The sequence below is a fragment of the Phymastichus coffea genome, unplaced genomic scaffold (genome assembly GCF_024137745.1).
Source record: "Phymastichus coffea isolate CEN01 unplaced genomic scaffold, Cenicafe_Pcof_1.1 PCOF00243, whole genome shotgun sequence".
Classification (NCBI taxonomy): Eukaryota; Metazoa; Arthropoda; class Insecta; order Hymenoptera; family Eulophidae; genus Phymastichus; species Phymastichus coffea.
In genome coordinates this window covers 1-125,019 of record NW_026707054.1, presented here as the reverse complement: position 1 = coordinate 125,019, position 125,019 = coordinate 1, and the positions used below count along the sequence as shown (strand labels likewise).

Genomic DNA, 125,019 nt, shown 5'->3' with positions numbered 1-125,019 from the left:
CCCAATAACCCAATAACCAATAACCCAATACCCAATAACCCAATAATCCCAATAAACCAATAACCCAATACCCCAATAACCCAAAAACCCAATAACCAATAACCCAATTACCCAATAACCCAATAACCCAATAACCCAATAACCCAATAACCCAATAACCCAATAACCCAATAACCCAATAACCCAATAACCCAATAACCCAATAACCCAATAACCCAATAACCCAATAACCCAATAACCCAATAACCCAATAACCCAATAACCCAATAACCCAATAACCCAATAACCCAATAACCCAATAACCCAATAACCCAATAACCCAATAACCCAATAACCCAATAACCCAATAACCCAATAACCCAATAACCCAATAACCCAATAACCCAATAACCCAATAACCCAATAACCCAATAACCCAATAACCCAATAACCCAATAACCCAATAACCCAATAACCCAATAACCCAATAACCCAATAACCCAATAACCATAACCAATAACCCAATAACCCAATAACCCAATAACCCAATAACCCAATAACCCAATAACCCAATAACCCAATAACCCAATAACCCAATAACCCAATAACCCAATAACCCAATAACCCAATAAACCCAATAACCCAATAACCCAATAACCCAATAACCCAATAACCCAATAAACCCAATAACCCAATAACCCAATAACCCAATAACCCAATAACCCAATAACCCAATAACCCAATAACCCAATAACCCAAATAACCCAATAACCCAATAACCCAATAACCCAATAACCCAATAACCCAATAACCCAATAACCCAATAACCCAATAACCCAATAACCCAATAACCCAATAACCCAATAACCCAATAACCCAATAACCCAATAACCCAATAACCCAATAACCCAATAACCCAATAACCCAATAAACCCAATAACCCAATAACCCAATAACCCAATAAACCTTGTGGGTTATTGGGTTATTTAGTTCATTGGCCTAAGGGGTTATAATTTGCGACTAACACAACAAGTTACATAAGTCAGACGTGTCAAAATCCATGCGCATTGCTTTTATGAAACTCCAAAAATGACAAAGTCCATGCGCATTGCTTTTGTAAGGTTCAAAAAAATATCAAAGTTCATGCGCATTGCTTTTGTGAGGTTCAAAAAAATATCAAAGTCCATGCGCATTGCTTTTGTGAGGTTTAAAAAAAATATATTAGCAATAATGGCATTTCGACAAAACGACCTAAAAAGCGAAAAATCATAAGACATCAAATAATTTACGAAAAAAGTGAAAAAAGTGAAAAATCTTGAAATTTCGTGAAAATGACAAAAAAAGTGAAAAATCTTAAATTTTCATCAGATTTACGAAAAATGTGAAATATCTTGAAATTACGTGAAAATGACAAAAAAATCGAAAAATCATGAAATTTCGTGAAAATGACAAAAAAAGTTAAAAATCATGAAATTTCGACAAAGTGATGAAAAATGTGAAAAAAGTGAAAATGACAAAATGATAAAAAAAGTGAAAAATCTTGAATTTCCGACAAAATAATGAAAAATGTAAAAAATCTTGAATTTTCGACAAATTCACGAAAAATGTGAAAAAAGTGAAAAATCTTGAAATTTCGACAAAAAGATGAAAAAAGGGAAAAATCTTGAAATCTCCACAAAATTTCGAAAAAAGTAAAAAATCTCGAAAATTCGACAAAATGACAAATGATGAAAAAAGTGAAAAATGTGAAAAATCTGGAAATTTCGACGAAATGATGAAAAATGAGAAAAAAGGGAAAAATCTTGAAATTTTGTCAAATTTACGAAAAATGTGAAAAATCTGGAATTTTCGAAAAATGATGAAAAATGTGAAAAATCTTGAAATTTCATCAAATTTACGAAAAATGTGAAAAATCTTGAAATTTCGACAAAATGATGAAAAATGTGAAAAATCTTGAAATTTCAACAAAATTACGAAAAATGTGAAAAAAGGGAAAAATCTTGAAATTTCGACAAAACCACGAACAATGTGAAAAATCTTGAAATTTCGACATAATGATGAAAAATGTGAAAAATCTTGAAATTTCGACAAAATGATAAAAAAAGTGAAAAATCTTGAATTTCCGACAAAATAATGAAAAATGTAAAAAATCTTGAAATTTCGACAAAATTACGAAAAATGTGAAAAAAGTGAAAAACGTGAAAAAATCTTGAATTTTCGACAAATTCACGAAAAATTGTGAAAAAGGGAAAAATCTTGAAATTTTATCAAATTTACGAAAAATATGAAAAATCTTGAAATTTCGACAAAATTACGAAAAATGTGAAAAAAGTGAAAAATCTTGAAATTTCGACAAAAAGATGAAAAAAGGGAAAAATCTTGAAATCTCCACAAAATTTCGAAAAAAGTAAAAAATCTCGAAAATTCGACAAAATGATGAAAAATGATGATAAATGTGAAAAATTTCGAAATTTCATCAAATTTTAGAAAAATTGAAAAATCATGAAATTTCGACAAAATGATAAAAAAAGTGAAAAATCTTGAAATTTCGACAAAATGATAAAAAAAGTGAAAAATCTTGAAATTTCGACAAAATGATAAAAAAAGTGAAAAATCTTGAAATTTCGACAAAAGATGAAAAAAGGGAAAAATCTTGAAATCTCCACAAAATTTCGAAAAAAGTAAAAAATCTCGAAAATTCGACAAAATGATGAAAAATGATGAAAAATGTGAAAAATTTCGAAATTTCATCAAATTTTAGAAAAAATTGAAAAATCATGAAATTTCGACAAAATTACGAAAAATGTGAAAAAAGTGAAAAACGTGAAAAATCTTGAATTTTCGACAAATTCACGAAAAATGTGAAAAAAGTGAAAAATCTTGAAATTTCGACAAAAAGATGAAAAAAGGGAAAAATCTTGAAATCTCCACAAAATTTCGAAAAAAGTAAAAAATCTCGAAAATTCGACAAAATGATGAAAAATGATGAAAATAGTGAAAAATGTGAAAAATCTGGAAATTTCGACGAAATGATGAAAAATGAGAAAAAAGTGAAAGATCTTGAAATTTCGTCAAATCACGAAAAATGTGAAAAATCTTGAAATTTCATCAAATTCACGATAAATGTGAAAAATCATGAAATTTCGACAAAATGACAAAAAAAGTGAAAAATCTTGAATTTCCGACAAAATAATGAATAATTGAAAAATCTTGAAATTTCGACAAAATGATAAAAAAAGTGAAAAATCTTGAATTTCCGACAAAATCACGAACAATGTGAAAAATCTTGAAATTTCGACAAAATGATGAAAAAAGTGAAAAATCTTGAAATTTCGACAAAATCACGAACAATGTGAAAAATCTTGCAATTTCGACAAAATCACGAAAAATGTGAAAAATCTTGAAATTTCAACAAAATTACGAAAAATGTGAAAAAAGTGAAAAATCTTGAAATTTCGACAAAATCACGAACAATGTGAAAATCTTGAAATTTCATCAAATTTACGAAAAATGTGAAAAATCTTGAAATTTCGACAAAATTACGAAAAATGTGAAAAAAGTTAAAAACGTGAAAACTCTTGAAATTTCGACAAAAAGATGAAAAAAGGGAAAAAATCTTGAAATCTCCACAAAATTTCGAAAAAAGTAAAAAAATCTCGAAAATTCGACAAAATGATGAAAGATGATGAAAAATGTGAAAAATCTGGAAATTTCATCAAATTCACGAAAATGTGAAAAAAGTGAAAAATCTTGAAATTTCGACAAAAAGATGAAAAAAGGGAAAAATCTTGAAATCTCCACAAAATTTCGAAAAAAGTAAAAAATCTCGAAAATTCGACAAAATGATGAAAAATGATGAAAATAGTGAAAAATGTGAAAAATCTGGAAATTTCGACGAAATGATGGAAAAATGAGAAAAAAGTGAAAGATCTTGAAATTTCGTCAAAATCACGAAAAATGTGAAAAATCTTGAAATTTCATCAAATTCACGATAAATGTGAAAAATCATGAAATTTCGACAAAATGACAAAAAAAGTGAAAAATCTTGAATTTCCGACAAAATAATGAATAATTTGAAAAATCTTGAAATTTCGACAAAATTACGAAAAATGTGAAAAAAGTGAAAAACGTGAAAAAATCTTGAATTTTCTACAAATTCACGAAAAATGTGAAAAATCTTGAAATTTCGACAAAATCACGAACAATGTGAAAAATCTTGAAATTTCATGAAATTTACGAAAAATGTGAAAAATCTTGAAATTTCGACAAAATTATAAAAAATGATGAAAAATGTAAAAAATCTTGAAAAATCTTGAAATTTCATCAAATTCACGAAAAATGTGAAAAATCATGAAATTTCGACAAAATGATAAAAAAAGTGAAAAATCTTGAATTCCGACAAAATCACGAACAATGTGAAAATCTTGAAATTTCGACAAAATGATGAAAAAAGTGAAAAATCTTGAAATTTCGACAAAATCACGAACAATGTGAAAAATCTTGAAATTTCGACAAAATCACGAAAAATGTGAAAAATCTTGAAATTTCAACAAATTACGAAAAATGTGAAAAAAGTGAAAAATCTTGAAATTTCGACAAAATCACGAACAATGTGAAAAATCTTGAAATTTCATCAAATTTACGAAAAATGTGAAAAATCTTGAAATTTCGACAAAATTACGAAAAATGTGAAAAAAGTTAAAAACGTGAAAAATCTTGAAATTTCGACAAAAAGATGAAAAAAGGGAAAAATCTTGAAATCTCCACAAAATTTCGAAAAAAGTAAAAAAATCTCGAAAATTCGACAAAATGATGAAAGATGATGAAAAATGTGAAAAATCTGGAAATTTCATCAAATTCACGAAAAATGTGAAAAAAGTGAAAAATCTTGAAATTTCGACAAAAAGATGAAAAAAGGGAAAAATCTTGAAATCTCCACAAAATTTCGAAAAAAGTAAAAAATCTCGAAAATTCGACAAAATGATGAAAAATGATGAAAAATGTGAAAAATCTGGAAATTTCATCAAATTCACGAAAAATGTGAAAAATCATGAAATTTCGACAAAATGATAAAAAAAGTGAAAAATCTTGAATTTCCGACAAAATAATGAAAAAAGTAAAAAATCTTGAAATTTCGACAAAATTACGAAAAATGTGAAAAAAGGGAAAAATCTTGAAATTTTATCAAATTTACGAAAATATGAAAAATCTTGAAATTTCGACAAAATTACGAAAAATGTGAAAAAAGTGAAAAATCTTGAAATTTCGACAAAAAGATGAAAAAAGGGAAAAATCTTGAAATCTCCACAAAATTTCGAAAAAAGTAAAAAATCTCGAAAATTCGACAAAATGATGAAAAATGATGAAAAATGTGAAAAATTTCGAAATTTCATCAAATTTTAAAAAAATTGAAAAATCATGAAATTTCGACAAAATGATAAAAAAAAGTGAAAAATCTTGAATTTTCGACAAAATGATGAAAAATGTGAAAAATCTTAAAATTTCGACAAAATTACGAAAAAAGTAAAAAATCTTGAATTTCCGACAAAATAATGAAAAAAGTAAAAAATCTTGAAACTTCGACGAAATGATGAATAATGATGAAAAATGTGAAAAATCTTGGAATTTCGACAAAATGATGAAAAAAGTGAAAAAATCTTGAAATTTCGACAAAAGATGAAAAATGATGATAAAAAGTGAATAATTTTAAAATTCGACATAACGAAATTCACAAAATCTTGAATTATCGTGAAAATGACGAAAAATGTGAAAAATCTTGAAATTTCAACAAAATTACGAAAAAATGTGAAAAAAGTGAAAAATCTTGAAATTTCGACAAAATCACGAACAATGTGAAAAATCTTGAAATTTCATCAAATTTACGAAAATGTGAAAAATCTTGAAATTTCGACAAAATTACGAAAAATGTGAAAAAAGTTAAAAAACGTGAAAAATCTTGAAATTTCGACAAAAAGATGAAAAAAGGGAAAAATCTTGAAATCTCCACAAAATTTCGAAAAAAGTAAAAAAATCTCGAAAATTCGACAAAATGATGAAAGATGATGAAAAATGTGAAAAATCTGGAAATTTCATCAAATTCACGAAAAATGTGAAAAAAGTGAAAAATCTTGAAATTTCGACAAAAAGATGAAAAAAAGGGAAAAATCTTGAAATCTCCACAAAAATTTCGAAAAAAGTAAAAAATCTCGAAAATTCGACAAAATGATGAAAAATGATGAAAATAGTGAAAAATGTGAAAAATCTGGAAATTTCGACGAAATGATGAAAAATGAGAAAAAAGTGAAAGATCTTGAAATTTCGTCAAAATCACGAAAAATGTGAAAAATCTTGAAATTTCATCAAATTCACGATAAATGTGAAAAATCATGAAATTTCGACAAAATGACAAAAAAAGTGAAAAATCTTGAATTTCCGACAAAATAATGAATAATTTGAAAAATCTTGAAATTTCGACAAAATTACGAAAAATGTGAAAAAAGTGAAAAACGTGAAAAATCTTGAATTTTCTACAAATTCACGAAAAATGTGAAAAATCTTGAAATTTCGACAAAATCACGAACAATGTGAAAAATCTTGAAATTTCATGAAATTTACGAAAAATGTGAAAAATCTTGAAATTTCGACAAATTATAAAAATGATGAAAAATGTAAAAAATCTTGAAAAATCTTGAAATTTCATCAAATTCACGAAAAATGTGAAAAATCATGAAATTTCGACAAAATGATAAAAAAAGTGAAAAATCTTGAATTTCCGACAAAAATCACGAACAATGTGAAAAATCTTGAAATTTCGACAAAATGATGAAAAAAGTGAAAAATCTTGAAATTTCGACAAAATCACGAACAATGTGAAAAATCTTGAAATTTCGACAAAATCACGAAAAATGTGAAAAATCTTGAAATTTCAACAAAATTACGAAAAATGTGAAAAAAGTGAAAAATCTTGAAATTTCGACAAAATCACGAACAATGTGAAAAATCTTGAAATTTCATCAAATTTACGAAAAATGTGAAAAATCTTGAAATTTCGACAAAATTACGAAAAATGTGAAAAAAGTTAAAAACGTGAAAAAATCTTGAAATTTCGACAAAAAGATGAAAAAAGGGAAAAATCTTGAAATCTCCACAAAATTTCGAAAAAAGTAAAAAATCTCGAAAATTCGACAAAATGATGAAAGATGATGAAAAATGTGAAAAATCTGGAAATTTCATCAAATTCACGAAAAATGTGAAAAAAGTGAAAAATCTTGAAATTTCGACAAAAAGATGAAAAAAGGGAAAAATCTTGAAATCTCCACAAAATTTCGAAAAAAGTAAAAAATCTCGAAAATTCGACAAAATGATGAAAAATGATGAAAAATGTGAAAAATCTGGAAATTTCATCAAATTCACGAAAAATGTGAAAAATCATGAAATTTCGACAAAATGATAAAAAAAGTGAAAAATCTTGAATTTCCGACAAAATAATGAAAAAAGTAAAAAATCTTGAAATTTCGACAAAATTACGAAAAATGTGAAAAAAGGGAAAAATCTTGAAATTTTATCAAATTTACGAAAATATGAAAAATCTTGAAATTTCGACAAAATTACGAAAAATGTGAAAAAAGTGAAAAATCTTGAAATTTCGACAAAAAGATGAAAAAAGGGAAAAATCTTGAAATCTCCACAAAATTTCGAAAAAAGTAAAAAATCTCGAAAATTCGACAAAATGATGAAAAATGATGAAAAATGTGAAAAATTTCGAAATTTCATCAAATTTTAAAAAAATTGAAAAATCATGAAATTTCGACAAAATGATAAAAAAAGTGAAAAATCTTGAATTTTCGACAAAATGATGAAAAATGTGAAAAATCTTAAAATTTCGACAAAATTACGAAAAAAGTAAAAAATCTTGAATTTCCGACAAAATAATGAAAAAAGTAAAAAATCTTGAAACTTCGACGAAATGATGAATAATGATGAAAAATGTGAAAAATCTTGGAATTTCGACAAAATGATGAAAAAAGTGAAAAATCTTGAAATTTCGACAAAAAGATGAAAAATGATGATAAAAAGTGAATAATTTTAAAATTCGACATAACGAAATTCACAAAATCTTGAATTATCGTGAAAATGACGAAAAAAGTGAAAAATCATGAAATTTCGTGAAAATGACAAAAAAGTGAAAAATCATGAAAACAGTGAAAAATCATGAAATTTCGATAAAATAAGCAAAAAAGTGAAAAATGAAAAATCTTGAATTTTCGACAAATTTACGAAAAATATGAAAAAAGTGAAAAATCTTGAATTATCGTGAAAATGACGAAAAAAGTGAAAATCATGAAATTTCGAAAAATTCTAAGTCGATTGGGTCATCTCGGATCTCAGAGATCGCCCAACTCCAAACTCATCGTAGGAACCTCGGACCAAGTGCAGATGGATAAGGAAACTTTCCTCAGTTCGAAAATGACCTTAACTCCGAATGACCCAATTCGAAAAATTCTAAGTCTATTGGGTCATCTCGGATATTAGAGATCGCCCAATTCCAAACTCATCGTAGGGACCTCGGACCAAGTGGAGATGGATGAGGAAACTTTTCTCTGTTCAAAAATGACCTTAACTTCGAATGACCAATTCGAGGGTACCGAAATTTGGAACTCATTATTATCTCAAACGATCAGATTTTTCAAACTGAACACGGTCCATTGGTTCATAAGATGATTTCCCGAAATAAGTATATACAACCTAATATTCAGGGGGGCTTCACGGATTGACTTTTTTTCGATTAACCACTCCTTCCCCGCGAAAAAGGCCCGTTTTCGTTGCGATCACGGAAACTCGATTTTCAACCCTTCCGATCCATCCCCGGAGGTCTGCCGGGGCTCTATCTCTCTGGTTTTCCAACCTCTTTCCAATAGGTAAAGCTGCAAATCATTTGAATTTATTTAAATACGTTTTTCTTCATTTTTTTTCGAGAAAAGTGGCTTTTCACCCCCGAATTTTCTGTTTTTCGACATTCCAAGAGTACCAGTGTAAAGACGGCCAATATTCAGGGGGGCTTCACGGATTGACTTTTTTTCGATTAACCACTCCTTCCCCGCGAAAAAGGCCCGTTTTCGTTGCCATCGCACAAACTCAATTTTCATCGCTTCCGATCCATCCCCGGAGGTCTGCCGGGCTCTATCTCTCTGGTTTTCCAAGCTCTTTCCAATAGGTGAAGCTGCAAATTATTTGAATTTATTTAAATACATTTTTCTTCATTTTTTTTCGAGAAAAGTGGCTTTTCACCCCCGAATTTTCTGTTTTTCGACATTCCAAGAATACCAGTGTATAGAAGGCCAATATTCAGGGGGGCTTCACGGATTGACTTTTTTTCGATTAACGACTCCTTCCCCGCGAAAACGGCCCGTTTTCGTTGCCATCGCACAAACTCAATTTTCATCCCTTCCGATCCATCCCCGGAGGTCTGCCGGGGCTCTATCTCTCTGGTTTTCCAAGCTCATTCCAATAGGTAAAGCTGCAAATCATTTGAATTTATTTAAATACATTTTTCTTCATTTTTTTTCGAGAAAAGTGGCTTTTCACCCCCGAATTTTCTGTTTTTCGACATTCCAAGAATACCAGTGTATAGAAGGCCAATATTCAGGGGGCTACACGGATTGACTTTTTTTCGATTAACGACTCCTTCCGCGCGAAAAAGGCCCGTTTTCGTTGCCATCGCACAAACTCGATTTTCATCCCTTCCGATCAACCTTCGGAGGTCTGCCGGGGCTCTATCTCTCTGGTTTTCCAAGCTCTTTCCAATAGGTAAAGCTGCAAATTATTTGAATTTTTTTAAATACATTTTTCTTCATTTTTTTTCGAGAAAAGTGGCTTTTCACCCCCGAATTTTCTGATTTTCGATAATTTTATATTAAATCGATAATTTAAATTTAAATTCGACCACCGGAATTTGGACAAGTCCGCAAAAGGTTATTGGATTATTCCGTCATGGAAATTTTTACAAGTCCCAAAAAGGTTATTGTCTTATTAGATTATTTTTGAATAACCTTAAACGAGCGGTAAAAATGAAACACCGATTTACATCCTTATTTTTGGCTAAAAAACAGTTTCCACTTGGTCCCGTCTCGATTCCGCGCTTGCCCTCGATTTTCACCGATTCCATATATATAAACCCCCATGTGGTGGTGTTGGGTTATAACAGGTATATTTGGGTTATTTGGGTAATGGATGGGTTATTCGCGGAAATCCGCTTGGAAATGACGTAAATCGGCCTTTTAGCATTCATTACCCAAACGTTACCCAAATTACCCAAAGTATATTTGGGTAATGGATGGGTAACGAATGGGTTATACACCGGATTCCGCTTGGAAATGATGTAAAACGAATTTTTCTTATCGTTACCTAAAATCGAAATGGTTATTTGGGTTATCGGTATAACCCAACCCATAATTTTTTTTTCATAAATCGGTAGATTTTCGCGCGCGGATGCCAAAAAAACCAAAAAAATCGATTTCTACCGATTTTTGACAGGGAATTCGGATACCAAAAAAACCAAAAAAATCGATTTCTACCGATTTTTAACAAGGAATTCGGCCTGTTGGGTTGGTTAGTTGGGTTATTGGGTCAGTTGGCCTGTTGGGTCAGTTGGCCTATTGGGTTATGAAAAGTGAAATTTGAGTTTTTAACGCTGGTAACGGAACACTAGCTGGCGATGCTGGGAAAGGTTTGGTTCTTCAATGGGCAAAAATGAGCAAATTTATTTTAAACATAATGAATGTGTGTATCTTCTGGTTCTAATTTGCATCTTCTGGGTCTGATTGACAATCTTCGAGGTTAGATTCAGTTGATCCAATTCTTCCGGGTCCATTCAAAGGATACTTTTCGACGATGTGACGAGGCATGGAAAATTGAGGTAATAGGACTTTGGAGTAAAAAAAAGAAAATAGTAGTCGTTCTGAATAATGTAACCATTCGTTTATTATCCTTCGGTACAAATACATTTAGTTTACAAACATATAACAACACTATAACGGTGTCATAGTAAAGATATCCAGTTGGGTCGGCCTGGTCTGGTTCGGTTCCGATTGGACTGGTAGACTTATTTAGAGATGACTTACTCATTTTCAACGATGATCACAAGATACTCAGCAAGGAAGCTGAACAATCCTGAAATTTCAAAAAATTAACGAATGTGATGAGAGTTTTCAAATTACGATGAAATGATCAAAAATGATGAAAAAAGTAAAAAATATGAAAAATCTTGAAATTTCGTCAAATTTACGAAAAATGTGAAAAATCATGAAATATCGACAAAATGATGAAAAATGATGAAAACTGAAAAATCTAGAAATTTTGACGAAATGATGAAAAAGGATGAAAAAAGAGAAAAAAGTGAAAAATTTTGAAATTTCGTCAAATTTACGAAAAATGTACAAAATCATGAAATTTCGACAAAATGATGAAAAAAGTGAAAAATGTTAAAAATCTTGAAATTTTATCAAATTTACGAAAAATGTGAAAAATCATGAAATTTCGACAAAATAATGAAAAATGATGAAAAATGTGAAAAATAATGAAATTTCGACAAAATGATGAATAAAGTGAAAAAATCTTGAAATTTCGACAAAATGATGAAAAATGTGAAAAATCTTGAAATTTCGACGAAATGATGAAAAATGATGAAGAAAGTGAAAAATGTGAAAATTTTGAAATTTCGTCAAATTTACGAAAAATGTACAAAATCATGACATTTCGACAAAATGATGAAAAATGTGAAAAAAGGGAAAAATCTTGAAATTTCCACCAAATTACGAAAAAAGTGAAAAATCTTGGAAATTCGACGAAATGATAAGTAATGATGGAAAAATTAAAAAATCTTGAAATTTCGTCAAATTTACGAAAAATGTACAAAATCATGAAATTTCGACAAAATGATGAAAAAGTGAAAAATCTTGAAATTTCGACAAAATGTTGAAAAATGTGAAAAATGTGAAAAAATCTTGAAATTTCGTTAAATTTATGAAAAATGTGAAAAATCATGAAATTTCGACAAAATAATAAAAAAAGTGAAAAATGTTAAAAATCTTGAAATTTTATCAAATTTACGAAAAATGTGAAAAATCATGAAATTTCGTCAAATTTACGAAAAATGTACAAAATCATGAAATTTCGACAAAATGATGAATAAAGTGAAAAAATCTTGAAATTTCGACAAAATGATGAAAAATGTGAAAAATCTTGAAATTTCGACGAAATGATGAAAAATGATGAAGAAAGTGAAAAATGTGAAAAATTTTGAAATTTCGTCAAATTTACGAAAAATGTACAAAATCATGACATTTCGACAAAATGATGAAAAATGTGAAAAAAGGGAAAAATCTTGAAATTTCCACCAAATTACGAAAAAAGTGAAAAATCTTGGAAATTCGACGAAATGATGAGTAATGATGGAAAAATTAAAAAATCTTGAAAATTCGACAAAAAATGCGGCAATGCCCTGCGACTTTGACATTTTTTGAAACTCACACAAGCAATGCGAATGGACTTTAACATACATTTTTCGTAATTTTGTCGAAATTTCAAAATTTTTCACATTTTTTGTAAATTTGACGAATTTCAAGATTTTTCCCTTTTTTCACATTTTTCATCATTTTGTCGAAATTTCAAGATTTTTCACATTTTTCGTAATTTTGTCGAAATTTCATGATTTTTCACTATTTTCATTATTTTGTCGAAATTTCATGATTTTTCACATTTTTCGTAAATTTGTCAAAATTTCAAGATTTTTCCCTTTTTTCATATTTTTCATCATTTTTTCGAAATTACCAGATTTTTCACATTTTTCATCATTATTCATCATTTCGTCGAAGTTTCAAGATTTTTCACTTTTTTCGTAAATTATTGGATGTCATGATTTTTCGCTTCTTAGGTCGTTTTGTCCAAATGCCATTATTGCTAATATATTTTTTTGAACCTTACTAAAAAAAGTGAAAAATCTTGAAATTTCGTCAATATTACGAAAAATGTGAAAATTCTCAATTGAAATTTCGAGAAAATGATGAAAAAAGTGAAAAATGCGAAAAATCTAGAAATTTTGACGAAATGATGAAAAAAGTAAAAAAAGGGAAAAATCTGGTAATTTCGGAAAAATGATGAGAAATGTGAAAATTTTGAGAAATCTTGAAATTTCGACAAAATGATGAAAAATAATGAAAAGAGAAAAAAGTGAAAAATCTTGAAATTTCATCAAATTTACGAAAAATATGAAAAATCGGGATATTACGACAAAATAATGAAAAAACTAAAAAATGTGAAATGTCCGCGAAAAAGTTCATGAAAAGCTAAGCAAAAGAGCTCTAGAACACAACATGAATTCCGAACACAAACCATACAAAATAAACGACATTGTGTTACTAAAAAGTCACAATGCTACAGATAAATCCGAAGAACGCTTCAAAAAATTTATGAGACTGTACAAGGGACCATACATCGTACAATCAATCATAGGTATGGATACATACGTACTCCGTCACAAGAATAGAAAAATTCGGGGAAAATTTCACACCTCGCTATTAAAGCCGTATCACTACTATTAGTCGCTAGAGGTCGATTAAATATATGCAAATAGATTCTCCGAACTCATGCCTATATTCCAGCCTTCGCTGAGAAGATTTCTGAATAATTTTTGGCCATGGCCTCTTTAATAAAAGATAAGAGCACCCAGACCGATCTCTCGGATTTGAGGGACTTTATTCCTCATCCGCAGGGTCGGCCCTTTATGCCCTCTTCCAACCTGGTACCTTGGCTTGAGTGCAAGAGAACGCAAACTCCAGCCAGGTTCCCCCAGGTGGATTCCCCTATGGTGAAGCCACCAAAACCAAGGGTGAAGGAAGCCCCTATCCCTTTTCTGCCCTCCAGCGTTCCCCGACCTGCCAACACCGAGCCTGTTGCGGAAGAAAAAAAGGCTTCCAAGCAACAGCTCCGCAGGGTGAGGAAACGCATCGCCAAGCTAGGGGCAAGGATAGCAGAAAAAGAAGAGGAGATTAAGCGGCTAAGGGAGGAAGCAACCACCAGCGCCGTAGACCCTGGGGATCCCCCCGTTCTTTCTTACGAATAAAACTGTGAGGATGAACGATCGGATCGCGAAGAATCGATCAAATTTTATTATATTATTAATTCACAATTACTAATTGCTCTCAGCTGATTTCTGTTTCAGGTGTCGACTACTGGCATCCAGCAATTACTGGCGGCACGCTAGGCATCGTGGTAGCACGTAACTTGAGTTTGATTTCTCTTCCTTCTTCTTCTTCTTCTTCTTTTTCTTCTTCTTCTCTTCCTTCCTCCTTCCCTTGACGATAATCTTGCAGTTCAAGATTAGCGGAGAGAGGGGGTAAATTGGTATATTATTAAGCGAGAGAATTCACGGGAATCGAGAGAGAAATCGAATCGAAGGGAGAGCCGCATAGCAGTACACGGACATCACTGCCGGGGCAAAAGCATCGAGAAGGTCCCCCCCCCCCCCCCATAGCAAGGCCCTAGTCTGTTACAATCTTTGTGGCTGGATAGCGGAGCAAGTGTCTTCGTCGTCCCTCGAGCGCCTCTGGTGAGTTGCTAGTCTCTAGAGCATCCACCTTTATCTTTCTCTCTCTCTCTCTCTCTCTCTCATCGAGTACCTTCATTTTTTCATTTACCTTTCATTTTTTCATTCTCCTTTTTTTTCTATTGTGTCTAGATCATGGCGTCGTCATCTTCAGCTTCTGGTGAGGAGATTCGTCTTCGTCGCAGTTCACGGCTTTCTTCACGGGAACTGGATGTAAGGCCTCAGCCCATCGAGAGGTAAGTAGTTAATTTTTATGCGTATAAAAGATGATTGGAAACTAATTTTAATAAATTTGTTTTTTCGTTTTTATAGGCCGTCTGGAGAAATTAGTTTTAACGAAATTGATTTGCGTGCATATTACGACTATTTCCGTCACCGTTATTTCAACGATGACGTTGAAATGAAAGAGTGGCGGATCTATCGTGGATATGCGGGCAAACAAAATTTTGGGTTGACTGATTTCACGGACCGACACATCATAGTGAACGTGAAGAAGTGTGCTTCATTGCAGCAAGTGACTGGCACCATCTTGCACGAGATATGCCATGTTCACCTCTACTGCAAAGACGGTGAAAAGTTCGCACTGCGCCGATCATGGTGAGCTTTTTCAAGAGAAGCTCAAGATGATTAACGACCAAGGCGAGGACTACGTCGAGTGGTAGCGGTATTTGCTGCCTTTTATATTTTCTATCAATAATTTCTTTCCAAATAATTGATCAAACGATTTAAAATAACTATTTTTTTCTTATTCTATGCATGTATTTTATATTAAGAAATACAAACTTCACAAATTATAATTAATATTCTTTACATCCAAACACTTCAAAGGCTAGGACGTAATTGTCAAAGAAACCAAAAAATAACAGTCGAGATGTTCAAAGAAAAACCATAGAAACGCAGAAACAAACATCTTTCTATTATTAAAATCGATATTTAAACCATTTCTAATGCGTACTTGCACAATATTAAATTTATTGATTTATCCATTTAGCCGAAAAGAATTAGTAGCTGATAAAATTCATGAATGCCCAGGATAACCATACTGCCGAGGTTGGCGCACAAACTACGCTATTTGACAGTACATCATATCAGAGAACAAATAATAACTGATTTCTTTTATATAATTACCAGTCGCATTTGCTTGCGAGTTTAATTTCTAATACGCCATCTACCTAAGCATCTGCAAACTACACCAAAAGATTTAACTTAGTTGGGTTACTGCGTTCGTTTGCCTAGTTGGGTTGGGTTGGATTATTGTCCTAATGGATTCAAATTCACGGGAAAGGAATCATTAATCGAAAAAAAAATTAATCCGTGTAATTATTAAGTTATTTTCAGGGGGGATAATATGACTAACGAGTCAGTTTTACATATACCTACAAATTTATTACATAATTTTAATGATTTTACAATAAGTCTACGTTGGTTTTTTATTTGATAGTTTACATTTCGAAATTTACATAAATTTATGATTCTATTATTGAAATTTACTGTGGATAATCAGTTCCATTCATTTATTCTGTCCATGTTGCCTGTATTCCATGCTCCTTGCGGTTTCTCGGAGACGAGAAACGCGCTCACACCTGCTACATAGTGACCGTTATTACCGACGTCAGGCAACGATTTAGTCGCGTATCTGCAGTAGCATATGTTTGTTAAATGTCTTTTCGCGTAACAGTGACGAGCGAAAATTCGTTGACTGAATATTGACCTTCTATACAGAAGAACCCTTGAAAAATCGAAAATCGGAGAATTAGGGGTTGAAGAGGCACTTTTCTCGGAAAAAATATTGAAAAATAGTATTTAACATATTTCTAATAATGTGCAATGTTACCTATTGGATAAAGCTTCGAGAACCAAAGAGATAGAGCCCTCGCAGACCTCTGGGGGGTTGGGTTGGGTTGATCGGAGGGGATGAAAATCGAGGAATAAATATTTCTTGAAAATACACGCAAATTCGCTTACTATATTTATACGTAAAAAATATTCTATCTTTCGTTCGACAAATTACAATTATTGCGGTACAATGAGTAAAAAATGAAATGTATTATATATAATGCTTACTAAAGTAAAAATAATTATTGATTCCATGCAGAAGTCTTGTTAACCATCAAAAATATTTGAAAAGACTTCCTCATTCACAGAAAAAGGCATTTGTAAAGTATCATAAAATATAAATTAAAATGCTTTACGATATCCATGTATGTATGTACATTTTTTAGTTGATAGTATACAACTACTAACATACATAAATTTTACGTCTTTCTGTGAGTGAAAATTATTCACTGACAATGATATATAATCTTAATAAAAATACTTCTCAGATCGTTTTTTAAACAAAAACTCTGGAAACACAATGCTTTCTTTGGTACAATCTATATATTCACGAAATCCACGGAAGCATACCAAATTCTTTTAAAGTCTTTCGCACCTCTTTACAACTTTTCATTTTCTTCTTCTTCGCCGCTACTTGCTACATCCTTTATTGGAAAATTTATTTGTATCTCCTCCTCGGCCAAATTTGCACTTTTAGTCTGCTGGTTTTGATCGTTCCAGGGTTGAATTGTAGCTGAGCCAAATAGCCAGAAAAGTAGCGTGGCTGAACCGAATACTGCAGATGAGATGTAGAACATAATACTCCACTCATCAATTCCATTCTAATGAGAAAAACAATATAATCGTAAAAACATGTTCGTTAATCGAAAGAAAGTGTAAGGTGAATTTTATTAGGAATTTGACACTAGGATATTTAGTTAGATTAATTTAAGCGTTAACTTGGCCGCGATCGTTTCAGGATTAAATCTTAGTGGATCCCAATAACGAGAAAAGAAGTGTTGCAGAGATAAACACAGCGATGATATGAAAAATACGTACCATCATTCAAGAATTTTGTTTTAACCGATAGGAAAATTAAATTACAATATGTTCATTTAATTAAAGGCCAACATTTCTTCAATTTTTTACGAATTGAATAGTGAATTAATGTAAGGAAGAGGTATCAATTCGACAAATTTGAAAGAAAAATTCAATTATGAACTCACGTGTTCATTGGTGAGAGCACCGATGATAGCGGGAATGATGAACCCGGAGAAACTGCCAACAGTATTCATAATGCCATAGAGCGAGCCAGCAAAGTTGGGCGCGAGATCCTGATGATTGACCAAGTTGGTTTGGCAGGCGGCACCATTGAACGTGAGCGCTAAAATCATCCAGGTAATTGCTTCCAAAGATTCGCATTTGGCGTACGTCATTAACAAAAGGCAGACGGCAGGTCCAATGTGAGCTTTAATTGTAGAAATGTTTTTCAAATCAATGTCTTTTCTTTCAATTCCTAAAAAATATACGGGAATAACAACAATACAAGTAATCAAATCGTACAGAAAAGCATGAAGATTCGACGAATCCATCCTAAAGTAAGTAGTTCCTTCCTACGACAAAAGTCACCAGCTGCGGCGAAAGCTACACCAGCGGCCAGCCGCGAGATATAAGGAACACCAGTCAAGGCACCAGCCTTCTTCATGTTGAAACCAAGAATCTCAAGTGTGTACTTGGGTCCGTTGGTGGAGATGAAGTAAATTCCCCACATATTGGCGAAGTGAGCGTACAGTAAAACGAGGAATGGTAACGAAGTCAAGATGCTTATGATCGGCAGGGCAACTTTCTGTTTGCTAACCGAAGAGCCAATTTGCTCCTTAATATAAGTCTTTTCTTCTTCGGTAATAGTTGGATGTACTTCGGGAGTGTCGTAGGCTAGCCACACCCAGAGCAAATAGAACAGCAACATAAGGCCACTCGTCACGTAGTAAGCGGCCTTCCAACCCAATTCAGAGATTATCACACCACACAGGGACAATGTAACAAAAGTGCCGAATGGACCGCCCTGCATCGTCCATACGAACATGCCTTTCTCCGACGGTGGTACCCAACGAGCAATCATCGCGTGCAGTGCTGGATATATTGCACTCTGTAAAAAATCACCAGAATTTTTTAATTACTTTTTTTCAGAGTAGAGTATAGAATACGAATCTCACGATTAATTGGACAATAATATATTTGCTTGTACCGCACTTGCAATCTCCTAATAAAGATATATTTAACAGCTCTCTCTTTCTCTCTTCCTGTCGTGAAGTACAAAAAAATGCGGCCATATAGCTAGTATAATTGCAAAATGACCTTTGTAACGAGCATCATCCTTTCAGCCTCGGCAAACCATATTATTTATAAATACGAGTCTGATTTATTAACTTTATTGTAAAACATATGAATTCTTCGTTTATCATGGAAACCTGATTAAATGTATACATTTAATTCGGAATGTTCTCTCGCAAAAATTATTAAATGTGTAGATATTGAAGCCAGTAATTGCCTCAAGAATGTACGTTACGTAGAGAGAAAATAAATACCAATTTGCTATTGGCACTAGCAGCTAGTTCTGCATCATATTATACGTTACGTAAACTACAAGTGCAATGAATATTCCAATAAAACTAAAGTAAAACGTGTATAGTGATACCAAATAACTAGGAATTAGCAACGGATTATCTGAGAAAAGTACGTATGTAGATAAAAAAAGTGTCGATTAACTAGGTGGAAGGGTCAAATGGTCAGCTATGCTGTCTGCTACTATTTACGCAATCATGTTCCGCGGTAAACAATTTGATAATCACGACTATGCAGTCTCCATTAATACTTCTCTAGATAAATTTTTTTTTTTTACTTCGTGGCATATTCTTCATCCAAGATGTTGTATGTTCACGCTAAAAATGTGCACTGTTTGTTTTGCAAACTCATTGCTGCGGATGTGTGTTAATAATTCCGCACGGTAAACTATTTCTATTTCAGGGTCGCGAGACCGAAAAAAAATTACATTTAATTACAGTCTTTCAACTTGACTGACTGTTCTACTTTTATGTCGATTATTGTTACTTGTTACATAAAGAATATCTTCTCTTTCATGAGTGTGATAAACAAAAATGAAGAGTATTGTTAAAACCTGCGGTATCCGAATTGGACAAACTTTTGGTAGGAAAAGCAAAGAAATTTCATAACCAGTAAAGTTTCTTGAAAAAAATGTTATACTTGGTCAAACTTACGCCAAAGAAGCCAGAAATACATCTCAAAGCGAACACAAACATATAGTGATGCACAGCTACCCATGGAATTGCGAGATTTAGCAAGGCTGGAATCAATGTGGCAAAACTACAAAACAATACAGAATTATTTATCTATTTATTCGACGAGCAAAAAAATAGATAAAAATGAAAGTAAAGTCATTTAAACTCACGCAACGACTCTGGCACCGCCGAATTTCTCTGCGAGCATGCCACCTGGTATGCTCGATGGCAAAGTGCCGTAGAAGTAAGCAGCTAATATTTGACCTTGCATGTTCTGGCTCCATGCGTAGCGTTCACCAAACTGGAAAAAATATAATAAATAACCAGTTTTAGAAGAATTGAAAAAAAAAAAAATTAATAAAGAAATGAAACAATCTGATTTACATCGTCGATAACTTTGGGTGTGCTACTATTGCTTCCGAACTGATTAGCGTCTTGACAATAAGGTCCTTTCGTGGAGTTGCCTTTACCTGTTGGTTGTACCATGGCCACGATGATGATTGACAAATTAGTTCTTATTACGTATGAGAACATGCAGGCAAGGAACATTAGCGAGCCGAGGATCGCTCGCCTTGGTATCTTCATGGCTAAAGCTGTACCGACAAAATTCCTATTTGTTAGTTTAATTCTTTCGATAATTATTTCATGCTTTTTTGTTATTCGTCTTTGAGTTGTACTACACTTTAAACAGCGTAGTTGCGATAATTAGGTGTAATTCCTCCATCTTAGCTGCCTATCGTCTGTTCATAGAATTTAACCGAACGTTAATAACGTTCGTCTTCGATCATTTACTCAAATATCAAGTCAATACGTACTGTGATTCACGACAACAGGATCTTTATCGCCATAAACGTACAACTGATTCGTTCATATGAAGCCCATAAAAATTTCCACTCAATGAACTCATTTAATATCAATACTTTCCATTCAACGTGCGAGTATAGACAGTAAAATATACGATTAACCACATATAACGTAGATCAAAAAAAATAAAATTGAGACTAAGCGGTAAAAAGATACGATAACCGGTGGCTCGTATTTCTCATCGCTCCTCGCGGTTGCGATCGACATCTACATACAAGGTTGCCAGTCTTGTGTATTTAAACTCAACGCGAGGTAACTGACCCCGCGTATTATTAACTTTATAGGATGTCATATGCATGACTCCAGTATACGATACTGATCCACTTTTTTATGACTCAGATGCTGCACAAATTTCCTCCTCTTTCGTCGAGCTATGTTTTCAAAGTTCGTTTGTTGATATTTATATCGGGATTCAAAATTGAACTGCTGAAACTGTTTCAATATCGTTTCGTATCGTACCATAGTCTATTCATTTCTATTATTTTTTCGAATATCTCTCGTGACAAGGTTCGAATTCATCGTAAGGTGTCGATCGGCGTATCACGCGTCGACTTTCCCGGAGAAAAGAAATATAAGGACTTCGCGCGCGTAAGTGACGCACCTTCTGGCATAACAATAATTCTCGCGCGCATTGACAAATGATAATTGCGAGCTGTTTAATGTTAATAGTAATAACGATGGATGATCAGTAACGATGAATTGCGATTAAGTTTAATAAAAAGCTTATGAAAACAGTTGGTTGTGAAGTCTCAAGCAAGAGATTGTAAATTTTTAAGTATCCCTTTCCGTTAATCGATGATTTCCGGAATCCGGTTAACTCTTGTACATACGACTTATAACAAAACAAATTATACAAGACCTTAGCCAGCCGTGCAGTATCGTGGTATTCGAGTTCGTTTGCGCGCAAAAAGAAATTATTGGATTTTGGATCTCATTTTTTTACAAACTGTTATATAGCAATTTACGAGAAAAGCTGCGTTCACACTGCATGTTATTCATACAGTCATACCAAGTTCACGATTATTATAGAAATACTCGTTCAATAATTCCTTTCTTTCTGTTTTGTGCGCAGATACAAAAATAAAAACGTGTCGGTAAAACGCAAAAGAAATTCATGTGTATAATGCTTACCGTTGATTCTCCGAAGTAATGTCATATTGGAAAAAAAATCAGCTGCTCATGTGCTCATGTATATATGTGATACGTATTCACGTGAGTGCAGTGTGTATAATGAATGCTAGACGCAGTCGTCTGTAGCGGGCAATAATTCGCTGTAAGGAAAACGAAAAAATGAACGGTAAAAAAATAAAGCGAAGATGCACGTATACAAGAAACGTTTATCTGTTTAGCGAGATAGCGAACCGGCAACCCAGATGCTCTGGTATACGAGCGTGCAAGACAAAACATACGTAAAATCTTTGCGTAACGATATTGTCATGAGACGAATATCCCTTATCATCTTGTTGTACCTGCTTGACCATTCGCAAGGTCTACTTCGGAATTATCATCGTTCTATAGTACGGGCAATCATAATATACGTTCGTCATTTATCCCATTGTTTGCTTATACTACAGTTTTCTTTGGTAATTGTATAAATACTACTAATAAATATCATTTTTTTCCCTTGATGTAATATATTTGTAAAATAAAAATTTTCATAACAAGCAGTTTACGATGTAGCACGGGTGCGATCGGTTTACGCGTGCGAGCGCAGAACGTTGTTATCTTATTGCAAAGATTTTTTTTTAATAAGCATTTCAAAAACGTAATTGTTGTTGCCCCAGTTCTCTTTCGATTTATCAGCGAGCAAACTAAACGAAACGATAACCGCGTGACGAAAATTTTTTTAGAAACGACTTCGGTAAGTGTGAATAGATCTTTACTTTTTGCGCACGGAATGGGCCGAAAATAATTTCTCATCGTTTGGGTTTGAGTTGAGTTGGGACGGCGACTTTACTCGATATTTTTAAAAAGTCAATTGCAGCGACCAAGCAAGCTGAAGTATTACCGAGGAGACCTCCAAAAAAAAGTGCTCAGTGCGGCCACCGGGCAAGGTTGAAACGCTTGCGAGGATGTGCGCGTATATGGCAATGAATCGCAATTAGCGCGGCGGCTTTTCGTTGAGAATTCAAATATTTTCGACATGCATTAAAGCTAGACCTTGCTAAACTTTGTGTATTTTTTCTCAACAAAACTGTTATCTTTTTCTTTTCTTTTTTTGTCAAATCAATCGACGTAATTTGCTTTCGAACCGCTACATTTTCTCATTAAAGTACCACTGCGAATAATATGGTCAATTTGCTGCAATATTACACAGCAACAACAATTCTTAAACAATAATTTTTCTATAATCTCAAGAAGATTATTATTCGAATTTTCAAAAAGCAGAAAGAAAAGTTTCTTCGTTTCGAGACATATATATATATATTGAACTAAGAAATATTATACTTAAAAAAAGAAAAAATCAGTAAAATTCCACAAATATTCTCACATCAAATCGATTCTTAAAACAAAAAAGTTAGTCTTTAAAGTGAACGTGATAGTCACAATTTATGATATTAAAGTTACATATGTTATGATTCAACGAAATATTTATTAAACTTTAATGCGATGACGAAGCTAATTCCGTCGATAAAGTCAAAATATCAATAGAAATGCGAAAAACTCAGCCAACCGTGCAAAAAATAATGGAAATTTTTAAATTAAACCGCCTGGAAAACGTGATATAATCGCGGAAGGTTAGACAAAAATTCAAAAACGTTGCGAGAAAAATAAAACTTATTTTCTATTTGTAAATTATTTGTAAATATTATTTCGTAATATTATTACTATTTTTTAAATCTCATTGTTTCTTTTATTTTTATAAGGGAATAAGAAAGAGTGCGAAGCCATCATTCAATAATTCAAAGCGAGTCGGATGAAAATTAACTAAACAAAATATATACTTCAATGATGAACAGTAAGTATCAGAGATTTGGCAAAGCCAAATTCAAAGTTTCATTCAAGAAATATTAAGCGGAATTACAATATATTGCACTCCCCCGCGCACTCCCTTCGTCGTACGCTATTCGATCCACTTTTCACGTGTCAGCGCGTTTATATCATGTTTTCCAAAAATATAACGTTAGATTACGTATGAAAACATTTCTTCGTTTATATTTTTAGTTTTTTCGTGATGGTCACGCGGCACCACCTTCGATGTCACGAGTTTCTCTTTCGCACGTTTTAAAAATTCCATTGAATCTTGTTTGGAATGGTTTTACATTCGACATTTAACAGTCCTTTTCGCAGTTAAGAAAGCTTTCGTGTTAAAGGTTATTTATTCTTTTACCTGTTAAAATAGGTTAAAATTATAGAAAATAAAATGTTTATAATTGTAGTAATCGCAAAATTACCGATAGACTTACAATATTATTCATAGTCCATTTTAAAAACGAGGTCACATCGTATACTTATCCGTGCAAAAAAAGCATGTTAACGTCGAATAAGCTGTATTTAATATATAAAATGCCCATCAATCCTAAAAACAACTAATTGCTCTAAATCTCACCTATTTGTTGCTACAAATAGTAACTCTAAGCCGATGAATGCAAATACTATACACTCAACACCATGCCATCACAGCAGCGCGGGGAATTAAATTGGATGGCACTCTATAAACTAGAATTACCCGCAAACGACTAGTGTCGACTTCTCTTTCCTTGTGGCGCGCAAGCATCCACTGCCACCGCCACTTTATTAAGCCTCGTCTCCACTTTCGACCGAGTGAACATCGTTGCAAGATAGAATGGGAATTGAAGGCCGCGGTGAATGCAGAAAAAAAAAATAAAAACGCGCTTCTTTGCGAGTTTCATATATGGAAATTCAACGATGACGTTGTTAGCGGACATTTTACGCGTTTATTTCTGGTTGCTTAGAATCATACAGCACTCAATTGAACGAATTTTGTGTCTGCATATACACTTGTGTGTTGAAAAAAAGAGTGTATATAATTAGCACGTCGAATAAAAAAATCTGCCAACGACTTTATGCTACATACATGATATATTATTTTATTAAGAAACTTTCAATATACGCGATTTAATCATCGACAACAAGCGGAATAAAATAACTCGAAAAAAAATTACTTTAAAACGTAACACAACTAATTTAACGATAGTGGAGCTCTCGTTAATTTCTTAATAGCTTTTTCACTTTGGTCATAACCTAAAAAGGGTGCGACAGCCCTACGTGAACTGTAAAACTCGGAAACAACCACCAAACCGACACTAGTCATTGGCAAATCATGGTAATTTTCACATGCATAAGTCACTTCACGCATTTGATACGAAAAAAAAACCAAGAACGGAACCTCGCACATTTATTTCGGTGACCGCACGTCACAATTGATATCCGTTCCTCGCCGACATAAGATCAAGAGACGAGCCTCCCAAAATCGTTGAATAGAATCATCTCTCGCGCGCCCCTCACCGCTGCGCTTCTTTTATTTCTCGCCCAAGCCTACAATCTTCCGTTGGTTAAAACCTCTATATCGCTCAACATGATTTTTATTCACCTTTTCTATAACCGAGCAGACGATTACTAAATGTAGCGTGGCACAAATGCAGATTGCGCGGATGATACTATTTGATGTATATGCGCTATGATATATAGCGTACTATGCGTGGTATTTCCGAGTTTGCTTCAACCAGAGTTAATGCGCTTGCGCACCTAGGATACCTAGTAAAATGTTACAATATTTTTTATTTCTCTTAGACGTAAAAAATCGAGGTAAGCATCAGCTACTAGTAATGTTCATTTTTTTACGTAATGAATTCGTATATAATTATTTATTTATATCGAAGAAGAACACATCAGTATCGATTGAGTTTCAAATGATAACCGCGGTAACAGGAAGCAGAAAATGACTAAATAGTATGTACCTAGCTCAGAGATGGCAGCAGCAGTTTGGTGCCGAAGCTTACAACGTTCCAGCAATGTTGCGTGCGCAGAAACACGTGTGTAGTCGGCCAGGTCGCAATGAAAAAAAATAAAAGGATCTGCGCGCCGAGTGGTTTGCCGACTGTACGGATAGAATTACCCTCGTTAACTCCTGTAGCTGAGTCACGAAAGCCGCAGGATCTGCCGGAAGACTGGCGACGACGACGAACTTAAAAGGGGTCCGCGAGAACGTGCAGTAGACTATTTCCGCCGAGGGAGGCCTGCAGAGGCTCCTTGAAACGATTCCGGAGCCCGAGGAGAACCAAGAGCAGACTACCAGGCAACGGCTTCTGTGGGTGGCACAGCAGTCTCGCCTTAAGATGATACGGCGCGTAGTTCGCACCAAATTTGATTCTAACTCTTATAAACTCATATTTTTCGATATATTTTATTATTTTTCTCTTTAAAAAATAATACTTAATAACATCGAAATATTGTTACACGATGAACATACCTGTAATTATAGAAATTAAAACAAAACACTATGAAATTTGAGTTTTTCTTATTTAGTATATGTGTGTGTATATATTGTAATATTGTACGTATTCGTCAACTAGCGTTATTTAACGTGTTTTGCTCACTCAAATGTTATTTTTCTGTTATTTATTATTTGTATCATATAATCATAACTTTACTCAATAGCAGTGGTTTTCTACGGCCTTAGTATTATATTACTAATAGTAATACATCTTTAAATCGAATGTTTTTTTGCTCCCTCGTTGAAAGCATTCGTAAACATTCTTCAATATTAATAAATTCATAATTAGTTTCCGTTTCCCGAATACCTCTCACTTTACAATGTAAAAAACTATAAATTTAATTTTCTCCATTTTGTTTTATTAATTTTTTCTCTCGTCTCACTATATATTTGAAAACGACACTTTTCATTTCACAGGTGGTAATCAAATTATCAATTCTTACAAATTATATTCTAGCCAAATTTGAAATAATAGTTTCTTATTTTTTTTAACATGATTCATTCATACCATATTTCTATTTTTGCAAATTATTATCAATATTAATTATTCATAATTGAATTTACTGCTGCAATATAAATTTCGCACTTTTATAGATATATAATACAAATATTTCAAATTATACGAAAATTCAGATTTTCGCGTTTTTTTTTAGTACCAATAAATCACAATTGGATGTCGGCGATTTATCATTTTCTTAGATAGGAATAGGAATAATAAATTGATTATTGATTAGTTTTACTTATTTTTTGAAGAAGTTTATTTCACTGCTCTGTGATGTAATTTTTTCTTTCTGGCATCTACATTGTATCAAATATTCAAGTTCTATGCACATTCAGCTTTTACTCAAACGAAAACAAAGCTGTCCAGTTGAAGAAGCTAAAGGATTTCTGTAAATATAAAAATCGTGAGTCTATTTTTTAAATATTTGAAAAAAAGAACATGTTTACCGTGAAGTAAGAATTTCGACAGAAGTCACCACGTGCACGTACCTAAATTTTTCCATGAAAAATTTACTTGCCAAGACGTTGATGTCTCCCCAGTCACTCTTGATATGAAATATCTGCGGCACTATTAAATAGACTAGAGAAGATATAGATACGAATATAGGCAAAGAACTTGAGCGCATCTCCAGAATTTCGAGGCATTTGGCTACACACCCCAGGCGTTTAATTAGATATCCGTCGAGCTACAGCACGTCGTCGAGTAACAAGTGTATTCTTTCTAGGAAGCTCCTCTTAATCGACGTACATCTCAAACTTTACGTGCTTTCTCATGCGTTTTGTAACACATGTCAATCGTATCAATATTTACGAACAAACTGAATATCCGCTAGTCCGCTCAACTTTATCCAAAGCAATATTTAGCCTGTCGGAAATTCTTCTGCTTTTGCAAAGAAATGACGTCTCGCCAAGAGTCGCGTAGAAACTATCCGCGAGGAGAAAGAATGCGAGGCAATAATGACAGCCAATGTGCATGTTTTATGAACTGCTCTCACTTGTCTCAGAAGATTATTACTTAACAGATAACAATTTCCTACTTCGCCGATACCAGCTCCGTGAAATATTAATAGCGTCGTTTCCCATACGACAGGTATGCATCTATATTGGCAGTCGCTAGCGAGACACTGGTAGACTCACATATCGCACGCAGCGGGGAACACATCAGTCTACATCATCTCTACATGTTACTATAATAGAACTCTTCGGCTTATTCCAAAATACGAGTTTTGGCCATCTACGTGACGTAATCCTATGTGATAGTAGTTCAGATTTTACAATATCGACAATGAAGGTGTACAAATTACTGCCGCAAAAACGTAGGCAACTGACGTAAATACAACTTTTTTGTATTGTTTCATTTTCCAATGTCTATAATTATACTAACTAAATGCACCTGGAATATTTTTACAGCGTAACATAATAGATCGTGGATAGCGTATAGCTTTTTGGAAGTTCAATATTATATGAATTTTTTAAATATGATTACGACTTAATTTTTGTCGTCAAGGACACATAAATAATCTGTAGGTAATAATACTCCCTTTGTCGGATACAAATGGTACGTTCGCTTTTCATTTTCATTTAATCAGTTTTTTTTTTTTTTTGTAACTGTAATTTTCAATTTTTGATATTCACGAATTAAAAATAAGCAATTGATCACGTTATCATCTCCTGTTAAACGAAAATTAGATTTTCGATAAATTGTTTCTTGAGAATATAGAGCATTTTCAATAAATATTGGACGTTACGTTGCCTGAGGAAATCGATACTTCGGATGAGAATATGCTAGTGCAATATACGTATAGGAAAATTGATGCAAAAACGCGAATTTTGTTTTCATAAATAAATCGTAGAGTTGGATATAGCAACTATCGAAAAAATCTACAGTTTGTCAAGAATGTATTACGCGGATTGTGTAAATCCATTCAAATAATCATATTTTTCAAATGAAGAGATGTTATAATGTAGTTTTTAAAGAAATTCGTACGAATAATACATGATTTAAACAAATAATATTCATAGTGTTCTAAATAAACTAAAGAGTGCTCTGATAACTAGTCTTAACTACGCATACTATGTCCAATATAAACTAGGTTCACGGTGAACATTTAAATCTTTGAACGGAGTGTATCAAAAGAATATGTGACTTATATATGCGAATTTGTAACTATGTGAATGACATTCCCTTACATAACATGTTAACCACGGTAGTTCAAATCACACTGCTAATCGGAATTGCCATGTAGATTCTAAAATTAGTGATGTTTCGATTCTGAAGTGATTTTTGATATCACAGGCTGACAAAATTTGAAAAAAATTAACACCTAGAGACCAGTTAAGATATTTCCGAAGGCATTTGATGCGCTGAATCCGAATCTAAGCTTAGAATTGCTTCCTCGCCTTCAGTTTTCAAGATATCCTAACCTAAAAACGTCAAAAATACGTTTTTTTACCGTTTTCCACCCTCTGTAACTTTGTAAAAAAATGTATTCTTTTTGCAAATTTAATGACGGCATTTTAAAGAATTAGTCTTGTCCTTCAAAAGACACTGCTCATTTTCAATATCATTTTTCTCGACAGAGATATCACACATTGAAGTATGATAAATTTGCATTTTCGCAAATGTCGTTTAAGCAGAGGAAAGTTTCGCTGAAAGATAACAGTGGTAAACCTAGCGGGATACAGGATTAGTGGGTTAAGGAACTCAAGATGTAATGGTTGGGGGTTATTGCAGGGTACAGGGATCTTGGGTTGAGATACTTGGGATGTAGTGGACCGAAGTTATTACCTTGAATAGTACAAGGTTTTTTGATTAAGGCAGTTGGCATTATATTTTATTTTTTAGCGAAGATTATCTTTAAGCGAATCTTTTCTCTGATTAAACGACATTAGCGAAAATGCCAGTTTATAATACTTCATTTTGTCATACCTTTGTCGAAAAAAATGATATTGAAAAAATGTGAAGTGTATTTTAAAGGGCAAGAGTTGTTTTTTAAAGTAACGTGGTCAAATTTGCAGAAAAATATTTGTTCACAAAGCTACAGGGGTTGAAAAATAGCAAAAACGTGTTTTTGACGTTTTTAGATTAGAATATCTCCAAAACTAAAGATGATAGAGCAATTCTGAGCTCGGTTTCGGATTCAGCGCACCAAATTCCTTCGAGTACACCAGGTCCAGTCTGTGGGTGTGAAAACGTGTTAGCCTATATAATTTAACGATAGTAGGCAGTTGATTGACCGTTTTGAAAATTAGATGAATGAAAGATAGGTGTTCTCTTTCGTCGTAAACCGTGTAACAATGGGTCGTATTTCCTTTTCTTTTTCTTAATATACGTGCATGAGAAAATTAAACATGCAGAGACGAAATCTCCTTTTGTTACGAAATGAGTATAAAAAACCCTGCGCGAGGTCTAAGCGACTGTTCCAGTTCGTGTCCAAGTTCAAGCGTGAACTTAAAAACAAGTGTTAGTAGTGTAAAGGAAAGGAGAAAGTTGAAAAATAAAAGTAAGATATCCAAATCAAACCGGTCGTTCACTCTCTCTCTCTCTCTCTCTCTCTCTCTCTCTCTCTCTCTCTTCGGAAACCAGGTACTACAATCAGTTGGACTCGGGGTATTTTCACTTGTGAATTACGACTATCGGCCTCCGAACTGCCTGCGGCAAATGTATGAACTGGTTTGTACGTTTCTATCATCAGTGTATATTCAAACAATGTTGTTATAAGTTTTGGACACTAATGGTTCGGAGGCTAAAGTCTATCGCCACCTAATAGCGATCTACACGCAAATAAATTAGTGAACCAACATAACGTGTATCTACTCTTGTATACTTCGTAACAGCGCCAAATACGATGCAGCAGTGTTGAAGACCTGCAATGAGAATAAAAAATTGACGTTCAATTGTTAATAAAAAGAACTGCCTAAGCTCACTTTTACCTCGGTAATTTTGCGTCTACACATGATCTGCAAAAAGCTGACAATCTGGCATTGCTTTTGCGACCTAAGTACGATGAGAATGAGATCACGTTGAACTGTGGTAGGAAACGTGAACCAAGAAATCTCCAAGAAGACTGTTTGGGCAATGGCCCTACTCTCCTGGATAAGTAATTCACCCGACCAGCACCATAGCGATAGTTGTATGATCATGCAAATAAAGTAGCCCGCGAATTTGATGATTTCGATCTCAGAGCAGTTATCACTCTTGATCAAGGAATACCCGTTCGTACAAATAATTAAACCTGCTGTCAGCACATGGACGGTGGCCATTGGCCCTATTATAGCGTTCAACTCGTCTGTTACTCTAGACATGAGATTTGTTTTTTCGATATCATATATGCATATGTCTTTATTTCAATGAGCTTCTATAATTATTAATGAATGTTATGAACTAAATGTATACTAAAATATAAAAAAGTGATTGAATTTCTGAAATATCACAAAAAACGTTCAGTGCAGTTAGGACACACGTATGGATGTCTAAGCGTGTAACACGTACTATTTTGATGGCTCATTTACTGAACTTTATGTCTTTACGGAAAAATCAAATATCCGATACCTGATAACATGTTGATGATGCGCGATGCATCGTCTAATTTCTATCACCATGACATCGCCATTGACGTGTGGTATTTTCTCGCGACAAGTTTCCTTACCGATGGCTCTGAGTCGCGCACTTATCAATGCGAATTGCCCAGTGAGATGTAGTATGATAGACATAGCAGTACAATCGGTTGCGACAACCGACGTAAGGGCGCCCATCAATGTCATCATTTGCCAAATAATCAGAATCTCGAAGACCGGCGACTGCTGATAGTCAAATCCGTACCTAAATATCAGACGATAAAGTCAACAGACGTCTTAATTTCTTGGCTTTCTGGGATAAATACATAACTAATAATCAACAACTAACAAAGTGTCTATTATAAGTATACGCCGCATGTCCGTTTGATTATCGGCCCTTTGATATTTAAACTCATTGAAGATGGCAGTCAGGAAAAACGTTATGACGTTTGCGAAGCCCGTGATCGCACAGGAAATGGTGACTGTTTTTCCCCAAATTGCGAAATATTCAAAACATTGCCGTTCTTTCTCCTCCTGGCTTATTTCCCAAAATTCCTTCAACTTATTTAAGACTTGAATACAGGAATGGCGATGTAATATAATATATGTAAACTTGAACACTATCAAGAAATGCGAAAATATAATGCTGCTGCAGTCTTTCGTATTCAAAATAATAAAGATGACAATATCATTATTTAATAGGAATGAAGAGGAGATCTTATGAAATATATAATTTTACCTGATAAGATAAAAATATTACCCCAGTTCACCCAGATAGTGTAGATTAAGCCCATAATTATGGTGCACTCCAAAGTAACATGAAGGAAAATGCGAAAATACGTAAAAAGTCTAGACACAGTAGTAGCGTTTGAAGGCAATGGCCAGATGCCTATAGTGGTCAGTAAATATATGTTTGGCCACAACACTCCTTCCAGACTCATATGCATTTTCTACGATATACTTTTGAAAAATCAAATAATAATGTAAATACTTTATTCGGTTTGGTATTCAAAGCTGACTTTAGTTCTTTGCTTGAGTTTTGATCAATTCTAATCTGTTACAGCTATCCTCCTTCTTTTCAGTTGATTTTTGTAGAAAACACTTCAGTTTCTTCGTTCTGCAGATATAATCGAACTATGTAGTAGAATTAAGCTCGACTTCATTCATATTAGCTATATGACTTATTAATTCGAGTGTAATTGTAAAGTTCTTCTAAAGTATTCTTACATATTATTCGTATCAAATAGTAAGCTAGAACAAATGACGTGCAGTTGTAAATATACTTTAGACAAAAAGTATATCAATTGTCTTAAATTTATTCAAATATATATGTGTGTACAATGTTAAAAAGTGATATGGATAAGAGTATTTTAATTTGATACCTTGTTCGATCAAGAATAACCCAAAATGATATTACATACTTACAATGTACCCTGTACCCTCAAGTGTTTGATTATTACGATGCACTTTGATAGATGTTATATCAATCGGAAATCGTTAGTTTTGATCGTGCAAGGTATCAAACTAAAACTATTAATTTCTATTCTCCCAATCACTTTCCAAAATTGTTGTAAACGGAACAAAAAGTCATCCTTTACTTATGTGATTTTTATAAAAATCTACGACTATTTACATTAAATAAAAAGAGGAAATAAGTGTAGAATTTCTAACGGAGAAAAAATATTTCCCATTCTAAAACTAGGAAAAATGAATTTTTTTAATATGATTCATCCGGGAACATCAATGCAGTCACGTATTTGCACGAATAGTATGTGTGTTATGATAATTGTATCAATATAGAATACAAAATTGGTCAGATGTAGAAAAAAATGTACAGTTAACATAACATATGGAACAAACTACTGATCAGTAATATAAAACTGCTGTGTCTTTAATAACAAAAAAATGTTCGTTAATGTAAATTTGTTATTACTTGCTCAAAAAATTCTAACAATAACGATTAGAATTATACCATGTAATTCAAAAATAAACAATCTTTCTTCTAATAAACTTCTTTATTAAATATGCGATTAATCCTAAGATAATTGGTATTTCTTTCTGTAACTTCAGCAATGAAATATAACTTTTATTTGATGGCTTGTGAAATATAAGAAGCTTACAAGTTTAGTATGAGATTTCAACAAAAATTCATTGAAAATTCGGTATCTGAAGCTAACTTTGATGTATAAAAAACATATTTACACTGTAACGTTGTCTGCTTAGCAGGTGAGAAGGAACTGACGCCTCCAGCGTATAGTTAGTGCAACAGTGTAAATAAATGAAGAGCTTCACCGATGGCCTTTTATTTGCTGCTGTGGCGACACTATACTTTCTCGAAAACAACCAGGCATTATAGTAACTTCGTCAAGTATTCATGGTCTCGTGTGACGTATTTGCTTTTTTTTTTTCGTAGTCGTGATCGAGACATCTTAACGTGACGATCCTGCTGAGTGCAACGAATTGTTGAATCAGAGAAAGCATGATTTGTCAGAATTTAAATTTTGCACGGTAAATTATCATCGCAAAATAATACATATTTAGTCGGATAAACGTGATAAGTATTCAATAATAATGGACGATGAAAGTGGAAATTCGTTGAGAAGTTTATGAATAAAAATTGTAAGTGACGTGTTTTTAGTGTGACTTACAACAAATTCAAATTCACAAAACGTAATTACGTATGTATTACGTAACTCTCATAGTGAAGTTCGATCATGTGCCGATTCGATATATATTTGAGCGCTGTATCAGTCACTAGGATTATAACATTTATAAATATTGTGCATATGTAACAAATAAACTAATAACAAATAAATCCTATTACATCAACTTGATAGGCGATTGGGCTATTTATATTATTTTATGCTACGAAAATCAATAAAGTCGAGCATATCTGCATATATACTACGCACCTCTATCGCGCGCGGCTTATCTTGCAGCAATGAATGTACAATTTGATTCGCATAATAGTGTTCTTGTATGTTTCGAAGCATTAATACGAGTATATTTAGCTTTTTATGTAATGTACCATTAATTAATACCTAAATTTAATCTTATTTTATAAGTGTTAGTAGATATGTACCGCAGCTAATGACTTGTTATTAGGTTCATTATTACATAGATGAATTATATACAGATTTGGCTATATATAACTAAATGCTAAAATGCTAAAATTTTGACGGAGTAGATATTTAGAAATGTATTACGTTGATAGTTTGTTTTTGATGACTTTTTGTTTTTATATATATTTTTGAAAATTTAATATATATGTTAGGCACCTGACAGTATATGAACTTTCGTAATCATAAATCCATTGTTGATATTATGAATATTGCGATAATAAATTCAATTATCGACAGCTTGGAGTCGGGGAGTCAGTTATCTCATCTGTTACGTAGCCTAACAGCCATGATAGTCCATTCGTTTCCAACACATGTCGAACAAAAAGAAATCCAACAGCTTGGTCAAGTAAACAACAATTCGAATATCGATAGATGTTGATGATCAATTCCGCATCTGAAATATCAAAAGACAATTAATGAAGGAGATAACACACATTACGATGTTTCCCACACCTATTTAAAAGATGTTGACTGCTTCGGTCAACGCTGCGAAACACTGGAAATTCGTCTGTAGTTCGTGCATCTCTAATTGATGATAAATACACACTAAGCATCCAGTTACAGATGAATGCCAAAAATAAATAGGAACTAATTTCGCGTCAATCATTCGAAGCGAGCAATGCTAAGAGTCGATTATTCGAACAGATACTAACTACTAAGTCGTTGCTAAACGATGCTGCGTATACGTTAGGTGTTTTATCTGTGGACTGACAACAATTCAAGCATGATAAATGAAGTACTTGAACAGACGGTTATTTATTTATTTTCAATAACATATGAAACACACATATAGTAAGAAAGCATTCGTTATAGGTATTAGAGTAGCATAACGAAATTTTAAAAACACTCAATTATTGATTCCAATGAAAAATGATCGGTGTATTCTGATTAAGTAAATGACCTTATGGGCATTACAGTGATTTATAGTAAATGCATATGAATGATAATCAGTCATAAGTAGTGTAATACATCTAATCTTGTATACTTTGTAACAGTGCCATGTACGATCCAGCAGCGTTGAAAACCTATAACCAGCAAAAGCACATTGACAATTTATTCCATAAATATTGCTGGGACTTGATGGAAAATTGTAAAAACTGGCTCAACCCTCACCTCGGTTAATTTACCTATACACATAACTTGAAAAAAGCTGATAACTTTACTTTCCTTTTGTGACCTAAGAATGACGAATCTGAGATTGCGTTGCACTCTAGTCGGGAGCATGTACCAAGGTATCTCCGAGAAGACTGTTTGGGCAATGGCACCGCTCTCTTGGATAAGCAATTCGCCTGGCCAGCACCATAGCAGTAGCTGCATATTGATGGCGACGAAGAACACGGCAAATTTGACTATCTCAATGCCGCCGGTGTTACCCTTGATCAAGGATAAGCTGCTCAAGCAAACAACTAGGCCTGACGTTAGGATCTGAGCGAATGCCATTGGGCCGATGAGAGCGCTCGTTTCCTCGGTCACTCTAGACATATCACGATCACTCAAGAATACAATTTCGTAGACAACATTTTTATTTCTTTTCATTTATTATTTTCATTATCTTTGGGAAGGGCAACTCTGGCAACAAGTTGTCGCGTGAATTATCACAGAACTTATTTCATGATTTTTTTTCGACTGAATAATAATGTGATGAATGGTGTGAAACATTATATATAAAACCATGCGATACATCATACCACGTCGAAAAAAATATCCTTATAAACTGTATTTTTTCATAAGATATTTCATATGATAAGCATCATACGATTCTTCACAGCATTTGTCACATAATTCGGATAATAAAATCATGTAATGCATATTGTCAGATAAATCATGTGTTGAATATTGTAATAGTCTCTTAATATAACCTTTTATTAGCTTTACTGTCCAGTGAAGTCAATTCATTATTCAACGACGTCACTTGTATCTTTGTTATAAAATTTTCAGAAAGTATCATAAGCAACATTATCATCGCAAGATTTAATACACGATATGTCACATAATATATCACACGATTATTTACGAACAGATAATTAAAATTTTGGCGAATAAGTAAATATTCAAATATTTAAAATATTTAAAATTCAAATATTTAAATATTTAAATATTTAAAAAGTAAATATTTAAATATTCAATATCGTTGCTCGGAATGCGTACATATTTTCTTTTTGAAAATTTTGTAATAAGGTAGTAGTTCGTCGTTAAATGATAGGTTACTGACAACCGATGAAAAGAAATGCACGATGTAATACAAAAATATTGTTAAATATGTGTTTAAAATATTTGTTGTTTATTAAACCGACCGTAAACATGAAAGGAAAATCCATTGGGATTGATGTCTATTTTATACCTGACAAGGCGTCGATGATGTTCGATACAGCGCTCAATGTCCACAATTATCTCGTTCAAGTGGCGAATTTTGTGAGAGTAAATGTAATTACCGATGTTTCTTAATCGTGCACTTATAAATCTGAATTGGCCAGTCAAATGTAATATAGCAGTCATGACAGTACAATCGTTGCCAATCATCGTTATGGATGCGCAAAAAAATTGGAATATTTGAAAAGTAAACAGCAACTCGAAGAACGGTGACTGTTGATAGTCGAATCCATAGCTGAAATATCGCGGTTAGACAATGATTTTGAAATGAATTGTAAATCAAAGTATAAACCATATGAGTAACCAACGAAATATCCAGAGGAAGTATACGACGCTCGTCAGTGCGATCATCGGCCAAGTGATACCTAAAGTCATTGATGATCGGAGGAATCATAAACAGTACGATATTTCCGGAAGCCGCCGTCACGCAAATGATGGTCACTATTTTTGCTATCCTTGCAAAATATTCGAAATTTTGCCGTTCCTTTGCCACGTCGCTTATCTCCCAGAATACCTGAAGCCAATGGTGTACTCGACCACAGGCACGGCGATGCATTATCACGTAAGCCAATTTGAATAGCATCATCAAGTGCATTATCAATATAGCACCGTAATCTGTCGTTCAAAGCATGCACTCGTTACGATTTTTAGCACCGAAGACAGCTGGACTTGTAAATATATACCTGCTAAGACTGAAATGTCACCCCAAGTCAGGCCGATAGTGTAAGTTATGGGTATGATCACCAAAGACGAGCAAATGACTTGGATGCAAATGCGAAAACATGCAAAAAGCCTAGTGAAAATGTTCGAGTTCGATGGTAATGGCCAGATGCCGACAACACGCAGTAAATATATGTTTGGCCATAACATTTCTTCCAGACTTGAATGCATCTTTGATCATTCAAGTCAATTTAGAAAATGCCGGCGTAACAGACTTTAGTAGTTCGAGATCTGATACTAACTCTACAATTATGTATATCAAAATTATGTAGTCAACCGGGCAATCGTCAAGCCATGATCACCCGTCTGTCGAAACTATAGATCGGGGATTCGAATTTAGAAAAAGTTATCGATAAAAAATGTGAATGCCCTTCTTATTTGTTTATTAAATAGGTGAAAGACCATAATCTAACATTTTTCCGTTGCTTCGAGAGAATGGGTTCAATTGAAAATGGTCAAAATAACGAGACTCTATTAAATGTCGGAAAACCAGTGTGTCGAAATCCAATTGCGAGCGGAGTCACGCACGCTCCTCCCGAATGCCGTCTGCTTGGCGCGCGACGATGAACTGAGACCGTTCGATCGTCCACGCACAGCGGCTGCACGGCTACATGCAAAAACAACGAAGCCGAGCCGGCACTCCCTCATTTTTGCCTGGTTTTTTCTTTTTCTGGGATGATTGGTAGCTAGTGCGATGAGCGCTTCGTTAAATATTCAATATCGTTGCTCGGAATGCGTTCGTCTCTTCCTCCGCGCGTAGTTGCGATCGAGGCATCTCGGAGCGAGAAACCGGCCATTGAGACACGAGAAAGTCTCGAGACCCCTAGTTCCTTCGGGCCAGCGCCAAGTTTCGCATCGTGCGATCACGCAGAGGCGAGAAAAACAGAGAGCTGCGGGGCAGCGGTCATTTGCATAGTAAAACTGCTTTCGCTGTGTGACTGTTCTCTTACTTTTCCTCGCACCATGCAACTCCCTTCTTCTTCGCACCATCTAATTAACTTCGCCTCACTTCTATAAACACGCCTGTAAGCTATATCCGTTAGCTATCGAAAAACTTCAAACGCCGATCTTGTGGTAGCTTCTCGATTCGAATGTATTTTACTGCACGTTGAAATACTCATTGGCCAACTGCGAATCATTTCAACTCGGAAACTTCCGGCCTGCTCACAATGACTTTCAATTTTCATCCTTATCTTCAATAATTTAAAGCTAAAAAATTTTCAATTTCAATTTATTTAAAAATTTAAGGTATGTAAAACAATGCACAACTGAATGAATTTTAAATGCTACCTATTTTTGACAATTTGAAATATTTCAATGGGATTGAAATCACTAGATTTTTACGCACTTTCCTTCGTGTAACAGTTGTAAAAAATTTCAAGATAAATGCAATGATTACAAAAGTAAAAATTACTGTCGGCAAGAAAGACGCGGCTGACAGAACTTGAATTTATATCACTTACTTGGTAACCTGTGCAATTCATTTTGAAACGACGATCGAGCTATATTTTTATTTTGGCAAAGCGATTTTGATCTATCACAAAAATCTTAAATGTTATCCGTTCTCGGCTAGGAATCCCACCTTTGCTAAGAAAGTATTGATTGAATATGAGAACCCCGTGGGTGCAGAAATAGAAAAACGCAGGCGAGAGAAAGTGTTGAAAGATATCATTAGGGGAACACGAAGAGAAAGAAAGAAAGGCGTAATTGCAGGTAGTTTATTTTCAGAACGATCGTGTACTGCAACATATTCTAGCAATCTGCATAATACAACCGTTTCTGCCAGGCTTCTTACTCGCGAAAACTTCTTTCTTCGCACTATCTAATCAACTTTGCGTGACTTCTTAGAGGACGCGTGTACGGGTATAGTCATGGTGTGTACATTCTTTTGCAATTGAAATCTATCGGGTCGAAAAACCACCAATCTTGGCTTTTTTGAATTAAGATACATCTTACCGTTGAATTTGTATGATATGACTGATGATATGCAAGCTTAAAATTTTCCAGTTTAGTAATTTTAGTACTTGAAAGAATTGGCAGCTTTGTGGTTAAAACAATTGATCTTTGGATTGACCTGGAACTGAAAAAGTTATAAATGATGCCATCCCTATTATTAGATAAAAGGGGAATTATTCTTTACTTCCACAGGTTATACGAATTGAAAAACCAACAAACGACGATACCGATTTTTTGGATTTCACTGTCAAGAAGGATTAATTTTTTTACGTGGATTTCTTCTTCATATCGTATGATATATAAGTTTTTATCCAATCATTTTTTCACTTATATGTGCGTGTTTGCCGTAAAATAATCAATACAAAACCATACACCAATACACTATCATGTCTAATATATCGTTTATTGAAAAGTAACTAAAATAAAATGGTCTTTACTTTAGATTCCGTTTAATACTAATGTTTAATGTTTGTTTTAGAAATAAAAAAATTTTGTAGCAATAAAATAGAAGAAACAGTAATTGGCTTTCTTTTTCGCCGTCACTTCGACATTGCCGTCATCAAATATTTACGCTGAAGATAAAGATCTCGCTAAGGAATGTTCATTGGAGTTAATGAGTTAACCATCATGTTCGGTGATCCGAAAAAAGGCCAGAACAAATTAAAAGTCACGAGGCTTCGTAAATCAACAGAAGGCGATATTCATAATCGACGGCAATATTTGGTGAGCAAATAACAGACAAAGATTTTATTATACGAGGACTGATAATCATACATAAGCGTTCAGTCATTGCTTCTGGAATATAACCTTTGACTCGGGGTACGCATGATCATTCACTAAAATATATTTAAAATATTTTTGTTTTATTTATATATCACATGGTATCGTCAATACAAGTAATAATCATGACTGCAGATAAAGTCAATAATCACAGCAAAATATTCACGTCTTGGTCATTCATTGTCACAAAAAAAAATTAGTTTTCAGCTTTCTTCTTCTGTTTCATCTGAATGCTCTGTAAGCTTTGACCTTTAGTTTCGGGCAAGAAAAACCAATAATACAGAGTGGACGTATAAATCCCAGTCGAGTAAAATAAATATAGATAACTTGGTCCAACGAGATTCTGCAATGGAAGAAAAGTGACGGTAGACAGCGACGAGAACAAAGCAGCAGTGGCACTAAACATCAGACTTGCCAAGGACTTGAGATTCGGCGGGAATAGTTCGCTAACTAATATATTGGGTACACAACCCATACCAGCTGAATAGGATACCGTATAGATGAGAAAACAAATACACGGCAACCAATTGAGGGTCGCAGTAGAATCATTTTTGAGGAAGATGAAGTGAATACCGAGACTTGTAAGTGACAATGCCATTCCGAGACTCGACGTTATCATTAGGAAACGACGACCAAAACGGTCGACTAAAAATGTTGCCAACAGACCTGATATAATGGCAAAAAAACCGTTTATAGTTACTAAAGTACTCGGAGCTATTATTGTCACTTTGCTGGCCGTTATGATTATTTCCATGTAGTTGTTGATCACGTTGTAAGCGCCGAAATATATGAACACGTTCGTTAGAAACATCAGACCGAAATTCCTTAGGCTTTCTAGAAATAACATAAAAACGATAATAATTGTTAACTTGAATTTGTTCGTCCCATACTTGAAATTATAAATAAGAAATAACTCACGGCGTTGTCTGAACTCAGCGAATCTCTCTTTAAGCGACACGTCAGATTTACTGATGTAATCTTTAATCTCATTAAGTTCTTGCTTCACATCCTGTTTTCTACGAAACCACTTGAGTGATTCTTCAGCCTTTTCAAGATTCCCCATTGTCACATGTCGATGTGGCGAGTCGGGTATCAATGGAAACAATACGAGGAACATAATCGTAGCGAAGATACTAATGTAGGCAAACAGTTTCATGGAAATGTAAGGCCCCATGAGATTGCCCACGAATACACCAACTAGTTGCGAGGTTGCATTCCACAATACCTGCAATAGTAGTATGATTGTCGTATGTTAATCGGAGAGTATACTACACACGAAGCTCACGAAGGTCGAAGAAGACGGTTATCATTGATAGAAAACAACTAATGACGCGTGTTCTTCTTTGACCAAACGAGGGCTCGTTCGTAAAAGAGACATTGTTATGCTCGCCAATGATCCACGGATTTGGGGATCAGCAATTTCGGCTAGATAATGCGACATGGTTGTCCACACGATACCCATTGAAAAACCACAGAGTATCCGGGCTGCGTACAACCATTTGACGTTTGTTGCTACTGCTACACAAATCCAACCACTTAGCATTGGCAGGCCGGAGAAAAACAAACCCATTTTTCGACCGATGGTGTCTGGAAAGTTATTTGATTGTGACGTAAGGTTTACTTGAAGATGAATTGGATTTCAGCTTTACCCTGAGCAACACCACCGACGACAGATCCGAATATTCGACCCATGTTCATGAGAGAAGCAACCCACGACAGTTCATCGTCAGTTGCTTTGGGTATACCGTCGACAGTGTCGAACATTGACAGTTTTGCCAAGTAGGGTGACGACCAGCCATTGCACAGCCCGATGATCAGCAGCACGATACTCACTGTGTGAGCACATACCGAAACATTAAAATATATTTAAAACATTAAAATATTGAAATAGAGAAACAGAGAGATATAGATTAAGTGAAAATTTGAGACTTGTAGAAACGTGTAAAATTATAATTATCAAAGAGTTATTAATAATCTCCATTTCTTCGCTATTGAAGAAATAAAAAAACGGGTGCCATTGAACTTACCCGTGCTACTGGCAAGACGTTGTGACCAGAACACCTTGTTATCCGCTCGCATTTTCACGACACATTGACAACCAATCGTTCGCGCTTAGAGACTTTATCATTGTCACTACCGCGTCTTTGGAAATACGTATCATTCATTTTCTTATCGCGCTCAGATAATTTGACGTTCTTCAGTTTTTTTATTTTTTTTTAGTTGCATCATAAGGGATACCTTGGTGGTATTCTATTTACAGAAAAGTTTTTACGTGTTCACTATAAATTTGCCAAAAAAAAAAGAAAAATCAATTATCACAATGAAAAAATCAATTGAAAGCTCACTCCTGAGAATTACAAACATAAGAGAATTTCGTCGTCAGCTGATTGTCTGGCATCAACTAAAGTATCATTGGCAGAATTTACGAGTAAGCGTGAGAGAAGCGTGCCAGCCACTTGCGTCACACGGACTGCGGAATTTTCCAACTTGAAGCGAAGCTACGTATAAAATGATGAAATCTTACACGCTTGCAATGAACTTCGATCAGCTCGAATAAAGCCAAACATCAATTGTCCAGTTGTCTGGAGGAATATTTTTTTTTCTTCGCGTTCAAATTTTCGTTTTGCTTGTTGGCAATTACTTTGCACGAAACACTTTAAAAGGTAATGATAGTGTATAATTTTTGTATGAAATCTAGTAACTTTTTTTACTGTTCTTTTTTACTATTCTTTTCACATTGTTGTATTGCTGTGTTCCATTTGTACGCGAGACACCGCAATCAATGTTAGTATTTGAAAATAGAAATAACACATTTATTGAATTAGCTAAATACATTTTTTTTCATCATAAAAATTATCAAAAATACAGTATATTTACAGAATTTCAGTCTTGTTAATAAAATACTCTAATTTTTAACAGTTTTTCATACATAATGTTACATTAACTAAATTGGGTAGAAGTTTCTGTTTATATTCTCATAAAAACCGGCAACCGAATTTCATTGTATATCTGGCTAACAAAAAAATGATATTCGTTGTCATTACTCGTAAAAATGTCTCTTATTTTAGCAGTGCTCACAGCTTGTAATGATATTTTTTCAACTTTCGGCTTCCTTCTTCTGTCTAATCTGAATACTCTGCAAGCTCTGGCCTTTAGTCTCAGTCAAACAGAAGTAGTAATACGCAGAGGAAGCATAAATGCCAGCCGAATAAAACCAGTACAGATAACTCGGTCCAATGAGATTCTGCAATGGCAGAAAAGTGATGGTAGAGAGCGTCGAGAATAGAGCCGCAGTGCCACTAAACATCAAGCTGGCGACTGACTTGAGATTCGGTGAGAAGAGCTCGCCAACCAATGTACTCGGTATGCAGCCCATGCCGGCCGAATAAGACAGCGTATATCCGGTTAGACAAATGCACGGTAATAAGTTGAGCGACACGGGATCATAGTGACACTTGAGTAACATAAAGTGAATGCCAAGACTTGTGAGCGACATGGCCATTCCTAGACTCGAGACTATGAGTAAAAATCGACGACCGAAACTATCAACTAGAAAAGTCGCTACCAGACCTGATATTATGGCGAAGAAACCGTTTATGGAAACTAGCGTACTCGGAGCTATTATCGTCACTCGACTAGCACTCACGATTATCTCCATGTAATTGTTGATCACATTGAACGCGCAGAAGTACAGAAACACGTTCATCAGGAACATCAGACCGAAATTCTTCAGGCTTTCTGAAAATAGTTATACAAGCGGTATTTCAGCTTCGAATTTACTTTTGGCAAAACTCACGTTTTTGACGAAACTCATCCAATTTTTCCTTAAACGATGCATCAGACTTGCTGAGGTAATCTTTGATCTCATTAAGTTCCTGCTTGACATCTTGCTTCCTACGGAACCACTTGAGGGACTCCTCGGCTTTGTCGAGATTACCCATCTTCAGGTGTCGATGTGGCGAGTCAGGTATCAGTGGGAACAACACGAGGAACATTAACGTAGCGAATATACTGATGTAGGCGAATAGTTTCATCGACATGTACGGTCCCATAAGATTGCCCACGAATATACCGACAGATTGCACGGTTATGTTCCATAATACCTGTGTAAGTATTGAGATATATTTTTTTTTCATGTAAATTAGAGGCTCGATACGAAGCTCACGCAGGTCGAAGAAGATGTGCAAAGTCGCGCACGCGAGCGTGTAATTAAGACGTTATCAGCGATTCGGGAGCTCGAGCGAGCGCGAGCGCGACGATAAGACAAGCAAATAAAAGGACAGGTTTTTCTTTGACCAAACGGGGGCTCGTTCGTAAAAGAGACATTGTTATGCTCGCCAGTGAGCCACGGATCTGGGGGTCGGCTATTTCGGCCAGGTAATGCGACATGGTTGTCCACACGATACCCATTGAAAAGCCACAGAGTATTCGGGCTGCGTATAACCAGTGGACGCTCGTTGCCATTGCTATGCAGATCCAACCGCTTAGCATCGGGAAGCCGCAGAAGAATAAACCCATTTTGCGACCAATTGTATCTGAAATATCATTGAATTTTTCAGTGTTTGAACCACGCGACTAGGAATATTATGGACTGGGATAGTTCAATTGTTGAACGAATATGCGTTACGTAATTTCTATCGTTTCTTCGCGATGTATGGATTTCTCGAAAGATAAAAAATATACAGACCTTGAGCGACAGCACCAGCGACAGCACCGAAAATCCTACCAATGTTCATGAGGGACGCGACCCACAAGAGTTCGTCGTCGCTAGCTCTAGGTATACCATCGATATTGTCCATCATGGACAATTTAGCCAAGTAGGGCGACGACCACCCATTGCCCAAACCAACGGTGAACAACACGATGCTCACTGTGAATTGCAATACGATGATAGAAGAAGAAGAAAGGCGAAAAAAATAAAAACTCACGCGTGCCGCTGGCAAGATGCTGCGACCAGAGTACTTTCTTCTTGGCTTGCATCATTTCTGTGAGACGATTGACTACCAATCGCTAGCATCTATTCGCTATATCGTAGTTTCTTATCAAGCCTACTAGTCTTTTGATTGCTGAGTAATAATTTGTTTTTCTTGAGAGGTGGGGGGTGTGTCTTACGAACAATCGGTAAGATACGAATTCGTTTAATGAGTTTGATCTCTCGAGCCGAGTCTCAAGAATATCAATGACAGCTTGAGTAAACATTGCTCGTACGTCTTACAAGATGCGTATTTTTACCGTTGAGAAATCTGACAAAATGTACTGACGAAGTTTCGTTATCGAAAGGTATCGCGCTACTTATTGCCGGGGCGGAAATTTCTATTTGGACAAATTTATGCTTCTGAAAATTCTTCGTCTTTCAATTATTCTTTGCAAACGATAAATTGTAACATTTTAGTCCAAACACTCTTTGTTATAGTATTAATTAAGAAGCTCACGGGTTTTAAGAACACATTAAACAAAAGATATCTGCGAAAATAATCAAACGAACGTACGAGCGAGAAAGAGAGAGACAGTGAGAAAGGGAAGATACAGGTCATTAGCATATGATATTTATGAGTTAACTTGATGAGAGTAGCATGAGGATATTTTAGGCATTTTACAACTTTAAAAACAAAATTTGCAAGTATCAAATAACGAAATATTCTCTATTTCTTATTTCGCACATAATTATGAATTTTAATTAGCGCTCAGAGAAGGCAAAGAGGACAATCAAGTTTTTCCTGAACAAATATATATATACACGGTTGCAACACATAGACACGACTGTTTAGTTTGATTAAAGCGACGCCTTATCGTGGATTGAATGACATGGAAAATTTTTAAAACCAATTATTACGTTTTTCTTCTTCTCGCGCATCTGTGTTTGCACGTTTCTTACTACTCTGATGTATGCTACGTAAGAAACTTTAATCAATGCCGATGTTTCAAAGTTTAGCTGAGAATGAACTCGTCAACACTTTGAGTATTCATATCAACTGCGAGGATTATGTGAATTTATTTAATATAATAATTTAAAACCCTTTTCAGAAATAAAAACTTCAAACATTGGAAAATGAAATTTCTCAAGAAATGTATGTATTTTGGCTCAAACAATTTTACCGAAGTTTTTTTTGCACGATCCCAAAATCTCGAATCGTTGGAACTGGTATTAAACGGTTCTAGCGATCTCTGCATGGAAAGAATTGAGCGTTAAGTGTCAAGGGAGAGACTTAGGAGAATTTCCAGACCGCACAAATTATCACCAAAGCTATTTCGCAGTAAAGAACCTTCCCTAAAGTTTCAACGCCGAAATTAATAGCAATCTGCTGTAAGAATCTACAGCATGAATTTATGGCTAAGCTAACAGAATTATTGATAATTAAATAACCAACATACTTCCCGGATAGCAAAAAATTTTTGTATAAACAATTTATTTATATTATAAACATTTTATTGTTATTATTATTATTTTTAATTAATACGCTTGTTCGTGTCAATAGGATCATCAATAGGATGCATTTACAAATTTAAATAGCGGTTTTGTGCAACTGCTTGTATCCAACAACATCTCTTTCCGAACTTCAAAAGTATCCTTGACCGAGTGGCGCGCGTTGAGAGAATCAATAGTGACCGCCGAATACAAATTAAACCACGAACGATTAATCAAAAGCTCGCATTTAACGATCAATCATTCGTAACAACAAGCAATCAGTGTAACAATAGCCACCACAAGAAATCTCAATCAGTGGTCGGTAAGTGCAAAGTGCGTGCACAACAACGCGCAGCTTGTCGGGGGGTAAGTGAAAGTAGTCAAGTGTTGGTCAGACGTGCCACAAGAGATGGCACCTCGCGTGCGCGCGTGGAATAGACGTGATCGTCACCCCCGCCCCCTCACGGTCGCTGCGCAAGCGCAAAGCCGCGCCGTGGACGCGAAACACACAGCGATCAACGTTGAGAGTTTCGCCCCTGGCACACGCGCGACTCGACTCTCGTCGATGACGACAAGCGGGAAACTGTGCACGGCCGGGCGGACAGCCACCGGAGAAGGACGAAGAGCCGGTGCATCTCGCGAAAGATAAAGAAAATCTGACGCAAGTCTTGCTTTTTCACGTAGACGCGTCCGTGCGAGAAGAGATCCGGACGGCGAGCCGAAGGGGGAGAGAGAGGTTCGCTAGAGAGTTGCGAATAGGCGGCGCTGCGATCGAAATGGTTACAAGCGCGCAGTCCCCTGACATCGTCCCCCTGTAACAGCCTGTATTCGGAGCGAGAGCACGGAGAGCAAGAGAGAGAGAGGCTTCCGACCCCCCTGCCTGACGGCGACCACGGCGTCGGCGACTCCTCGATAGCTCTTGTGTGTGCGCGCTGCCGTGTCGCATCTTTGTTGTTTTTCTGCGAAACCGAGCGTCACGAGCTGCTCGCGCGCGCCCGTGCGACGTGATCTCGAGAGGAACAGCGATGAGCGGCAGGTCGTCGGTGAGCAAGGCGAGCGGCTGCGAGCGTCGCCGCTGCTACTGCCGCCGCCGCCGCTGCGCTAACCACGAAGCGTCGTAGTGCACACTGCACGGCGAGACAACAGCGACGACGAGGGCGTCCCACGCGAGCGGCGCATTTCGCAGGGGGCCACTGCTGGTACACAAGTGCGTGATCTAGGTGCGCGAGTGCGTCTTGCTTGCCCTGCTGCGAGAGACGAGGAGAGGGAGAGGACTGTTGTTGGAGGCGGTCGACGGCAGCGGACATTCGCATCCCCTTCTTTGTGCGCGTGTTCGGCTCGACGGGGAACAGCCCGGCGCGCGCGTGGACGAGTCGAAAAGCTGCCGAGCGCGCTCCCTCGCTGCCTCTTTGGGTGCACGCGCACCAAGGGAGTGCCGTCCACCATTTTGTGCAGTGCGCGACGACATCATGGCCATCGTCGCAGGGTGCCAGTGCCGTTGCCCCGGCACCGCCGCTACCGGATGATCCGCTAGCGCTTTGCCATGTTTGTTTGTTTCTTTCGTCCTTTCGGGGGTGCTAAGTGAGAGTGAGCATTGATTTCGGAGAAGTGTGTTATTTCAGCGACGAGAGGATCGTTCGCGCATCGTCAGGCTGTGTGCATGTGGAGTACGAGTAGCCAATCATTATCTGCGAGTGAGTTTACGTTTTGCCCTCTTTCCGCTGTTCACCAATGTCGTCCCTTTTTCCGCTTCCTCGGCTTGTCCGTCAGCTTCATGCACGTAGCTTGAGCGTGTAAATAGACAAACCTGACCTCATATACCGAGATAGAAAGAAGTCATCTCTCCGTGCGCATTCGGCCTCTTTAGACGAAAGAGAGAGAGAGAGAGAGAGAGAGAGAGAGAGAGAGAGAGAGAGAGAGAGAGAGAGAACAAGCGGAGGAGGAGCTTACAAACGTCATTTTTCCTACGAACTTAGACATATCGACGAAAGTGCCTTCGACATACTGTATTACGGGAAAGAAGACAGATATTGTTTTCTTTTTTCTTTTCTTTGTTTTCGTTCATAAGAAACTTCGATTGAAGACTAGGTTTAGATACTTTGGTAGTCATGCGTTTTGCATATTCATTGATCTATTAGTTTTTTTAGTAATACGCATTATTTATGGCTAGAACTGGTAATGATTGGGCCATGTTGATGATATTAAAAACGAATCGATATTCGCGAAATCTCTTTGATGATAACGCATTCATGTGAGAGTAACAACATTGATACGGAATATCATTTACGAGAGTTTTTTTTATAGTCGATTTTATGCTCGTTTTTTTGCAAATTTCGAAGATTACAACTTTTTTATTTAAATATTTTTTATCAGATTTCATTCGTAGTTGCTATCGAAGGACGGAAAAAATAATATTCAAAGACATTTTTAGCGATCACCTAAAGGGTTCGTCATAAAACTTCGAATCGAACGGTTATTTTAAATCGGGTTGACGTTGAAATACACGAAAAAAAAGAATCACATAATTAAAAAAAATGTATCCATAGGATACGAATACACAGAGTATTAGACTGTATGCGAAATGCATTCGTTTTTGCCGAGTGAATATCATTTGCCGTGCGGTTGAACAACTGGGTTAACATCTCTCTGCCTCGTCCCTCGATGCAAAAGCTTTCTATATATTCTGCGAAGCCAAAACGAAATGAATATTGATAGTAATATATGTATATGTGGCGTATAGATTAACCAAACGTACAAATTATTCAGCCGATTGACATTTCAAAACGAAGCAAAATAAAATTCGTTTTACCGAGCGTGAGAGATCTGATGTTCTACGTTGTTGTTACAATTGAATTTCATAAAAGTTAGGGGGGGGGGAGAATCGCAAGGATACGATCGAAATGCATACTGTGCAAGCTAGAGGCATTGATTCGCATTATAGGCATGCGAGCGAGTGGAATGCAAAATCGCGTACAAAGGGAGCTGAGACTCTTGGCGAAATTTCGTACGCGCCTTTCAATCCGCGAATCGCGATATCGATTGCAGAAGCATGGCGCAGCAGAGCAAAGGAAATTTTCCGGATCTTTATAAATTTGGATATTCTTTTGCACTTCAGAGTGGGCGGATGACAAGCCGGTTTGTACATACGTATATTCTCAAAGGTTTGATGCGATTTCTAGTGTAACGGTGTATTGTCGTTTTTGTCTTTATTTACAATTCAGAACTGGTTCAGACCAATGCACATTTCCGGAAATTAATAAATTGATTTTTCATCTTTGTCATTCGAAAATATCTTACAACTAAACATTATTTATAGCTGAGAAGTATTACAGATGACAGCGAATTGAATTCGCTGAATAAATACTCAATGGACACTTTGTCGATATAGTTTAGAATAACACCCTACATTCGTGACTCAGAAAACGCATTATAAAAGATCGACTTGCACGTAATCGCACTTATGAAATCATCTTCTTATGTTTTCGTCTCTGTCCGATGATAATTGATTGAAATAATCTTCTTGGACAGATGCTTTATTTTGTTTGTATTCGAACGATTGACTGCGTCCTAGTATCTGCAGATGAGCATGCAATGAGTTTAAATTTAACTACAAGTGACATAGAATTCAACGTAACGGTATTCTAATAATTCCATTTTTATGCTTAACATCTAGTACAGCACGAAATAAATATTTAACTATTTCATAATCGAGTAATGGATTCATTCCCAAGTAATGGATTATCAAAGTTAATTTGCAATTGTGATGGGAGCTGTTATATATATATATATATATATATATATATATATATATATCGCCACTAACTGATATTTGAGTTAAGAAATGTAACTATAGAAAATCTAGAGTATTAATTAAAAAAGAAATTCAACTCGTTATTAGTACTACTAATACTAATGGAATCACTTTACATATAAGTTGACTACTTCCGATATTAAAAAAGTATATCTATTCGTATATAGAAGCATTTGTTGCCAACTGAATAGAACATTATAAGAGAAATAAAACACATTTGTTCCTGCTCTAAGAAATCGATAAACGAAAATTGACTGACGTACAAAGAAAAGTCTCTAGTTTATACTTTCGCGTACTGCATTTAAAAGCTATAGAAATAAATCAAAGCTTCTATTGTTGTAAATAAAATGTAATCAAATGTATATAAAAAACTCATTCCGATTCATTTATAGTCAGTTCAATTAAGTTTCTTTCACTGAGATGTTATTTGTTACATTGTTCAAAATTTAAAAGTGTTTTTCGAGATTATTTGAACCCCTAAACTATAAGCTGCCACTAAGATTATTTGATCAATTATCAAGTTTTTACAAGGATTATTTGAACGAATGAAATAGATTATTCATTAATTTTCTAACGTCACACGAGGAATTAATGTGCTTTCGTTCCACATGATAACGATGTAGTTTTATAGTCTCACCGATGTTATTACATCGAATAAGCTACAGAATCGATTTATAAATATAAGAGTGATAATTTTTTCAAATCGCAATTTGATTCCAATCACATAGCGCAAAAAGTCGACCTATGGCTCAATATATTTTTTATGCTCCATATAGAAGTTAGAGGATTCTTAATATATAGTGTGCATCAAATCGATACAATACAGCAATCAAATAATCGATTCTGGCATTATAGCGTACTCGAATCCCTGCCCTTCCCCTCTCTCACCCCATCGAATTTTGCGGGATTCGTGCGGTGGTATAGTAACGTGAAAATTCACTGTTACTAGATGAAAATGAATATTCCAGCATCGAGAGAGAGAGAGAGAGAGAGAGAGAGAGAGAGAGAGAGAGAGAGGTAGCGAGGGAGAGAGAGAGAGATAGGAGCAGCAATGGGAAGTCCGCAATTTACTGTTGAAATTGAACCGCATGGTCGTGTCCCCTCTGCTCTTCCCGCGCATGTTAGGTCCAAGCCTCAATGCACGAAGGACAGTTGGCCCTGATTGATATCTAAAGACGCGACAAATTGCCGACTGATCAAATTGAGACACTTTCTCGTGGCTTTCAGGCATCTCGACTGTGTCATTATTACGCTGTGTTGAAATTTCCATCGTTACGGTTTAATGTTGAGCGTTATTTTATTGGAATATTATCTTTGAGGTTCCATAAAAATAATCGTAAAATGTTGTTTTATGAGGCAACGTTACAAAGCGATATTTCATTAGTGTATAATAATATTGAAATATAGAGCACGTGAAATTGAATTTTCAATCGAATTTTCAATAATCTTTTTTTCTTTTTCAAATAAATGACATGATTTTATACATTGCTAGATGAGGTCATATGGTCAAAACGAACTTTTTCATTTGATATTCCGTTCAACAAAACGTTATTGAGCGTATCGGTCGGTAAACGGGTCAAATTGATTCACTGGTAAATAACCGAATTTATGTTTCTCACTTGCTAATATCTCGTGCTTTTACCAACTTGTGGCAGTATTAAAAAACAATGTTTTGCTCTGAATGCGTGATTAAAATTGAAAGAAAAAATTTGATGTAATTCACGGATATTTCGAGGTGTTTTCGTAGTATGAGGTATATTGATTACGCGGCGAGTCCACTCTCGAAAATCAGCGGTTTAACACGTATGGTTGTCTCTAGTTGTGTGAGCGCGCGGAACGTGACGTTAATCACGTTTGAAATTCGACAAGCGCGAATCAAGAGACGTGTGCTACGGCCGCGAGGGTTAGAGGTTTTAGTTTTAGTCACGAAACTGGCAGTTATAGAACATTTAATTTCTATTAGAATCTAAGTAAACCGAAAAGAATTTTTCGAAGATCATTTGAATTTTGGTGAATTCTCTTAAACTAGAGTAGAGCACATTTTTGCTTTTCAAATGAGCTTTTTGAATTTTGTCAAGAAATGGAAAAGCTTGTTTTCAAGAATGATATGTTGAATCTATTGAAAAAGTCCTCTATTTAAATTCGAGTGCAAATTTGAACAATGTAAATGAGTTTCGAAAAATTTTCTTTTACTCTCAGATTCCAGAATGGCAAGTAAATTTTAACGTACAAACAACGACTAAGAACATGCCCTACAATCAAGATTCTGGAATTTATAACAAAAAACATCAACAGTTATTGCTAGTACTCGAATACAAAACAAGTTTACTTATTAGCACAACTTTTACAAAACGGTACAATTTGTGAACAGTAAAATAATTCTTACTGGTCTTCTTACTTTTTTAAATTGTCATATTTGCCTTTCATAAAGAATTTCTCACATCTCTTCAATTAATTAATAACTAACTATTTCCAGTACCACTAACGTGATCATCCAAAAATCGTTTGCTCTAGTTTTTTTTTGTTCGGCGATAAAAATGCGAAACTCAGTCGTAAATATAGCTAACTTTCAAAGTTATATTGCCATTGCCCACGACTAACGAGCGAATGAAGAGGGCAAGAAAAAAGTCAATAGGGATACAGATATGACGCTTCTATAGGAGACAGATGGTGACTAAACTTCTTCGGCTTATCCACTTTTGTCATCGTAAAGTAAAAAAATGTTGATCCATTATATACGCTGGTTTAAGAATATTTTCCATTTTATAAAATTTCAAAATAACATACCATTTTTACGTATCTTCAATATCTAGAATCATGCAAATAAAATGTCTGCAGTGTGTATAGATATAATGTGGATTTTGTTATTATCGTGTTTATTTTCTCATCGCTACTCTAATTCATCATCCGATATAAACTAGAGGTATTTATATTCCCAGAACGTATAATAACATTACACGAGCAGTATAATTTCGTACTGAAATATAGGCAAATTTAGTCTAGGAGCCAACGGAGGGTTTCATGGCCCATGGGGGTAACTTTTGGGAGTTCCATCCACGTGCATTTTATGTATTTTGAGCTTCTCTGAACGCGAACTCGGAGGGTGGCTTATCCGTAAATGTTCGGATAATTATTTAAAAATAAATTAAATTTATTAATCGTCCGAGTGAAATTCGAAAACTTGAGATTGAAACGATAACATGGCATAAATCGACTCGGTATTGAATTACACATCTTTTTCGAAGTAGCAAGCTGCCTTAAGAGAAAGAGAAGCTTCGTTTGTTATCCATACTCGTACTAAGCAAGGCTTCTTATCGCGCCCCTATCCAAAGGACTTGTAGGTTTTCCCCATTGCAGATCCTAATTGGTATATATGACCAATCAGTATATTCTTATCCTGTAGTCGAGGCGTTGGCTCGTTTGCAAAAAGATGAGAAGAGAAGAATAAGTAGGGTATTTAATTTCATCAGAGGCCGATTGTGCATTGCTTCGACGTGTTCAGAGACGAATAAGACCGCTTGCATGCGTGTTCGTGTATTAACTCGGTAGCCTCGTTCACCTCTCGTCACTTGCCAATAGAGTTATTCGATTACCCGACTTTTAAAATGTTATTTTCATAGCACTCGTAGGTCAACTAGAGAATCCGGCGGTTTACAATGCACTCCGGCTTAATAACGTTTGCCCAAGCATTAAGTTAAAAGCATGAGCAACGATCGCGAGAAAGAAGCAAGGTGCAATTGTAGCCGTGGAAAAGTAATGTAGAAGACAACGAGGCGCCTGAAAAATTCAAAGCCCCGTATGTATGCCGTGCAATACGCTCGCGTGTGATGCACGTGCGTGACCGAGCGCATGTTTGAGTTTGCACTGCCTCAATCTATTTTACCTTCGCCGTATGAGCAATCGTCTTGACGATAACGAAGCTGCGGTCAATTTCGTGCGTTATTGAAAAAAAAAAAAAAAATAACGCGAGAGAGAAGGAGCTCGCGTCATGCAAAATTCCTTCTTTCCTTTTTCCTTCCCAGCAGGTATTAACGCGGTATCTTGCGTTGCGTGAGTTTTTGGGATGCTGAGCGGATTTTTTTTATATATCTCGATTGCATGTCCGGGTAATAAGACACGCGCTTCAATCTGGTATATAATCTGGCAATTCAAGTATTCCAATTTAAATATCCATTTCCTAGGCGACATTGTTTCTAGAATTGCTTATACCCTCGCGTTTTGACAATGACTTTTTCAATCTTGCATTACACCGAAATATACGCGATCCATAAGTGGATTTTCCTTTTATCTCTATTACTTCGACAAAAGAAACAAGCTGCTTTAATTTAATCATCCTCCAGTCGTAATAACCTTGAGTTTCGGCCAAAAGTTGTACTGTATATACATGCGTTATCCGTTCTTATTTCGGTTAAACAAGTCGTGCATTCGAAATAAAAGAAAATCAAGCGCAGAATTCAAATAAGGTCACGATAATTTGTCTACGGGGGTGACATAACCTTGAAGTTTGACCAAACGAATAATTTTTGTCAGAAATGTACGTTTCAATTGTCCCTTTCTCTCCCCCTCTCTCTTCTCTAATTTTGTTGAGTTTTAGTACAAGCTCGTATAGAAAACTGCCGTGTTTACGCATATCACGCAACACGACAGTTGTTACGACGCGGAAGATATTTATTACAGCGCCGCCGAGGTATTTGATGGAGATAAATTTTATATCTAGCTTGAGAGGTATTATACAGCTCGATTTTTTGCATAAATCTACGTTTAATATTATGACGGGTATAGAGCATCGTTAATAATCGTAATATGACTGAGAAACGAGTTTAATTATTTTACTTGTTAGCAAATGCGTGATTGCAACGAATTATTTTGCGTGTTTTAAAATTTGTATAATCACTGTTAATCTTTTACTTCGCTCGATGTATTTCGCAAATAATAGTTGAAACATAAAAAGCATCTGATGGCATTTTTAAAAAAACATTCGCAAAATATTGAAAATCAAATGAAAGCTACGCGAATAAGCTTCTGGTATAGGCATCAAACGGTATCACAGCATTTAATCACTTAAATCCGTGTACGTGCTTTTGCGCCATTTTTATTTCACAAAATGAAGAGAAAATTAGTTATTCGCGTTCGTTGTACCACGTTGAAAAAGTGTGATTGCAACGCCTCGCTCAGTTTACCCTATCATCCCATTCACTCATTCGAAAAATAAGGAAAATGAAAAATAAAATAAAAAAATAACAGGCACGAATTTGCAGGCTGAGGAATGCAGAGGCAGTCGAGGTGTCGTTCGCAAGATGCGAAGGGAAGTAGTACTAGCTGCTTAGATCCCGGAGGCAGTAGTGGCAGCGAGCTCGAGGCCACGTTGAGGCTGACCGACGAGGAGGTGAAGGGCCAAATAAGGCCCGACGCCCGGTGAGCCACAGCAGCACACCGAAAGGCACAGCGCACGGCGGCTTTCAACTCTGCCGGCGCCGACGAACAGCAGAACAGGTAGATTACGCTCTCTTTCGCGAACATCGCCGATGGCGAGCTTGCGATTTCCGCGCTAACGATCGCTGGATGTGTCAAGCCAAGTTTTCAGCGAGAAAGAACTTTTTTGAGCGTGACTTTCGGAAAGTTTCTAAGTTTCTCGTTAAAATGTTACATTTATTCACAACATCTTTATTTTACTTAGACTTTTAAAACTCTGATTAAATTTCTGTATGAACTTTCCGGGTTGTTTTCAACTCATTTTATAAGTACATAAAGCTGCTTTTGTTTTCAGCTACCAAAATTGTTGTTCGAAAATTCACCTTCCTCGGCAAAGGAAGTCCTTGCGCAATCTTTGTCGAAATTCATTTTTGTGTAAGATAAATTAAAAAAATGTGTTAATCCTGCAGAAAGGGCCCGAAGTGACGAGTAAAAAAATGATAAATACGAACGGAAGCACACCTTCAGCTTCCTTTTTTCCACGGAAGTCGATCCGTACTGGTCAGGTAAAAAGTTCGTCTGCATCAATCCGAGACAGCACAAAAACGACGAATACAGTAACTTCTCGAAAGTTTGCAACGGAATCGCGCCCTGCGCGACTGCGCATCTCTTGTTTTTCGTCAAGTCAGTCAATCGAGCATACACTGATAAGGAAAATTACAAACGCTTGGGAGCGTATCGGCCGCCATCTATAAATTTCAACACGTACACACACATGCGCCAAAGACCGGCTAAAGCTTGAGCTACGGCCTAGTTCGAAGGCGACCCAATTCGATCGAGCGTTCCTTCTGTTTTACAAGTTCCTCTTTCATATTCAAGCGCTCGGAGAGAGAAAGAGAGCGAGCTAGAGCTTTGTCGCGCTTGGATAACGGACTTTTGATCTCGTTTTAAAATCCTTATTTCTTCCTCGAGCAGCCAACTTTCTCGACGCTCTAATACCACCCCCCCCCCCCCCAAATTAAATCAAAGTTAATTTTCCAGCACGACTTTTCTCTCACTCTCTTGCAGTTATTCGCATTGTTATCGCGCGTTACACCTTCTTCCTCTTCCCCTTCTTGTTTAGTATTCCACAGCCGTTCTTTTGTTCTTTGTTTGTATCAACTTCCATCCTCTCTGTTTCTGTGCGTCGCTTCGAGACGTCGAAAATGATCGTCGGAAAATTAGAAAGACGGCCGTCCTCGCGCATTCGCCGATGAATAGATCGGCGCCCCTCGCGCGTAACAGATGCCCGCGTGTAGTGTGAAAAATGAGCTTCCGCCTTCGAAATTACTCGGGCGGCCGAGCGCAAGAGGAACTCGTAGCTGAAAAAGGGAAAGAAGCACCGATGAATAAGCATCTCGAAATCGCCCCGGGGTCTCGTGCGCCTGATATATGTCTATATCCCCTGCGACGAAAGTCATTTTCAGCGAGTTTTCGCGTGCAGTGCGGAATAATTGAAAAGGAGATACGAGCTGACGTTTATGCGTAATACTTAGTATTCATCGTATATCTTGCGTAGCTGCAGCTCTCTATAAACGTTCTATCGCAAGTAGATTGATACCGTAGTCTCGAGCTAAGCTGCACTATTGATTAGCGTGTGCGTATGTCGGTGTGTGCGCTTCTCTTGTCTTGGTAGCAAAGTTTCCAGAGTGTGTAACCTCCACCTTCGCGCGAAATATCATACTCTCTTGACTTGCCGTAAAATATCACTTTGTCAAACATTGACTTTCGTTAATTATTATTTGCCAACGCGGATAATGATCAGCCTGTCGAATTTCAGAATGTCACGGAGGATTGAAAAGCATCCTTTTATCGGCTATTACGGTATTCTGAATTTGATAGCTTTATCTGTCTTGATGTTTAATTAAGTTAGTTGTTTCGTCCGAAGGGAACAACCGTCAGTCGCCAGATCGAGTTACTCTTCTATTGTTTGGTGTCCGTCATTACGTGTTTTGCTGCGACCAGTCGCGTCTAATAAAAAAAAATCGAATCTGTCAAGACATCATTTATTCGTCAAGAATGCGAAGATTGGACGACGAGGGTGGACAAGTTGAAAAAAAAAAATGAGGGAGCGGTAATAATGTGTACAACATGAATTTCGCTGGTAGCCTTATTTGATAAAAAGCGCATACGTGGCAAATCGCGGATGAACGCAGTTAACAATGTATAACGCTAATTGAACGAATAATCAGAGTTTCGCTAATCGGCAATTTATTGGAAGAGCAAACAGTCTGTCGTTTTCGGCAGATCGAACCGCGCGGTGAATTCTTCGTGAGCGATAAATCAGTATAGCGTCATTTCCGAGTTGTCAATACAAATAGTCGTAGTTTTGCTATGTACGCGACTATATTCCCCCAGCGTTCCTCTTCGTTATTTATTGAATGAAAGTCGCCGCGCCGTTGGCAGGTTCGCAGCGACTTTTCGAAAAATATTAGGATATTTGTCGACTTATCGACGCGAGCGACGAAAATTGTTATTTATTGCTCGCGATGAAAAAGTTTCTATTTAAAACATATATTTTCATCGTATTCCTAAGTTTTAATTACGTTGTAGCTATAATATCGCGTCGCTACATACATACGCACGAAATCCTTTCATGTTTAATTTCGTTACGTACGACTTCGCGAAATTGAGAGTAAAATCAATAAACGCATTATTAATGCATTGAGATGGAAAAGAATTGGTTGTAAATCTCGATTGGCAAAGGGGCTTAATCCGATGAATTTTCATTAACTCAATGGATTACTCAATTGATTCGTTACAACAGCGATGCATTGTGCGTTCTATCTATCGGATGAATTTCAGGATGCGCAAGCAAAAATAATCAAACTGATTCCCCGTAAGTTATCTAAAGTCCAGGTAAGCCCATTTAAAATAGTCAGCCCCAAATCATTTGCACAGTTCTTCGTTTGCAGTGTAAAGTAACAACTTCTCTCTCGTTGGGTTGTATATTTCTCCGAAAACTATCGTCGTTATAGGGCCGATGCTTATCCACTCAGCGTCTTTACTCAGTGGCTTGTTTAGACGTCCTACTGCCTGCCCTCCTCCAGCGTGTTTGATAACAATTAATCGCGGCGGAAGCTCTCCGCAATTATCTCGATAAGACCAGCCCGATAACAATAGCCTACGAGCTCTTCTTGTGCCCCTTAAAATGCAGAGCTGTTATCATATATACGTGCTTGTTAGTGATGTGGCTTGTTTATTCGAGCGAACAGTTTTTCACATAAAAAGTCGCATTCCGGTCGCGGTATTCACTTCCAAGTCGATCTTCCAATCGTGAGAAATCCCTTTTTGATCAGTCCTCTACGGGTAGGACACGCGCAGTGCGGAAAATCCTATATACGGCTGCTTGGCAACTGCAGAAATCGCGCTCCCGGATCGATTTTCAAAGCTCGATAATGCAAGTAAAATGCGATGCCCATTTCCGGTCGAAGCTCCCGCGCGGCGGGTCTGCCGTGGAAGAAAGCGCTGCTCGGTCGTGTGTACAGAGGCGTTCGCTTAATTAGAAACGCACTCGTAAAACACACACAAGAGCTCAAATTGACTATCGATCGCAAGCCAGCGAACGCCACCGCGCGCACTCAACCTAATAACTTTGCCCTCTCTCTCTCTCTCTCTCTCTCTCTCTCTCTCTCTCTCTCTCTCTCTCTCTCTCGCACGCCCAAGACTTTGGTACAATAAAGCGCGTGAGAGAAACTGAAACTCGTCTTTCTCTCCTTTCCGCGCCTTCCCAGAGAGCAGCTTCTTCGGATTTCGTTCGCTCGGCAAGTTACGCACGTTGTGGTTTACAGGCGCAAGCTTCCCCAAAGTGCCAACTATCTGTCTGGCGTCCACGCGTCCACGCCTCCACGCGGCTAATAGTATGCCTCGGCGTAACGCAAGCAAAGTAAATAAATAAAGTCTCTTTCGCGTCTCCGAGCGGATTAGAGGCTTTGAATTCATTTGCCTAATGGAGACAAGAGCCCGAGGAATATACACACGTCCATGCAAGTAGAGAAGAGCAAGCAGCTCCAGTCTCTCTCTCTCTCTCTCGGCGCAGTGCGCGCGGCTGGCGCAAGCGATCGATACCAGCGACTCGTGCGCGCGCTTTACTCCCTCTGCCTAGATGGCGCTTCCTTTAGCTCATCAAACACTCCTCTGTGCGTTTGTTGTATTGCCGAATGGTGTAGTTACCGAAGGGATCATTATACGCTTCTCGAGAATGCTCGGAGGAGGAAAGATGGGCTCTGAGTCGACTCGTCCGTTCTCAGAGGTCTACATCGATTGTTCACTTTTTCACGCATCAAGTCTTTAAACCCAGACATCTACTCGAAGGACAGCAGTCCGTTGTTGACTCAGCTTTTCATCAAATTATAACTCGTCCGATTCTCTACCGGGAAGTTGAATTATACACGCGATAAGATAGCCCTGGAGTATTTGAAAGCTTGCCATTCAATCTCCTCGGGGCCAACGTGATTTTCAGGGATGATTGAACATCCAAAAAACGATTGCGTCTCGCGTTGAAAAGATACTTTTGTTTTGTAATCGAGACAGCCGGCCGAAGAAGCGACAACTGGCTCGGATTTTTTTTTTTCATCATTATCCTGGATTATTGTGCAGCTACGTCGACGAGGGTGTGAAACGATATTGGACTGTTGCGCGCTCGACTGGACGCCGCTGCAGGCAGTGCTAAATGACGTGGAACGTTATGACATTTTCTTTTGATGCTTATCACGAAATGTATCTTTTACTCTTCTCTCTCTCTCTCTCTCTCTCTCTCTCTCTCCAAGTGAAATGCAACGCTGCGAACCAAGCTGATATCGATTCATCTATTTTGCGAGCAAGTTAGTTTTATTGAAGCGGATAGAATTATAATAGTTAATGCAGAGGCATTTATGTAAGAGATGGGTTATTTAAAAATCGCAATTGCACAAAAAAACTACGAGAACTGGCGTTTCTACATTTTTAATGGCACCTTTTATTAAAAAATCGGTGGAGTCATCGAATCTCAAAGTCTGCATTTTTTAAATTCAATTAGGAATCAAAGTAGAGAATCGAATAAAATAGGTATTCATACTAAATCTAATAATCACATCAACAATGAAAGTCCATAAATTTTGGACGAGTGCCGAGTTATGAACTCGATTTCAAAGTCACACAATACACGAGCAGCCAAGTCGTATGTCCGAAGTGAAAACAGCAACGCCCTCTCTGAGTATAGCTCATTCAATTAGTTCCGAAATGCACGGCGGCGGCGACGACGACGACGACGACGACGACGGTAGCTGGAAAACATTTGCACAACACTCGGGCGAATTATGCATTCGTTGTACGTACGCGCAAAACTCCTATTGGCCCATTAACGACAAACCCCTCTCGAGTACCGGAGACTAAAATGACCATACTTCCAGAGGGAAATACCCTTTAGTTTACGCCTCTTTACATGAGAGTCTCGTTAACTCGAGGATTCACGAGGCTAATGTCAATTTTTATTTATTTTCCCGAATTATAATCAAATCGAAAGTGAAAAAAAAGGAAGAAACGAGTCTTGATTACACCGAGCGCGAGAGAGGCTGTAATATCGCGCGAGACGCCAAATTGTTTGGAGCGCAAGCTCGTTCATATCGATCGTCTACTGCCGCTGCGTATGCGTTTTAAAAAGCAAAATCCACTCTGAATCCTTCCCCCAAGATTTTCATCTGCGAGATTATTCTTCGGAGTTAATGCTCAATTTTCATACAACACATATTGAGCTTACATTGTCAGAACACACAATACGGTTGATCAAATACGCGTGCATCGTGGTCATCCACAGATAACAAACAGCAATGTGTGAGACACGGTAAACTGCCTTGTTTACTTACCATTGGATCTTCACTGTTACTCTAATTAAACAGACGCATCATGATTTCTACGAAAGGTTCGTTATATTGTCGCTTCACCGGATTGTTTTAGTGCATCCTCTTGTATCGAGTGCTGAATACCTACGAATAATTTATCACTACGCAGCACAATTTTAACAAAAATATGATTTTTCATTTCTTTTTTTTTTCGTTAAATTCAACAAAAATTGGCAAATCGCTGTGAATGCAAATTCGGATTCTGCAGGTGAAAATATGTCGGGAATCATGTCTAGGTCGAACTTGTGCTCGCAATTTCAATCCTTGCATAGCTTTGAAAATACAAACTCCACTGAACGTGCCAGCTTTGCAATTTCATTAGCTCTGATTTTTCATGCGCTGTTATGTAGTTTTGAAAGCTTAGCAAAGCTTGAAATTCCTAGCAGAAAATTGACTAAAACGCGGTTGACAATGTAATTTATTTGGTAGAAGTTGAATTTGAAGTCTTAACGTTATCGGTTTTCACGTTTTATTAAATTCCGAAGAAAAAGATAAACAAAGATCCCTGTTCTTTTTTCATGGTACAATTTTCTAATAATGCTAAAAGGGCGTGACGACCACGTGATGGATCCAAGTATTAAGTTTTTAATATCTCGTAAAAGCGAAAAACCAAGAGAATGCATGCAATATGAAAATTCAATCAAAGTTGCTTGAGCGCAGGCACCTTTTCACGTGCAATCGCTCATACATTAATAACGATTCTCCGCTATAAACGATTAATTTGTGGAGACTCGGCAACGCAGCGCCGCCGCGAAAGAGAGACATATTGATCGTGCAGTGGACTGCTGCTACTCGCGGCGGTTTTGTTTCCAAGTGGAAGCAGCGCGTTTCCAGTCAGACATCTTACGTACCTGCAGACGCACGCTGCTTCCAGCTGTGAATATCAGAGGCGCGCCGCGTCGGTCTCCTTGCCGAGAAGTCGCGCGCTCTCGAGCCTAATTGCTCACGGCAAGTCCCTTGAATCATCGCCAGGGCGTCTCGACAGCGACGGCGTAAAAGATCATCGGAGCGCGATCCCTGGTCATCTGTCGCGGCCGCGTACAGTCGAGCGCCGCAGCGAGAGAAGAAAAAAAAGCACAGATCGACGTTTCCTCGGCGCGCGCGTGCCTAGTCCCCCTTCCGACCGTCGCCCGCGGGCGGGGAACGGACAGACAAGTAGTTATTTTTAAGCTCGTTGGTAATCCTCGTCGGAATGGGTTGTCAGGTGCAGCAAGTGCTCGCGCTGTCGTCTGTGCACTAGATAATCGATATGGAGGGCCGTGCTATGGCGCGTTACGAGGATTATAGTGAGCGCGAGCTATGGTCAGTATCGACCGATATTGACAGGCTAGAATTTGAATTGAATTCGTTGTTTTCTTCGAGAGCGCATTCCCGATGACCTTCTGTTGTGCTTGTCGCCCCGATACAATAAACTACCGTTGACCCCGTCATTCGCAGCAGCTAACGTGCCAGCAATTCGTCCTTTCTCCTTTTAATCTTTATCGAATGCTTTTGTAATTTATCAATTACCGTGACAAACGAATCCATGCAAATTCCGCGGATCTAACTCGTCAGCGATGAATAAATCATTATGCTGATGGTTAAATGATCCTACTGATGGTGTGCGGTTGAGGATTTACAACTGAAATCTTTCCAAGAAAAGTAAATGCATTTAGTTGTGCCACTTTGAAGAAACAATGATTACATCGTACATACAGCGCGAAAAATGATCGCGTGTATGTTGCCGTTACTAATTGTGTGTATGAAAGCGAACTTTAGCTTTGCAAGAAATCTCGTAAATTAAAACTTGGCGTTTTTCTTATGCCATAAATTAACTGTATAACTGGATCATGACGATCGATCGATTAATCCGCTGTATGCGCGAGTTAAGAGGTAGAATGAACGTTTATTGATTGAGAGTACGATGAATTTGGCAAGCATTCCCTTTAGTGTCGAGAACCAATTGGGTATCCATTTGATTTCCAAACGGTTCTCTGCAAACGTAAGTGCGAAATTTTTTATGCGCAAATTATGTTCACTGTCAAACGCCTGATTTGAGATTACAGTCTAAAAATAGCAAAGCTCCTTCAATTTTAACGATAAAGCTACGGACTGATTCACTCGGTAAAGTGAGAATAGCTGGCGCTGTTGCGCACGAAAACGCACAGTGAAGTAACTCGTTGATAAGTCAGCTAAATTACTGTTTTCACAAAACCAATGACGCAGTATTTTTTCATCTCTGCGTAATAATAATTCTCATGCTCGCGAAAAAATAATTCCCACTGCTCGCGGATGCATTGTCACTTGAACGATTTCCCTCGGTGCATCTCGCTTTTTGTAATGAATATATTGATTCGTAGTTGCAAAATTGCATAGCGACTTATTGAATTCCTATTTCATGAAAATAAACTTTTATGCTCTTAATTTAATTATCAACGTACTTCATCTGGCTTTAATTCCATTAACCTACTTAAGAATACATGTAATTATAAAATACATTTTCCTCCCATTATTCTAAAACGTTGTTATTTCCGTCTCAGTTGTAAGTTGCGCTGAGCCTTGAGTTGACCTTTTATTACCCGATCATGCGATAGTTATATACTGCAACGAGACGAATGCTTCCTCTTGAATGCAAACTGTTCTGTTAAATATATCACAAGTTGAGCGGTAGTTGGTTATCAGTATTATCAATTAGCATTTTAGGATTACGCACGTCCCTTTTCCGACAAAAATCTGCGAGAGATCGGCATAGCACGCTGGCGAAACGCGGCAAACAAGTGGGGGCGTTGGCTGGTTTTGGTTCCAGCTGACAAAACGGTGACGAGTCGGCCCTCCCCGCGTCACTTCAAAAGCTTGCAGCTAAAATTGTACTCGATAGATCCAATATATCTCGCGTTCAGCTGCAGTGAAGATGCACGCGAGAACAGGGGAGCCGCAGCGATGAGCTACAGCTCGTTCTCGCAAGACAAACAAACGAAAGAAGAAGGGAAAGAAGTAATCGGGGCTGCGAGCTCACGCGGGCGAGAGCAACGTAAATACGTAAGTGAAGCGCTTGATGCCAGCCTGAATATGACCCACATTCTCTCTCTCTCTCTCTCTTGTTGCACTTCCTGTGTTATCGATCGTTATCCTCTGTATCCGTGTAGCGCGCATCCGGAAACTGCGATCGGCGCGGAAATGTTCGCCTTTTTTTCTGCCAAGCCTTTGAACGTGCAGCTGCTGCTATTACGAAGATTAACGCCGCGTGAAAAAGGGATGAACAAAAAAAAAAAAAAGAAATCGCGTTCGCGAGAGCGCGAAGCTTTCTCTTTTGAAAAATAGATCCATCACGCCAGAGTCGGTTGATCAGCCGAACGCGGGGTGTTCTTTCTTCGATCAGTACGCATTCGTGCGACTCTACCGTACTTCTTTCACTTTTCGCTGAAGCGTATGGACGAGTCAGCGAGCCGAGGAGTAATAAAGACGAGCATCGCCTGCAACTAACCGACAAATGACAGGCTGCCAGGCGAGTTAAACGAAAGCGAGCTTCATTAGCTTTCGGCCTAGGTGCGATTCGCATTTTTCGAAAAAGGAAAGGGGAAAAGCGCCATTCTGACCTAGTTTTGCGTGTGACTTTTCTAATATCTCCATTAGCGCAGAAAGTAATAAAGAGAGAGACGGGGGGGGAGGGGGGAAACTTTCTCATCGTCAGTATTTACGACAACGTGTGAGTTTCTTACGGCGCCCATGAATCATGAAATATCCTTGCGCGATAATGCTTTTTCTTGCTCTTCTTCGTAAAGTTTCTGTTTATGTCGCGATAGTCAAATTTTATTTACGCTCTTCTGAAGATTACGATGTAAAGGTGTAATCTGAACATTTTTCGCGAAACGACAGTTGCATTACTTCACTTCGCAAGAAGAAACGAAAAAGCTTGTTCTATGTTACAATAAATTCTCGTTGTCAATAGGGATATTTCTTAAAACTCATGATGACTATTCTTTTTCGTACGAGTTCGTGATTCAAGATAGTTCTACAAAATCACGTATTCTCGTACTACTGTTGTACGAATTTAAATAACAATTTCTTTAAAATAAGAAAAACTTTTAGGTAAAATAAAATATATTTCTCATGTTAAAAACATCTCTAGCTTATTAATTTTAATAATGCAACGTCCTTTCTCCATACTATCGTTTCGCGCGCTCGTCTTTTTCGTCTTTTCTTCTCATTCACTTTAATGCACGAATATCGAAACTTTTATTGAAATTGAAAATTCAATATTTGTTAAATATTTTCATGATTTGATATGAGATATAGCCGACCTTGTTGTTTATTCGTAAATAAATTTGCTTTTATAGACGGACTCATGATGTAAAAATGCTATCAATAAAGTTTTATGTTTTCATCATCCGAAGTTCTGAGTGGATCAATCATCAAAAAGTTTTAAAAGCAAGATAAAAAATGTAATTTAAGTTTTAAAAACATTTTGTACTACTGTAAATAACATATTTCGGTAGACGTTCACAATTGTATTGTTTATTTTGAAATTAGTATGGTTAAATCAATAAATTCGTATCAAATTTATGTCAACTATATAATACACTTTTTGAAATTTTAATCATCTACAAAAATCTGCAGTAATCTTTCATAAGTTTACACAACACACATGTACTATCGCATAACATCTGATCACGTGACTATCTTGCAGCCAATAAGATCGCGAATAAACTGCCTTAACTTTTCTGGCCATCGTTTTTTTAAGAAAGCTGGATTGCATCCCATTTTAATTCTTCATCTGGATGAAGCTGTGGATCAAAAATACTTTGCTAAATTTATGTGGATTCTAACTAAGCTTAATATGCAACCGTCATTGAGGTTGCCAGATCTTAATCTGACGTATCACATAACTCAAAATAGCGGAGTCAAAGTGTCGCCTTTTTGAATATTAAACAAATCACTTGGTGTGACGAACTGTATATTTATAGTAAAATCGAACAAAATCCTTACACGTTCAGAGATTTGACGGACAAAATTTACCAAACCTTTTTTTCAAGTCCACTTTTAGCTTCTGCATTTAAAAAGAAATCATGAATATTACACCAGCATGTTCAAAGACTTCTGTAAACATTAATTCTGTATGTTTAAGAAAAGTCATAAAAATGTTACGTACTCGATAAATCTTCTCTGAGTTTTTGTTTTTTTCATGTTTATCGAGCAAACGAAAAGAACAAAACACAACAGACGGAATATAATTCGCGAAGCTCGCCGTGGGCGCTTCCTTAGAGTCGTAAACGGGCTGCGCATAATTCTTCTCCCACCCCCGTAAAAGCGACACAATTCTCTCCCTCTAGCGGTAATGCGACGATTTTATCTGCTTTATAAATGGTCGCGTTATTGGCAGTAAGGTCGACTATCCAACGGTATAATATCGATCGCTTTTCTCTTTCGCCAACCGCGTGCCGCCATCGACGAAAATGGATTTAATTTATATTATATTATCGTTCACGGCAAATTTCAAGCTGCTGCGAATGATTTTGGTTTTTAATCGTATTCTTCGTATCAAGCTTCCCGATAATATTCTCATTCTCGCGGATTATTGGGAATTTATGGGCTTTGCAGATATCTGAGTATACTTACATTTTTCGAATGTGATGTCGAGGACCTCGGTGATATTTCAAAGGCATGAATTTTACATTGTGTGCTTTGAGAGGAAACGAAATCACAGCTTGTAACGCATATTGTCGCGAAGGACATATTGACTTTTCGTTAGGGTTCATTTTATTTGTGACGAAAGGGAACAATGCGTTTTCGGTATAGATATTAATCATTGTTATCGCAGCGATAATATCGTAGTTCAATTTTACGTCGACGGTAAATATTCGATGTGAATTTTGTTAAATACTACCATAAAGGGCTGACCAATGCGTGTTATTCGAAAGCAATTCTATTTACAATAGACTGTGTATGCAAGCACGTTATTGCGGAATTTATTTGAAAAACGAATGGATTTCGTGCAACATTGATCTTCTATTTAATTATGTCGAGTCAGCCGTTTCGTAGGGCTCCACTGTTATACAACAAAAACCTAACTGTTAGAGTTCGTAAAGTATTCAAAACACTGAAGATTCAAAAGCTCAAACTACTTTTCGATGCTACCCAGTTAGCAAAAATTGTTCGCGTTGTCGTTATTTTAACGAATTAAATACTGTTACGACTCAACTTAAAATTGCGATCAGCATTTCGTTCTCGACATATCAAACTGTAATTCCTTTTCTTTGAACTACGACATTTGAATGCGCAAAATCGCAGGTTAGTAAATTGCGGTTAATTAATTAAAGCTCCTCGGAGTTTGGATCTCTTTCTAATAATCATTCGGCGCGCGAGTCTTTGTCTACCCCGAAAAGTAAGTAGGGGACAGCGATAAACCGTGGCGCGAAATTTCGACGTTGGAAATTTAACGATCGCACGCTGCTCCTGTAATTTGTCGAACCGTCATTGTTTAAGTGGACGGCTAGAGGAGAGTTGGCTTCGTTAAACGTGCGCCCCAACGAAACTTCGCCGGTTATCGGTCAAAATACGTCTTTCCGACGAGTTTCAAGCGGATTGTTTTTTATCCTTTTTTTCTGCAACTCGTTAATTAGAAAATCGATTGAATAGGTGTACGGGGGTAAATAACGTCAAAGTTCAGTTGCAGGATTTGCCTTTTTTCAACTAAAGCTTTCTGCATTGATGGAAAGTAGGTAGTTTTCAGTGAAAAAAAAGTCTCCGTCTTTCGTATCAGAAGGACATTGTGCACGAAAGAGTAACACTCGTTGTTTAAGCAGACAACGAAAACAAGCTAGGAATTCCAACTTAGATTCTCGCGAAACTGAAATCTTCAGAAAAATGCGCGTATGAGCCGCGGCACAGTGTCGCTATAAATCTGGAAATATTACCGGTGGAAATTCGCCTTGGCGATTTCCATAGATAAAAGCTCGGGCCGTAAAAGAATCTCGTCCACATCTCTCTCAGTCACAGAGGCTGCGTTTTACTGCGTGTATAGAGCTCGTAGTTGAGGGCCATTGCGCGGCACAAGAACTCGGTAACGAGGCCGTTGGGGCTCATCATGAATAATTCTAACGATTAGCCTCGCCAGTACCGACTGTATAGTTTCGCCTAATTTCTTTTATTTTTATTATTATTCTTTTTTTCTTTGGCATTACAATCGATCAAAGGCTCGTGGATGAATTCATGAATTGGTGTATTTCGGCATTCACCGACGATTTGCTATCCAAGTTTCGAAACGTCAACGAATGAATAGTTTGGGATAAGCATTTGCTTTCAGAGCTTCGATGAGAACTTTCATCAATGCGAGCCGAATAATAATAATTTGCGCATTGAAATAAAGCAAATCGTGCACGTCATGTACCTTTTTTTATATAATTTCAAGGTCGATTTGCTTTGACATGCTTCGTCAACGATCGTGTTTTTTTTATTTTTCGAGGGAGTTCATCACGCTACTGCTACTGCTCTAATCTCGCGCATCGATGAGGCGTGCCGTTATAAACGTCTCGTTTCACTGACGAAGCTTTTTGCGAAGAATACACCGTGACCAATGCTTTTTTCTTTTGTTTTCTTTGTGTTCTCAATCTGTTCGAGTGTAAAGGGTGAATTAATGTACTTTAAAGGGAACTACGTGCCCAATGGACGAGTGAAAAACTATAAAAGTTCTGATAAGAATAATACGATTCCGAGATGTCGTTTTCGTGTGCTTTGTTTGGAAAACTGATCGATAAATATATAGTAGGGTTCACTCTCTCCATAAATCGTTCCATCCATTTCCTCGTCATTACGCCTTGCGGAGTTTGCTTTTCTCGAAGTTTATTTTTCTGGCGCTTTTGTTCCCATGGATTTGACCTAGGAAGTCATTGACTTTCCTTTTCAAAAACCCTTATGAATGAATAATGCGAATTTATTGTTCGACTTTCATGGATAAAAGACAATGCTGCGCTTTCATTTGTGCCCATGTCTTTCAAGTTTCGGCAATGTAAAAGCGAGCGAGCCTATTCTGAAATTAATTGGTCGTTTTCATTCAATTTTCATTCAATTGCGACTGCGATAAAAGCAGCTTTCATAGATCTAATGAGCTCGCGGAAAGACACTTGCAAATTTAAAGTTATTTCCAGATTTTTAAGTTTGCGTACTAATGAAAATTTTTCAATTATTGTTACTGCAATATTTACTCTTCCTCTTGAATTAAAAAATGTTAACATTTATTTCAGGAGAGACTAAGTGGGCGACATTTTGGAAAATCTTATTTTCCGAGTAAACTCGTGCCGATAAGCGAGCTCCCCTTTAATGCGATCGTCTCCCTTCAAATTCTGCACGTAATTGCGTTTGCGAAAGCGAGGCAGCGACCCTGCTGTTTCTTTCTCTCTCTCTCTCTCTCTCTCTCGTCTGAGTACCAGTTGAGCGGATAATCTTCGATGCGTGCTCCACGTAATGACCAGGAAAAGTCGCTTTTGTAATGTCCCTTGATTTTAGAATATACGCGAAATTGAAAAACAAAGAGTGATTTTAAGTCCTCAGAGATAATTTGTATTTAAATAGAGAATTTCAGTGAACATTAGCTATTCCACTGAATTGATAAAAAGGCAATTTTCAGAAAATTTACTACATATTTCTTGAAAGAAAATGTGCTGAGCGACCTTTATCTTATTTTTACCAGGCTCCTCAGAAACAAATCTTCTTGTTCTATGACAAGTCATCAAGTCGTCATATAATCATCGCGAAGTCATTCGTCGTAATTTAAAAAAAGGCTAGCTGGGTCAAACGGGGCCAGCTATTCATAAAAGTATGTATGTCTATGTTTCCCTCTGCATTCTGGGAAAAAGTCGAATCAAACATCAAAAAAAGCTAAATGGCCTTTGCAAAGTACAGCCGCGCATTTGCGGAGCAAAAATCTATTAATAGTCTCACGAGAGAAAGAGAAAAAGATACAATTTTCCATTCCCAAACATAATCCCCCGACGAGTATTCGACCTTCTCAACTTTTATACGTAAAGAACAGTCGTGCAGGTAATTAAAAGCAAACAGAGTACATAAATTGTCGCGGTAAAGGAAAGAGAGAGGAAGAAAAAAAGGTGGAACGTGGTAGGCACGAATCGCATATTTCAAAAGAGCCATTAAACCGAGTCTATTTCCTCGCTTTTTAGCGCGTGGCTGGACGACCAAAAAGCGAGAAACAAGCGTTGAGAATAAATTGTACGTTGATGATTTGAAATTTTAACCGACGGAAAGAAAAAATAAATAAACAGTTAAAAAGCGTCACAGATGCGTTTAAAAAAACAAAAATATAGGCGCGCATTGGTAAACCTTATGCGGATAAGTTGCGGTTTTGAGGCTTTAAACGATATTAATTTGCACTCGATTATAAGCAAGCCAATGCATTTCATTGGCGTAGTACAGCAGCAGCAACTGCCTCATTCTCTCTCTCTCTCTCATGTGTGTGTGTGTGTGTGTGTGTGTGTGTGTGTGTGTGTGTGTGTGTGTGTGTGTGTGTGTGTGTGTGTGTGTGTGTGTGTGTGTGTGTGTCCGTCGGTTTGTTCGTTCGTCCGTTTTTTATCCTCGTCTCGAATTTTCGGTTAAACGAGCCGCCCCAGCCGAAACCGACGCGGCTAATGGCTTTTATCGCTGCGCTCGTACGTGTCTGTAATTTTTAATTTTTCGATGCTAGATTTTCGCGCTTGTTATTGGACTGCCGCTATTGCTCGCAAAATACGAAAGCTCCCCCGACATAGTCCGCCAGACTGTTGTGCGACTTGTAATATTGAAAGTGGAAAGAAAAAATTTAGTTGCATAACGGTTAACTAATCTTGCTTCAGATGTCCTGACAGCGGGCCCCGGGCCAGCAGGATGCCGACAGACGATGACTGTGGCCGAAGAGAACGTCTCCTGTTGCATCAAAGCGCTCAATATGGCCAACAGCAGCAGCAGCAATCGTCAGGCGCATCACCGCGTCATGGAGCTTCGGTGTCAATCTCGAGCGGTAACGAGCATCCAGCAGCCTCGAGCGCAACGCTTCGGTTCTCGCGTTTCGCCGACGCGAGCGAACAGTCGAGCCGGCAGTCGGATTACCGGGTGTACGAACGCTCTCAAAAGCAGCAGCAAAGTGAATACGCGAACACGAGTGTCGTTCTCGCTGCCGCTGCGTCGTCGTCGTCATCCGCATCGGCGAGTAACAACAGCGGCAGCAACACCAGTCAGCCATCATTTTCAGCAGAAACGTTCCCGTCACCACCGTCACCGGCACCAGCGAACGACCGCTTCGTACCACCGCCACCGCTGTCGCCGAGCGCCGCCGACAAGTATGCCTCCTCGCAATCTCTGGCTACCGACTACGCTGTTACTGCTGATCGCCTTCTGTCCGCCAATGCCACGAACAACGCAGCGGCCCGAGAGCTCTACTCCAACGTCAGTAGCGCGACGAGCAAGACTGCTGCTGCTGCTGCTGCAGAGCAACAGCAACGTTACGCTTCCACGACCGAGCGACTGCTGGACGCCAGCGGCGAATCCAAAGAACAGCAGCGTTACGCTGCCGAGCGACTGCTCTCCTCGCCGGTACTCGGCTCCGTACGTTACGCTGGATTGTCCTCGGCCGAGCGTTTGCTCTCGTCGTCGCCGATACACGCCCCAGTGCCCGAAAGATTCGCCAGCAGCGGTAGTAATCCAGCAGCTGCCGGTGGCAAATCGAGCGGATATCTCAAAGACTCGCCGTTGCACGAGCGCTACGCATCGTCACAGCCGACGAGTAGCCACCACCACGACTCGCGTTACGGCTACGTCAGCGACAGATATTTGTCGGCCTCGGCGAATCCAGAAGGGGCGCATCAGAGGTATGCGTCCAGCGAAAGAATACTCGGTGCGTCGTCGGCGTCGTCTTCGGCTAATAACGAGGCAATCAGTAGGCGGTACTCGACGGATCGGGCTATCGAAGCGGCATGTCAAAAGTACGCGGACAGTAGGACCTCGCCGGCGGAATTCACCAGCCGATTCCAGGGCTATCAAGACGCAACGTCGACCAACTCCAACCCCCAGAGGTACGTCACAGGGGCGACCAGCAGCGACAGATTCAATGACTTGGCCATGCAGAGATACTCTCAAAGTAGACCAAGCGACAGATTTGTTGCTGCCAACGACAGATACTTGTCGGCTAGCTCTGCCTCGCACCACGATGCTCGACAAAACGCTGCTGAGATAGCCAGGTGAGTTGCGCAAGCAACAATCGTTATATTCCGCGCGTTATTCAAATATTCTCTATGTTCCCTGCGCATCTTCTATAGGTACTCGTCGAGCTCGTCAACGGAGCGGCTATTGTCGTCCTGCTCCTCACCGTCGTTAACGGAAACAACAGTCCGCGGACAGCATCACGTAGGGATCGACAATGGCACCGGGCACTCGGAGAGCAGCGATCAGTCGTCGACGACGTCGTCGTCGTCGTCGTCGCGTTATACAACGCTGTCGCCCACGCCCGATAGCATCGCGGCGAACCCGTCCGGGGCTGTACACTCAGCCAACTGTTATTCGCAGCAGCAGTCTTCCAAACAGTCGTCAACAGTACCCAGCGGTGCCGACAAGTATCATCATCAGCTGTCATCGAAAACGTTGCAGAGTTACCCGGAGCGTGGTAGCTACGACAATCTGTTGTCGTCGAGCGAACAAGCTTTCAGCGAACGTTACGCTATCGATAGGTTTGGCGGTGACGCGCGCTTTCAGACTACGGGTTCCGACAGGTACCATTGTACCACGACTGATCGTTACTCCAATGCCGACAAGTATCTATCGCTGCCAAAACCCAAGGACAGGTACAATACTACTGGACGTATCGGTAGCTCGTGCGCCTCTATTTCGTCCGGTGCCTCGGATAGAAGCTACGTGTCCTCAGCTGGATCTTACGTACCACCAACGGCACATACGCCTGTAGAAAGGTAAATAAAAATGTTCAAAGACATCCTACCTTAATTGCGACAGTGCAACATTGCGATTGTGGTTTGTTCGTTAGATACGTGCCACAGCCGCCGCCGGAAGTGCTCTACCCGGACAGGTACGTGGAGCGTTACGTACCGCCAGGTCCACACACGCCAGCCGATCGTTACGTTCCGCCCACGGATCCCGGCGACTCGTATATACGTCGTGACTTGGGTTTTCATCATCACTATCGGCTACCACCAACGGCAGCCACCGGTTATTCGTATACCGGTCACCAAAGTCACTTTAGATTTCGTACCTTGGCTTACCATTCGCCTGGTAGAGTCGGTGGAAGTCCCGGCTCAAGCAGTACGAGTAGCTCGACTTCTGCGCAGAGAGATGGTTTTGCGACCTCGCCACTGTTCAGGTCCAAGGTGTGCGCGAATCCTAGTGACTTTTCCGTCAATGCGGCTGCGGCGAGTACACCGCGCCATCAGCAGCAACAGCAGCAATCCCAACAACAGCAGCAACAGCAACAGCCGGCGTGCTGTTCCGAAGCTGCGAATTCATCTCAAAGGGCAGCTCAGTTATCGTGTTGTCAACCTGTCAGACGATCCATTCCAGCTGGTGCACTGACTTGCACTATTCCTCAACAGGCTGCGCAAACGTCTTGGTAAGCTGTGGCTCTTTGCAAAATATCTTTCTATTTGCGAAATCTTCCTGGATTTATGCACAACAAAATTTCGAGAAGAGAGGGATATATAACTATCAGCAGCGAAGCATGTATAACTATTGTGCTGTAATATTCATGGCAAGAGGATTTCCTTCCTCGTTTGCACGGCAACGAAAATTTCGAATTAAACTAGAATGTGAGCACCGCGTATATATATATAAGCGTAGGTAAAATTGCAGGTGTATATATAGAGCGCGTCAAGTGAAAGTGGAAGCTTAACGAATTCTTGTAACTTTATATGAGCCGAATATCTTTTGTGCATAGCTTGCAACTATTTAATACCCTTCAATCAGCGTCCATTCGAGCAGATTCTTTATACAAACAACTATTACAAATTTCACTGTCGGCGCGAGCTCGTCAGCGGACAATGTACACGTGCACACGGCGACCAGTTAAAACATAAAAATTTCAAATCCATTCGAGCACGGGTCAAGGGAAAATTAATTTGATATACATATAGGATAAGAACGCAGGAGCGCTTGATAAGTTCACAAAGCAGTCAAGTAAGAGAGAGAGAGAGTCACGCTCGACCGCTTAAACCCCGCAAACCAGACGAAATTAGGAGAGAGGTAGTCATGCTTATCCGTTGTAATGCACGCGTGCTCGCCTGTAATAAAGCCTTGCGAATTAGAATGGAAGAGAGGTCGGCGGCGGTATGTGGCCTTAATTAGTGGATAAATGTTGTTTATATACTAACACGCGCTCCCGTGAGAGAAAGAGAGAGCTTTGTCGATTCAACTTCGTGCATCTCTTTTTACCTTTGTCGAGATTAGAAAACAAACAAAAGACATAAAAAAGTTGTAAAGTGAACGCTGACTCTGTACGAGCGCGAAATTTGCTTAGCGTGTAATTATAACAGAATGGATCGTTCTGTTCATTGTCCGGCTTTTCGTATAATGGCTGTATGTCCTGTAGACGTCACGATATATATGTAGAGGAGGGAGCAAGTCCTTTCCGGCGGACGCGCGCACGATATCGCGTCTGTCTGTCTGTCTCTCTCTCTCTCTCTCTCTCTCTCTCTCTCTCTCTCTCTCTCTCTCTCTCTCTCTCTCTCTCTGCGAATGACGCCCAGCACGCCACTCAAATTAGACGCTGCTTCCTTTGCTATTGCTCTTGGTATGCTAAACCCTGGGAAATGACTTTGGCGTATCTGTACAACGGTTAAAGCGTTGAAGATTAAGGATGGTTGGATTAATTGTTTATTTGTTTTTAGACTTATTTTATGATGGGAATTACGTTTCTTTGTTTCGAAGGGATGTCAAGATTGTTTTTCTGACGATTCGAGTAGATTAGAATGAAAGCAGACGATGTTTTTATCACAACTATTCAAACACGTAAGGATGTTCATGACTTTCGGAAAATGAAGCCTTTGGAGATGTTGATCTTTATTAAATATTCAATGTATCTGATAAATGTTATTTGAAGCATTGCATTTTTTTTCGAGCCATTACAAACAAATATTTGTGATTTTGGAAGACTGAATTTATGTTAATGTCCGATTTCATTAAAATAGGCTAATCCAACTATAGTTGATACGTTATATGGTAGCATCAATCGATTCAAGACCATAATCGAAACCTCAGGGTTTCAATCAACAAAAGCCTACATTTCCTGCTCATCATCAAGCTACATTATTAAAGCACACTTAATTTTGCCGTGTAGTCGATCCTTACTATTTACTTTCGTCTCCTTCGCGAGTGAAGATAAAGGCTTGTATATTGTGGAAACAACAACAACAACAACACACACGCACATACACAAGCTGAAAGCGCAAAGGGAAGAAAAAGCTCGTAAAACTCGAACGTGGCAACGTCTCCGCCGTAAAACTGCAGTAAAATGCAGGGGGAGACGCCAGAATTCATTGGGTCGAGAAAAGCATCGATGGGGCCGCTCGACGCCTTTTTTCCTACGTAAAAGCAGAAAAAAAGAGAATTTCAAGTCAATTTATGACATTGCGTGATGATAGGTTAATGGTGTCTTTCCTTCCATTTTTTTACATTTTGCCTGTTAATTGAGAATCATGGTATTTTTAATATCGTAACTTTAACAAAGTACTCACTTTCTCGAAATACAAGAGCGCTTTTCAAGCTCTCAATTAACTTCATCGTACTTTTTACGCTCGGATTTTTCATATATGAAACATTTTTCCGACGGAAAAATTTGAATTACGGCAGATCCGCAGAATCGTCTATATTAAAAATGAAAATGACTACGTTTTTTTTCCTCTCATTTTGACGTTAAAGGCGCTCAAGATATTTTCAATTTTGTATACATTATAAATGAGATGTTTCTCAATTTCATGGTGTACCTATACTGAAGGCGTAAAACCATTATTAGTAAGAGTTGGAAGAGTGTTCATAGCGAAATGAAAATTTACACAAACTCTTGGAAAAAAGTATACTCAAGTGCGCTGTAATGAAAAAGTAAACAATCTTTGAGTGAATCGCAAAAAAAAGAGATATAAAATAAAACCGACGCTTCGATTGTTTTCTGATACTTTGACAACACTCTCGCTCTTTCTTTTTTCTCTCGAGATAAGAAACTTGGCATCGTCTCGTCGCAAAATGTAGGATAAGAGTGGTCGACAAAAAAAAAGAATATTCACTAGCATGTCGTGCCAAAAGTTTTCACTTGCAGTATTAACATGTCTTGTGAAAATTTCACGCGAAAAGAGATAAGCATCGTCTGCGACTATGTGTCAAGTATGAGCCTTCCATTGTCATATACGTAGCCTTTGTAATTCTATTTTTCGCACGATGATGTAACTGCGATGACGCTTTCCTTGTGCGGTCGATATCATTCGGCTTCCTACGCACTCGCGTACTACTGGCATTTACTTCTCCTTTTAAGATTCCGTTTTCTGAGAATCTGAGATTCCGTTTGATTACCATTACATTTGTTTTAATAAATTGTAAATAAATATCTTAGTTTTCGATCGGAAAACGTTCGGTAGTTATTCAAACGTAGCACACTATATTGTTGTCATTGTTAATTCGTTTGGCAAATTTGTCAGTGCTGAACATTGCCATTCATCTGAATCGTATAAACAATACATCACGAGGTCGTATCACAGTGCAAAAGCGAGCCGAGCTCCCGAACTTTATTACGCCCACAAAGCGAATTGATTAACGTCGCGCAAATTCCACTGTACAGTTTATACGCTACAAAACCACGTCAAAGGTAGACAACTTTGGAGAGAGAAAAAGTCAGGCATGATAACTTCGTCACAGGTATTTGAGGTCTCCCAACTCCGAAATAACACAATCTCGTGCGTGCCTTTCACTCTTCTCCCCTCTCCACCAGTCGCGCACATTGATGCTATACCGCCAACAGCTGCTTCGCTGCAGTTTTGTATCGTATCTCTCCAAAAGCGACGCTCCAGTCCTAACCTCCTCTCCGCGTTACCGCTCTTTTTTTATCTTTCGTGGCAGTTCTTTGTTCTGGCATTTATTCGTATAGGGTCGCGCACGCAGTGCACATATGTGCGTCAGTGGGCGTGGTTTAGCTTCGAACAAGGACGTAATTTGCGAAGTGCGCATTGTTTTTTTCCGACGAGCGTTGGTCGCGATCAGTGCGCAGGTAGTTTTCTTTATCTGGACGATACTCTGCCGACGGGAGCGTTGCTTTCTCACACTGGGCGTTATCTTGGCGACGTCGTGAGCACGTGTGGCAGTGCGCGTGCGCAACGCTGCGCTTGTTCACGTTTGAACCGAAAATTCATCAAAAATAATAGTCGCTCATGCGCTGTAAGGTGTTTTTGCGCTGGCCGGCCGACAAAGTGATCGTGTAGCTCCTCGTGCCTTCTTCGTAGAATACATGCAGCAACAATGTAAGTTCTCCAAGAAAGGAATAACAGCTTCTTGTTTATCGCCATTTCGCTCGACGCGAGTACGTATAGTACAGCAGCTAACGTTGATCTATTCCGCTGAAACGGTGATCCATTTCCGCACACCTCACGTAAGACTGATTTACACGCGCTAGATAGTTTTGGAGAACTTGAAGAAGAGGGCGAGAGAGGGAATATATGTATAGTGTATTAGAGACTGCGCGAAAAGAAAAACTTGGGATAAATTGCTAGTTGATAGAATAGGTTTCTCGTTAGGAGAGAGAGTTTTTAAGGTAACATGATAAAAAAAAGTTCTTAAAATAGGAAAATTTTCAAAATAGAGCGTAATTTGGCGGTAAAAATAAAAAACTCCAAACTGATCTCAAAATGAAAATAACATTGCCCTATTTTTGCTAGTACTTCTTATTATTTCATTGATTCGTTTATCAATTGAAAGCAAGAAAATGTATTGGATTTTAATAAAGACGTTACTCATTCTGAGGAAAATTGGATCCAGGGTAACATATACTTTTAAAATAAGCAATTTCTGCATATATTTTTCTAAATGACGAATGTTGGCTTTTAAGGACGTAACAAATTCTTTTTGTAATGTAGGTACATATTTGTGTTTCAAGAAAATTGTAAATAAAAACCGACTTTTTCTTTACGTGTCATCTTTATGTTTGAAATGAATCATTCTTGACATATAATGTATGGGCAAACAATTCGCTGTTAATTTGTTCATAATACATTCAACGCATATTCCTCACATGTGCAATATGCTTTAAACAAGTAAAAATACCAATTATAATTGGAGGACGAACTGGAGAAAATTCAAATTACCGGCCGATAAACGACGATGCTGATTTAATTTAGCCAAGGGAAAACAGTCTTGCGTGGATTTTCAATTCCAAGAAAACATAAAGTACGTCTATATAATTAATAAACGAGCAATCAATCAGCAAGTAAATATCCAGCGCGTGGTCAGCAAGAAAATTCGAAATACATAATTGATCAGCAATTCCATAATATTTTATAAATAACAAATCGCGGCAATTTCTTCTTCCGTACACGCCGCCGGAAAATAAAGCAAAATGATCGTTCGCCAAAGCGAGAAGAGCGCAGGAAAAAAAGGAGGAAGGAAGGCGGGTCGAGGCAAACGATAGAGAAAATCCCCGAGGGAGCAATCAGGCAATTTCAGGTCTGTTTGACGTGGGCAGCAGCGCGTGCGAAAGCCCGATAACCCATCCTCCGCGTCAACTAGCGCGCCATATAATCGAATCGTCGCCTTCCTATATAAAGACCGAACGAATTTTGCTTTTTTTTCTCTCTTCGCGATCATCGGCGGAAATATCAATATTTAACGAAATGCAGTTTACTGCACGTCACATAGAAGCAATCATGGGTCTTTACGTCATTGTAGGAAACGCTATTACGAGCAGCTTGGCGCGTTGAAAATTTCATGCATGCATGTGACACACCGACAGTCGATAGTTTCAGCCAAATTGCCGTCGTCAAAGGGGAGCGAATGAAAAATCGCTGTAAAGATTAGTTTTTAGTTGCAGCAACTTTTCGTTCGCTCCCCTTTGGTTGCGCAAACACATCTCGAAAGTTTCCTTTTTTTGTTTTATAGACCTTTGGAAACTGATTACACGAATTTCGCGCAGTTTGTTTATCTTACATCGAGTCAATGCAACATTCCGGAATTTAAATCGAGAAATTTCGTTAGATATATATCGTGGAATTTTTCCGATAGTTTGTTCCGATTGTTACTGGATCTGGAATTGGAATTTCGTTTGAGATTATTTTTGAGTTAATTATATATATATATATAATCTGCCGAATATTTTCACTTAATAAACAGGTTGTTTGATTTCCTTTTTATGGGCGTTGAAAGCAAATGAAATGTTCAAAAGGATATAGCTGTAGGTAACATTCATGCAAGATTTCATATAAACGGATTCGTTTTAATCTCCGAAATGTAGCCTTTCACTAACTAAAAAAAGTGGCATTTATTTTTCATCAGAATCCATAGAAAACAGGAAAGTAGAGAGGAAGAGTTATCAATATTTTTCTGTATTTTCGTCCATCGAGCAAAGTAAATGGATCAAATCGAACAAAAATGTACACCCATAATCTCTCTTTGCAAAATGTAATGTTCGAAATACACCAAGCAGTGGCGCCGTTGAATCTTTCAGCGAGGGTGAAAATGTGTATAGGGATGGGCGAAAAGTTGCGCGCCAACTTTGACGTTGCAAAAGCCGCCTAAGTTTTATGATCGTTTGCACGAGAAAGAAGTCTTTCCCGGCCCCTTTATGGGTGCTTCCTCTTTTCTCCCTCGTCTGATGAGCGAGTCTTCACTTTTTTTACCGCTTTTTACATAAAGTATTTTCCTCTCTCTCTCTCTCTCTCTCTCTCTCTCTCTCTCTCTCTCTCTCTCTCTCTCTCTTCTTTCTCTGTCTCCCTCCGTTTCCGCGCATAAGAATGAATCTTGCGAATTTGCATCATTGAAAGTGAGGTTTTTTACCCAGAAATGCACTTTAAATTCACGCGATTAATTTCACCTATACATAGATCCGATCTTCTCAATACAGCCTAGGTTAAAGTGAATTAATCAAAGTCATTTACGTCACTTGATAGAGGCAGTTCAATCTGACATAACAGCCGTGTACTTTCCGCGAGGAGAAGAGCTGACTTTACAGATCTTTGTCCAAAAATTAAAAAAAAAATTGTCCTTTCTGTACGTCGCTCGGTAAGCACAAATCAACGTTTGTTTCAACTTTTTTAATTTATTATCATTGTCGTTGTTGCTTCCGAAACTTGCGAGATTTATTTCTTGACTGCACTGTTTTCCCAGTTCATGTAATTAAAGCCACAGAAAAATTAAAGCTCAATATCGATAATTTTCCAAATACGTGCAGTGCTCGATAGCAAATTCTCAGCTCTATACACACACACATGTATGTGTGTGTGTGTGTGTGTGTGTGTGTGTATATAAGTCGAGTCGTTGTTTACGATTGAACTCGCCGTAATTAGCGAATCCTCTGCGCGGCAAATGTATGCCTCTACTCGGCTCGGCGACTTTTCTACTTTCTATTATTTTTTAAAGAAAATTTACGACAAGCGTGTATATCCACTCTTGCTTAGAATGGATATAAATATGCTCATGGGCGTCGAATATAGGATACAGCACGACGTAAGAACTGGACACTAATGAAACGGATAAGTTTATGAGTGTTCTTGAACGGATTTTGACTAAAAATTAAAGAAAAAGCGATCCTTTTAGCAATTTAGTATTTTTTTTAGTATTTCTTCGCGTTATATTTCAAGAACAAAAGTAAGACAATTTTTCATGTGTACAATTAGTTTTATTGATTGACCGTGGATTCCGAATTAATTACCAATGCTAACGTGAAATTGAATCATGTTACGTATCGATGACACAGTAGTTATATTCAATTATAAACTACGGATTTTCGTCAGCGGGTATGTGTATCGATAGGAATTTCCGTTTCCGTGGAAGCGAGCTTCAGTAGGCAGCAGAGGAAGACGAAAGCAATATTGACTCGTCGAAGTAGTCGAACTCGGTGTCCAGTCGGACGTGGAATTTCAAGCGTTACACATATACACGAAGGTGTTTTCCTGTTTGCTCGTTTTCTCTCTCTGCCAGCGACGCTTTTAGAGGCTCTTTGAGGGTGTGCACTTTTCGTGAACTTTCGAGCCAGCCATATGATGACAGAGAGAGATTTTGAGTCATTTTATTCGCAAACTGATTTTACGAGGATTCGATTGATCGGTGAAACAAAACGCCAATGGAAATATTAAGAAATAATAGTTTCTATAAGCTCTATTCAATGCTTTGTTCGAATTGAAAAGCAAAGAGCACAATTTTTCATTACAATGGAGCTTGAATAGAATAAAAAAAAGTAGACGACGGAAAAAATGTTTCTCTCTCGCGCGCGCGCCCACACGCACAGCAAATGGAATCCAATTGTCTTTTGTTCTTCGAAATACCGAACGAATGGGGTAAAGCACAGTCAATCGTTCCTCTTTCGATCGCTAACGTAATACGCATTGGTTCGAGGTCGCGAAGACGGGAGAATCACGCTATGGATTTTTCGCGGGTCAGCAACAAATCGCACTCGTCGTCGCCAAGAAGATAGAAATATATCTAGCCCCGCGCGTATTTCTCGTAAATCAAGAGACGCGCCCGTTCGAGGGCTTATAAAGAAGGAAAAGCTTGCATCGTCTTTATTCTCTCGTGCGCATCGTAAATTCTCTCTGTCGTGCGTTTTTTTTTTCGCTTCGCTGGTTATTTTAATATCGCGATACGATCGGCAAAGTAGGTATAGAGATCGAACAGGCGCGTCGGTGATTCGACCTCAAGAGGAATTCTCTCACTCGCATAACTCTCTCGAACCCTCCCCCGAAAGCTTGGCTTGCTGCTAATTACCTTAGAAATGGCATCTGAAATATCCGTATAACGTAAGAGGCATTCTCTCTTTCTTGTCTTTTGTCCGATCTGCATGCACAAATATTAATAATTCCGGAAACCTCGGAACGAACATTTTCCCGGCTAATTTCAATTATGGACTTAGCGAATTATCACTGCATTTCTGGAGAATCTCTCTTTTGTTTTTTCAATCGTTACGCCACGGTTATTTTATTTTATAGTAAGGGAATTATATAGCTGCTAGCGCTCGCGCGAATTGCTAAAGTAGGTTACGGATTTACTTTTCACTCTCTCCGAGCTTTCCGAGAGCGAAAAAGCTTATGAAATTCCCTTCGCGGTATAGCTAATAATTTTTCAGTCGTGGAAACCAGTTAAACATTAATTAATTTGATGTTACGTACAACTTTTTACGATGATTTGAAAAATTGCCGGGCAAAGTTGACGGCTCATGTTTCGTATACGAAGTATTTGCTTATACGCATAACTTTAAAAGATGGAATTTAAAATTCACAACCACTCTGGAATTTTCATAAGCTATAATGCAGTTGAAAAATTTTATCCTGGGTATATTTTTCTTCATAATTTCTATTTATTTTGATTTTTTCTGGGCTTGCTTTTATTCGTTGTGAATTTTCAGGTCCTAGCATTTTTTAAAGAAAAGTAAGACTTTACAGTTTCCTTTAAATGCTAAGAAAGGACATCGCTAAAAAGCAATATTAAAGTAAATAAAAAAGGTTTCACTATACCTACCTACTTATTAACTGAAGTTTTCACATTTACCGTTACTGGACTAGTCCACCGTAGGCGCTATTAGAGAATCCTAACTTCTATGGTTACACGCGAGAGCTTTATTCGAAATATCACTGTTGTACGTTTTTTTTCGAAAAGCGAGCTGAATTTTCATAACATTCCACTCTCTGCTCCGAGTGAAGTGGAATTTAATATATTATGAGTTTTGCATAAATATATATAAAACGTTCTTATTACTATTATTGCGAAATGATGAAAATTTGTGTCGGAACTTTCTAGTAATGGAGTGTTGTTAAAAATAACAACACAGGTTTTACACGGATTAAAAACCATATTTTTTAGCCAAATTAAAATAAAAGCCAGAGTTCAATGAAATGTTTGGCCTTTCTTTCTTGAGAAAGCTCTCTGGCGAAAGAGGAACGGCGACTATATTCAAGCCTATCGGATTCGATATAAAAGTAGCGATTGTTCGATACTTAAAAAAGAAAAAGAAAAACGAAGAGAACGGAGAGATATAGGCACACAATCGATATGCTTTAGATCCAGGCAAGCCCCTTATAGATACACACGGTTTGAGGAGAGGGCTGATTAGCGGGGCTTCCGGAAGAGCGGTTAACCGACGGATAATCGAGCCGCGCGTGTAGCAGACACGAAAACAAAGAGCTTGCTATACACATCGCTTTCAACATTATTTTAGCTTCTTTGCAGCCGGAAAATTTCATTTTCCTCTCCGATTCGACGCCGCGTGCGTTCCCGCGGAATTTTTCCCCCAAAAGCTGTGAATATTTTTCCGAATGCTCTTTCCAATCCACTGCTGCGCGGCTGAATGGAGAGCTTTACTTTTCAATGAGTTTCGTGGACCCGTCGGGCAAAGCGGAAGGCTTTTTTAATTAACCGTCGATATTTTTCCACTAAAAAAATCTAATCTTCGAACAAAAAAAGGAAAGATTTCGCACTCGCAGAAGATTGAACAAACGAGAGAGGGGGAGGAGGAGAAGGGGAGAGAGAAAGGTGGGATTATGCCGTGCAGTGCAAGCTATACACAGGGAGAATATTAAAAGAGGCACATTTCGCGCGGGAAGAGAAGAAGCTTTTCATCGCGGCTGACCTCCCATCGCGCACGGCTTGATTTTTAATTTTCACAAGCTGCGCGGGGGAATGAAAAAAAAGAAAAAAAAAGAAAGATGTGCGTGTAATTACTCCTGCTCGTGTCTGCCGACCTAGATAGGGAAAAAAAGTAAGAAATTCGATGGGATGACTTTCAACGCTATTATACCGAAACGACACGACGACGGCAGCGGCTAAGTTTTATTAACTCAACGAGTTAACGCAATTTCCGCGCCCTCTACTGCTGCTCCTGTTACCTTCTGTTGGCCCTTGTGAGCCTAGAGTTCGTGTTAAATAAACGCTTTATGTAAGGCTCGAAATATTACGTTTTTTTCTTTGTTTTTTTTGAAAATACAGCTAATGAAATATCGAGCGAGAAGCTTAATAATCTAGCGATAAATTTTGTCACGGTGTGTGGGGATTTTTTTGAAATTCGACGATGCAGGCACGGTCAGACAGGAGTACGAGTGTGTCGAACGAAGGTTAAGAAGGATCGCCCACCTCGTATTTCTCGACAAAAATACTCGACCCGCGCGGGTTATACTTGTCTTTCTGGAAATATTTGTTGTTTGATCCCAATCGCGAAACAATAAATCGGAGAACTGGCTCGAGAACGTGCTCTGCTAAATATTCAATCTAATTCCAACGAAGACGAATAAAAAAGTTTGCTCTTTGTTCCCAAGACGCCGATTTATGCGAAGCTTCGTGCATTTACCCACTTTATTTTCTCGCGGGCTTAACGATCGTCTCGCGCGCATATATTCTCGCTAGATTTTTCTTTTGATACTCGAGTATAAATACGAACGAGACACTTGAAAATTACGTTCACTTGAGCCATCAAAGGGGAAAATTTTTCGAGGCGTGTCGCAGTTCATCCTGCGCCCTTCTTAGAAAAGCAGCGCGATACGTTCAATTGCCGCATGGTTGATCTAATTTTCGGGAATGGAAAGAAAAAAGTCACGATCATTGAACGTCCGACGAGTTTTCCAGGCCAGCAAGTCCCGTGGAAAAAGAAAAAATGACACGACCGCTCCACAACTGGGTTAGCCACTCTTTCGTAAGCTCGTCCATCGCGGACAAGCAGTACGAGGGTTCGGCCAGAGCAGAAAATTAACGAAAATAAGGAGGCGAAACGGTCAAGCGGAGAGGGAATAACGTACAAGAATAATCGTTAGAAAGGGGGGTAGGCTGGAAGAATATACATATCGACGCATCGTCAACTGTTGCTAACGGCTCATGGCTGCGCGCGCGGCGACGGCGGGACGACGACAGCGACGGGTCGAAACACGAGCTTTACCGAGGCGAGCTTGCCGAGAATTGCCGAACGACGGGTCAGGTCACGAAGCCGGGGTCAATCGCCGCCCACCGCTCGCACAGCCATTTCACTCTCTCGCGGCTCGTGGCATGCCGTTTGCAGGGAATTTCTTTACCATCCCTCTTGCATATCTCGTATCGCTGTTTTTCTCTTACTTCATGATAATAATGTGGCGTATGCGAGCCGTCGTGCTCGGTCTTGTACTTTGGACAGTTCAATGTTTGGGTCGCTTAGGTCTCTCAAGTTGTTCGCGAGCTTAATTCATCAATTTTTTCCGTGCCCGTCGGAAAGATTCTTGGGATGTCTAGTAATTAGCATTTTAAATGACAAACAAGATGAATAAATTTATTTGAACGTTTGGCTTTTTCCTTTTAATTTGCAGCTTCGGCAACCTGCTTTTCATTCGTCAAACTGGTAACTGACATTCGAAATTAATGAACTTAGCGCTCATTTTGCGGTGCACCAGAATAGAACTTTTGAATTTCGCTTTGGATTTGATCAAACGAGATGAACAAACGAGATGAAATTTGGCACGGGACCCGATGAAATAAGCAAACATTCGAGTGTAAGCGCCAATTTGGAGTATCGTTTGAATACAAAATGGATTTTTAGGCGGTTGCCAAGCCACCGCATTCAACGCGGAATTCGCCCAAGTACCAATCAAAATTGTCGTCCGAGCGTAAATCTCTCTCGCGTCTAATGTCAGAAACAAAGCTCATGAAAAAGATGACAGACCAGCGCCGCCGAAAGCGGAAGATTCGTCTGCGGAGAATGCAATAAAAGACGGGGATAAATCGATACCCGCGCACTCGCACGCTATCTCGCGCCCATAATGGATCAGGAAACTGTAGTGAGAGAGAAAGAGAGAAAACCGATAATAAACCATTTCCCAGTAACTCCCTTTTTGTCTCTCTCTCTCTCTCTCTCTCTCTCTCTCTCTCTCTCTCTCTTCCCCTTCAATCTCTAAATAACCAATTTTCCGCGCTTTTCCGCTTCGGCAAAAAAAAAAAGAAAGAATGAACGAAAAGGGTAATAAGGACAGATTGTCGAGTCTTTTTTTATCTCAGAGCGGAGGAAGCTGACTGGCGCGTGATTCGAAAGCCGAAAGGCCTTCTTTTATATGCGCTACGAATTTAGTTATTCGGTACGGTCCCTCTAGCTCTCTCTCTACTCTCTCTCTCTCTCTCTCTCTCTCTCCGCTCGTAAAATGGAATTTCTCTCCTTTTCCTTTGTTTTCCTTTTTCCTTCTGTGAAGCGTATACTCCCGAGATTCGAAGAAATGAAGGTTTATTTATCCTGGGTATTGCTTTAACTTCCCTTTTCTTCGGCTAAAGGACTAAAGGATACTTATATCAATGGACTATGAGAGAGACAATCTACCATTCCCCACTTGTAGCCAAATACACTTTTCGAGGAGGCCTCCTTTTTTTCCTTTTTCCGAAACTTTCGTTCTAGATCAAATCCCCCAATCGAACAGCATATTCATTGATAAATGTCACCTCGCTCCAAAATCAGCAAATAAAAAAAATTTATATACCCGCACCCAATTCAACTTTTGCATCCACGTCATATGTTTTGGCAGTGTCGGGAGACATGCATGCAGAACAAAACCCGGGATGAACAAAAATGGAAGTTGAATCCGTACACACGTCCATATTTGGCGCGGTATCGAATTTTCTTTCTCTGACGACAAATAAAAGAAAGAAAAGAAAAAAAAAAAAACGCGATCGACAAGAAAATATACGTATCGAAAAAGAAATCTCTTTTGTAGTATATATCTGCTTTGACGTGCATAGAAAACAAAGAAAGAAGAGCTTTGTCTTCAGTTTTTTTTCCTTTTTCACCGCGAGAAGTCGCGCGCGATTAGATCGTTTGGACTCGGGCGCCGGTATCATTCTCTAGATGATATTTGGCGACTTCTCTCTCTAAAAAAAAAAAACTTTCCGAGCGCGCGAAAGTTTAATGATCATTAGCGAAACTCGAACGAGCGAAAGCTCTCTTGGGAGTTCGTTACAAGTCTCAAGGTTATTTTCTCGGCTTTCTTTGAAGCAAGGTGCGTCTTAATTAAAAGCGTGTATTTTATTTCCCTTGGACCATTCACGGCACTAACAATATGTCATGATATCAGACGCGAGAGAGAGAGAGAGAGAGAGAGAGAGAGAGAGAGAGAGAGAGAGAGAGAGAGAGAGAGAGAGAGAGTATCTTGGCTAATTAGCAAGTGACAATGACAAATTGTAGAGAATACCTAAAAAAAACAACATTCGAAAATTTGCGATGGGGAATTATGTGGTTTTGAAGAGTAACGCGTAATTGATTGATATACATTTTTGCCAGTTTCAGCAGGACTGCCCGTTAATCCTGATATCGCTCATGAGGATTTTACGCGTGTTTATCTTAATTTTTCAATAGCTGCAACATGCCACCGGGCTAACGAAGACAGGCTGCGCGTGGGACGTATGCTGGCGCATACATGCTAGGCAAAAAAGCTGCAGCCTACGACGCAAAAAGCTTCTCCCTCTGTCTGAATATCTGGCGCGTGTCAGCCAATAAATCCAAGCAACTATGGGGCGCGAGGGGGTTTAATTTCCGGTGGCGTTCGCAGCTCATATATTGCCACGTTACGTGCCGTGTGCGCAATCGAAAGTATTTTGCCGCGCGAATGATTGAAAATACGCGCGCACCTTTTATTTGCCATCTCCGAAAATGTTAATTTCCACCGAAATCCATGTTATTGGATTCGAGCTGATAGATCATCTATATAATTCACCGATAAACCATCCATTTGATATAATTATTTGCATTTCAATTGATTAAACATTTTCAATTGATTGACTCGTCGCTTCGCAAAGTAAGACATATTAACGTTGTTCCGTCCATGAAATAAAAATCAGTTAAATTTGAGGGAAAATCGCGTCATTTTTTGAGCGTAAAATTCATAAAATTTCATAACATTGGCGCTTTGTGAAAATCGAAAATCAGCATCGTCCAGGCGACTTTTCTTAATCTCCGCAAACCGCTCGAAGAGAAAAAAGAAAAAGATGAAAAGCGTTAAAGCCGAATATTCGCGAATGATATTTACTTTCCCACTTATCGTACACTTTAATCTGCTCAAGGTTCCTTCTTCTTTTTTTTCAAGCTCCATTCCAATTTCTTTGTCTCTTTCAGCCTCAATTACTTTTTCATTTGGCTCTTTGTCGATCCGAGCCCGCGCTCGCGTTCTTTCATTCATTTTCCGCGTACGTCTCTTTCTACGCGACCTACTCGACTCCTATTAATTACTCTTCTTTTCCCTCTGCGCACAGCACTTTTCCGCGGGGGCGCTACTTGATGCTATAAGAGCAATTTACTAATCCTGTATCGAAGAAACATCACTGTAGTATTGACAGGCATCGAAAAAACTTGCTGACCCATATCTCACGAGCACAGCCGTTGGGTAAACTTTCCTCTTGTTCGCTCATGAATAGATAAGACGCTGGGATAACATTCAAAGCTCCCCCGTTTGAGAATGCGCGGATCAAGAGGGCACGACACTTGTTTTTTACTTCCTGTTTCGATAGCGCAGGGACAACGTTTACTTTCGGCATTTGCCGACGATGGGATGTGGACTTGTCGCGAATAACAAATGTAAGCGAACTAACCGAGTGGCGAATACGATTGTCGCAGGCAAACGTCGCTGAACGCAACCGCGACAAGCGCGCCGATAGCCTCGGCGAGTGGTGCCGCGGACAACGAGCCAAGCGCACCAAATGCGGCAGCAGCGCTTTACCCGTCGTTGGTCGCGAGCCAAGAGACGCCGGCGGAATCGGCGACCACGACAGCGACGACGATAACCGGCGCGAGCACGGTCACGCAGTCGACGGTGACGGCGGCGGCGTGCACCGGCTCCTCGATGCCCAACGTCTCGCGAAGCGTCTCCGCGCCAGCTGGACCAAGACCGCAACTGTCGAGCGGCACCGCTGTCAGTGGCAGTGCCACGGTCGACAGGCCCCACAAGCTCAGGAGGAGCCAGAGCAGGACCGAGGCCATCAAGAAGTGAGCGAGTCTTGTCCTATTTGTTTTTTATCCATTCGAGCGCGCGTCCAGCGGCTGGTGTGCTTGCTTTCGCAGTTACATCAAGCGCGAAACCGCGACGTTCTTCGGCGTGGACGAGGAGACCGAGGCGAGCGAGAAGCAAAAGTGGCTGGATCGCCGACGACGCATGGCTTCGAGGAAGTATGGCGCTTTGTTGCCGGAGTACAGGGCCCCGGATCCTGACATTACCAAGGACGTGCCGGATTCCATGGATATTTCGGATGTGAGTACTATCTGATTTTCTGACCTTTCGGCGCCGAGTACTCGCGATAACGATTAATTTTCCATCCAATTTCGATCTTCCGGTAGATTTTTGAAATAATATGACGCTTTGAAGTAACGACATTTTCCAATGAAAACGATCAGTCAATGCTTCGGAGTCCAAAAGGATCGTATAAAAACGAATAATTTCAAAGAGCACGGCTGTTCGAAGGAAATAGCTCTTGTTCACGCCGCACGATGGGCAAAACGGAGTTGTCATGTCTCGCAGATACGCGCGTTTTCACGCTCGACAAAGAAGGCAAAACAAAGCAGGCAAGGAAGAACGAGAGGCGAAGAGGAAACAAAGAAACAGCTCTAATTCACAATCGGAGCATGGCTTTGTGAAAATTAGGGTCGTCGAGCGGTTACGTTAATCATCAGGGACTCCTCTCTCTCCCTCTCTCCCTTGTCTTCCAGCTTGGTTCGTTCTTTTGCGTGCGAGTCGTGATTACTCGGCGCGGCAGCTCGTGCAAAAGCCCCTTCGTGTAGCCCGCCGAACCATCTCTTGACCCGCTTTCTCTACTCGCCTCGTGTGTTTGTTGCAGTCCGTCATATCGAGGAAGTGGCAAAGGCCGGTAAGGAGGAAAGATTCGGTCCCAAGGATGGCACTATCTGCGCTGCAATATGTGGTCGACGTAAGTATAATGGATTTGATATCCAGCGCTTTTCAGAGAAATTCAGCGAGCAGCCGCGTACAGCGCGTTGCATCGCGTGCTCGCTCGTCCATTAGACTAACGAGGTTTCGCGCGTGCGCGCGCACACAGGTACCGAGCTTTGATTTTAATGAGCGTGCTCCCTTTCGTCTTGAGAGATCTTCCATGCTTACCTACGTGTATGCATTTCTTTGACGGGGTCACCCGAGTCAATCGCACGTTTAGCGGAAACTAGCGTTCGGAGCGCTGTCGTCGGCCGAGCAAAAAGAGTGCGCCTCCGCCAGAACGCCGAAAGCCCTTGTCGCGCGCGAGACGACAGGAGCGCGAAAAGGTTCGATCGACGAGTTCGTCCTCGCTCTCTGTCTCGCGGTACGTTACGTTGCATTTTAATGCGCGGAGAGGTGCGCAACTCTCCCAAACTAGCTCGCTCTCTCTGGCTCTTGGAAAGAAGCCTCGCTTTAGGCAAACTTCAAAGTTTCAGCGAGCTCGCCGTGCAGCATTGTCGGCTGGGTTGCTCCTTATTAAAGGCGAAACTTACAAGCCTCTCTCACTCGAGCAAGCTTGCGAGTAGTATCAGCTTTGGAAAACAGGTCAATTGCGAGGAGAGGAACGAGCGACAGCAGCTAGACGACACTAAATCTCCCTTGCGCCCTAATTGCCCGCGTGTACGTTGTTTACCGCTGGTAGGTTAATCGATGACTTGGCGTTGCGGTGGCCTTACGTCGAAAAAAAGACCGCGTAAGAAGAGGTGCCCGAGGAAATGATCGTTGAAATTACGAGAATCGCTTATTGTTAAGCAGCGTTATTCTTGCTCGCGAGTGGCGCGAGTAGTCTCTCGGTCGGCCGGACGCGCACGCGAAATCCGAAGAACAGACCTATAAAGCGCCGCGAGCGCGGCAATGGTCCATAAATTGGCCGCGGTTATAAACTACGCATACGTGCCGGAGTGGCCAGTACGAGGCGCACACGTACGGGCGCTCGACAGCGACGACCGAAAAAGAAATAAAATAAAGAAAAAGAAAGACAAGTCCTCTCTGGCTCTCGCGCTGTCTCTCCGCGCACAAATACCAGAGCTGTGCGTCTGCTCATTGGCAAAAATGCTCGACAGAGACTGCGACGCCAACAACCGTCGAAGCACACGACCATCCTTGGCGAGTCTCGCAGCTTTCCGCCGAGCGCCGTTCACGCGGACGAGTTGCAGACCGGCGACGAGGGTGCCATCACGGATGCTGGCATGGACGAGGAAGAGGAGACTTTCTTCAAGTCGCCCGTGCCAGCAGCTCTGCCGGCACCGGCCGTCGGCGATCTTGCCGACGAACTGCAGGCCGTGGATTTGACCGTCGAGGACGGAGCTACCTCCGCTGCAGCGGCAGTGGCTGGCACTTCTGCCGTTGACGGAGCCGAAGGATTGACGAGGATTTGGTGAGTCTTCGGTTATCGAATGCCTTTTTGTCGGAAAACGCGAAAACAGTTGACACAATAACGTCAAAGGCGCACGAGAGCGAAAGAGGAGGTTGAACAAGACCAATTATTTCGAAACAGGGGCGCTTCGGGGATGGCGAGTGATAAGGAAAGCGGTGAGCGAGTAACAATCGACGGACAAGGGAGACGACAAGCTCGTGCCATCCCGACAAGGGACCATTATATCTTAAGGTACATAGCTGTACAGGCGGAGTATTCGTTCCGCGACGTCGCCGACGACAAAAAGTCAAGCTAACGGAGAGAATTAATTATTTTGCAGATCGCGACAAGAGCAGCAACAGCAGCAACAAGAGCACGTGTACCCGATTCACATAGCAGACAACGTTGGCCTGAGAACAAAGGCAGCTTTCGGAGGCAAGAGAATTTCACCGTCGACCATCGACCGTGTCTTCGACAATAGCAACCGGCGGCAATACGGCATGGGCATTGTTGGACGATTTTTCGGGTATGCTTCTTTCTTAATTGAGACATCCAGCTATATATTTGTGCCTTAGCCTTTTAGGCTGCAAACGTAAAAAGAAAGAGAGAAAGGGGAATATAAAAAAGCGACTAAAAGGATAATATAAGGAGCTTTTAAAGTTACCGGCAGGCGCACATGTCCTAATGGGCTCTAAAGGAGCTTTAGAAATGAAAAGCCGCTTTGACAGCGCGCTTTCTCCCCCCCCCCCTCTCTCTTTCTTTCTCTACCTCTCTATACGTAATTTGCAAGACGATATTTGATTCCATTTGATTATACTATTATCATGACGACCAGAACATGAGATGGAGAGAAAAAAAGTTTCTTTCTCTCCGTTTTTTGCCTACCTGCCCGTTCTCTTTCTCACTTTTTTTTTCGGAGGGAGAGGGTGGTGGGCACTTAGCCCCTTTTTTGCGTTTTACTCCCACAATCGACGCTCCACTTTTCCTCGCACGAATTCTCTCTCTCTCTCTCTCTTCACGTGACATACTTTTTACGCCACTCTCATCTCTTGCTCCTTTACTTGGGCGGACGGTTTTTAGTACATCTCGTCTTTGTCACGCACACACACGTCATTTTACACTCCATTTTCTTATTATTCATTTTTCAACTGGCGTGCATTTATTACCAGTTCGTAGCTCACTCCGATAATCCTTTTTTTCTCCTTTCGTCGTTTCCGACCGCGCCCGACTTTTCTTTTTATTTCCTACCTCTTCTTTTTTCCTCCCGCGGTCTTTCGCTTCGTTTAATCCAGACCAAACAAGTTTCTCTACTGCTTGCTTCTTTAATTATTCGTTTGACTCTTGAGAGCGGCGGCCATTCGTAGAGAAGGTTTGTTTTTTTCTTCCTCCGTTCTTTAATTTGTCGCTCAAACGCGATGCAAATGCCAGCCATCAAACTGCACGGCTGTTTACGTACTCGAAGATCCTTAAATGTTTGGCGATACACGTAGGAGGTCGTTTCGTAAAAGCGTCGCTCAGCAGCCGGACGTGAGAAGACAGCTGGACGACATCGACGATCATCGGCCTTACTTCACCTACTGGATCACGACCGTGCAGGTCCTCATTCTTGTCATCTCGCTGGCGTGCTACGGCTTTGGACCGGTTGGCTTCGATCTTCATCACAGCTCAAGCCTGGTAAGTTGGCTCTCTGAATAGGGGTGGCGCGCTAACGAGGACGAACAATCGCGCGTAAATCACAATCGGATTCACGGCGGGCTGACAAATCGCGCGATACCACGTTGCAATGTGCCGTTGAACGCTTCTGTTTTTATCTGACTGCTGGCTCGCGTACGCCGTTACTCATTTTGCCAATTTCGGAAATTCAATCCATTTGGGTGTGCGCGGACGCCCGAATTAATAGCCATTCGCGCTCACCGAGCTGTAACGCTTGCTCCGAGCGCTCGACCGACCGCTGCCGCGGGCCCATACGTATATTTATTCGCAAACCGAAGTTGCTCTCCCCCTCCCCTTCCCTCCATGGCAATAGCGCTACGCGCATTAAACGTTCGTCCGTGACCATTCCAGGTGCTGGTGACCAGTTTGTCGCTACAGCAAGTCGAATATCAAGAACCATCCAACTTTTGGATAGGACCACGTGCTGCGGACCTGATACACCTGGGTGCTAAGTTTGCGCCGTGTATGCGGAGGGACATAAAAATTCTAAAGGAGATCGACGTCTGGCGGGAAAAGGAGCGTGACACGGCGTGTTGCATAAGAAACGACGATTCCGGCTGCGTGCAGTCGAGCAAAACCGAGTGCTCAGTGAGTATACTTGATGAGACTTGAGAATTCTTCTTTTCTCCAAGATTAATGTCATTCGAAAACATCGCAACGAATATTCCATCATCGTGATCATATTGATAATGTGAACGTCTTTTCTTCTCTTTTAACGCCAACTGGTCCGGGGAATGAGTTCGACATCTACGGTAATGAGAACAACATTTCTGAAATGGTGCATGCATCGTAGTTTTATTGGCAATTTTTATTTTCTTGCACCTGTCGTTACAAATTTCGATATTCCGACGTTACGTTTATTTTCATTGTCGCGATGCAAAGCAAAGGGCTAAATGACGAATATTGTTAAATAGGACAAGTTATCGACATGGAAGAAATGGGGACCAGCTGACAGTGGACCGGGCGGCCGAATCAGCGGTTCGGTTTGCGGTCTTGATCCGAAATTCTGCGACGCGCCAGCCAGTATAGCGCCGTACGAGTGGCCCGACGATATAACCAAGTGGCCAATCTGCCGGAAGATGAATCCTTTCAGCCAGCGTTTTAGGTAAATGTTTGCGAATCCAAAGGCTGAGAGCTAGCTGCTTGTCCCGCTAAGCCGGATGGTCAATGCTATTGTGCCTAGCAAATAATGATCTCATTAATCCCCGTCGACGAGGAAATGCCCATTGCTGAAGCTGCGCGTTTGCTCGTGGATTATAAGAGAGATCCCGGGCTTATCGTCCGAATAGGCAAACGAGACAAAAATAGAAACTGGCAGTTAGCATTTGTATCCATCCAACAGGAGCAAGGAGTCAAGCTTGCACGGTAACGCCAATTTCCCGGTGGGTCGTTACAAGGACAAAATGGCAGAGCACATGGTGTGCGAAGTGATCGGCCACCCTTGCTGCATCGGCATCCACGGCACTTGTCGGATCACCACCAAAGAGTACTGCGACTTCGTGCACGGCTACTTTCACGAGGAGGCCTCGCTGTGCTCGCAAGTCGAGTGCCTCCACGACGTCTGCGGCATGATACCGTTTCTCAATCCCGAGTGGCCCGATCAGTTCTACCGACTATTCACCACCACGTTTCTTCACGCCGGGTAATTCTTGCGTTGCTCGCCGAGCTCTTCCGAGACTCCTGACGCCATATCCAACGGTTTTTCCTTGCACGTAGGATCCTCCACATCGCGATCACGCTGTTGGTGCAGTACTTCCTGATGAGAGACTTGGAGAAGCTGACAGGGTCGATACGCATCGGCCTCATCTACTTCATCGGCGCCCTGGCGGGCAACCTTGCCAGTGCCATCTTCGTGCCGTACAGGGCAGACGTAAGTGTGCGCAACCGAGGACGATCGGCCCGAAGCAGAGTATCGATCACGCGCGTTGTCTTTTGTTCTTCGTGAATTTAGGTCGGTCCAGCTGGCGCGCACTTTGCACTGCTAGCGACGCTGGTGGTCGAAGTGCTGCACTGCTGGCCGATGCTCAAGTACCCGCGTAGAGCGCTGATGAAACTGATGACGATCCTGTTCGGGCTGCTACTCCTGGGCATACTGCCGTGGGTGGACAATTACGCCCACCTGTTCGGCTTCATCTTCGGCTTCCTGGCGGCCTACGCGCTCATGCCGTTCATCTCGTTCGGCCATTACGATCGCCAGCGCAAGATTTTCGTCATCTGGATCTGCGTCATCCTGATCGTGGGCCTGTTCGGTCTGCTGCTGACCTTGTTCTACAACGTGCCCATGTACGAGTGCGAGGTGTGCAAACTGTTCAACTGCGTGCCGTTCACGCGCGACTTTTGCGCCTCGCAGAATATCAATTTCAAGCGGGAGGAGCCGGTATGACACACGGGGCCGCGGCCACCGGTCGAGCGCGCTGTGCAGCCGTTCGGCCCCGTTGTTTACCTTCACGCTCGTCTTTCATTCGTTTGTCGACTTCGAAAACTGACCCTCGTCACGGCCAGCAGGATTCACGGCAGGGTCCAAAGCCACTCGGGTCATTCTCTTCGTGTTCCATTCTCTTTTCATTTACTTTTCTTAAACCGAGATAAGCTGCATTGCGTTTGATGGGTTTGTCGGGATAATGTGATAGACGAGTTCACTTTCTTCGAATTGCATCTTCTATGCGTACATATATATGACTATTTTTCAACAAAAGCAAGTATTAGCGTTCGTAGTGTGTAACTTGATGTCCTCGTGAATAGGTCTTTTTTTAAACCCGCCAAGAAAGTAGCTGAATTAGCTCGAATGTTTGACCTTTTCATTGACTATCATGCAGTTGCCTGAAAATGTGTAGTCTTTGACGTGTGCAACGGTGAATTGTGAATTGTGGATCGAGTTATTCGGAAAAGACGCACGATGAGAGGTATCCGAAAATTAAATAAATGAAGCTTCGACGTTGTTATTGCGAGGACAATTGATGCCGACTCGATTTTGCAGTCATTTAAGAGAAAAACTGTCCGATCAGAAAGTCTTAGCTTTGACTTGATTTCGCTACTGCCAATTGAAAAATCAAGCTGAAAGAGAACTCTTGCGAAGAAACCATTTGTCAGCGCTCGACATAGAAATCATGCCTTACAAAAAAAAATAAAAAATAAAAATAAATAAACAAACAAACATTGTCGATCTAATTAAGTGATGAAATAGGGTTTAATTCAATCTTGCCCGAAGGAATGTACATATTTCTTAGGTATATACTAAAGTACTTTACTTGAAAAATGAACAAAAAGAAAAAGACAATGTGCGTTGTTTCTAGAGCGAATATCCGCAGTCCTTTGAGAAAGTCGGATGAAGGATGTCGGCGCAGTAAGCAAACGAAAGTCTTTCGATCACATTTAAGGCAAATAAAACGGAAAAAATGTAGAGGAGAACGAGAGGATAGTCTTGTAAATAAGCGAATGCAAAGTAGCGATCAAGTAAAGATAACAAAACAAAAACTTGTGGATTCTTGTTACATACCTTATACATATAAGTATGACTTTTAATAATATTGTAGGATTACAAAAGCGTATATAACTTGTAAACCATGAATGATGAAAGAATGGCCATGACATTTAAACGTATAATGGTGGGAGTAAAGAAAAAAACAACAACAGACGTGAAATCAAATAAGCCAGAAAAAAGACTTGTCAGCAACGAGGAAAGGCTCCACGAAGGGTTTAAAGACTTGCGGTAACAAAACGAGATGATCTCGATTGTGCATTTTTTTTACAAAAAAAACAAAATAATGATTCGTGCGGACTTTGCATGCATGCGAATGTGTATGATTGCGCGCGCGATTGCGGATTATATCAAGAAAAAGAAAACTCTTAATCGATTTTGTCTGCGACTGTATATACGGAATTACGATTTAACGACGAGGAAAAATCCAGATAATTTAAGATTAAATACGTTACGAATAATGTGCAAGCCGGTGATGAAGTGGTATTAGCGATTTGTAGGTTATCACGCACAGACATAAAAACACGAAACACACACAAGTACACGCGGCAACGTTGTTTAAGTATTTCCAAAGAAAAAATATAATTAAAAAAACCAATGATGAATAATCATACTGTAATGTCGTGAATGTGTATTTTATTATAAAGTACAGAAAAAAAAACGATTACCGAGTAGTATGTGCGTCAAATTGCTTCGTCTAGCGAGTTTGCTGGATGACAATGATGGTGTCGTAGACGGGCGAGGTAAATATGCGCGCGACAGGGTGTACGAGAGGAAAAAGGAAGAATCAATTGTGCCACGACTAGCATTTTTACTCTTAGGGCCGTCACTGTTCAACTTGGTCACTGGCTGTGCAGTCCGTAAGACAATGCTCGGAAAAGAGCTTTTCTCTACGTTTCTCTCATTCGTTTCGACGTATACAAACTATCACGCACGTAACGGGGTTGCATTTTAACAAGAACAAATAAAAGCCGATCGAGCCTTCAAACGAAAGTATTGGAACAAAGACTTCGAGGAAATGTAAACGACGAATGGTATTGGTCAGTGCTTTCTTTCAATGCACTTAACTATTCGTCTTTTCTCGTGCTTTGTTTTACGGACCACGGAGCACGAATTTTTTCTTGTAATCGGCTAACATCACAATATGTACTTGTAATAGCATTATCAATTTATTCGCAATGCGTACGGGAATAATAAAACGGAATAGCGAGGTGATTGTTCGATTTTTATTTAAACTGCGCGGCCGCCATCGACATTACGTAGATGGGATATTGTGCAATGACAATTTTTCTTTCCCACGTATTTTTTAAAGTCTGAATTGCAAAAGACCGCACACAGTTTCAAAGCGCAATTTTTTATTATCGCTGTATTCAATCCTTTTTAATATTGTATATATTAAACAAATAACGGATCTGTCCTTTGTTGTTCGACCTTAGTTATATCTTTCTAAACGGAAAAAAGACAACTTGCCAAATCGTTTAAGACAACGTGTTCATTTGTTGACAGAAAATAACTTTATCCAAGCAATACAGCACATTATATCTTTTTATATAGCCACAATAAAGGAAGAACACGAATGTTGAATTATAGTTAACGTACTTCATATTATCGTATTATTCGTTGACAAACGTTGAGATTTTTAATATTATGGGATGGTTTGTGTTGTTTTCCCTTCGAAATATTAGTTTCTTGCTCTGTGTTTCTCTTCTCTGGCAATCGTTTCTCCGGAAATCGGGCAGCGAGTGAAGTCTTGTTATTTACTGTAAATGTGTCACATACGAGTGTGTTCAAAAAGAAAAAAAGAAAAGATAAAAAAAACACTAAGGAAACACGATGGACTTAGGGGGGGGGGGTCAAAGTGAAATTGCGAATCTTCGATATTTCCACGACAGTCGGCAACACGGTGGAACGTTCTTGTGTGCTCGCCTTCACTTCTCACGTAACGGTCGTGCACACATATACACACTTTTGTACATAAAGCGGCAGACGAAGAGGAAGTGGGCAACGAGAGCATGCGTATAAACAAGCATAAAAAAAAACAAATAAATGGACCAAGTGCATGGGCAAAATTGTAGGCGCGTTCAAGAATCCACGCGACGTTCGACAAACAATTCACCCCTTCGATGTAATTATTTTCCAAGCGATTGACAAAAACCAAAGTAGCGAGGGAGTCGTGAGGCGAAGCTTACTGAGACACTATCGGCACGTTCCACTGCGTTGGCGAGGTATTATTTTTCTGTATCCCTGTATCTATACGAGGCAACAAAAAAAGTACTATACATATAACGTTTAACGCGAGAATGATCGAGAGTAAACAAAAAGAAAAACTCAGACAATGGATGTTTGTGATATGACGATTATTACGAGAATGAGAATGATACTTTGCCGCTTTAATTTCACTGGTAATCGGAATGATCTTCGACTATGATTATCATTACCTAATCATAACGATACATTATGTACTTGTCGCTGTTATATACATATATATATATATAAATATATATACAAAAAACACAGTATATTAATTTAATAATAATAAACAAAAAATTGAAAAGAGTACGCTTTTATTCGACAACGACACCCAGGAGAAAAACTACTCGTAGTTGATAGCGTGAACAGTGCCGTAGGCGTAAAACGAGCGTTGCTCAACCACGAACATGGAATAGGAGTCGCGATCGACGTCCCACAACCTGGAGTGTACACACTCAAAGGATTGGCTTGCATTCTCGATCATCGTGATCATCACGATGTATTTTACTCTGCAACCAAGTGATTGATTTGTGACGCGTGAGCTCGGATGCACGTATACATGTCGTACCGGTCGAAATGAGTTTTTTTGTAAAGCCGGTCAAGAATATCAGCGGCGGTTTCGCGGCAAAGCATCACCGAAGATTCAGGATTGTACGTGATGTCAGCAAAGGCACTGGTCATTACTTGAGCGAGGATTCGGTCGGAAATTTCGCAGCAGAACGGTAAGTGAGGCTCAAGACGATAGCTATTTTGATACTTCGGTACCTTTGGGAAATTGAATGGGACGCAATTGTGTTAAAAAGAGAGAGTGAGAGAGAGTAGTTTTCGCGAGCAATTTAATCAGATTGAGCAGAGAGAGAGAGAAAGAGAGAGAGAGAGATAATTATCTCATAATTATCGAGTGCCGAGTAATATGCTCTCCGGAATAACACTCTCCTAACTTTGTGTTTGCCTTTTGATCTTGAGATTTTTACTCGAAAACTTTAGAGCAGCTGAGCGATCGTAGTTTGAGTGTAAGACCGATAAATTGAATTTGAGAAAAAGGAAAAATTCACCTACTTTGAAGCCATCACCACCACCGCCTCTCCAAGCTAAACTTTTCCCGTAAGAAAGAGCTGAGAGCGAACTTACGAGTCGACTCGTTCGTGACAGACGAGATGTTGCCGAAAGTTTACGATCTGGAACAAAAAGTGTGCAAGATATGTATATATGCTTACAAAAAGATTTTATGTGCGTATATAACTCACTTAAACTTGCACCGTTTTCTTGCGGCTTTTCAAACTGCAATTTCCCTTTATTCGCCATTCTTTCGAGATGGTATATTTTTTTTTAAACTGATGTGTGGATTAAACGGAAAAGGTTACCTAAGTTTAAATTGGGCTAAATAGTACGTTTTTATTTTGACATCTTCACAGTGTAAACAAACAAAGAAATGGACTTTTACAACGACAAACGAAAATACATAATTCAAATAAAAAAAAACAAATACTTTTAATTTTATAATTTATTTGAAAATGATAACATTAAAACAAAGTACAAATAATAAGAAATGCTAATACGATAATCAGTATAGATTGTAATCATCTGTAAATACTGTTACTGAAAAATGCAAACAAAAATCCATTCGTTTTGTATATTATTATACAAATAAATACATATCTATATTCAAAAAATCGGCGAGAAAACCATACCACGCGTGACGCACGTGAACGGAAATTGACGCGGTTAACGAGCGCGTGGTATAGTGAGATAAAGGAAGTTGGGGAGAAATTGTTCAGAATCACTCCGGAAATGTTACAGAAAAACTCCTAGTGATTAGTAACGTCAAATACCTCAAATTCAGTGCTTTCCGAACTGCGTGGGCGCTGTAATAGTTGGATATTAAAAAGAATTTTTCCATTCGTTAGAAAATAATACGCACAATTTTTTTGTGCTTTCGGTTTTCAGGATCAGATCCTCCAATCATTATCAAATAATTATTTTCTTTTTGCGTTATTTCGGTTCTGGAGTAGAAGTGCAGTGACGCATGCGCGGATCCGCTCGTTTGTTGTACTATACCAGTCAAAAAACGTAATAAGAAAATAATTATTTAATGATCGGAGGATCTGATTGAAAAACTGAAAGCACAGAAAATTTGCACGGATTTTTTGCTAACGAAAGGAAAAATTCTTTTTAATATACAACTTTTACAGCGCTCATGCAGTTCGAAGAGCACCGAATTAAGAGGTATTTGACATTAGGAATTGTTTTTTTTAAATAAAAATCTAATTGCATGGATTTTCAATAGATTTTCCTATCGTTGTTAATTACTCGCTGTTTTTCTACAATATTTCGGAAGTGATTCCTTGTAATTTCACCCCAACTTCCTTTATCTTGTGGAAAGCGTGATATGGTGACGCCATTGACAAGCGGGGCGGTTGTGGGGTTTGCCGCCTTAATAACAAATTAACGATTAGGGATCAGGTTATGATGCCCTGTTGTTCTACAACCTCCCATTTATAGAGACTATGAGCATGTATTGTGGCGCCCTCGAAAAGCTGGAAAAGTCTTGTTAAGTTCTGTGGTCGCCGTCGGCGTAACAGTTGGAAATTCCCATAAGATCCAATGTTAAAATCGACGACAGCGCTGCGATCCTCTCCCGCCACATGCTCACATATGAATAGTCTAGTATAGACTCCATGCTACTACTCCTACACCTAACAATTCACATGCTGCACGCGCTACTTCTTGAGGTTATGTCTCACCAATAACGCTACGGTAAGGTCTTTTCCAATCGTGCTCTGACCATGGCGAAGAAGTCCTCGTCAGACAAATCGGCGCAGTCCGAGGAAACTGGCAAAGCTAACAACGATGAAGCTACCAACGGTACCGAGGAACCGCCAAGTTTTAGTGACAGTGAAGACTTCGTCGACGATGTCGACGACGAAGGTGAGCATATGGTTCTTTCCTTAAGTTAACCTCAAAGTTACCATTTTCCTACCGGTGTGTTCTTCATCCAATTTTCATTTCACAGAGCTCTTGGGAGATATTCTCGCAACAAAACCCTCGGAAACCGATGGAGTTGAGTCTGTCATCGTTATCGATGGCGTCCCAAAGGTTGAACCCAAGCGACTTGAGAAATTGCAATCTGTCATAGAGAAGATCTTTGGAAAATTTGGGCAGATTGTTAACAAATTCTATCCCCAGGACGAGTCCGAGATGACTAAGGGGTAAGAAACGTGCCTTGTTATTGTCATGATGTCAAATGTATTAACAAATTATTGATTTTAATCTTGCTTTAAAATCTGTTTTAGCTATGTCTTCTTCGAGTATAGCAGTCCTCAAGGTGCTCTCAATGCAATAAAAAATGCCAACAACTACAAAATCGACAAGGTTCATACTTTCAAAGTCAATCTCTTTACTGACTTCAAGAAATATGCAAGTATTCCAGAAGAATGGGAGCCGCCCAAGCCTCAACCATTCAAGGCTGCTTCGGATTTGCACAGTTATTTATTAGATCCAGATGCATATGATCAGTTCTGTATCGTTACTGGTAACCCTGGTTCTACTACTGTACAAGTCTGGCAGAATGCTGCACCGGAACCTGTGAATCTGGAAGACCGTCTTGTAAGTATAATAAAAATTATGAGTTAGATTTAAGAAATTATTTAGAAGTTGGCATGTTTATTAAATTCAATAACTAAGCACTAGATTCTTATATAATTTTTATTATGTCTCACAAATAGAATAATCAATGCACATTTCACTTACAGCGTTGGACAGACACCTATGTCAAATGGTCACCATTGGGTACTTACTTGGCCACTTTCCACAAATTGGGAGTGGCTTTATGGGGTGGTCCGACTTTTACACAACAGGTCAAATTCATTCAGCGTGGTGTTGAGTGTATTGATTTTTCACCCTGTGAAAAATACCTTGTCACCTATGCTCCCCGTGCTGAAGGTACAGACAAGAGACTTATTATGTGGGATATTCTCTCTGGACAAGAGAAAAGATCTTTCTATCCAGAAGGACCTAACATTTGGCCAATCTTCAGATGGTCACACAACGATCAATATGTGGCTTACATGGGTGATGACGTTCTAAGTGTTTATGAAACTCCAGTAAGTATTTAGAAATACAAGCTAATTATTGTTGAATTATGCATGTTTATCAGTTCTCAAATATCCTGAAAGAATGTTTTTCTTCGACTTACTTGAATAGTTGAATCAATTATTTTCTTGTTATTAAGTATATTGGTATAAATTTAAGAAATAAAATAAAAATGTTATCTCTAAATAATTAACAGTATTAGATTAACAAACCATACATGCATACATCACACATTTGTTATAATATTATATGAAATTTTTTTCAGTCCTTTGGCTTGCTGGACAAGAAATCTATTAAAATCAAAGGTATCAGAGATTTTAGCTGGTCTCCAACGGATAATGTCATTGCTTTCTGGGTACCTGAAGATAAAGATGTACCTGCTCGAGTAACACTGATGGAAATACCTAGGTATATATAACAATTACTCTAATTAAAAATATTCATAGTTTTGAAACATGTCATTAATAATTTTTTTATATTAGCCGTAACGAAGTTCGTAAAAATAATCTCTTCAATGTGGCCGACTGTAAGATTTACTGGCAGAAGTCTGGCGACTATCTTTGCGTGAAAGTCGATCGTTTCGCCAAGAAAAAAGAGAAAACTGAGCAGAAATATACCGTAAGTATTCTTAGATTCCATAATAATATATTTCACACTTCATTTTCATTTGAGAGCAACTGTATTACTCATTGATTTTTATTATCAAAATAAAAAGCTCAGCATGACATTTATGTTACGTACAACATGCATGAATTATATTTATTTCCGTTACTTCTGAGCATGTCATGTTTAAAATTCAATAATCGTAAGAAACTTGCATAATTCAGTGATGCGTACAGCTTTTCAATAATATAAAAAAACCGACACTGACACTTGCAGAAGTGCCAACTAAGTGACTCCTGCAACTAGAGTTTTGGGACAACTACGAGCATCACATCATGAACCCTACCAAAATATTTTTTGCTTTTCAATGTGCACTAATCTATTTTTTAAATATTTTTTTAGGAGAGTTGTAAATTTCAAACGTTGCAACACTTTCAGGGAATGTCTTACAACTTTGAAATCTTCCATATGCGTGAGAAGTTAATTCCCGTCGATAGTGTTGAAATTAAAGAACCAATACATGCTTTCGCGTGGGAACCAATTGGTAATAAATTTGCCATTATTCATGGCGAAGTGCCGACTGTTAGCGTTAGCTTTTATGAAGTACGCTGTGGTCATGGACCGGTACTTCTTAGTAAGTGAACATTTTTAATAAATATTCTTATCCTACGTATAATTCAATTATTACTTATAAGAAAAAGTATTTCTTTACTTTTGGAAGTTTATTGCGCATTTTTTTCAAATTTCTTTTCATAATTTACCGGGAAAGAAAGACATTTTAAAGTAGGTAATACAAGTACATGTCTTAAAAATTAATCAAGACAAAACTCTGGTACTTGCATTTTATTGCATCTCGAATTTTATGAGGGAAAACTTTCGATATAATAAATCTAAAAAATTCAATTTCGAAATCCAACAAGAAATTTTCAAGTCTTTATAAAAGTTTCAATAGTTTGCTAGAAATATCTTTTTCAAAAATTCAATTTACTAATTTTTTTCTTTATAGAAAAATTGGAAAAGAGAGCGTGCAATCACTTATTTTGGTCTCCGTCGGGTCAGTTCATCGTGATGGCTGGTCTTACCACCATGTCTGGTGCTTTAGAGTTCATTGATACTAATGACTTCACCAGTATGAACTTGACAGATCACTACCAAACTTCTGACGTCGAATGGGATCCAACTGGCCGGTAAATTGCATTTCTAATTCTTTTCTTATTCTCAGTCAAATTAATCAAACAATAATGACATTTTTTCTCTATTAGTTATGTGGTAACATCAGTGTCAAGCTGGAAGACAAGCGTTGACAATGGTTACTGGATGTGGACGTTCCAAGGTAGAATCTTGAAGCGAGTTAATCTTAATCAATTCAATCAGTTCCTCTGGCGTCCAAGACCACCAACTCTGCTTACTACAGAGCAGATCAAGGACATCAAGAAGAACTTGAAGAAATACTATGCTCAATTTGAGAGCAAAGATCGTATGCGACTAACACGTGCTTCCAAGGTTGTTATTCAGTTGTGATTCTGTACGATGATAATTTAGCATATACGATTTTTATTTTATTTAATTATCCTTCAATTTTTAATAGGAACTGATTGAGAAAAGACATAGTTTGATGAAGGAATTCGACGCCTATCGTAGCGAACGCTCAGAACAATGGAACAAGCAGAAGAAACGTCGTCTAGAATTGCGTAAAAGTATGTACTATAATTTCTTCAATTTATTCGATAAAAGCGTTTTGACTAATTTTTTTAATTTATTTTTTCAGACATTGATACTGATGAATTAGACTCTGACACTAAGAATATGGATGAGGAAGTAGTAGAATTTTTTGTCAAGGAGGAAACTCATATTATTGATGACAAGTAAACGCACACAGAAACATCGCTATTCTATAAAACCGTCTCTGTCGCATTCACTTCTGGAAACAGAATCCACGAAAGTGCTGAGCTATCTTTTATCGAATCATTCCTGTCGTCTAAATGACAGGAGTGCAAATTATGACAAATCCAAATTTTTTATCATCAACGATGAAATCGATTGCGTTGTTGCTAGTTTCATACAACTACCATCATATCGGTTTCTATCATATTCCTTACAGGATAGCACGGACATACTATTTATAACTCTTATTTCATGCTATTTCAGACTCGGTGACCTAGTACTTTTAATTAATTTATGTGTTCGCTTCGTGTTATGAAGTTATTGTACAGATTACTCGACTGAAATGCACTGCCAATGTATTTTTGGCTTTAAGAAATTTTATAATTATAAAGCATGATTCGTGCTTTTTGTAATTTTTCAGGTATACAAAACCGTTTTTCTATTCGATTGTTTTTGTCAGCGAAGGGAATAACTGTAAAAACTAGACTTTTGAACCAGAATTTTTCTGCTTTATTGAACGTGAAATTAGCATTTTCAGTGTTGACATAATTGTTCCATTAAATAAAAAAACATTAAAATAAAATATAAAATAATTGAAAATTGTTTTTATTTTCAAACCAAAAATACTAGTAAATCGTTAGTCTTCAACTAAAAGGATTTTCTATTGCTATGCTCATAATGGATTAGAGTTATTCTGAGAAGTATATGATAAGGTAAAGTTTTTTTTCGTCATGTTTTATAACAAGAAGTATATACAATTTAATCTAAAATTCTTAATTATTTTAATTTGAAATTTCTACTTCGGTCAACGGAGTACTCGAATGTTTACCTAACAATTCTAAAAATAATAGCGGAAAAAGAACACGGCCATTCGAACCCACGCAGGCGGTAAACGTTCTTTTTGTAAGAATGTACTTTCCGTCACTGATTTCGCACAGTCGAATAATCGCTCCTGTTCTTTTTGCAAACGATTTCGTAGTTCTTCGTTCTTTGTTGCAATTGCTATCTGCGTTTCTAAATCTCTTTTAACTGAACGATATCCTAGACAAAAAAATAATTATAAATAATTATATTATTATAACTAATAAAACTGAAGTTTTGTAAATACCGAAATTAGGCGAGCCGATAAGAGTGAACGATGGCCTTTGTTGTCCTGGCATTGAATACCAAAGTCCTTTCGCGTGATACGTCCATCCAGGTTTGACATATTCCCACAACCGTATCCTGCTATTCTGCTGCATTTGTTCGCATAATTTGAAAAAAGATTCTTCTATTTTCGTGTAAGCTGCCGGTATTCCACCTGCTACTCCTCGTGCACCTAAAAATCATTCGTCGTAAAAACGTTCATTAATTCACAAGTGAGTAGCTTACCAAAAAATCCATTCGCTTTCGGATGAGCAGTTAATACATGGCAGTCTGCTTGGCAAGCGTTGACCAAAGCATTTTTGTACTCAGTAGTAAGATTGAAGTATCCAGTGGCGAGTCTCAGTGTTGCACCTGAAGGAGCTGTTTGTAAAAGTTTCAAAGTTATTTCACTGTCGTGTCTAATGTTCAACTGTCCCATCTGAACTAACGGAAAGATCCACGTATCGGCTTTCGGAATTTCTAAAAAATTAATATTTGAATTGAAAAATAATTATGATATTAATCGATAAAAAAATTGACATACCTGTCTTGTATAATTCCGATCGCTTATCCATTTCCGTTTGAAACAAATTAAGTATTCTGTCAGCTGCTTCCTGCGTAAACTCGTTACTTGGACTTTTAAATGGATGTGATTTGACTTTTGTACTAAAAGAGGTGTTTCCATCGGGTAGTAGTTGAAAGCTGAAATCTGTAATGTTTTGTACGAGATCACAATAGAAATCACAAAGCTCTTTGCAATCCTCAATCATAAAATAGCGATCTTGTCTATTGTTGAAATAGTCATTACTCAAATTAGCTCTAAATAAAAATTCATTATTTTAAGTATAGATTTAACACTGATTGATATTTAAAAGTAATGATTTGATATTTTATTCTTACCCACTGATGATGAGTGTGTTATCGAATATATATAATTTCATGTGCTGTAAGCCTATCAATTCATTGAAACGATCTGGTATGAATGTCTTGAAAAGGCCTCTCAATCTTGGAGTGTGATAGAGATAAGCTTGACAGCATTTTTTGTATTTCTCATTGAGTAGAGACTTTAACATCTCTTTGGAATTAAACTTTCCTCGTGAACCTCTCATATAATCCAAAAGAATATTTACTTCAATATTTCCATTGTTATTCTCAATAGCATGCTTAATAGAGTTTACCTGAAATATTATTGGTTGATCAGCAAATATTTATTTAATATTAAATTACATACATACCAGTTCTTGCTCCAATTTTCCAGTACCCAAATAAAGTGATGCAAGTGTAATTCTCTTTTTGGCAAATTTGCATTTTTCTAACAAAGTAAAGTAGAATTCTGATGGCTCATATATTATTTTTATCTACAGTCAATAATAAATATTTAATAAATAATACAATACAGTCAGTAATAAATCAAACAATTATTCATAGTAATCAGTAAAATACCTTTGAGCCATCAATAGGAAAGGCAGGTGCAACCTTATGAAGCCAAGTGAGGCTAGTGCTTTCGACTTGAACAATCTCAATATCTGAAATTTTTTCAACTTCTAATGCTGCTGAATGCATTTTGCATCTGATAATACTTATTGAGAGTTTATGTCTCCTTAACTTTGAATTTAGAAACCTTTCAACAATAAGTTTGGTTTATAAATCTTCTTCTGCACAATTCAAATGTTGAATGGAAAATTTATTATTCGTTACATTGCAATAGACTATGATATCGACTGGTATATTTTCAAACAATTGAATTTATACTTACATGACTCTTGATTTCATCATACATTTAAACGCATATATAACGTAGGCATGCATTAATTTTTAGGTTATAATAATAAAACTCACCTTCTCAAAGATTTAACGCAAATTGGTAAGCTCAACATTTTTAAATGTCAAGCAAAAATACACTACTTAACGATATTCCATTGTTGCGTAAAGAATCATTGAATTTAAAAAAAACAAAATAGAGTAAACTTCGTGCGAACAATTACACACAAAGCAGACGACGAGAACACTGACACCACGCATTTGATTATAGTGAAAAAGGTATAGCTGTTGATATTTTTCAGCTGAATTCAAAAACTATTTTCAATCATGAAGTATATAATTTCATTGTTGTATACTTTTTATTTTAGTCGTATGTCGAAATGCGAAAAATGGAGTTTGATAATCCAAGTAAACATTTGAACGTTTTATGTTTAAAATTGATTTTTTATAATTATTTAAACAGAGTTTTCACAATTTAGTCTTCCAATAGAGTCTGTCTCAAGATTATTCAAAAAAAATTAAATAGACTTTGAAAATGGCAAAACTTCAGTTACGCGGCTCTTTCGAAATTGCGCGCTACGAACTCAAACGATAAGCCTCGCGCCTGCAATATTTAAACTAAAGCACTTAGCGCGCACAAAGTCTTATACGAGCAAACCACTTAGCTCGCGCAAGATACACACACGTAAAATGCTTCAACTCTATCGATGAGATGAAAAGGCCGAACCAACTTATCCGAGTGCATCGAACTTTGCACTTCTTTGAAAGAGAAAAAGGAGGCGATGCATGAAAGTTTGACACGTGTGTGTTACGCCAAGTGATTAAGAAAGGATCTGATGAAGAAGTTGAATTTTGTAAAAGTTAAAGTTTTTTATTGCAAATCGTAATCATTTCGGAATTTCAAACTTATTCCCATACGTCAGTGTAATAACTCTTTTCAGAGTTTCAACGGCAATATTAACTTCAGCACAAGGTAAAGTTAAAAGTCTCGTCAACGTATTGATTATCTTCGCTAGGTCGTTTATCATACGAAGTTTATCGTCTATTTGATCATCTTTGACGTATTGCACGTAAGTATCCAATATCTCAACAGTATTTTCGATCTGGCCTATTTTTTCCTTATCTTTTACCGATTGCTAAAAAGAAACGTCAATTATAACAAAATCTCAAATTTGTCAATCAACCAATTCACCTTATAAGACGGCAAACATTTGTAAACAGGCCAATCATGTTTACACGGCTCGCAATTGCAATCGAAGTAATACTGCTTTAATGTGCTTTTCCTCTCAGATTTACTCATCACCGCGTAATGACTGCCGTAATTATCGTAAATCTGCGAACAATTACAATCGGTCGCTTGTTTAGGTAGGAAATAGGAGTAACAATAGACTTACTTGCGAGCCTTGTTTTATCGGCACAAGGGCGAAAACAATCATGCTATTCGGTGTCATGCATCTGGATACATTCGGATCGCAGCTGTGATTTATGAGGCTGCAGAAAGGCAAGGCTACAGAACCAATGTCGACTATTTCAATGTGACGCTCTTCCTCGTACTGTACGCATATAACTATCGATCAGAGAGAGAGAGAGAGAGAGAGAGAGAGAGAGAGAGAGAGAGAGAGAGAGAGAGAGAGAATGTTTTGGTGAGTTGCTGTTGGACAGAAAGAAATATACTTGCGCTGTGTATGTTGCATGGAATGATCTGCATGTGACGTAAAATAAGTCCACCGATGAACGTAGCCCCGTCGTTCATGTAGATGTCTTTGATGTCGGCATTGAGCTTCTTCCCGAACAGATCTGTCAGTGTGCACAAGTAGTAAAGAATGAAAGCTGCCATTAGGGATCTGTCGAATAAGTCAGCTACGTTGCGCTTCTCGACGCACGTTACGAGATTGTAAATATTGGCGTAGCTATCGCTGAGATACAATGTGCCGACGGAAAAATTGCTCTTAGCTACGCAACGAAAGAAGGAATGTTTATTGTTATTTTGAACGATTCACAATTACGATTGTGCATACCTTTCAAGCTCTCTCTCAAGTTGTCGACGCAGCCGGCATCTCTCCACGCGGCGATTGTCAATCTCATGCTGAACAACTCTCGCTCACCGGAGCCCAAATCGACGAGGTAACCGGTGACCGGGCATTCGATATCGTGGTGCCTCGACCAAGCCTCTCTCTTGCAATCCTCCGAGCAATACATTGCGTAGATACAAAACTCGCATGGAATCATCGCCCAATGGACTTGCAGGCAATTCGAGCAATGGGTGTAAGCTTCGTTGAGTGAGAGAATCTTCGAGTACGGCTTTTCCACGATGAGAATCTCGCCGGGCTCTATGTCTCGCGTCGCCACGACGTGTCGGCCGAATTCGTCGTTACACCTCACCTTCAACGCCTCCGAGGCGCATGGGATTTGTTCGTTCGGTATGATCGTTAGCGGGACGTCCTCGGCTCTCGCAAGCCTGCGCTCGGTGCTCTTTTCATTATTCCAATCTTTCAATTTCCGCTCGAACGTCTGCTTATCATTGCTGCTCAGAGATGTGCGCTCCAGCCAGTTTTCAAGTGCGTCCAGTGTATCGCTCAACAAATCCGTTTTGTTCGACATCTTCAGGCACTCGATTTTCCTGCACAGCAATTTTCCTCTCAAGCGGTCTGGATAATCTAATCTCAAGGCTCTCTCGATATCCTGCAGACACTCGTCGTATTTGAGCAGTTTTATCAACACTGCCGACCTGTTGGCGTAGGCTAACGACAATTCCTGCGAATCGTTCAATGCAGTGGCGATACTTTTCGAATACAGTTCCCACGTTTTTATCGGTTCGCTGTTGCATACGAATAGTTTGTTCGCTTTGTTTCTCAAATCAATGGAATCTTTTGTATCCTTCGTTTTACATGTAGACGGTGGTATTGTATCGAACAGCTCCATGATTCTCAGGACCGTCAATACTCGCAGCTCGTCGCTTTCTAATCTACTGAATTTCAATGTGATTTCCTGGAGCCTGCCAGCTGATTGGATTTTATGCGACAGACTTGCTCTTATGTTATTCATATTTGTTTGATTGGTATAACGATTAACTTTGGTGCACCGACTTTCCTATCCTGTGAAAACTGAAGAAAAGAAAGATCAATTAAATTACGATGGATTCGAAAACAAAACGTCAGAGTAAATTTGAACTTTAATCGCACTTTTCAAATGCATCCTCCTTTTTCATTTAATCCCGCCGAAAAAGATATCTGATCTCTAAGCGTACGAAAATCGATGAATCAGATAACTTCGCTCGCGTCATCTACCATTGTATCTCGTGCGACCGGCTACAATGTACTTAAATGGACACATCTATTTATAGCATAGTATTTACACTTTTTCATTATCACTAAACACAGAGATACTGCAATAATTTTCTTGGTATGAAGAAAAGCTTTGAAAGTTCAACGTCACGACTGTGAGAAAACCAGTTAATTTAAAAAATCGATTACAAGGAAACCGCAAGCGCTTACGGCCATATGAAGTGTGTGGAGAAGACGAAAACTATAGTATATATTATATATATCTATGTATGTACACATACACGAAAATTTTGAGCAGAAATTGTAGCTGCTTACAGTCATTTGCTGATGCTGCGCCGCCACTTGGCGCTTGATCGAAGCTTCAGCTGCGTAATATATCTCGTTGAAACACACACACACACACACACACACACACACACACACACACACACACACACACACACACACACACACACACATTTATTAAATTAAATGAGCTGCTATTCCGTTGTCTTGCTAATAAATAAATAAATAAATACTTGGTTGATTATTTTTGTATTTCTTCCCGCATTAGCATTATTGCGATTTTCCATTGTCAACGACACTTGAAAAAGTGAATTTGATGAAATGCAACAAGCTGGTCCCGTGGTCGCATTTTAAACTGAACGCACCCTCGCAATGAAGCGACAAGAATCTCGAAACTCGAAAGCTGAACAACCGCAATATCGACGTACCCCCTTTCGCCTAAAGGGGGTTGGCCTTGCAGATGTCGCCCTCGTCGTGTCTCACCCAGCAGCGAGCAAGCAAGCAGTAAAATTACTTCCAGCAGCAGTAGTCGCGATCGAGCCGTGCTCCTCGCCTCGTCTTATAGTATTTTTCATCGACAGCAATCTGTCGAATCGTTTCGTTTTCACTTCCCATTTCTGCTGCACGGTATATATTGTCTACCAACGATCCTGAAAACAGACTATGCGTAAAATTGTCTGTTAGTTGGTTTGGTTTGTTGCGCCGCGAAGTGACGCGCGAAGACAAAAACAAGGATGCATCGACGACGGAGATGAGGTACAAATATAAAAGCTTCTTCTTTTTAACGCCACAGCGCGAACCGTCACTCTCTCTCTCTCTCTCTCTCTTTCTCTCTCTTTCTCTCTTTATCTTTATCTCTCTCCCGCTGTTGGATCGATCGGCGCGACAGCAGCGCACAAGCACTAGGGGTACCTGTGTGTATCTCCATACGCCACGGGGACGGCAACGCGACACGACCTCAAGGACTCTGTCCTAGTTTTTACGACACTTCTATTACTTTTTTTCACCTGCCGATGTTTTGCATTTCGGGAGTTATCCCTCTCTCTCTGTTCTCAAATGTTTTCGGTTCTGATATTTTTCTTCTTTCTCTTAGGAAGAAGAGGCGATGAGTCACGAGGGCGATCGATCGATTACTTTTATCTTTTTTTTTGCTTTGCTTGACGAAAATGTTTGCATCGATATAGTAGTTGGAGCGCGATTAAAGTCAAAGTTTCTCAAGTCGGTCAGGACGTTACACATTTCTACATTGAGCGCGAGCTTGTAAAGGCGTATTTCGCGTGGCGAGCTACGCGATTTTGAAATAAAACGCGTTCTCGCGAACAATGCACGCCGAGATTCATTGCGCGCAACGTGCGTGTGCGCGCGGAAGATTCTCACGCTCGTCGTGACGGAAGAAAAGCACTCTCGAGACGAGACAGGTGCGAATTGTGCGGCTTGAAGCTTTCGCGTTTCCCTACGCCGCTGCGCCTCTATTGTCGCGCGGGCACGCGCTTCTTTATCCGGACTTTTCGGTTCCTCTCTTTTCCTTTGCATCTCATTAAATCCAAGCCTACGCGGAGCTTGTTTGCCCTGCGCGAGATCGCCTCGCACTGGAATTTCCGTAATTATGCGCCGAGCGGGGTTTGCGCTTAAAGCAGCGGACAGTGTTCCGCGGCAAATTCGCAAAACGAGACAACATCGAGCAATAAAAAAAAGAAAAAAAAAGTTTGCGCACGATGTGTCCAATATACGGAAAGTGCTAGAGTATAAAAGCGCCCGATAATTAAGTTGCGCAGGCGTGTTAAACTCGCGGTAGCGAAAAAAAAAGTAGAAAGGAAAACTCGTTACATCGTCGACACCGATCATCCATTAATAATGAGCGCGAGAGCAAACGATCGATTTGCTACTTTATGGGCAGATGTCTGGCGTCAACTCTATTGCTTATTATTATTTTTCTCGTGACTTTTTATACTTGATGTCAGCTTAATGTTGTAAAAGCTAAATGTTACTCGACTGGTTTTCGCATGCTTAGATATTTGTTCCTTTTACGATCGAGTTGGTATATCGAATGACAATCACAACACTGTAGTGAAAAGCTCGAAGCGAGTCACATTTGAATCGTTCGAACCTGATCGACTATAAAAAAAAATCAATTTCCGACTAAAACGAGAGTATCGGGCATCGCCGGCCAGCAACGTACAAAATAAAAAGCAAATCGTATTTTTTCGTGCTAACGCAACGATAGAAATTTCACGCGAATACATCACGAGGAAAAAGAAGAGAGGCGTGGGGGTCTTTTGAAGTGCTAGCGTGAATAAGCAACGAGGGGTGTAACTTTCCGCTAATCTCTCCCCTGCGAAACTCGATCCTTAATGAAGCATCGCCCGCACAAAAATCCGAACGAACACACTTGCTGCAACTTCGGGTTGTATGGGGGAGGCGCTAACTTTCGCTAAGTGTCCGGGAGCACGTGAAACTCTTTGATCATCCCTGCCTCGGCGAAAGATATTTTCTCTTTTTTTCAAATGCGTGCGCGAGACCAAGCCGCTCCCCAGTTTGTTTGCGCCCAAAATTTTCGTACAACAATACATCTGAGCCTCGAAGACCAGCCAAGGAAAGTTGTAATTGCCCGCTCGAAGAAAACAACAATGGGAAAAGATCCGGCTCCGTAAAACTCGGCGTGCAACGCTCTCGTTCTCGTCTTGCCCACCGACAGGCTCCGCGCAGTCTCGTAGAATTCGCAAGGCGCGAATAATTCACGTAAGAACTCGTCCTCGATTTTCACGTACCCGAGCGACAATCTCGATCACACCGCTGGTAGAAAAAGAAAAGGGCAGCATCCTCTGTCAGGGCGTTTAATCCTGAATGCGCGAATCCCCGCTCGACCACTTAAAGCCTCACTCTCTGTGTCTCTCTATCTCTACGGAGTGTATACCTGCACGACACGACGGCGAGAAAAAAAAAGAATTGTTCCGTCTAGTGCTTGTGTGCAGTAGGCGAGCGACGTTGTGCGCGCGAATCCCAGCGCTCGAGAGAGAGAGAGAGAGAGAGAGAGAGAGAGAGAGAGAGAGAGACACAGCTGAAACCCATATCGATCGGCTCTCCCTCTTAGCTACAACAAGCTGTACGAGGCTAGACACCATCGCGCGCCGTTTTAACGGAAGAAAGTATTTGCGTGAGTCACACTGTACGTATGGCGTGCTGCTAATGATTCACCCGATGGGCGTACGCGCAATCTCGAAACGAGGGCCATGAGATTTGTTTTTTTTGCTGCTTAGGCCTGTCCGTTGTCTATGGGCGATGGTCTTTGTGAGAATGAGAGAGAGAAAGAGAGAGAGAGAGAGAGAGAGAGAGAGCGAGAGACTGAGATACGAGCTTGTTTGCGTGACGTGGAGGTGAACAATATCGGGCGGGAGCTGCCGACGCGTTCCTTCGAGATTAGGTGCGTCCCGCGGCTCGGATATCGTTGACCGACACTACTTAAAAGAGCTTCCATCGATCGTCACTATCCAATCGAACGCCCGCGAGTGAGTGTTCGCGACGAATACTCATGGAAAGCGCGGACGAAAGATGCCTTGAGCTTGAAAAAATAAGCGACGTAAAGATGAAACAGTGCCGGCGAGCGATCGGCGTTTGCTCGCCCTAAAGCAAACTCGGCGACACTCTAATCCGTGGAGCGCCCACCCAGATGGCACGAGCTGCTAAAGTGGGAGAGCCGCCGCTTATCAACCGCGCCGTCATCTACTCACTATCGTATTACGGGAAAAGAGAAACGAGGCCTCGCGCGCACGTTGCAAAGTCGCGCAGGTAGCTTGGAGCTCGAGACGGTGGCGAGCGATTGATCGTGGGAACGCGGCGGGGACGAAAGCGCAAGAATCACGCGCGCGCCGATCGAACGTTATACGCGCAGCGTTGGCCGGCCGCCGCTTCGCGGGACGCGTTCTGTCGGCAGATACGTGAGTGCGCGGAAGACGACTGGCTGAAACGAGACGGAAACACGGCGGAGCCTAGCGCGAAAAAAGGGCCAGTGAGCTATGACATTGGACCAATTTTCGGTCGGACGAGTAAAATCTCTCTGTTTCTGCGGGTTTCTGGTCGCAATCGCACAAGATAGCGAGACTACGTGAGCTTTAATCGGTGGAGATAGGGCGAAACGTTTATTTGAGCACAACAATAGGCCGGCGCCGACTGGCGAGAGAGGGGGGAGGTTTAGCTGAAATTGCGAATTCACCTTGGCTAGAAATACCACTTAATGATTTTCGCTGAAGAAAGAAGCTTATTCGCAGGCTTGGATTTGAATTAATAAAAGGACAATCTTTTCAAGCGACATTATCCGTGGTTTAAAAACAGGAAATTCAATCTTTCAGATATTACCGTTCGAATCAGAATCGAATTGTGAGATTTGTATTGTATTGTTAAAATTATACTATTATAAAAGTCAAATGCTTACGAATTCGTTGATGCACGAAGACGCGCGGCGCGTTTGAAAAATACAAAAGTCGCATTTCACGTTTTCCGAAAACTGAAACTTATACCCTCTTTCTCTAACGTGACTGAAATAGTTTTCGCTTCTCTATCTGTGATTGAAAAAATATTGTTGAAAACAAATTACAGGTCGAGAGAGAGAGAGAGAGAGAGAGTTTTTTTGGTACCATGCAAACTCGTCTATCCACCGTTCCTTTTAGATATTATTATGATCATTGTTAATTCAAGAACTACGTTCACGTGCAACGCTGCAGGCATTAATCTTTGTCCCTTGCAGTCATTAATATGTAGTCCTATCTCCATCACCACTTGTGGAAGGGTGCGGAAGTAGGTTTTTATTCGATGAGGGCGCCACATGCATCATGACTGGACTTATAGTTTAAGGACAAAGGCGAACCACCATTATATAAAAAATATAATTTTCCTCATCGCATCTTTCAACAACGACGTTCAATTTCAGAAGTATTGGTATCACGATGATTTGCTTTTGGAAACCGAAGTTACTGTAGAGAGAGGGGCTTCTTTTTAAAGCCACGTATCATTTCCTTGCATTTTTTTTGAAACGTTTCGTATTCTATACACGAAGCCATGGTGCGCTGAAAGTTTATATACACACGCTCGCGCGTGTGTCGGGCTCGTACAATTTACAGATTGCGTAATTGAACGCAAAAGGTGGCGAACCACGCACACATGTCCGCTTCGCTCTGTCTCTCTCTCGGTCAATTGTGACTTTGGGGACGACACGCGGCTAATCATCTTTCGCGTTAGCGCCCGCTAGCCAGCAAAATTTATCGTTTTTGATATGCACCGCGGCTTTCGAAATGTTGTATCGCATACGAGAGAGAGAGAGAGAGAGGGAGAGAGAGGGAGAGAGAGGGAGAGAGAGAGAGAGAGGGAGAGAGAGGGAGAGAGAGAGAGAGAGAGAGAAGGAGAGAGAGCGAGAGAGAGAGCAACGTAGAAACAAATATTATTATCAAACAGACAAGCTCGACATTAATAGGTTAACTAGGGATGCGCACGACAAATAAATTAGCTATTTTTGCTTCTGTCGTGCGAGCATGACTGACGCATATTCGCAGCGAAAACATATGAAATGGCGATCGATTCTTTTTTTTTCTGCATCGTGACGTCGCTCCTGATTAGCCATGTGCTCACGGCAGATTAAAAGGCAACGCCGCAAACCTCGCGCGGAACGACACCTCGGGCGTGTGATTCGCGACGAATGAAAGCCAAACAAACGGAAAAAAATTAGATCTCGCGCGAGGTACGTGCGCAAATGAATTTCAAATCAGGGATGGAGGCGGCGGCGAAAAAAACAAAAAAAACGCACCTCCAATCAGAGTCAAGCGCGAACGCAAGGGGGCATCCGGCTAACTTGATTTTTCCACACGCGCATGCGACTAAAACTTGTGCTTTGTCTCTCTCTCTCTCTCTCTCTCTCTCTCTCTCTCTCTCTCTCTCTCTCTCTCTCTCTCTCTCTCTCTCTCTCTTTCTCTCTCTCTCTCTCTCTCTCTCTCTCTTCTCTCTCTCTCTCTCTCTCTCTCTTTCGATTTACTAGGCTGCAGTCAAATGGGAGAAGTGGAAGGGTAGAGATGATGGCGCCACATGTAATATCGAGCGGCGGCGGCGGCAGTTTACTTTTTTTTAAATGCAAGAACGCATCGATGGCGATTTCGCCTAGATCATCGAGCTTGCGGATGGCAATCGGCCGATGACACTCGCAAGTGCAGATGTCTATCAAGAGAAATGCCACCGTGGAACAAGAAAAAAAATGGGGGCATGATCGCCGAGACGACATTGGTCGTAAAACAAACCAAATGAGCAACGACTGCACGCTTGGTTTTCCCCCAATTGCACGTCTGCCGGCATTTCCTCTCGCATCGAACGCCCGGCTGGAAGAATAAACGGCTATGGGTCGCCGAGTTGCATACGGCTGGCATCGACAATGGCGACTCTCTACGCCGAGGAAGAAGTATGCGATCGGTACATCCATTTTCCCTCCTTGCTTTTCGACCGCATTGAGACGTCGATTTGCCCGTCGTTGAAGGGATTAGTTTGGACTTTTTGATGTGTATGCGATATTGAAAATGACGTTCTTCTTTCTGCATGCGGTGAATTAATATCAGTGAGACCGAGCATCAAAGTTGCTCTCTTGGCGCTTTTTCAAAGCCATGTACGCTTGCAATTAAAAATATCCGCCTGAATGGAATGGTAACGTCCGCGCGAGTTTTTCGCAGAGGAAGCGTTATACAAGAATGACAATGTTGCCTTCGACGTATAATTTCAAGACAATTTCATAAAGACGTACACTTTTGTTTCAACTACAAAAGTAAATTGTTTTAGTTTGAAGATGAGTTTGATGGTATTTTTCCCGCACAGGATGTAACAAGAGGACGGACAATTAAAAATTCAAAAGAGAAAAGAAAAAATTCACCCTCCGTTTCCCAATCGCCGGAAGATTGTTTCTCGTGAAAACAAAGTTCAGTCCTTCACCGAGAAGCACAACATAACCTCGCAACGTCCATTAGTAGGCTCTCGGACTTTGCAAAGTCAAACCATCCGGCGCACACGCATACATACGTACGCAGGTGGATAAATCCTCGGCAGAATTAGTTTTTAAACGAGATTACGTGGATTCGGGGATTCATTTGGCTTGCGTGTTTCGCACACATACTCGAATCTCGATTCCCAGCGGCGATCGGTGTGCGTAGAAAAAGGTGTCGAAGGGTTCCCCAACGTATTGTCCTCCGTGCATTTGTATGCTTGCGCACACTAAGCGATTTGATTGATTGGCCAAACATACACGGAAAGCTTTCCGCTAATCACGCCAGCAAATGACCTACGCGCGTAAAAGGGGTTGACACTTTTCTTCGTGTGTGCGTAGTGTGTGCACGTGCGTACGATTGTCTCCTAGTTTGATCGGCGAGGGGCGAGAGAAAAAAAAAAACGAGGACGAGTCATTGACATACTGATCGCTTTGAAGTGATAGCGCGGCACCGGGTGCTTTGTGTGAAGGTAATTAACGATAATGCGTGTCTATTGTTGACGAGATCGGACCAATGGGAGAGCGATTATTTTTCTCGAAATTATCGGAAATTGGTACGGGCATGTAAAGTGTATATGTGCGTAATCGCGGAACGAATCTCGATGCGCGCTTGGATAAGCGACGGCGAACGACGCGATTTTTCGATTGCGAGCGGAAAACCGCGCTGATTCCAAGGAATGGGAACGCGCAGTTTACAGTTGTGTTCCTCCTGTCGAAATCGCGGGGTCGCAATGATATCCAGTCGGGTGTTCTCGGGACGAGCTTCGGTCGAGAGTGCAACCTCGGAAACGCGAATTAATGTAAAAGGCAATCGAGCAAAGGGCGAGGAGGGGGGGGGGGGTCAAAAAAAGAAATGAGAGCAAGACAGCCCGTGCGCACGCAAGAAGCACGCGGCTAAAGGTCACTACGACGAGTATACATGAGGGAGGGGCGCTGCTTGGCGTCGCGCGGGCACACAAGGTGGCAATACTTGATTCCGCCAGCCGCGCGCTTCAGCCAGCGACAGCTCGTGGGGAGGGCGAAGCTCGCAATCAATAGGGGGTCAGTGGCATCGCACACACAATTCCCTCGCTCGACGTCTTCATTTTTCGCAATTCCTTTTTTTTTTTCTTTTTGTTCGTCATCAACGCCTCCCGCGGCTTTTTACTTTCCAATCAATCATGCCGAGGGCACGAAGTGCCCATCAGCCGAGCGGATATCGGATTATCACGGGCAGCGCTGCATCACTTTTGGAAATGTCGGCTAATTCCGCGGGACCCCAAGGGCCGAGTAACGTTATTCGAGGACCGCGCCGTCGTTTAATTGTCCTATTGTCGCGGGCTATGAAAAGAGCTCGTGGAGCCGTTTTCCCCCCGGCGAGGCACGGGCCGCGCGCGCGTCGCGCTTACGTACGACTACAAGAACGAAGATCCGTGTCGGCGCAATGGGATAATTTTCCAATACTGCAGCTGAAATATGCTTGGGCGCGCGGAGTAATTGAAAATAACTCTTTATACGCTTCGGAGACGCGAGAGAATCGTTCACCACTCCCTTCGCCCATCAACGACCCACATAAATCATCGCAATCTTATCGCGAAACCGTCGCTAATGAATTAAGTAAAGAGAAGGCGGGTCGACTTCGACAAACAAACGTCCCCTCCCCCCGGCCCGTTGAGATCTCTTCGCGAGCAGCGTCAGAGTGCCGGCGCACTGGCAAGTGTGCGAAGCGAAGTCGGAGTCGACTGCTTGAAGTACTCCGGCGCCGCCACGAGCTTTTAGCGCAAAAGAAAAACACGTCGACTCACTCGTCGGTGTATTTCAGTTGGCTGCGTCCGCGCCTGACGGCTTTGGCTGTTTGCTCGCGATGTCGAGCTGTGTATCGTTAAGGGAAAAACTCGGGCGCGCGGAGCTGGGTAGCTAGGCTAGTGTGTCAATTCACGAAATTAACGACGCGCAGCCACGTGTAAAATTCGGCAATTCATCGTCTATTACGCGATGCATTTCAAGCTGAACAAGTGTGTCTACGCTCAGACTTTACCCGAAGATCCCACATTACTGGCTACGCTTGTATATTAAATTTCCCGTTATATAACAGATCAAATAAAACGGACGATTACCAGTTCTCTCTCGACTCGAGGATCCCCTCAGAGTAGTTTGAGTCGTATTAAAGCCTGCACGTACAGAGAGAGAGAGAGAGAGAGAGAGAGAGAGAGAGTGATATTTGCCATCCGATCACTGGCAGATTATGCGTCCCTCGCGTCGTCGCTATCTACATAACATCCATATGTATGGCAGGGCCAAAACTTGGCGTTGACGTCGCTTATATCTCAATTTCCTGGCGACGAAGCAATCGATAATTCTGTACAATAGTCAGTCGACGTGGTGGGCTTAAACTTTGCGAACAGGTGGCAGTATCGCCGTGGCTCGGTCGCAGGATGGCAGGTCGGATTATTTTTAGTCGCCGTGCCACTCGCTATAATCGTCTGTGATCGACCTGCGGTAATTGGATAAACACACGCATCGTCCCGAGTGGAATAGAAATGCAGTTTAGGCTGCTCTCGCAACAATGGACTCGCTGTCATGCTTCGAGATGAAAGGTGGAGAGGATTGGACGCACGAAATATCGATTGCCTCGGCAAAGATTTACAAAGCTCGCTACTGATGAGGTCGACGGCGTTTTTTTCTTTTTTTTTCGTTCGGATGTCTGAGCATAGCTTCACATTTTTACGAGAGTCAACGACCCTACTCGATATCCCAATGCATAATCCGGCAACAAGGCACGAACCACACATAAAGAATCGAATGTCCAATCTCTAACGATCGTTTTTTATGTTTTCCATTGCAGCGCTGGCGTGTTGAAAGATTTGAACGATGGCAATTAACATCATCGTCGTTCAACAGTATCATTTCGGAGTTGTGATAACGACAACGGTGGCGGAAAAGATGAACAAGTGGCGATGACAGGCCTGATTTTGGAGAACGCTGACCTGAATCTTCTGTTTCCGAAATGCCGGCCTAAGCTGAACTGCAGCAGTCCAGGCGCAGGCGGCGAAAACAACAACAATAACGCTTCATCATCATCATCATTATCATCGTCCGCCAATCATACCAACGACGATATGCTCGAACTCGAACGCGACACCTCTGAAAGGTAAAGTTAAATGTTTTTTTTTCTCTGCCGAGACGACGTTTTCTCTTGGGATCGGAATATCACTCTGTATTACAGTTTTCCTATATACAGACAGATACAGAGAGATCATCTCTTCGGTATGTATTTCAAATACGAGATCCGAAGCTGAACGTCGTCTTGTCGAAAAACTATGCGACGTTTCGTAAATTGTAGAAGAATCTATTTCGCGGGCATGGATTTTTCGGTTCGAATGTGAATTTTAATGAAAAAAATAGGTCAACCGCGCTTCAGCTTTGAAGATGGTTTTTTTTTTGCTCTTCTGCTGTGTAATTATGAACATCGGTGAGAGATTGAAGGGGTTTCCAACGTGGAGGGCTTTACGTATACGGCGTGCAGTTTTCCTTTCCGTGCTGCTGTCTTTATTGGAATCGTTTGACTTTGAGTGCGGATGTTTTCACTGTGTGCACCTTTTAAACTGATAAGAGTCTGCAAAAGATTCCAGCGAAATGGGATAGAAAGTTGCATCTGCTAAAGTCACTTAAAGTATATTGACTCCAAATAATCAACGGCACGAATGGTCGGGGACACAAAAAAAATTAATTGTGCAGTTCGACGAAAAGAACATTTTTTATTTTCAATTCAATAATCAGAACGTTTCTCCGGCCACCCTAAAACAATTGTTTTCCTCGACTTTGCCATAAAATAAAAAGGTCGCGCGACCGAAGATAATGAGAATGGGTCTGTTCTCTTTCGACTTATTGGAAGCATTTGTTCTACACGTCTATCGATTATCCTTTTTTAATCTTTCATTCGCCGTGCAGTAATATTAAATATGCGTGCAGAAAGTTAATTAAAAAGTAGCTAATCGATACAAAGTGCATGCGGTTAATTAAGCGCGTCTTTGGTGCATCGTAAGGGAACTATAAACTTTGTAAAAATTAAAATAAACTCTTCTACGTCTTAATTAAGGGGTTTCCGAGAAAAAACTGATTTGCATTCAAGATCATGCACCGTTCCGAGTTTTTTTCGACAAATAAAGATTATTGATCTTCCATCAACGGAGCAAACCAGAGCTTTCAGATGAAAACAGTTTCACGGCGATATCTTTGCACACCAGCCACTCGTTGGTTCACTCGAACGTTGCGAGCTTTACGAAAAGAGCACTTTTCTTCTGTTATCCAAATAGGTGTAGAAAGCGTACGAACGGTCGCAAGAAATCCCTGTCCCGTCGTCAGTCAAGCTTAGCAGATCAGCAGGCATCGTCGACGACAACGACGACGGCAGCAATAGCGAGCGATGAGAGTGTCATAAGCCTAAGGAAGCAACAGCAGCATCAAGCGGCAAGTTCGTCAAGTTCGTCGTCGGCGTCGGGGAGATATAGCGATGAGCCGCCGAACCAAGCTTACGCTAGTGATGACCAACAGGCGCAATCACAGCAGGACGATAGTGGCACCGAGGACAGTCCTGTTTACATACTTACCTCGGCCAAAGGCGATCGCAGCTATAACTCAGGGACTCCAGGTGCGTTCGAGCTTTCTTTGTGTTACTTTGACAAATATATCGACAAGAGTCATTTCTTCGCGGTCATCATTTCTTCATTCTTAGATAAAAGTGTTTTAGGCGGATTCTTTCCTTTACCTTTATCTTTTTTGCTTTTCCGGGATTGATTTGGCTATCGAACGGAATTCCGCATGAGAAAGTGAAACTAATTGGATCTAGCAAGTGAGTTTTCAGTTTAGAAAAATTATATCTTGAAGAACAAATTTGAAACTTGGAATGGTTTGCCTAACATACAAAAGCTTTTCATTATATAAAGTTGATAATTGAAATTATCACACTTCGTTTCTGCCGATACACACGTACATAGTTCATTCATCTCGAGGGATCAAAGGCGTTATTCACCTACTTCTTTTTCGAGTGTGCAGCGAACGAGTTAACTCTGTGCCTCCTTTTCTCTTTTCTTCTTCAATGGACCGCGAAGCACTCGACAGACTCTCCTTTCGTTTTTTTCTTACATTGTGCGCCTCTTTTTTCGCTGCCGCGCCGAAAGGAGAAAACGATGGATCCTCAAACCTTGTAGCAGCTGTTGAATCTTTTAGTGACTTGTTGCGGTGTATTATTGATTCGATTGAAGTCTTTCGAGAGTGCGGCATATAAAATTATTTCATTGTTCGCTGCGACGATCCACGTTTGAACACACCAACAAGAAATGCAACATGCATACGTAGTCAATTAAAAAATATATTTAATTATATATGTAACCCATCCTCGGAGACGACGACAATTTAGTTTCCAGTCGACGCTCACGCGCATGTTGAATCTTTATAGCGAGATTCCTGTAAATGAATTTTCACCGAGTTAAAACAAGGAAACAGAAATTCT

At 39.3% G+C, this 125,019-nt stretch overlaps 10 protein-coding genes and 1 pseudogene across 29 annotated transcripts; 3 read left to right on the top strand and 8 right to left on the bottom strand.

Moving 5' to 3' along the window:
• Window positions 1-11,129: 11,129 nt before the first annotated feature.
• LOC131674439 (sialin-like) lies at window positions 11,130-25,998 on the bottom strand. 13 transcript variants are annotated; one of them, XR_009302824.1, is made up of 10 exons: window positions 24,110-24,318; window positions 21,691-21,830; window positions 20,080-20,288; window positions 19,866-19,996; window positions 19,675-19,780; window positions 17,960-18,545; window positions 17,623-17,864; window positions 17,013-17,238; window positions 16,416-16,519; window positions 15,972-16,310 (listed from the first exon to the last, which is right to left on the bottom strand). XR_009302824.1 is itself a non-coding variant. In XM_058953127.1 (9 exons), the coding sequence occupies exons 2-8, from the start codon at window positions 21,713-21,715 to the stop codon at window positions 17,017-17,019; spliced, it is 1,521 nt and encodes a 506-aa protein (XP_058809110.1). In that variant the 5' UTR covers window positions 21,716-21,830; window positions 24,110-24,318; the 3' UTR covers window positions 11,130-11,148; window positions 17,013-17,016. The 13 variants fall into 13 exon arrangements, 2 of the variants coding, with proteins under 2 accessions (XP_058809110.1, XP_058809109.1); XR_009302825.1 differs by having other exon boundaries at window positions 15,973-16,310; window positions 16,416-16,464; XM_058953127.1 differs by lacking the exons at window positions 15,972-16,310; window positions 16,416-16,519 and adding an exon at window positions 11,130-11,148.
• A 4,333-nt stretch (window positions 25,999-30,331) lies between these two features.
• Window positions 30,332-33,248, bottom strand: LOC131674450 (odorant receptor Or2-like). The gene is made up of 6 exons (XM_058953146.1): window positions 33,196-33,248; window positions 31,815-32,192; window positions 31,425-31,731; window positions 31,071-31,340; window positions 30,452-30,815; window positions 30,332-30,385 (listed from the first exon to the last, which is right to left on the bottom strand). Exons 2-6 carry the CDS (start codon window positions 32,020-32,022, stop codon window positions 30,332-30,334), a joined length of 1,203 nt encoding a protein of 400 aa, XP_058809129.1. The 5' UTR covers window positions 32,023-32,192; window positions 33,196-33,248.
• A 1,920-nt stretch (window positions 33,249-35,168) lies between these two features.
• Window positions 35,169-37,458, bottom strand: LOC131674448 (odorant receptor 45a-like; annotated as a pseudogene).
• Window positions 37,459-40,115: 2,657 nt separating this feature from the next.
• Window positions 40,116-42,271, bottom strand: LOC131674445 (facilitated trehalose transporter Tret1-like). The gene is made up of 5 exons (XM_058953143.1): window positions 42,051-42,271; window positions 41,673-41,855; window positions 41,414-41,610; window positions 40,942-41,248; window positions 40,116-40,857 (listed from the first exon to the last, which is right to left on the bottom strand). The coding sequence occupies exons 1-5, from the start codon at window positions 42,100-42,102 to the stop codon at window positions 40,220-40,222; spliced, it is 1,377 nt and encodes a 458-aa protein (XP_058809126.1). The 5' UTR covers window positions 42,103-42,271; the 3' UTR covers window positions 40,116-40,219.
• Window positions 42,272-42,912: 641 nt separating this feature from the next.
• Window positions 42,913-45,287, bottom strand: LOC131674441 (facilitated trehalose transporter Tret1-like). 3 transcript variants are annotated; one of them, XM_058953135.1, is made up of 6 exons: window positions 44,952-45,287; window positions 44,711-44,893; window positions 44,362-44,558; window positions 43,820-44,126; window positions 43,347-43,761; window positions 42,913-43,267 (listed from the first exon to the last, which is right to left on the bottom strand). In XM_058953135.1, exons 1-6 carry the CDS (start codon window positions 45,004-45,006, stop codon window positions 43,186-43,188), a joined length of 1,239 nt encoding a protein of 412 aa, XP_058809118.1. In that variant the 5' UTR covers window positions 45,007-45,287; the 3' UTR covers window positions 42,913-43,185. The 3 variants fall into 3 exon arrangements, with proteins under 3 accessions (XP_058809118.1, XP_058809117.1, XP_058809116.1); XM_058953134.1 differs by having other exon boundaries at window positions 42,913-43,527; window positions 43,594-43,761; XM_058953133.1 differs by having other exon boundaries at window positions 42,913-43,761.
• A 1,525-nt stretch (window positions 45,288-46,812) lies between these two features.
• On the top strand, window positions 46,813-99,742 carry LOC131674440 (inactive rhomboid protein 1). 4 transcript variants are annotated; one of them, XM_058953132.1, is made up of 18 exons: window positions 46,813-48,123; window positions 55,499-55,733; window positions 71,392-72,771; window positions 72,850-73,494; window positions 73,569-74,147; window positions 89,322-89,690; window positions 89,766-89,952; window positions 90,536-90,625; window positions 91,752-92,065; window positions 92,186-92,296; window positions 92,385-92,570; window positions 93,535-93,718; window positions 94,109-94,344; window positions 94,482-94,509; window positions 94,678-94,836; window positions 95,122-95,399; window positions 95,474-95,627; window positions 95,709-99,742. In XM_058953132.1, exons 3-18 carry the CDS (start codon window positions 71,423-71,425, stop codon window positions 96,138-96,140), a joined length of 5,301 nt encoding a protein of 1,766 aa, XP_058809115.1. In that variant the 5' UTR covers window positions 46,813-48,123; window positions 55,499-55,733; window positions 71,392-71,422; the 3' UTR covers window positions 96,141-99,742. The 4 variants fall into 4 exon arrangements, with proteins under 4 accessions (XP_058809115.1, XP_058809114.1, XP_058809112.1 ...); XM_058953129.1 differs by having other exon boundaries at window positions 46,817-48,123; window positions 94,109-94,347; window positions 94,485-94,509; window positions 94,672-94,862; window positions 95,100-95,399; XM_058953130.1 differs by having other exon boundaries at window positions 46,817-48,123; window positions 55,485-55,733; window positions 94,109-94,347; ... (1 more) ...; window positions 94,672-94,862; window positions 95,100-95,399.
• Window positions 99,743-99,828: 86 nt separating this feature from the next.
• LOC131674447 (dynein light chain Tctex-type protein 2B) lies at window positions 99,829-100,790 on the bottom strand. Its single transcript, XM_058953145.1, has 4 exons — window positions 100,733-100,790; window positions 100,545-100,663; window positions 100,054-100,250; window positions 99,829-99,994 (listed from the first exon to the last, which is right to left on the bottom strand). The coding sequence occupies exons 1-4, from the start codon at window positions 100,788-100,790 to the stop codon at window positions 99,829-99,831; spliced, it is 540 nt and encodes a 179-aa protein (XP_058809128.1).
• A 1,165-nt stretch (window positions 100,791-101,955) lies between these two features.
• Window positions 101,956-106,627, top strand: LOC131674442 (eukaryotic translation initiation factor 3 subunit B). Its single transcript, XM_058953136.1, has 11 exons — window positions 101,956-102,413; window positions 102,499-102,694; window positions 102,779-103,091; window positions 103,238-103,588; window positions 103,843-103,985; window positions 104,060-104,195; window positions 104,583-104,814; window positions 105,187-105,367; window positions 105,443-105,683; window positions 105,769-105,877; window positions 105,949-106,627. Exons 1-11 carry the CDS (start codon window positions 102,272-102,274, stop codon window positions 106,047-106,049), a joined length of 2,145 nt encoding a protein of 714 aa, XP_058809119.1. The 5' UTR covers window positions 101,956-102,271; the 3' UTR covers window positions 106,050-106,627.
• Window positions 106,628-106,817: 190 nt separating this feature from the next.
• Window positions 106,818-109,814, bottom strand: LOC131674443 (CDP-diacylglycerol--glycerol-3-phosphate 3-phosphatidyltransferase, mitochondrial). Of its 3 annotated transcripts, none has more exons than XM_058953139.1 (8): window positions 109,029-109,814; window positions 108,633-108,844; window positions 108,425-108,547; window positions 108,090-108,367; window positions 107,734-108,008; window positions 107,436-107,669; window positions 107,173-107,382; window positions 106,818-107,105 (listed from the first exon to the last, which is right to left on the bottom strand). In XM_058953139.1, the coding sequence occupies exons 2-8, from the start codon at window positions 108,750-108,752 to the stop codon at window positions 106,903-106,905; spliced, it is 1,443 nt and encodes a 480-aa protein (XP_058809122.1). In that variant the 5' UTR covers window positions 108,753-108,844; window positions 109,029-109,814; the 3' UTR covers window positions 106,818-106,902. The 3 variants fall into 3 exon arrangements, with proteins under 3 accessions (XP_058809122.1, XP_058809121.1, XP_058809123.1); XM_058953138.1 differs by having other exon boundaries at window positions 108,633-108,810; XM_058953140.1 differs by having other exon boundaries at window positions 107,734-107,891; window positions 108,633-108,810.
• A 536-nt stretch (window positions 109,815-110,350) lies between these two features.
• Window positions 110,351-112,418, bottom strand: LOC131674444 (SET and MYND domain-containing protein 4-like). The gene is made up of 3 exons (XM_058953141.1): window positions 110,969-112,418; window positions 110,625-110,903; window positions 110,351-110,503 (listed from the first exon to the last, which is right to left on the bottom strand). The coding sequence occupies exons 1-3, from the start codon at window positions 111,993-111,995 to the stop codon at window positions 110,481-110,483; spliced, it is 1,329 nt and encodes a 442-aa protein (XP_058809124.1). The 5' UTR covers window positions 111,996-112,418; the 3' UTR covers window positions 110,351-110,480.
• A 644-nt stretch (window positions 112,419-113,062) lies between these two features.
• On the top strand, window positions 113,063-124,158 carry LOC131674446 (osteocalcin 2-like; the record flags this gene model as incomplete). The annotated part of the gene is made up of 3 exons (XM_058953144.1): window positions 113,063-113,275; window positions 122,353-122,658; window positions 123,824-124,158. Coding segments are annotated over exons 2-3 (529 nt in total), but the record flags the coding sequence as incomplete, so codon positions are not given.
• Between the last annotated feature and the right edge of the window lie 861 nt (window positions 124,159-125,019).

Excerpts from the sequence above, each read along its gene's own strand:
- LOC131674442 (XM_058953136.1), top strand. The coding sequence starts at position 102,272 with ATGGCGAAGAAGTCCTCGTCAGACAAATCGGCGCAGTCCGAGGAAACT. Across the intron at positions 102,695-102,778 it reads GAGTCCGAGATGACTAAGGG|CTATGTCTTCTTCGAGTATA; the intron begins GTAAGAAACGTG and ends AATCTGTTTTAG. Across the intron at positions 104,196-104,582 it reads AAACTGAGCAGAAATATACC|GAGAGTTGTAAATTTCAAAC; the intron begins GTAAGTATTCTT and ends ATATTTTTTTAG.
- LOC131674444 (XM_058953141.1), bottom strand. The coding sequence starts at position 111,995 with ATGAATAACATAAGAGCAAGTCTGTCGCATAAAATCCAATCAGCTGGC. Across the intron at positions 110,904-110,968 it reads CTTGAGAGAGAGCTTGAAAG|CTAAGAGCAATTTTTCCGTC; the intron begins GTATGCACAATC and ends TTCGTTGCGTAG. Across the intron at positions 110,504-110,624 it reads ATGCAACATACACAGCGCAA|TACGAGGAAGAGCGTCACAT; the intron begins GTATATTTCTTT and ends ATATGCGTACAG.
- LOC131674447 (XM_058953145.1), bottom strand. The coding sequence starts at position 100,790 with ATGGCGAATAAAGGGAAATTGCAGTTTGAAAAGCCGCAAGAAAACGGT. Across the intron at positions 100,664-100,732 it reads AGAAAACGGTGCAAGTTTAA|ATCGTAAACTTTCGGCAACA; the intron begins GTGAGTTATATA and ends TTTTTGTTCCAG. Across the intron at positions 100,251-100,544 it reads GTGGTGGTGATGGCTTCAAA|GTACCGAAGTATCAAAATAG; the intron begins GTAGGTGAATTT and ends AATTTCCCAAAG.
- LOC131674443 (XM_058953138.1), bottom strand. The coding sequence starts at position 109,066 with ATGTTGAGCTTACCAATTTGCGTTAAATCTTTGAGAAG. Across the intron at positions 108,811-109,028 it reads TGCGTTAAATCTTTGAGAAG|GTTTCTAAATTCAAAGTTAA; the intron begins GTGAGTTTTATT and ends TATTGTTGAAAG. Across the intron at positions 108,368-108,424 it reads GAAAATTGGAGCAAGAACTG|GTAAACTCTATTAAGCATGC; the intron begins GTATGTATGTAA and ends ATAATATTTCAG.
- LOC131674445 (XM_058953143.1), bottom strand. The coding sequence starts at position 42,102 with ATGCGAGCGGATAACAAGGTGTTCTGGTCACAACGTCTTGCCAGTAGC. Across the intron at positions 41,856-42,050 it reads ACGTCTTGCCAGTAGCACGG|TGAGTATCGTGCTGCTGATC; the intron begins GTAAGTTCAATG and ends GTGCTCACACAG. Across the intron at positions 41,249-41,413 it reads CCCAAATCCGTGGATCATTG|GTATTGTGGAATGCAACCTC; the intron begins GCGAGCATAACA and ends CTACTATTGCAG.
- LOC131674441 (XM_058953133.1), bottom strand. The coding sequence starts at position 45,006 with ATGATGCAAGCCAAGAAGAAAGTACTCTGGTCGCAGCATCTTGCCAGC. Across the intron at positions 44,559-44,710 it reads CGCTGGTGCTGTCGCTCAAG|ATACAATTGGTCGCAAAATG; the intron begins GTCTGTATATTT and ends ATGATATTTCAG. Across the intron at positions 43,762-43,819 it reads GGATGAGTTTCGTCAAAAAC|AAAGCCTGAAGAATTTCGGT; the intron begins GTGAGTTTTGCC and ends AACTATTTTCAG.
- LOC131674440 (XM_058953129.1), top strand. The coding sequence starts at position 71,423 with ATGCCGACAGACGATGACTGTGGCCGAAGAGAACGTCTCCTGTTGCAT. Across the intron at positions 73,495-73,568 it reads GCACATACGCCTGTAGAAAG|ATACGTGCCACAGCCGCCGC; the intron begins GTAAATAAAAAT and ends TTTGTTCGTTAG. Across the intron at positions 95,628-95,708 it reads TCGTGCCGTACAGGGCAGAC|GTCGGTCCAGCTGGCGCGCA; the intron begins GTAAGTGTGCGC and ends TCGTGAATTTAG.
- LOC131674450 (XM_058953146.1), bottom strand. The coding sequence starts at position 32,022 with ATGCATATGAGTCTGGAAGGAGTGTTGTGGCCAAACATATATTTACTG. Across the intron at positions 31,732-31,814 it reads TAATATTTTTATCTTATCAG|ACTGCAGCAGCATTATATTT; the intron begins GTAAAATTATAT and ends TGAATACGAAAG. Across the intron at positions 30,816-31,070 it reads CATCATCAACATGTTATCAG|AGTAACAGACGAGTTGAACG; the intron begins GTATCGGATATT and ends TCTCATGTCTAG.
- LOC131674439 (XM_058953127.1), bottom strand. The coding sequence starts at position 21,715 with ATGACATTACTTCGGAGAATCAACG. Across the intron at positions 20,289-21,690 it reads ATTACTTCGGAGAATCAACG|CTTTAGCCATGAAGATACCA; the intron begins GTAAGCATTATA and ends TTGTCGGTACAG. Across the intron at positions 17,865-17,959 it reads TCGAATCTTCATGCTTTTCT|CTCACATTGGACCTGCCGTC; the intron begins GTACGATTTGAT and ends CTACAATTAAAG.